The sequence below is a fragment of the Solanum stenotomum genome, chromosome 12 (assembly GCF_019186545.1).
Source record: "Solanum stenotomum isolate F172 chromosome 12, ASM1918654v1, whole genome shotgun sequence".
In the NCBI taxonomy this organism is placed as follows: Eukaryota; Viridiplantae; Streptophyta; class Magnoliopsida; order Solanales; family Solanaceae; genus Solanum; species Solanum stenotomum.
In genome coordinates this window covers 41,208,989-41,347,997 of record NC_064293.1, presented here as the reverse complement: position 1 = coordinate 41,347,997, position 139,009 = coordinate 41,208,989, and the positions used below count along the sequence as shown (strand labels likewise).

The 139,009-nt window shown below is 33.7% G+C and overlaps 17 protein-coding genes, 3 non-coding genes and 2 pseudogenes across 25 annotated transcripts; 10 read left to right on the top strand and 12 right to left on the bottom strand.

Moving 5' to 3' along the window:
- The first annotated feature begins 5,304 nt into the window (after positions 1 to 5,304).
- On the top strand, positions 5,305 to 11,029 carry LOC125846777 (histidine kinase 1). Of its 2 annotated transcripts, none has more exons than XM_049526375.1 (13): positions 5,305 to 5,685; positions 5,879 to 6,121; positions 6,196 to 6,990; positions 7,082 to 7,329; positions 7,705 to 7,864; positions 8,139 to 8,265; positions 8,354 to 8,443; positions 8,563 to 8,745; positions 8,867 to 8,936; positions 9,093 to 9,135; positions 9,372 to 9,512; positions 9,653 to 10,720; positions 10,791 to 11,029. In XM_049526375.1, the coding sequence occupies exons 1-13, from the start codon at positions 5,419 to 5,421 to the stop codon at positions 11,004 to 11,006; spliced, it is 3,651 nt and encodes a 1,216-aa protein (XP_049382332.1). In that variant the 5' UTR covers positions 5,305 to 5,418; the 3' UTR covers positions 11,007 to 11,029. The 2 variants fall into 2 exon arrangements, with proteins under 2 accessions (XP_049382332.1, XP_049382333.1); XM_049526376.1 differs by having other exon boundaries at positions 5,306 to 5,685; positions 6,199 to 6,990.
- A 125-nt stretch (positions 11,030 to 11,154) lies between these two features.
- On the bottom strand, positions 11,155 to 11,864 carry LOC125846778 (E3 ubiquitin-protein ligase RHA2A-like). The gene has a single exon (XM_049526377.1). It carries the CDS (start codon positions 11,797 to 11,799, stop codon positions 11,287 to 11,289), a length of 513 nt encoding a protein of 170 aa, XP_049382334.1. The 5' UTR covers positions 11,800 to 11,864; the 3' UTR covers positions 11,155 to 11,286.
- A 1,323-nt stretch (positions 11,865 to 13,187) lies between these two features.
- Positions 13,188 to 13,261, bottom strand: TRNAI-AAU (transfer RNA isoleucine (anticodon AAU)). Its single transcript has one exon. It is a non-coding gene; the product is annotated as a tRNA-Ile (tRNA).
- Positions 13,262 to 13,308: 47 nt separating this feature from the next.
- LOC125847980 (uncharacterized) lies at positions 13,309 to 16,877 on the top strand. Its single transcript, XM_049527750.1, has 3 exons — positions 13,309 to 13,421; positions 15,410 to 15,523; positions 16,497 to 16,877. Exons 1-3 carry the CDS (start codon positions 13,404 to 13,406, stop codon positions 16,623 to 16,625), a joined length of 261 nt encoding a protein of 86 aa, XP_049383707.1. The 5' UTR covers positions 13,309 to 13,403; the 3' UTR covers positions 16,626 to 16,877.
- A 1,836-nt stretch (positions 16,878 to 18,713) lies between these two features.
- On the top strand, positions 18,714 to 21,058 carry LOC125849000 (protein POLLENLESS 3-LIKE 2). Its single transcript, XM_049528974.1, has 4 exons — positions 18,714 to 19,002; positions 19,345 to 19,557; positions 19,681 to 19,836; positions 19,932 to 21,058. Exons 1-4 carry the CDS (start codon positions 18,835 to 18,837, stop codon positions 20,820 to 20,822), a joined length of 1,428 nt encoding a protein of 475 aa, XP_049384931.1. The 5' UTR covers positions 18,714 to 18,834; the 3' UTR covers positions 20,823 to 21,058.
- A 105-nt stretch (positions 21,059 to 21,163) lies between these two features.
- LOC125849001 (L-ascorbate peroxidase 3-like) lies at positions 21,164 to 23,235 on the bottom strand. The gene is made up of 8 exons (XM_049528976.1): positions 22,936 to 23,235; positions 22,757 to 22,806; positions 22,583 to 22,648; positions 22,259 to 22,307; positions 22,074 to 22,159; positions 21,921 to 21,973; positions 21,736 to 21,829; positions 21,164 to 21,580 (listed from the first exon to the last, which is right to left on the bottom strand). Exons 1-8 carry the CDS (start codon positions 23,171 to 23,173, stop codon positions 21,338 to 21,340), a joined length of 879 nt encoding a protein of 292 aa, XP_049384933.1. The 5' UTR covers positions 23,174 to 23,235; the 3' UTR covers positions 21,164 to 21,337.
- Positions 23,236 to 26,962: 3,727 nt separating this feature from the next.
- LOC125849502 (L-ascorbate peroxidase 3-like) lies at positions 26,963 to 30,803 on the bottom strand. Its single transcript, XM_049529591.1, has 9 exons — positions 30,542 to 30,803; positions 30,340 to 30,464; positions 29,576 to 29,625; positions 29,358 to 29,423; positions 29,211 to 29,259; positions 28,337 to 28,419; positions 28,158 to 28,237; positions 27,959 to 28,061; positions 26,963 to 27,416 (listed from the first exon to the last, which is right to left on the bottom strand). The coding sequence occupies exons 1-9, from the start codon at positions 30,652 to 30,654 to the stop codon at positions 27,216 to 27,218; spliced, it is 870 nt and encodes a 289-aa protein (XP_049385548.1). The 5' UTR covers positions 30,655 to 30,803; the 3' UTR covers positions 26,963 to 27,215.
- Positions 30,804 to 38,629: 7,826 nt separating this feature from the next.
- On the top strand, positions 38,630 to 42,044 carry LOC125849498 (protein ALTERED PHOSPHATE STARVATION RESPONSE 1). The gene is made up of 4 exons (XM_049529587.1): positions 38,630 to 39,724; positions 39,804 to 39,988; positions 40,072 to 40,295; positions 40,934 to 42,044. The coding sequence occupies exons 1-4, from the start codon at positions 39,010 to 39,012 to the stop codon at positions 41,718 to 41,720; spliced, it is 1,911 nt and encodes a 636-aa protein (XP_049385544.1). The 5' UTR covers positions 38,630 to 39,009; the 3' UTR covers positions 41,721 to 42,044.
- A 1,451-nt stretch (positions 42,045 to 43,495) lies between these two features.
- Positions 43,496 to 50,532, bottom strand: LOC125849500 (cell cycle checkpoint protein RAD17). 2 transcript variants are annotated; one of them, XM_049529588.1, is made up of 12 exons: positions 50,068 to 50,532; positions 49,167 to 49,224; positions 48,324 to 48,403; positions 48,196 to 48,243; positions 47,399 to 47,452; positions 47,133 to 47,235; positions 46,714 to 47,021; positions 46,026 to 46,356; positions 45,278 to 45,403; positions 44,547 to 44,745; positions 44,401 to 44,461; positions 43,496 to 43,883 (listed from the first exon to the last, which is right to left on the bottom strand). In XM_049529588.1, exons 1-12 carry the CDS (start codon positions 50,275 to 50,277, stop codon positions 43,668 to 43,670), a joined length of 1,794 nt encoding a protein of 597 aa, XP_049385545.1. In that variant the 5' UTR covers positions 50,278 to 50,532; the 3' UTR covers positions 43,496 to 43,667. The 2 variants fall into 2 exon arrangements, with proteins under 2 accessions (XP_049385545.1, XP_049385546.1); XM_049529589.1 differs by lacking the exon at positions 50,068 to 50,532 and having other exon boundaries at positions 49,177 to 49,224.
- A 2,597-nt stretch (positions 50,533 to 53,129) lies between these two features.
- LOC125849501 (3-dehydroquinate synthase, chloroplastic) lies at positions 53,130 to 58,840 on the top strand. Its single transcript, XM_049529590.1, has 8 exons — positions 53,130 to 53,639; positions 56,126 to 56,276; positions 56,366 to 56,533; positions 56,674 to 56,900; positions 57,374 to 57,497; positions 57,916 to 57,978; positions 58,140 to 58,283; positions 58,364 to 58,840. Exons 1-8 carry the CDS (start codon positions 53,248 to 53,250, stop codon positions 58,493 to 58,495), a joined length of 1,401 nt encoding a protein of 466 aa, XP_049385547.1. The 5' UTR covers positions 53,130 to 53,247; the 3' UTR covers positions 58,496 to 58,840.
- Positions 58,841 to 60,575: 1,735 nt separating this feature from the next.
- LOC125849503 (rac-like GTP-binding protein RHO1) lies at positions 60,576 to 63,989 on the top strand. Its single transcript, XM_049529592.1, has 7 exons — positions 60,576 to 61,173; positions 61,936 to 62,023; positions 62,144 to 62,253; positions 62,335 to 62,398; positions 63,184 to 63,248; positions 63,353 to 63,418; positions 63,511 to 63,989. The coding sequence occupies exons 1-7, from the start codon at positions 61,075 to 61,077 to the stop codon at positions 63,610 to 63,612; spliced, it is 594 nt and encodes a 197-aa protein (XP_049385549.1). The 5' UTR covers positions 60,576 to 61,074; the 3' UTR covers positions 63,613 to 63,989.
- Positions 63,990 to 65,426: 1,437 nt separating this feature from the next.
- Positions 65,427 to 67,193, top strand: LOC125846661 (ubiquitin-conjugating enzyme E2 10-like). Its single transcript, XM_049526223.1, has 4 exons — positions 65,427 to 65,749; positions 66,037 to 66,164; positions 66,265 to 66,369; positions 66,739 to 67,193. Exons 1-4 carry the CDS (start codon positions 65,680 to 65,682, stop codon positions 66,880 to 66,882), a joined length of 447 nt encoding a protein of 148 aa, XP_049382180.1. The 5' UTR covers positions 65,427 to 65,679; the 3' UTR covers positions 66,883 to 67,193.
- A 261-nt stretch (positions 67,194 to 67,454) lies between these two features.
- Positions 67,455 to 76,365, bottom strand: LOC125846660 (vacuolar protein sorting-associated protein 35A). The gene is made up of 22 exons (XM_049526222.1): positions 76,112 to 76,365; positions 75,932 to 76,028; positions 75,709 to 75,832; positions 73,810 to 73,995; positions 73,575 to 73,662; positions 73,319 to 73,375; positions 73,131 to 73,220; positions 72,905 to 73,027; positions 72,369 to 72,443; positions 72,235 to 72,294; positions 71,464 to 71,580; positions 70,957 to 71,196; positions 70,806 to 70,871; positions 70,596 to 70,685; positions 69,668 to 69,757; positions 69,307 to 69,396; positions 68,966 to 69,034; positions 68,806 to 68,886; positions 68,586 to 68,693; positions 68,408 to 68,511; positions 68,167 to 68,280; positions 67,455 to 68,074 (listed from the first exon to the last, which is right to left on the bottom strand). The coding sequence occupies exons 1-22, from the start codon at positions 76,202 to 76,204 to the stop codon at positions 67,864 to 67,866; spliced, it is 2,373 nt and encodes a 790-aa protein (XP_049382179.1). The 5' UTR covers positions 76,205 to 76,365; the 3' UTR covers positions 67,455 to 67,863.
- A 6,133-nt stretch (positions 76,366 to 82,498) lies between these two features.
- LOC125848224 (heavy metal-associated isoprenylated plant protein 26) lies at positions 82,499 to 83,807 on the bottom strand. Of its 2 annotated transcripts, none has more exons than XM_049528052.1 (2): positions 83,592 to 83,807; positions 82,499 to 83,210 (listed from the first exon to the last, which is right to left on the bottom strand). In XM_049528052.1, the coding sequence occupies exons 1-2, from the start codon at positions 83,682 to 83,684 to the stop codon at positions 82,824 to 82,826; spliced, it is 480 nt and encodes a 159-aa protein (XP_049384009.1). In that variant the 5' UTR covers positions 83,685 to 83,807; the 3' UTR covers positions 82,499 to 82,823. The 2 variants fall into 2 exon arrangements, with proteins under 2 accessions (XP_049384009.1, XP_049384010.1); XM_049528053.1 differs by having other exon boundaries at positions 82,499 to 83,206; positions 83,592 to 83,736.
- Positions 83,808 to 89,551: 5,744 nt separating this feature from the next.
- Positions 89,552 to 97,556, top strand: LOC125849259 (protein FREE1-like; annotated as a pseudogene).
- A 463-nt stretch (positions 97,557 to 98,019) lies between these two features.
- Positions 98,020 to 102,356, bottom strand: LOC125848242 (F-box protein At4g35930-like). 3 transcript variants are annotated; one of them, XM_049528074.1, is made up of 6 exons: positions 102,082 to 102,356; positions 101,922 to 101,967; positions 100,587 to 101,106; positions 98,865 to 98,939; positions 98,667 to 98,776; positions 98,020 to 98,583 (listed from the first exon to the last, which is right to left on the bottom strand). In XM_049528074.1, exons 3-6 carry the CDS (start codon positions 100,971 to 100,973, stop codon positions 98,322 to 98,324), a joined length of 834 nt encoding a protein of 277 aa, XP_049384031.1. In that variant the 5' UTR covers positions 100,974 to 101,106; positions 101,922 to 101,967; positions 102,082 to 102,356; the 3' UTR covers positions 98,020 to 98,321. The 3 variants fall into 3 exon arrangements, with proteins under 3 accessions (XP_049384031.1, XP_049384030.1, XP_049384029.1); XM_049528073.1 differs by lacking the exon at positions 101,922 to 101,967 and having other exon boundaries at positions 102,078 to 102,356; XM_049528072.1 differs by lacking the exon at positions 101,922 to 101,967.
- A 6,624-nt stretch (positions 102,357 to 108,980) lies between these two features.
- Positions 108,981 to 115,062, top strand: LOC125846672 (protein MID1-COMPLEMENTING ACTIVITY 1-like). The gene is made up of 10 exons (XM_049526236.1): positions 108,981 to 109,021; positions 109,398 to 109,478; positions 109,647 to 110,438; positions 112,642 to 113,054; positions 113,188 to 113,297; positions 113,494 to 113,565; positions 114,289 to 114,395; positions 114,491 to 114,584; positions 114,736 to 114,841; positions 114,930 to 115,062. The coding sequence occupies exons 3-9, from the start codon at positions 110,031 to 110,033 to the stop codon at positions 114,786 to 114,788; spliced, it is 1,257 nt and encodes a 418-aa protein (XP_049382193.1). The 5' UTR covers positions 108,981 to 109,021; positions 109,398 to 109,478; positions 109,647 to 110,030; the 3' UTR covers positions 114,789 to 114,841; positions 114,930 to 115,062.
- A 2,323-nt stretch (positions 115,063 to 117,385) lies between these two features.
- On the bottom strand, positions 117,386 to 117,457 carry TRNAE-UUC (transfer RNA glutamic acid (anticodon UUC)). Its single transcript has one exon. It is a non-coding gene; the product is annotated as a tRNA-Glu (tRNA).
- Positions 117,458 to 121,136: 3,679 nt separating this feature from the next.
- Positions 121,137 to 122,347, bottom strand: LOC125846686 (protein FD-like). The gene is made up of 3 exons (XM_049526250.1): positions 121,869 to 122,347; positions 121,610 to 121,691; positions 121,137 to 121,490 (listed from the first exon to the last, which is right to left on the bottom strand). The coding sequence occupies exons 1-3, from the start codon at positions 122,330 to 122,332 to the stop codon at positions 121,419 to 121,421; spliced, it is 618 nt and encodes a 205-aa protein (XP_049382207.1). The 5' UTR covers positions 122,333 to 122,347; the 3' UTR covers positions 121,137 to 121,418.
- Positions 122,348 to 128,707: 6,360 nt separating this feature from the next.
- Positions 128,708 to 128,859, bottom strand: LOC125849593 (U4 spliceosomal RNA). Its single transcript, XR_007444671.1, has one exon. It is a non-coding gene; the product is annotated as a U4 spliceosomal RNA (small nuclear RNA).
- A 3,635-nt stretch (positions 128,860 to 132,494) lies between these two features.
- Positions 132,495 to 134,285, top strand: LOC125846678 (aquaporin PIP2-7-like; annotated as a pseudogene).
- A 43-nt stretch (positions 134,286 to 134,328) lies between these two features.
- On the bottom strand, positions 134,329 to 138,590 carry LOC125846681 (uncharacterized). The gene is made up of 5 exons (XM_049526245.1): positions 138,211 to 138,590; positions 137,232 to 137,350; positions 136,023 to 136,080; positions 135,823 to 135,900; positions 134,329 to 134,857 (listed from the first exon to the last, which is right to left on the bottom strand). The coding sequence occupies exons 1-5, from the start codon at positions 138,383 to 138,385 to the stop codon at positions 134,664 to 134,666; spliced, it is 624 nt and encodes a 207-aa protein (XP_049382202.1). The 5' UTR covers positions 138,386 to 138,590; the 3' UTR covers positions 134,329 to 134,663.
- Positions 138,591 to 139,009: the final 419 nt, after the last annotated feature.

Here is a 139,009-nt window from a genome sequence, read left to right as displayed (position 1 = left end):
TTATTTTGCTAAAGAGTGGAAAATCAAATGAATTAAGACCACAAATCAGACCACTATTAGTGAGTGATTAATTACTGTTCTTGAGGATGAAGCGCACAAAATCAAAGCCAAAATAGAAAAGAAAGAGCTAAAAGAGTATTTTATTAATTTTAACCACCTCTAGCAATTATATTTGATGAACTTTGTTTCCATTCTTATCAGTTAACCACCCACTAATCGGACCACTATGTTAAGAAAAAATCTTTAAATTAATTTGGACTATTTTCATGCGACCTTTTGACATTTCATGGACGCTAAAGAGAGTACTACCCTAGTATAGATGTCAACTTCTATAATAAGTTGTAAATAACGTATCCTTCGACGGTTTTATGTTACTTGACTCCTATATAAAAAATTAGTGTTTTATTTTATTTATTATTTTAGCAAAACAAGAGAATTTCATTACTTTTTTTTTCTATACTACTAACTACATATATAAATTAGACTTAGTAATAGTCAAATTTAGAGTTTTAAAACATCATTAATAAGATTACTTCAATAAAACACAGTTTCTTAAATGGTATATCAGGTCAACAAGGGTCAAGTAATATGAAACAAATGGAATAATAGTAAGGCTTGTTAGTTGGTTTAGAGGCTAACATAGGTCTGGGTGTATATATATGTTAACGTGTTGTGTGTTTGTTTTTAGACTTTAACTAATCACTTAATCATGATTAGTTAAATTTGTTGATTGATGTAATTAATACTTAATACAAATAAGTATTTACTATCTCCAAACATATTTGAGATACGTGTCGAACCAAATGATACTCCTGCCTTTACGTATCCAGGCATCATATCATACTTATGCTCTGTGAGCTTTACCTTTTTTATTCAATTACTTATCTTTTGTCCATTTTCTTATATCGGCAAAAGGAGTTGCACCCCAGCGGAAATAGGTCACAGGACAACCTAAAAATAAATAAAAACTTTTGATTCATACACTATGCTTTAAAAAGGTACTATATATTTAGTACTATACCTAACTACTTTTCTTTTTATGTAGTGGAACCTACTATGAAAGCAAAACGATAGCATAAATATTAAATTATATTCTAATGTATAAATATCTCAATTCTTTTTAATGATGAATAAAGCATATAGTGTCAAACTGATTGTTTGGTCACACAGTTGGGATGAATTAGCGTATAGTTTACAATATCTTTGTTCTATAACAGTTAATTCCTTATCTCAATTTATTTGACGTAATTTAATTAAACATGAAATTTACGTAATATAGAAATGCTTTATTAGACCGTCTTTAAAATAAATGAATTTTTAAATAGAAGAATACATTTTTGTTGATTGTTTTGCTAAATAAATAAAACTCAGATAAAAAATATGTGTCACATAAATTGGGACGAGGGAGTAAAGACGCAGCCTCTTTAGCACTGCACTATATATGAGTGTTTTTTTAAATTGAGAGATACCCTTTTTGCCTTTTGCTGGGTGTAATTCCAGAAGAAAATACACGTGTTGTGTCTCCCATATTTTGCAATCTTGCAAATCTATGGCTTGTCTGCTTATTCGAATATTTGGGTTCTTCAAAATTTTGATTTATATAGTGACCTTATGACCTCTCTCTTTCAATTCTCTAATATGGAATCGGCCTTTAAATAATGCAAACTTTAGTATCATCAAAGTACAGTGTCCTTGGCCTTTGGGGGGGAAATAGTGTAAAAGGGTCGTCCTTCTCCTGATTTAGGAAAAATATGGTCTTAAATTGGTGGATGGGTAGGATTGAACACCATTTATTATATCCTAAGACTACTTTAAGAATATTTGTTCCTTTTTGATGTGTCCGGAATCAGAATTTTTGTTAAGAGAGTTCAATATATAAAGAAGCAAATATACGAAGGAGAATGTCAAAGAGATTCAACATTTACTATATATCATCATCATATCATATTATATTATAAGTGGGAAGCCTCCAAATCAAAAGTTGAATTACGAAAATGACCTTGTAATGTCATAATACTGATGTATACGTTAATTATTAGTAAATATTATCATATCTTATTAAACACTATTTTTATATATTTATGGACAAAAATATAAATACATAATAATAATAATATTCTAAAATGGAAAACCCCATAATATTACTTCAAATTTTCGGAAGTTAAAACACAACTTATGACATGAATTAATATAAATACAATGAATATTTGTATTATTAAATGATAGAAGAAAATCAAAAGTTTTGCAATATTTAAAACAATCTCTTGAGATACTCCTACCGCGCAAAACTACAAAAAAAATTCAATGAATTAAATTCATAAATTATCTTAAATGCTAAGTAATAGCTACAATAAACATTGTTGCAAAACTTTTGATTTCCTTCCATCATAATTAGCATAAATTAATGATGAATTTTCTACTTGATAAATTAAATTTATCTTATATAAATGAACATTTAGCATATAACTAATTCTCACTATTTGAATGAAACAATATAATATATCGTAGGTGTAAACTTACAGGTATGTAACAAATATCCAGCCTTTCATGTTTAAATATGAGTCATTTAGTTATTATTTCTAAAAAAAATTATTGTGTTTTTTATGTTGTGCTTCTCACATGAATGAAAGAATAAGATAATTTTGTTTGGAATGCTAAGAATATTGTCGTCATATATAATTTCTCAAGCTTTTGGCATCTCAGTAATACTCAATAGTGTAACAATATTTATTGTCTTCTTATTTAGCCATCTCTGGGAGGTAAGCATAGAAAAGTTGGTTCAGTTAATTTCTTAAATTGTATTTGTGTTATATATAACTTCTCTTGATTTTTTTCTACTAATCGTTACTTTTTAAAGTACATTTGTGTAGGAATCTTGCAGATATCACTATGTACATATTTCAAAATGATTATGAATGTCGAAGCTTTATGACTTTGTTTTCTTTGATAATATCTCTAATCTGTTGATAATGATCATTACTTAGAAATGATCTTGCCTCTATAATTTGCCCTTTGACTTTTCTATGTTGGATACCTTTAAATGAGGGATTAATTCAATAATATTTAGTTTACGATATGCAAATAAGTCATAAAGAAATGAGAAGAATCATCTATTGATTTTGGATCTCTAATACATAATTATAAATCCTATTAGACTAAGAACATTCTGTCTTCACAAATTTTAACTTCGACTTCTATCCAATCCAAGATCAAATGCATGCGACAACTATCGTCTCCTTTATAATTGTTCAATAATTTAGTGATATGACATTATTTTATTTTATTCCAACTACATAATAATCAAGTCTTCACAATTTATGGATAATAATAAGGTTGCAAAAAACCGACTTATAATTTAATTGTTCTTGCGAAGGATTAGTATGGATTACACGTGCAACGCATGTATTCAGAATTAGTATAAATATATAAATGACTTTAATTTCAAATATATACAATATAATTTTTTGCCTAAAGCAATTCGGATGATATATCGAGATATTTTTTTAAAGAGTATAGTGTTTACTTGTATTTATAGTACTAGTATAGCCTAATTTTACTTACGATATTATTGACCCGAGTTATCAAGTTGAGTCTAGCCTAACAAAGCGTTTTTATAGTACAAGTGAGCCCAACAAGCCGAGTCAACTCGTTAGACTTTTCTTCTACCTATATAACTATGGTTCTAGAAAAAAAAAGTAAAATTCATAATAAGTTTTAAATTAGCTATTACTCCCTCCGTCCCAATTTAATAATACACTCGAGCTAACCAAGGTGAGACAAATTTTGACACAACTTAGGGGAAGCATAATCTAACAATTGAGCAATTGTAAATGGGGATGTTGCACAAGTAATGTAACAAAACATAAAAACAAGAAAGAGGGAGTCCAGTTCAACACAGCAAGGCAGTGTAGACCATTTATGGATCCATAAGAAATAATGTATATACATGTCCCCCTTACTTTTGGTAAACGTATGACCTCTAAAATCAATTATTAAGGTCTTATAAGACAACTACAATTTTATATAGCCAATGCCAGGACAAGATTTCGATGGTGACTACTCACTTGTCACTGGTCTCAATCTATCAAATGGTTACTTTTTATATAAAAAAAATGCCCCCAAATAACCAAAGTATATCAATTTTGAGGGATTTGTGTGACATTTCCCTCTCTCTCTCTTTTTTTTTTTTTTTTTTTTTTTTTACAATTACTACAAAACCTTATTTCTTTTCAAGTCACATTTGTACAATTAAATCAGAAGTTACGTATGATAAAAAGTACTACTAACAAAAGAAAAATGGAAAAAAGTTTGAAGTGGTGGGTTCAATGATTAAGGATTTATAGTAAACTTGGAGGTTTATGATATCAAACATATTGATTTAAAAAACATTTGACTTTTTTCATTTCTGAGCCTGTTTTAACTTTATACGAGTCCTTTTTCTTTTTTTGTATTCCTGGGGTAAAAGTTTGACCAGTTACTCTATATACTCTTTCTGCCCTAATGTAGATTGCACTTTATCCATTTGGAATATTTCAAAATATTTGGTAGTATATTGTTGTACTAATAAAGTTATTCTAGACGACTCACATATTATTAAAATAGAAAAAGGGCATTTGACCCTTCTAGTTACAAAGGACTAGTAAATATTCCTCCATTCGAATTCTAAGAATGAAATCGTTAGGGCGAATTTTATTCCCAAAATTGAACTTCTCAAACCGAATTTAAATTACTCAAGCAGCACAACATGAGTAATAAAAAAAGAATAAAATCTTTTATACTAAAGAGTAAAGTCAAACTGATAATTGCATGACACGTACTTTTTAAACGTAATTATCACTTAATCATGATTAAATGATTTGTATTTTCACATAATTTTTAAATTATTATAGTTAAATTATTTAATTAAATGTAAACACTAAGTATGAGCAAGTATTTAGCATAACATGGTGTGGTGGGTGGGTGGGTGGGTGATAAAATAAAAGATGATTGAACAACGTAGCCTATAACTAGTCATGCGATAAGAAAATAGTGATGAGATAAAAATTTTGTATCTTGTTTGGTTGTCATGTTTGGCATACGTTATCTCATTTGTACCGTAGTGATGAAATAAGTTATCGCATATACATGGTAGAGATAAGTTATCTTAGGATAACTTGTTCCCAATCAAACGGTAAGAGGAAAATAAAAAATGTTATGTGGATGAGGAACAAAGTAAATACTTAAATATCACACACAATTCCCACTATTCAGTGTCACACTGACATTAGTCCATTCCACCAGTATTTTTATATAATAACACTGACTAGTCCTTATTTAAGTCTCTGTCATTTACACTACTTGTCTGTCTATCAGCTTCCAAATTCCTCCTCCAACTCTAATGATTTATTCTTTTTCTATACAGTTGAACAGAGAATATTAATGGCACATAATAAAGCAACTTATGGAACTACTACTACTCTGAGCATTGAATCTCCATCACCTCCAATTACACCAAAAGGATCATTGCCTGAAAGAATTCTCAGTAAGATGTTTGGATTTGCTGATTTTTCCAAAAGAAACCAATCTCCATCGCGTAGTGGTAATGGTACCCCAAGAAATTATCAAGTCGATGAAGAACTTCCATTTGATAGTAGTATTTGTCACTCATCGTATCGTGGTGTTTTCGTTGTTCGTCTTGCTATCATGGTAAGCAACAATACACATAATTTTTTGCTGTTTTAGTTTTGCTTTCCAATTTTTGTTGATTTTGAAAATTGAATCTCGATTTGTTCAACTTTGAGACTGTAAAAGTATTGCTGGATGTTATTGTATTAAGTTAAATGATGTGGAGATTGATTCAGATTGTTGATTTGGAATTTTTCTGTATGGTTATATGCAGGTCATGCTAGCTATTTTGATCGGAATGCTAACTTTATTAACATGGCATTTTACTAGAGTTTACACAACAAAATCCCTGAACACACTCGCATTTGGTCTTCGTCATGAGCTTCTGCAGAGACCAATATTAAGGATGTGGAACATTTTGAATTCTACTGTTGAAATAACTACAGCTCAGGTTAAGCTGTCAGAGTATGTAATCAGAAAGTATAGCAAACCTGTTGATCAAGCTCAACAAGTTGAGGTTGTTTCTTTTTTCTCTTGCTCAACTTATTTGGTGCTGTTATCTTTTATTAATTTAAAATGTTTGCCCCTCAGCAGCTGTACGAATCCATGAAGGATGTAACCTGGGCTCTGTTTGCTAGTAGGAAAGCTCTGAATTCGTTAACCATCAACTATAAAAATGGTTTTGTTCAGGCTTTCCATAGAGATCACAGGAGTAACAATACATTCTACATATACTCTGATCTTGCCAATTATTCTATAAGTAATACATATGATGTAAATTTGTTATCGTCTCGTCAAGGATGGAATGACCAAACTATACACAACAACATCTCAGCAATTTGGTACCGAGAACCTTTAGATCCTTCAACTGGAGAAAGGAATGGAAAGAGAAGCATAATTCCACCAGATGAGTTGATCAACATTGCTGGTATATCACAAGTACCAGATGGTGCAGCTTCATGGCATGTGGCTGTGAGCAAGTATACAGATTCACCGTTGCTTTCAGCAGCACTGCCAGTTTGGGATCCATCGAATAAAACCATAGTTGCTGTTGTGGGAGTTACTACAGCACTTTATAGTGTAGGTCAATTGATGAAAGAAATTGTTGAGTTCCATAGTGGTCATATTTATTTAACCTCTCAAGAAGGATGGTTGCTTGCTACTTCCACGAATAGCCCTCTCTTGATGAATACTACAAAAGGACCAAAGCTAATGATGGCTATTGATTCTGAAGACCCTGTTATACGATCTGGGGCTGAGTGCTTACAGAAGGAATATGGAAAGAGGCTTCCCCCAAGTCAAGAAGTGCACATAGAGAATGCTAAACTTGGGAACCAGCTCTATTATATTGACTCATTTTACCTGCAGTTAAAGAGACTTCCAATGGTAAATTGTTAGCTTAGCACACTTCAGTATCATGATTGGATAAGTGCGTTATGCTAATTTGTCGGTGCTTACTGATCTGCAAACTTTTCAGGTAGGAGTTATCATCATTCCAAGGAAATATATAATGGGAAAGGTAGATGAGAGGGCTATCAAGACTCTTGTAATATTGATCTCAGCATCAATATGCATCCTAATCATTGGATGTGTCTGCATCTTCGTACTAACAGATGGAGTGTCAAAGGAAATGAAACTTAGAGCAGAGCTGATAAGCCAGTTAGATGCAAGAAGGAAAGCAGAGGCATCGAGCAATTACAAAAGCCAATTTCTGGCAAACATGAGGTGAATACTCATCAGTCCTTTATTATTAGCTTAATATATTTGTACCTGCATTGGGGGTGTTAGTGCATAAAAAATGAGTTAAATTCCAGCAGTTCTTCAAAAAAATATTCACATTGTTTTATGAAACACACAGCTCATATTAGTAAGTAAAGGCCATTTTCTGAAAATAAATTATCTGAAATAAAGCTATCAGATGTTAATATTTCCTTTCTATTGGACTGTTTTCTACTTTGAACTCTGATATAGACAATAATAAGTAGTTTACTTCCGCTTCTACTCTACATCTTGCCTCATCGAAAGATTCATTCTCAGTTTAAATTTTTAGTTTCTCAAATGTACATTTCTACAGTTACTTCATGCTTTGTTTTTTCACAGTCATGAATTACGAACACCTATGGCTGCAGTTATTGGCTTGCTGGACATTCTTATAAGTGATGGTTTTCTTACAAATGAACAGTATGCAACTATTACTCAAATTCGTAAATGCTCAACTGCCTTGCTTCGGCTTCTAAACAACATTTTGGATCTCAGCAAGGTAAGATGCAAAAGCAAACTAAGGATTGAAAACATTTGTGAACGTTGATATAGTAGAGCACAGTAACAACTCTTTTGATGATACTATTCGAAAGAGTTTACTCTTTGATTGACTAAAGTGACCCTACTGTTCCTCGGAGAAATTATAGCATAGATGAAATGGTAATAGACTATTTAGGGTAATGTTGCAGCTAGCTTAAGCTCATTACTCAAAAGAGTGGTTTTAATTAGACCTGAGAAGAATCATATATTCAATTATGCTACTTTTTTATCAGGTAGAATCTGGAAAACTGGTGTTGGAAGAAACAGAATTTGACTTGGCTCGAGAACTTGAAGGACTTGTTGATATGTTCTCTGTCCAGTGCATTAATCACAATGTTGAGACAGTTCTAGATCTCTCTGGTACATCCATTGTTCTGCTTACGAGTTGATTTTGAGACTCTTCACATTGTTTTCTGAATATATTGTTTTCTCATGTTTCTATCTGCAGATGATATGCCAAAATTAGTTAAAGGAGACTCTGCCAGAGTTGTTCAAATTTTCGCAAATCTAATTAGCAATTCTCTCAAGTTCACAACCTGTAAGTGCAACTTCTTAATAAATACAAAGTCCTTCGAATTTGTCCTCATAATTGGACATTGGTAAATCCCAGAGATCAGGATCATGATTTTGGTGATTTTAATTTGAATTACCTTACAGCGGGCTACATCATTCTTCGCGGATGGTGTGGAAGTGCTCGTGGAGGGAATTTTCCACTTAATCAGAAAGACTCTTGGTCTGCACCTAAAGTGAAGTTGAAGCGACAAGAAAGCCAGGGCAAAAAATTCTCCAAGAAAGATAACAAAATAATCCTGTGGTTTGAAGTTGAGGACTCTGGTTGTGGTAAGATCACAAATCCAAAATAGCCATAAAGTTTACCAGTTAACTTATTTTCCCACTTTCTGCTACTGCATATTAACTCTCTTTCTCTCTATCTCTGGATTTTCCCTTTTTTTTGCTCTAGGAATTGATCCAAGTAAATGGGAATCTGTATTTGAAAGTTTTGAGCAAGCCGATCCTTCGACCACTCGCTTGTAAGAAGTTTTCACTTCATTGTCATCTATGGATAAACTTTTTTAGTTAAACAACAGAATACATGCATGAATGAATGAATTTACTTCCTGCACAACTAAAAAACTAATTAGTATCTGGAAAGAAAAAACTCATCGTTTGATTATGTTCGTACTCAGGCATGGTGGGACTGGCCTTGGACTATGCATTGTACGTACCCTGGTGAGTCGAATTTTTTTTCTTAAAAAAAAATTCAAGCTTTAACTTATGATTTTCTAAGACTTGATGTGGTCCTAAGCCCCTTACAAAGTAAAGGATGGCATGAACAACAACTCTCTAAGCAAAGTTCCACTGTCCATCATTTCTGAAAAATTTCCCCTTGGAATAGGCTTTAAGCATAAAAGTGGAGATATGTTGACTGCTTTGGCAGTTTCTAACGATGATAGGATGATATACAGGTTAACAAAATGGGTGGAGAGATTAAAGTTGTAAAGAAAAATGGACCAGGGACAGTGATGCAACTATGCCTTCAACTAAACTGTCCTGCTGAAGTCGCTGGGCAGCACTGCCAGTTTAGTTTTGAGGAACATAAAATGAGGGTAAGTAAAACTTCATGGGCTAAATGTATTCATTCAACTCACAGATTCACTTGAATGCTAGAGTACTACAGGTGTTATTATCATTCTCTGTGGATTCAGTAGTCTCTAATCTTGTATAATGTGGTATTTACATCCATCAGGTGTTGCTTGCACTCAATGGAAAAATGGGTAGAGTGATAATGTCCCAATGGTTAAAGAGAAATGGGGTGCATACTTGGGGAGCATCTGACTGGAATGAGCTCACTCAAATTCTTCAGGGTATTTCTATATCCAAAGGCTATTTGCAAGACACACCTTGTGAATGCTTAGATCCTGAAGATTTGAGCATTCCAGATCCTAATGCCTCATCACCTTTTGTCATAGTTGTTGACATTGGCATCCTTGACTTGAGCACAAGTATATGGAAGGAGCAGCTAAATTTTCTTGATAAATACCATGGCAGAGCAAAGTTTGCATGGATTCTTTACCATGATACATCGAGTACCATCAAGATGGAACTCCGAAGAAGGAGACACCTACTTATGGTCAATAGACCACTATATAAGGGGAAAATGATTCAGATTTTAGAAGCTATTATAAAAGAAAAAACTCTTGAGCTGCAGTCTTTTGGTAATGCACCAGTTGAAGGAGATTCGCATGAATGCCTTGAAATTGATCCTAACCACTCTGATATCACCTGCTCGGATGATTCTGACAAGTCAGATAATGGAAATGACAAATGTGCAAGTCCATTCCTTTCTGAAAAAAAGAGGGACGAAAATTTTGTCAAAGCCTCTCTTTCACATTATGGGACCTTAAACAACTACTTCATTGACTTCAATAGCGTAGATGTTGAAGAAAATGCTCCTGACAGGACTCATCTGGGACAAACTAGGGATGGAGAACATAATTTAACAAGCACCGCCACCAAAGAGGTCACAAATGCCTGCTCAAATAAGGTAGCAGGGCAGAAATCTCTAGCAGGTTTATGTATACTGCTTGCTGAGGATACCCCAGTTCTGCAAAGAGTCGCTACAATAATGCTGGAAAAATTGGGAGCTAAAGTGGTTGTTGTAGGAGATGGACTACAGGCGGTGGAAGCACTGAAACCCGTGCCTAATTCAGATGAATTTAGAAATGAATCTCTTCAGGAAGATGATAATTCAATTATCTCCCAAGCTGAAGGCTCTTATTCCCTTCCTTATGACTTGATCCTCATGGATTGTCAAGTAAGTAGAGCATGAATTTACGGTTATAAGAAATTGCTGTGTGTTTGCTAATATAATTGCTTCTTAACAGATGCCGAAGATGGATGGTTATGAAGCAACAAAGGCAATTAGAAGATCAGAAATGGGGACAGGTACACACATTCCCATTGTTGCACTGACAGCTCATGCAATGTCATCAGATGAAGCAAAATGCTTACAGGTTGGTATGGATGCTTATTTAACCAAGCCCATAGACAGCAAGTTGATGGTTTCCACCATTCTTTCCTTGACTAAAAGAAAAGACTAACCATCATACCTCTTTATCAAAAAACGGAAGAAAGAAAGAAACAAACAAAATGGAAGAGCTCAGAAAACTCATGAGCTTAAAGCAGAGTTTTAATTAGCAATAGTTTTGCAATCTGTACAGGAAACTAACTTTGTATCTGTTCTACAGCTTATGCAAAAGTTTCAATAAGTTTTGCAGATTTTTTATTAGAATAAGTATGGCAATCTGTACAGGAAATGTCAGTATCACTAATTTTGCATCTGTTATAGTTTATGCAAAAGTTTGTAATAAGCATCGAAAACTAACTAGAACTAGTAATGGATGGATTTAGAGAATTAGATCGGAAAGAGGTCAACTTAGGGGGTAGCAACATAGATCTGCACAAGGGGCAGGTGACGTGTCCATCGTTCACCCAAGTATCAAGGCATCCCCTGTGGAAGACATGGCTGCAGGTGATGAGCTCTCTGACCTCCTCGTCTAGCTCCATGGATTCAAGGCAGATCGAGCATCCCTTCACTGATTGGCCGCATTTCCGGCGGCGGCAGAGGAGGTAATCGCTGTAGAGGAGTATGGGGACTTTGAGCTTGACGGCGGCGGTGGCGACCTCGATTGGAACGGTGACAAGGGAAGGGCAAGTGCCGTCTAATAGAAGGATGTAACTATTGGGGTTGTAGCTTGAATCCGCATCGTCTTCTTCTTCAGGGGGAGGTTTGCAGAGACCCAGCCGAGTAAGGAAAACAATCACCATTAATTTCAGATATCTCCATAAGAATGCCAATTTTGGTAATTCAATCACATGGAATAGGAACCCCATCACTCACAAAAAGAGTAAAGTATTTCTTAGTGGAAAAACACATGTAACATCTCTTTCCTAAATATATATAATGACTAGTACTGGGTTTCTCATATTAATAATTTTTTTTTAAAAAAAATACATATATATATATATTTAATTTTGAAAATAATAATAAAAAAAGTTTGCCACTTCTTAGAATAAAATAATAATATAAGTTTTGAAGAATTAACATAGTAAATAGGTGTTCATTCAATTGATTAAATTAAAAATGGCTGATAAATATATAATATATATGATTAATTAATATATGATCTATGTATATTCACTAGAAAAAGTGAAAAGTAAATTTATTATTGAATTATCCCAATTTTTTAATATAACTAAATATATAATATATATGATTAATTACTATCTATATGAATATCCCAATTTTTTTATATAACTAAAATAATTTTTATTGAATTATTATATCAAAGTAAATGAAAACCTTCTCTTTTATACATGATGGACACTTCAAATTCTTTGTGTAGAATGAATTAATGAATTCAAATATGGAGATCATCTACTCTGACAAAGGAACACCAACTCATGCTTTTAACATTATAGTAGAAGTCATCTGTGAAGAAAATTACAAAGTATAAAAAATGACAAAATAATTTTTAAAATATTGAAAACAAAGTGCCATAAAGACATTATATGTGATATCCAACTATTGTACCAACAATAATAAACAAATTAAAATAAATGTTAGAGATGTAAAGTTGTAAATTCTGTTAGTTTTCATTTTTATAATGGAATATTTTAAAATATCATTTTATACTTCCTCCAAGTACATAAATAGTATTACATCACATCTTTAGCTGTAAATTATATGTTAAATTTTATGTATTGCCTTTTTATCTATAAAAATTATAATCACAATACGTTATAAGAATAAATCAATTAATAAAAATTCATAGCCTTTCAAAATTCTAGAATTAATGAAAATTCTAAATTTTTGGTTACTATTATGGCATATGCAAAAGTTAGCTAATTTCTAAACGTTCTTTAACGCGTAAATTACAAATTCAATCTCATCTTGAACCTTCTAGACAACAGGGGGCGGGTATAGGGGTGGGAAGATGAATGATCCAAATTCCTTTGGCAAAAGAAAATTACTCTATATATAAGTTTTTTTTAATTTTTATGTACATATATAGATTTGAATCTCCTAACGAAATAAGACGTTGACTCAATCATTAAGAAAATTTTAAATTCACCTTAGATTTCAAGTTCAAATTCTAAACACTATATTTTTATTTTTAAAATCCCTAAGGTGTTAAACGGAAAAAATATATATGCACTATGCAGGAAAACAGAGAGTGGATTAATAACATGACAACCCTGCGAAATTATAATTGTAAAAATGGCCCATGCAGGTCTCGAACCTGCGACCTTCGCGTTATTAGCACGACGCTCTAACCAACTGAGCTAATGGGCCTTTGATGACTACAGGCATCTTTTTTCTATGTTCTCCAAAAAGAAAACGAGATGCGTTAATGAGGTAGTATTAATATTGTTTCTGTATCAAAACTGAGGTTATTTGAGGGGAGAAGCAGGAACGGAGAAACCCATTTTCAGCCATGAAGGACGATTACGAGGTATCAAGCTTTCTGCTTTCTTCCATTATCCTGAGTCTGATATCCTTTTGCTTTGTAGTCCTAAGTTTTAATTATTTTTTTTGAGTTTTTAGTTGCGACTTTAGGTCTTTTGCTTTTGATTTTAATAGACTTTCGAAATTGTTTGTGATTTTTTGAAGCTTAATCGGAGCTTCTTATTGGGTTTTTCTTTCAAGTCTTTAGTAAGTAATTTAGTCCTTGTATCGGATGCAGTTGAACAATTGTAACAATTTCTTGTTTTGGTGGAAGAAATGATGACATACAAGATTACGATTAAGTCGGTATCTTTGATCAATTTGAACCAGTATTACCAAACATAAAGTAGTTATAAGAATGGAAGAAAGAATCTTGAACCTTGGATCTTGAAATCCTGTGCCCTTGGTGTTGGTAGTATTTGAGTCTAGAATGAATATCAAAATTGGGTAGAAATCAAATTTATCAAAATTCGATGATCATTCCAAATGCTGAAATTCTGAATATTATTTTGTGATATCTCAATTGGTTTAAGTTTGTAATCAATCAATTCTTTGAGTAATTAAGGAGCTTCTTCTTGCATCTCTCTCTTTTTCTCTTGTTTTTAAGAAAGTAGTGTTATTTTGTCTTTGTTTAATTACGGTGGTGTCACAGCTAGCTTTGGCACACTTATACTATTCCACTGGGTACCCTACTACCTCCTACCAACACAGGTACCGGGTAATTCTGCATATCAAGGCTTAGACGACAATGTGAAGAAATCACCCAGTGTGATTAAGCAAGTAGTGAGTATTGATTTCTAGACTCTAGTTTTGCGTTCTGTGGCAAAAGATCACCTCCTTAAAGGCAATTGCTATCAGTGAAGGTTTAAGAAGTGGCAAATCTACCCTTAATATTTCTTTAAAGCAGGAACAAAAAGAAAAGGACGTTTATTCCTCAGATTGTAACTTTGACTAAGTTTGGTGAACTGCTAGCTAAAGAAACAAAGAAAGGAACCGGATCAAAGTGAAAAATGATAATCAAGAATGAACCTCTTTTTGGCCATGAAATAATTTTGTATAGGAAATTTTGATTGTTAATAATGTTGAAGTGGAAATCCCCACTAAATGAGAGTTTTCTTCATATCTCTGAGGATTGATGGAAGTGTTTGACTGTAAAATATAGAGATATAGGCATATATATTTCTTCTCAGAAATAGTCTCTTATTTTTACTTGGTTTTTGGTGTACCGTGAAGTTCTTACCAGTTCAGAAGATTGTGTGTGATGTTCATAGAGAACCATATTATTGTGTGTTTCTCTATTTTTCTGTATTCAGCTTGTTTACAGGAGTTTTTCACATTAATTAAATTATTTACCTTATAAAAAAAATCTATTTAAGATTGGTTTGATTGTTATCGTTTTTTTAAGCATTTGTTGTCATTTGTCTTTTTATACATGTATTTGGAATGCCACTGGTTTGTAAATCAATGAGTTAACCCATCTAAGATGGAAAATAATATGAGATATTATTGCCGACCTTTTTGAACTGTTAATGTTCTCCTTATTTAGTTGAATATCTATCCATATAATATAGCTTGTTTGGATATGGTTACTAAGTACAGCAAGGATGGGGATTATGTTCATACCTGCTGGTTTTTCTGATGTGTAAAGTTTACTTGGTAAATAAAATTTTAGTTACCAAAAAAAAAAAAAAACTGTTCTCCTTATTTTTGGAGTGACTACAGATTGCTTAAAAGTTAAAAGTTTGATTACCATTTACCATGCAATGTGCAAGACACTTTTGNCCTGCTGATTTTTCTGATGTGTAAAGTTTACTTGGTAAATAAAATTTTAGCTACCCAAAAAAAAAAAAAATTGTTCTCCTTATTTTTGGAGTGACTACAGATTGCTTAAAAGTTAAAAGTTTGATTACCATTTACCATGCAATGTGCAAGACACTTTTGCAGTTTTTATTTCTATATTGTGTTATTAACTTTAACTCTCATGTACAATTCCAGATCGAAGAAAAGAAGCAAGCTGCTGCAGATGTCTTGTTTCAATATTCAAATTTTGTTATGGCCTGTATTGGTAATCAAGTTCGGCCTTGTGACTTGAGACTGCATTTGATGAAGGTAAGATGCATTAATGACTTTTTCTTGCTGTATCAGTGTCACATGGGAACAATCTCATGAGTATAGTTGTGTGATAAGCGCTCAAGTTTGAGGACCCCAGCCATGTTATCTTACTCTTTGCTTTCTTACTTGTATTCTTCTGTAAGTTGCCATCTTTTGCTTAATGTAAACCGTTGCATGAAACCTAACAATGAAAGGACGCTGCATGAAACCCTGTGCTTCAAAACCTTAAAAAAAGAAAGGTAATTGTTCTTTCCAACAAATTTTTCATTTATTATGTGATGACAAATTTGGTAAGAATTTTTATAGGTCCATTAAATGGTGCATCCTAATATGTTCCTTTATCTAGGGTTTGTAGTTCATGATTCATCTTCATCCTCTATGTTGATACTTGATGTCGCAGTAAAATTTTAAACTGTCCTTTCCCAAATATAAAACCGGGGGCTGACTAACTGGAAGCAGGCAAACAGCTTTTGCTACTGAGGCCATCTCCAAGAATGAAGCACTGTATTGTGTCTGTAACGATTGAATTGAAGCATTTACCTTTTTCTTCTTATAACCCTTAAGATGAGATAACTTCAGAGGAAATGATTCTTACAGTTTTATATGCTGTGGTGCTTCACCTGAGCACACATACCTGCATTTAAGATTAAAATAGTGAAGTCACTGCATTATGAAGAGGACATATTACATTCTGCACCTGATATTTCTGTCTGAAGGAGTCATAGCAATAATCTATATCCAAGCCTGTATTTCCAGTGGCGACTGGTTTTGATTTGGCCAGAATTGTTGATTTGCTCAAATTTTGAAACATTAATGGTATAATAATTGCTTGCTATTGAATGTTGAGTGGAATATCAGTCATTTCAATTCTTATTGAGTGCAAACAATTCAACATGACATTCTCTATCCTAATCATGGAAGTGTGTAAATTTAACCTAAAGAACTGTTGATCCTTTTAATTTTCTTTCAGGAAGTTTCAGGATTGCCAACTTCTTTGAAGCGAGAACCCCATCCAACAACTTCTCCTGATGTAATGGGAGAATCCTCAAGCTCAGGTATCTCAAGACTGGACAAAGCAGACAGTTTCCGAGGTCCTTAGATTTGTGAAGTGCATTGTTCTCTATGTTTTCTAGTTCGCTGTCTGGAAAAATATACTATCAATTACTGTACTGTTTGAGGCATGTAGGATCTTGTTCATTTTGTCAGTGTCTTCGGTTATGCCATCTCTGTCGCATTTATGTTTTTTAAGACAAAATTATTTCTTTCATCATATGAGCACACACATTTTAGTTCTTCTTGATCACTATACTCGAACATTCAATTGCAAGTCAGCAGGAACAATATCCTTTCAAACAAAAATGGAGAACTGTCATTGCTTTTTTCCCCTTTGCTCGTTAACCTTATCTGCACAGTTTTCACTTGTCATTGCTGTCAATTGCAGTGAATTACATAATGAAATGGGTCTTGGGCTTTAGCTCTTTTAGATGGGAGCGCACAGTGTTCTAAAAGGAGTAAGCTTAGAGTGGTCTATGGAGTATATCTACAGATAAGGGCAGGGTCAGGATTTGAAGTTGATGAGTTTTGAATTTTAATACTTTTAAATTAATAAATTGTAAATATTTTTAAGATATGTAAAATTTGAACCAAGACTACCAGGTTCAATCGGCATCCACCTTCCGCCCTCGCCTAATAGACGGGAGCATAAACTCCAAGGAACAAGGCGTAAGCCTAAAATATCTTATTTTTTTCGTTTTTCAATTTTAAAAGAAATTAAAATCTTATAAATAGATAGAGATAATATTTATAATGATATTTCAAGTCAACAATTCTTAGTGCCCAATCTAATTTTATTAAGGACATTTTTCTTATCCCTCCGATTTTTTAATATATGTGTGATACAGCTTGTCTCAGTACAAAGTTTAATTAAAAATGATTATTTAAAAAAAAATTATGATCTTAAATATATTATAATATTTGTGCGACCATAAATGGTCTTGCTAAAGATACAATAGAAGGTTTAACATTAATTTATTTCAAATATAAAAATATATCTTTTAAAAAACTAGTGTCATGTAAATTTATGCTAATAGCAGGTGACTATAATTGGCACTAGAGGCCTTCATTTGCCTCGAGCTAATTTCATTACTACATGCCTTAAATATTTTTCTTCAAAAAAAAAAAAAAAACCCTACTAGTATTTTTATTTGAAGTCTATTTTTCTAAAATTTTGAGATAAGAAACTACAAATAATTATTTTATAACTAATTCTGCTAATAATTATTCTTAAGTTAATAATATAGCTAATACATTTCTCTCGAGACATTGTTATTTTTAGGCTAAAAATTACCAATTCTAATATAAGCAATATTTGGAAAAGAATTAACTCTTTTTATTTTAATAGTCTCTTAAGAATTGATTTTTCTTTTTTAGTTTTAAATATATGTCATAATCCATATTTTTTTAATTAACATATTTAAATTCTTGTCGTAAATAATATAAAAGTAATATATACCTACAAAATGAAAAATCAAAAACAAATTTTAGATGGAAAAAAATTACTTTTTACTTATGAATTAATTTTTATATTTTTTTTTAAAAAAAAAACATACAACCTTGTTGGTAAAAAATGAGGCCACCAAAAGTTTAGGGGCCTAAAAGCCCTTTAGTAAAGATTTAGGGGACTAAAACCCTTTATTTTACTAAAATAAAAACCAAATCCAGGGGTAAATTAGAAATATACTGAATTTGGTAAATAAATAATGAGAAAGACAACGGCTAGTAAACGAACGGTAACCTCAACGGTCATAAAATTGAAATTGTTTCCCTAAATTGAANNTACAAAATGAAAAATCAAAAACAAATTTTATATGGAAAAAAATTACTTTTTACTCATGAATTAATTTTTATATTTTTTTTTTAAAAAAAAAAACATACAACCTTGTTGATAAAAAATGAGGCCACCAAAAGTTTAGGGGCTTAAAAGCCCTTTAGTAAAGGTTTAAGGGACTAAAACCCTTTATTTTACTAAAATAAAAACCAAATCCAGGGGTAAATTAGAAATATACTGAATTTGGTAAATAAATAATGAGAAAGACAACGGCTAGTAAACGAACGGTAACCTCAACGGTCATAAAATTGAAATTGTTTCCCTAAATTGAACCCAACTTTGAATCTTTGTCAGTCCGTCTCTCTTCCTTCTTCCCTATTTTTGTTCTATTCTCCTAATCACCTCTCAACTCTCCCTCCCATTACTGTTCAGATTCCACATATTCTTGTCAATTTGCTGTTCACATTTCGCAAATACGAAGATGTTGCAAGATATGTGGAATGCACCCCCAGGTTTCAGACCCACAAAATCGGCTCCATCTTCCCCGGCCAAACCCCTCGGAGTCTCCAGAACTCGTTCCGAATCCTTTCACGTTGCCCACAAAGTCCCCATTGGCGACAGCCCTTATGTTAGAGCCAAAAATGTTCAAGTAAGTTTCTTGCCCTACATAATTTAATTTTAACTTTTCAAAAGTCATTTGGGTGCAAGATAGTGGAAACAATCTCTTTGCCTCTGAATGTAGAGTTACAGTTGTATACGTACACTCTACCCTCTTCAGATACCACTTTGTGGGATTATACTGGGTATGTTGTTGTTGTATTTGGGGATAAGATATGGGTTTATTCGCTTGGAACTCGAGCCCAATTCAAATCCCAGATCCACTTCTGTTCAGATGCATATTTTTATCTTTGAAAGGAAAAGTCCAATCATTTTATTGTTGGTTGGTTTTACTATGAAAATAATGTGATTTATTTTTCATTTATATTTTCAGTTGGTCGAAAAGGATCCGGAAAGGGCAATTCCATTGTTTTGGGCAGCGATTAACGCAGGAGATAGAGTTGATAGTGCTCTCAAAGATATGGCAATTGTAATGAAGCAACAAAATAGGGCTGAAGAAGCCATTGAAGCTGTTAAATCTTTGAGAACTAGGTGTTCAGATCAGGCACAGGAAGCTCTTGACAACATCCTGTTAGACCTATATAAGGTCTGCTACATTTTCAAAAAAAATTATCATCTCTGATATCTGAGAAGCATACTACTGTTCAAATAAATGCAGTTCTTCTTTATCCTTCCTTTTAAATATCTGCTAAATTTGTGATATCTGCAGAGATGCGGAAGATTGGATGACCAAATAGTCCTGTTGAGGCACAAATTGTTTTTGATACAACAAGGTTTGGCCTTCAATGGAAAGCGTACGAAAACTGCAAGATCCCAGGGGAAGAAGTTTCAGGTTTCTGTGGAGCAAGAAGCAACTAGATTACTGGTAAATATACAATTATGAGACTTGTACTTCATAGTTTTCGATCTCGCCAATTAAAATGAATATTGTTTGATAACAATTATTTGTCAATCTTTCAGGGGAATTTAGGGTGGGCGCTGATGCAGCAAAATAACTACATTGAAGCAGAGGATGCTTACCGTAGGGCACTAGTGATTGCACCAGACAACAACAAAATGTGCAATTTGGGTATTTGCTTGATGAAACAAGGGAGAGTTGGTGAGGCAAAAGAGACACTTAGGAGAGTTAAACCAGCGGTGATAGACGGCCCTAGAGGTGTAGATTCCCATCTCAAGGCCTATGAAAGAGCACAGCAGATGCTCCGGGACCTCGAGTCTGAAATGATGAATAAAGGTGGTGATAGAATTGAACAAAGGAAGCTGTTTGATGCCTTCTTGGGCTCTTCCGCTATCTGGCAGCCTCAGCCTTGCAAGGAACATAATACTAGCACTTCGAGTAAACCTACCAAGTCAAGCCAGCCTCAAGATGAATTTGCTAATGAGAACATCAATTCTACTAACATCATCAGAAACCAGACAGCTCCTTCTCTGCAAAAGAGTATGAATCCAAATATTTCATATGGGAACCTACTCAATATCGACGCTCCACCATTTTATTCAACCAAGACTACGAATGAACCCGCAAATGTCCCGATTCCAGAGAGTCTTAAGAGAACAAGATCTGGAAACGCAACTCAACTAATGAGAAAAGAGTCTCTTGGGACAATCACTGAACCAGAAAATAAGATGAGAAAGCAGTCAATTTCACCAGAGAAAACAGAAGACAGATGGGCAGGGTTGCTGCCAGATAGCAAGGATTTTGAAGATGCTATAATTGCAGCCGCTCTGGGATCAAATCAGGAAACATTCAAGCTGGAAGGAAGCAAAGATACTGGAATCCTTCCAAGGAAAGTTGAGAAAAGATTGAGGGTTTTTCAAGACATTACCTTGTCGATGAGTCCACGAGCCTGACTAACTTTATTTATTTATTTTAGCTGTATGATTAGTAGTCTAATTTCATTTTTAAATTACGGTAACATCATTGATTTTTAACTATCATCGGAGATAAACTTGTTCTCCTTTACTCCATACTTCCTCAAGAAGGTTGTTATGTGGTAACACCCTAATGTCTTTTAGGCGGCGTCTAATTATTGATATTGTTGGTGCCTTGGCAATTATTCTTCAATAAAAAGTTATTTCTTCTTCTTTCTCATGTGATGGATTGTAATTTTCACTCTTTCAGTACTAGATTTTATCTTGCACTCTCCAAGAAATGCAAAATGTGATGCAATTTGTGAACAATTCTTGCTCAATAAGAAACAATTGAAACCTTTTAATAGAATGTTGAATGTTTTACATTATAAGTACAACGGAGGTTATTGATAGGAGATGTATTATTGATGAATCATGGTGTCCAACTGTCTGTTCATGCTGATTCAGTTTCCGAATTACTATATTTTTTGTTTCTATTGAGTTCACCACCAATGTTACTGGAACTGATGTGGCGAATGCTTCGCTGTCCTCCTGTTGATTACATAGAAGAAACTCAGTATTACAACAGCGGCTGCAACAGCAACTCCAACTCCAACAGCCTTTTGTGCCCCCAGCACCTTCTTCACTTGTGACGCACTTTTTTCTAATGTTGATTTAATAAATGCTGAATATGGTAAGCCAAGATCAGCGAGCTTCTTGTGTGCCTCTTCGTAGTCCTCAAAGAAATCCTCTTTATGCTGAATATGAAAAACCATTTTGAGTATATTTAGCTAGAAAGTTGAAGATAATGCAGTTGTTTTGGGGCCACAGTAGATATATTCATAATATTAAAGAGTTTTATGATGTGTTGCAGCAATTGAACTTTGAGAATAGACATGAGCTATCATAATACCGTTGCATAACATTGCACACAGTTGTGGAATTCCGGATCATCAAGCAGAGCTTTTTCCGCGGGACTTAAATCCTTCTTCTTGTCGACGAGGTCCCTAAGATATCATTTGGAAAAGTAAACATGACATTTTTTCCTTGTAATGAATGGTGAAATATAGAAGAAGTCTGGGTGTATAGTAATCATACACAAAGTATGAGTTGTCCAATTTCAAATTCGCACCCTGAGCTCCAGCTGTTGCCTACAGCAGCAAACCGAAAAGAGGAACCATAAGACAAAACAGCATTTATAGACATGTGAGAAATATGAGTATATTGATGCAGATCCATATATGCACATACCAGTTTGAGACCTCTATATAATGCTACTATATGCTTGGGATCAGAGATTTCCACTTTTCGGAAGACATCTCTTAGTTCTGCTGGACCTAAAAAACCAGCATCGAAACACAGTAAACAACAAGACGTATGGAGGAATATAGCACTTCAAAATGATATATAGATCAGCTAATTTACATATGACTTACTTTGTTTGACATCAGGAAGGCAGCTTTCATCTGGTGAAATTAATGATTCCTGGTAGAAAGGTAGTAAAACTTAGTGATGGATTTAAAATAAATAAAAGTAGGAGTACAAGTTAGTATTGTCCCAATGTATGTGGCTCAATTTTCATTTTAGTCCGTTCCAAAAACAATGTTATCTTTCTATAATTAGAAATATTAACTTTAAAATTCTCTTCATATCCTTGATTTATAGTCCTAGACCACAAATTTTAAAAGTTTCTTTATTTCTTAAACTATATGACATAAATTGCGACAGGATTATAAATTTTTCATCTTTCCTTTGCGTACCGTTCTACCAGGGACAAACTCGATGTCTAGACCACCAAGTTCTTTAACAGCAATAATCCCAGCAAGCTGCATTACCAAATATTCAATTACTAGATTGCATGCATCTGGTATTAATTAATTAGCAAATTACAAAATGGACAAAAATTATTGATACAACAAGTATATATATCTCACCTGATAGAGGTCAGGATACGTTATTATGGGATGATTGGCCTTGATTTTTGCTGCAATATAAAGGCATTAATTAGAAGGTGCATAGTACTCCCTTTGTTCCAATTTGTTTCTCTTATTTTCTTTTTTAGTCTGTTTCAAAAAGATAATTAACAATCTATTTGTATGAAATATAAACTTACCAATTGTTTTGAGAGAATTATTATTGGGAGATTGAGTTTTCTTTTTTGTGGCATCATCAGTAGAAGTAGTATTTCCTGCATTATCATCATGATGAGAATTGGCAATTGTGAATTGGGATGCGTACGCTAAACGAAGAAAATCAGGAGCACTGAACTCCTTCGATTTTACAAGATTTTCAAGTTCTATTCGTGCTTTGTTTATCTCTTCCCGATATTTCTCATCTACTCGTGGTGCCATCAATAGTACACTGAAACTATATATTATACCAAATGGTGGTTGCCCTTTTGGCTTAAGTTTGATTTGATGAATGAAGATAAGAAACGGGAATTATATATAGAGAGAGCTAGCAATGGGGAGGGGAATTTTATGAGGGTGTTGTAAAGAAGCAATGAATATGGAACAATAAAAGAAACGAATTGGTTATTTTGCTTCCTTCGTATGACAATGATTATGACTCGTGAATAACATGGAGGGGAAAAAGGAAGTAGCCGTAGGTAGGCATTTTATTGGAGCAAAAAGAAAAGAATCATTTGTAATTTTGTAAGACGGAAGAAATAGGCAAATACTCCCTCCCTTCCTTTTTACTTAGTCAAACTTTGATTTTTTACTTGGACAAATCAAGAAAATATAATATTTTTTACCTATTATATCCTTAATTTATTTAGAGAGTTCATATTTTTGAATTTAAAAAAAAAAGATAAAAACTCTTTAATGAGTTAATTGATTTTGGAATTCTATCAATTAATAAGAATAAAATGATAAATTCACTATGTCAAATATTAGTCAAGTAAAAAATGGATAAATAAATAGGGACAATGGAGTAATCCCTAATTACTTTTCGTACCATTAATAGGAAAAACTTCAGAACAAGGCAAACATCCATATATATTCAAGAAAATAGCTATGTTTTATTTTTTTTCATGTTATATGGATTTAATTAGACTATAAATAGAAAAGTGAATTATATACAAATAAAAAAAAATTATATTTTTAATATAATAAATAAATATTAAATAGGAAAGTAATTATTGAATGCCTAATTAATTATGGCAGGCACATTTATGATCTTTTCCCATGTTTACCATCATCAAATTTTTCTCTTTCATCAATATTCATACATCACATATTTTCTGATTTTTCCTCCAAATTCATTCAAATTCAAGATCCTTTACATCACTGCAGGAGCGATTTTTGTGATTTTGTATCCATCAGGTATCTTCTAATTGCATATTTATCTCGTTTTTATGAGCATTATATATCTACACATCTACACTTTCTACTATTTTCATAGGGTTTTCATTCAAGAATTTGTTTATCCATTTCAATGGTTGAAATTGATACTCCGAGGAGGGTTACTAGAGGTATACATTTATTTAACAAATTGTTGGATGAACTACCTGCTTTTGATTTGTGTATTACTCAACAACAAGCCAAAAATTCAGGCTCTATTACTGCAATGGAGAAAGAAAGAAGAACAAAAAAGGTTAATAACCATATACCCTTAAATCTGCTTGAAGAAATCGAGCATGCAAAATTAGTAAAGAGGAAAAAAGGTTCAAAAGTGAAAACTAATCTTGAAAAAAGGAGAAAAGTCAACAGTATTGATTCAAGTGGGTGCTGAAAAAGAGCAGTCGAGCAGGAACAATAGGAAAATGAAATTGAGATTTGTATGCTTTATTTTTTTTAGTTTAATGTCATTTACTTATCTATCTCATCTCAACACATGTATTGTGTGCCATTGTACGCTTGTATTGAAATTGTCAGAAAATTTGATTTCGTATGTATATAGTTGTTAAAAAATGAGTACAAGAAGAACATGAACAAAAAAGAAATTGAGGGTTCTTTGATTGTCAATTTTGTATATAGTATAATACTTATATACATAGACATTTGTATTATTATATAACCACAAGTTGAACTGTTGATCTGTGAATACAATTATATTTGAATACATAAGTACTCTGTCAAATTTAAAGAGTTGATTAAGGAATTCAAGTATAGTTGGATACATCAATACTATATTGTTGGCCTTTTCAAAATTTTATTTACAAGAATACTTATACAGTTTGATACCCACAAATTGTATCTTCTTTGCTCGTTTGTCTAATGTATCCATTCTTATACAGTTTGATACCTACAAATTGTTATCTTTTTTGCTCGTTTGTCTAATGTATCCATATTTTTGCTTAACAACAGTGTTGAAATGTATCCATATTTATATACATAGATACTTCTATTGTGATATAAGCACAAGTTGAAATGTTGATTTGTGAATACAGTTATATCTAGATAGATAAGTACTATATCCAAGATAAAAAAATTGATTAGGGAATACAAGTATAGTTGTATCCGACGTATTCATTTTTGTGTTTAACAACAATGTATTCATTGTATTCTATATTGGTGTATTCATTTTTTGTTTAACAACTGGTGTATCTATTGCCATGTAGTTCACCTATTCAAAATCGAAATACTTAACCTTCATTCACAAATTCAACAATTTGATTACATACAATAACTTGAATTAACAAAAAAAAATTATTAATACCTTTACAACGCCAGAATAAGAAATATGGAGACAACAAGAAAATTGAGTATGATGTATCACAATTTTTGTTAAACTAATAAAGAACATGACCTGATATATCTTTAAATAAGTAATTTTTAGTTATAAAGTTAATTATGGGAAGTTGCTCATTGTAGGACGTAATGTAAGGATAGTGGGTTATATTTAGAGTCAATTCCTTATTTAGTTTGTTGTACTTAAAGATGTATTAATGTATAAATAAAATAAAAAAAAAAAGGATACAAAAATACAGCAAAAAAGTGATATAAATTGTAGTCATTTATTGTAAATAACATACTTATAGCTATTGGTATTCATTAACCCTATAAATATAGTTATTTTTGTAAGTTGCTCTAATTAATATTTAATTATAATTTCAAAATCATTCAACATTTGAGCTCTTTGTAATGCGAAAATAAAATTTGAAGCAAATTATTATCAGGATGCTAAATGGCTAGAAAATTTTGTCAGAATTTGGCCAGAAAATTAAAAAAACTATAATATTTTTTTTATTTTAAAATAAATTGATCTTTTTTCCATTTTTTAGTTAAAAGATATTAAAGTTAAAAGAATAAAAATATTTAAAAAGATAAAATAACATACATAAAATATCATTCTGGCCAAAAAGATTTTTCCATTATTATCTAAGAATTTCAGTACATTATTTGGAACTTTTATGTGTGGAACTCCGTGCCATTATAAACATTGGAGTACCAAAAAAATCCTAAAATTTGAAATGTGCAATGTATGGAATTTGAGTTGTTTCATTATCGAACTTGGGGACAGTTTCATATGTTCCCTGATCCCTTGAATTACACTTTCGCTATGTAACTCAAGAATTTTTTTTATTTGAAGAAATTAAAACTAGAGTTTATAAATGTACCATAAATTGATACTTTAACATTATTGTGAATGTAAAATAAACTGTGAACCCAAATATTGGACTGTTAGTTTGGTGTCAAGTTAGCTAAGAGTCACCAAAATTTGTAACTTTACATTTTAAATTATAGATTCTCCAATAACTTATATAAATATTAGTAATCTATAATTTAATATTACAGGTCGACTGTGCTAGTTTGCATGTAATTTTATAGTCTAGAAAAAAATATTGTAGGAGTATTAATACTCCTACAATGAACAGAGAACTACCAAATGACGAACAAGCAAACGACTAAAATAGTCGATTGCACTGATTGGACTAAAACGACCCCCATTTTGCTATTTCAAAATTGATACAAGCATTTGGATTTAATTAAAGGCTATATATTTACAGATATCTCAATAGAGTTTTGACTTGAGAGTGGAGACTTCTGGCGTGTATGAAGTTAAAATTACAAGGTATCTCTAAGTTCTTTTATGTTCTTTTGCAATAAACTATAACAAGTGACATACAACTAGTAGAAAACAGAGAGAAATAACAAATGTGATGCCAATCCGTGAACAATTCTTTCTCAATCAGTAATATGTTTGAAACATGAGTAGATCTATGATATTTCAAAGCCACCAAAGGCATGTTATTTTACACTTGAGTAGCTACAATCAGCACTCCCAAGATTTATTGATCAAACATAAAGAAATAGTAGCATCATTCTTAGCGGTGCCAATAACAATCGCCAATTTTGATGCCATTGAATTATGGAGCTATTCAGTTTCCAGTTTGCTTCAACTGAGTTCGCCAATGTAATATTGAGCTTTATGGAACTTGTGTGCTTACTAATGCTTGATTCTCCTGTTGACTTCATAAAAGTAACTCAATATTACAACAGCTGCTGCAACAGCAACTCCAACGGCACCTTGTGCCAACACCGTGCTGTTCTTTACTGTTAACTTGAAGCAAGATGAAGGTGGTGTGAATCCAAGCTCTGAAAGCTTCTTGTGTGACTCTGCATAGTCTCTGAAGAAAGCCTCTTCGTCCTGTCACACAAATTAGATATTAGCTATACAGAAAACTTTCTGAGTGAGATCGCCAGAAATTTTGAAGAATAGTGCAACTCATTAGCCAAATAGATATATTTGATAGTGGTTAAGTTGGAAGAAAGATTCTACTAGATAGTTGTGTATTCATTTGTTTACAAATTAAACATATATGGGAGTGAAAGACCTTGGCGCTGGGTGGACTAGTCAAGGATTGTACCATAGGCTTAACTATCAAGTGTCTCGCAGCAAACCAGAACTACTTAAGGTTGCAAAAATTCCAGTACCCCTCACATAGTTCAGTGTTTGTCAAACCATCAATAGGAAATAATAGTCTAGCATGCAAATCCTTAGTAATCATCAATGTATATCGACAGAGTGACAAATGAGTGGAGATAAACTTCCCACAGTTTAGTCAGCCTTGCTGGTTTTCTATGTTATTTTCCTCCATGCATTATGCAATATAGTGTGGTTACAAATGTAAACTATGTGTTGCAACAATTGACCATTAAAACAATGCACGGAAATATGAGCTACAATACCTTTGCATAAAGTTCCACATAAGGGCGGAATTGTGGATCTTCAACCAAAGCTTTATCCGTGGGAAGCTTCAAGAGATCTTCTGAATCCTCCTTGAGGAGCTCCCTAAGAGATCATTGTACCATTTGGGCAAGCAGTCATGAAATCATTCTTTTAACAATGATGAAATATAAAAGAGGTTCCAGCATATACTAATCTTACACAAAGTATGAGTTGTCAAATTTCAAAGGCTCTTTAGTCCAAGGGCCCTCAAAGCCAGATCTCTCTGGATGTGCTCTTCCCTGCAACAGTGAACACAAAAGAGGAACTTTAAGACAAACAACATTATCATTTGAGAGAAATATATAAATATCTAAATGCAGATTCATTAGACAAAATACCAGTGTGTGTCCTCCAGACAATGCCACTATATCTTTGTCAGAGAGTCCCATTCTGTAAAAGACATCCCTCAGGTGTGGTGGACCTAAAAAGGCATTATAACATGGAACAAAGTAAGTGATGAGCAACATGCTGAGAATTATGATTCGAAATCAGAGCACTGAGTTGTAGAACCCTCTCGGACAATTCTTCTAGTTAGTCAAAGGTAGCTGGCAGTTGTTTTAGCAATATTTACAATTTTTGCAATAGGATATCACCAAGTCCAGTTCAATGTTCATAATATTCAAGAGCTCCCACCGATTGGAATATATTTTCCTTCACAAAACTTTCTTTAGAATAATGGGAAGCCCACATAAAACATGTTTAGGAGGCAACCAGTGCAAATTAGCAAAGTGTCATCTCCAAGATTATTGATATCACTTCTACATAGATGCAGAACCAAGTAAAAAAAATTATATTCAACTTGTTCAAAACAAAATGATGCAACAACAATAATCAGGCACAGAATATGGTATAATGAGGACAATTGAAGCAATTAGGATAGGTGAGGCTCCACTTGATTTTATGCACTGAATCAAGTTCAACTCAATTTTCCATTCGCACCTCAGGTGCCAGTAAGGTTAAATCTTAAACAAGCTAGCTATTTTTCATTATTTTTATCTTGTATTCTCATGGATTCCTTCCCTACAAGAGGATGAGGATCCTTATCAGATTCTGATACTGAGTAGAGTAAGTTACCTGTTCAATCAAATGCGAAGAATCCCAGAAGGTAAACTTCACATTTAAATTAGAGAAAAAATTGAGTTTTTTACCTTTTATCTATTACTTTAATTTCAAATAATAGATCAGCTAATCCAACATTTTTAGAAGACTAACCTTGTTTGGCATCAGGAAGGCGCCCCTCTTCTGGTGAGCTTAATGAATCCTGATGTAAAGGTGGAATTTACTAATTAAAGGCAATCCCATCAAATGAATTTGAAGTTCAAAATAGAAAAAGGAGGCATGTCTTCATCTTATCTGTACCTTTCTACCAGGGACAAAATCAATGGTAGGACCTCCAGTTACCTCAACAGCAACAACTCCAGCAAGCTGCAGTCCAGAATAAAAAGGTATTTATGCACAAATCAAATTCGTAAAAACCAGAATATTTTTGTTCCTCTGCATTACTACTACTAATACAACTAATATTAAGGAAAACCTTCCAAAAATGGAAAACAGATCTTCGACACAAGTATTCTCACCTGATAGAGGTCAGCGTATGTAATTTTAGGATGTCTGGCCTTAATTTCTTCTGTACTCCATATAACAGAAAAAGTTTATTAGAAGATAGGATTTAGTATCTTCAAAGTTGATTAAACTAACAAAAGAAACACTTGTTGTAAACAAAATATGGGCATCGGAGGAGGATGTGTGCTCAGCAGACAATGACCAGTCTATCTTAATTTAGAGCAAACTTGGAAATTTTCTGTTTTTCTTGAAAATAGTAAAATTTTATGCTAAACATGGAGGAGATGATAGATACATACAAAGTTTTCATGCCGCTTAAAAACATGTTCTAGTAAAGGAGTTTATGTGGCTATTGTAAAATTAAACAGATTCTAACTTCTCCAAAATGTTTTCAACTGAAAGATGGTATCAGTATGAAGAAAAGTTCACTTCCGATACTAGTAAAGAAAAAAGAGGCATAAGAAACTGTTCAACCTAAAGTAAGACTCCAATTATATGCAGAACAAATTGACAGAATTTCATAAATATGATATGATCAACTTTTCATCTTCCAATGTAAACTCAAAAACAGTATGCAGAGCGATATACTAAATCATAAAGTGATTTGCTCAGTTAACATCCAAAATCAACCAAAAGTTCACGTACTTAAACTAAAATCATTAACCATCGCATAAGCAATCATTATCAATGAACACAAATTCATTTCCAGCAGATTATTCAATAGATCTCTTATATAGGCGAACACAGTTCCAGAAAATCAAAAGGCTAAAAAGCTTACCGCAAAGATCAATTGCGATTTTGAGGCCGCTGTTAGCGCCATGCTTGTACTCGACCTCATTCCTGATTGATCCATCAGGTCCTCCAGTCCTTGTTGTAGCATCATAGGTTCCTGCATCATGCCACCTGCAAATTAAAATATCTTTATCATGTCAGATCAAAATTTTATTTCAACACAAAATTTGATAATTATGCATACATACGCTAAACGAAGCATAATAGGAGCACAGTTTTTGCTGGAGATGAGAGCTCGAAGATCTCTTCGTGCCTTGTCTATTTCCTTCAGATACTCTGCATCTACTATTGGTGCTGCCATTGATAGTATAATTCGATGAAACAGCACACTGATATCTTAAACTTTTAGTAATGAAACTATGAAACTCGAGGATTAGATTATATAGAAGAACAGATGAAGAGGGAATTTTTTATATGAGTGGAAAGATAAACAATGAATAATGGAAGAACACAAGAAACGAATTTACTTCTTCTCTAATATGGAGGGAAAACCCAAAAAAAAATTATCCCATTCGCTTTCAGAAAGCACGTTACGAACACTCGTCATAATTACGAGGATGATTGGCGCGTGTATAAACGTGGGAGTTGAAAAGCGTAGGGTACTGTTGGAGAATGTGTTGATATGCGTGCTATGGCGTGGGCATTTCTTATCTATTGGCTACCCTATGAGCCTCGTGTGCTGGGCTGCTGGCGGATCTAACGAACCTTCATTTTCTTGGCGTCAGCTTATTTTGTTGTTCACTATAGCTAAGGTCGAGGTTCGATTTGGATAGATTATTGATTAAAATCAAAATCAAATTAATTTAGTCAATTTTTAAAATTTTTAAAATCAAACCAAAAAAAATAACCATCGGTTTGGTTATTGACGATTTGGTTCAGTTTTTCTGGTTTTTTCGATTTGAAAATACTAAATTTTTGAGGACATACGTATCTTGATAGAAAAAAAATATCTAGTACATGAACAATCCACAGAAAAGCTATTGTTGATTCAATTAAGCAATACTAGAGTTATCATTACACGAACAAAGTTATTAAATTAAGACAAAGTGTGTGACTATCTTATGAAAGGTATGGTAGGTTTTATGGAGCAAATTACAGAAATCACATACTTTTAAAGCAAAATTACAATTTATCCCTTAAAAGTTTATAATTACAGAAATCCCTCATTTTCGTGCTTCAAATTAGTGTATCAGCGCTTATTATTGTATCTCGCGCATTAGATCAATGTATCAGTGCTTATATTATTGTATCTCGCGCATCAAATTAATGTATCAATGCTTATATTATTGTATCTCCCGCATGTATCAGCACTTATATAGCTCTGATACATTAATCTGATGTGCGAGATACAATAATATAAGCGTTGATACATTAATCTGATGCGCGAGATACAATAATATAAACGCTGATACACTAATCTGATGCGCGAAAATGAGAGATTTTGGAGATTTGTAAACTTATATGGGATAATGGTAATAAGAAAATTAAAATGTGGGATTTCTGTAATTTTTCCAATAAATTTTGATGGAATTGGACTTAGGATTGTAATTGGGCTAAAATTTAAGTGTTAGGCTTGAGAAAATGGTAAAGTTAAAAACTTACGTTACTTAAAATTTAACAAAATATTTATATGTTATTTATAAATAATATATAAATAATTATAAAATTTATATGTCTAATTTATCGGTTTGGTTTGGTTATTTTTGCAATTGTTTTTTAGTAAAACCAAAACCAAACCAAATAGTATCGGTCTTCAAAATTTAAAAACCAAACCTAACAAAATCAAACCAAATATCAATTTTTTTAATCGATTTAATTCAAATTGTGATTCAATTTGATTTTTTAACCATAACCATGAACAGTCCTAACTACAACAGGCTCATCTATGACGATTAATGGTTTATGGGCTTTTAAAATTTGGACTCTACCTGACTAGTAGCGAAAGCCCGTAAGAGTCCATTTCTTTTTCTTTAGCCCACCGTAAGTGTTTTCATAGTAAAAATTTCTCGGGAAGTCTATTTTGATGTCATCAGTTAATTGTTATTCAACTTTTTAAATTTTTGTATGTATATATTTTAAAGATTAAATTTTAGGTTTTGCAAATATAAAAATCATATAAGCGCTCTATAGCTACAGTTTTACTATATGCATCTTATTTGTATAAATCGTAGGCAGGCAGCTTCGTTTGTAGAAAAAACGCAATGATTGTATATGTATATTGATTAGATAATTATATATATGTAACTATTATGTATATGTATCAATGATTGTGTTTGTATATATGCATGAAAATTGAATTTGTATACAATTGAATCGAATTAAAGCATTCGTATATCAAATCTCTCTCTCTCTCTCTCATGCTTTATACAACACAAATTATACATTGTATTTTGTATAATTTGTGTTTGTATAAAGCGAGAAAGAGAGAATGACAATAGAGAACTGGGCAAGGAAATATTTGTATTGTATAATTATAAGTGTATAGGACGAAGATATATGTATTTGTATTTGTATTTGTATATACAGTTTTCCCTCGCTTTATACAAACACAAACACAATTTATACATTTGTTTTTGTATAAAGTGAGAGAGGTGAGGGAGAGTGGCGAGCGGGATCAGGGAGAGTGGGGAGCGGGATTTCTAGGGAGAGACGCGAGTATAGATTAGAATTAAATGAAACTGTGGTTATAACATTTATTTTGAATTAATAGTTTGTTATTTTATACAATTTTTCCTATTTTAAATAGAGTAAATTTTAGGTTTAACAAACATAAAAATCATATTTGTATGTTATATCTATAGTTTGTATAATTGCACTCAATAACAAAGTTTATGTTTGCCATGGAGCATCAAATTTGTATAAATCGCAGGCAGGCATTCATTTGTATAAAATCGCAGCAATTATATATGTATATCGGTTAGATAATTGTATATATGCAACTACTATGTATATGTATCTATGATTGTGTTTGTATATCTGCATAAAATTTGAATTTGTATACAATTGAATTGAAATAAAACATTTGTATATTGAATCTCTCTCGCTTTATACAACACAAATTATACATTGTAATTTGTATAATTTGTGTTTGTATAAAGCGAGGCAAAAGAGAACTGGTTGGGGAAGATCTGTATTTGTATAATTATAAGTGTATAGGATGAAAATATATGTATTTGTATTTGTATATATAGTTTTCTCTCGCATTGTACAAACACAAACACAATTTATACATTTGTGTTTGTATAAAAGTGAGAGAAGCGAGCGAGATCAGGGAGAATGACGAGCGAAATTTCTAGGGAAAGAGGCGAATGGCAAGTTTTTGCTACAGATTAGAATTAAATGAAACTGTGGTTACAACATTTAATTTGTTATTTTATATAATTTTCCCTTTTAAATATGGAGCATTTGAAATTGGGATTGACAAAATTAAACTTTAATCATATAGTGTCCAAAATTACATATGGTTGTATAGGCTATGGCACAATTCTATATAATTCTAACTCGAGTACTTGAAAGTAACACATTCAATTAACCTTCTCTAATATTCTAACTTCGAATTTCTAAATATAAAGTTTTTTAAGTAACGAGGGTAAATACAATCTCAGTAAGAGTGGTATTTTGAATCCATTAAATGTTTTTGACATTATCATCAAACATCAATTGTATATAAAAGAAATTATAGAGCTTTTTACTAATTTTTAATGAATGAAACATCTCAGATATTTCAAATGTTGCAAATATCAAAGTAGAACCTTCTAAAAAAAAAAGTCACAAATCATCCCAAAATCTTAGTTGATCCTTGTCATATGTGGACCATCTTAATTGTATATACCTTGGCAAGAGTTTATTACTATAGAAATTAATTACTCCAATTTAGTATAAATGAATAGATTAATTGGATTACCACTTGCAGCCTGCAGCAGGTCTCCTCACGTGTTACCTCGTCCAGTCCTAGTCATGATTCCCCAAATATATTACTACTACTCCACAACCTAAGCTTAACTAGAGTGGCAAATAATAACAAAGGTTATGGTGGAGTGGTAAACACTCATTCATCTTTAATCAAGAGGTCTCGGGTTCGAGTCATTTTGGGTATGAAGTCGCCTTTGTTAGGAAACGCTTTATCTATGGGACTTTTTAATGCAAATTCGAATCTAATCGGCTTCAATGTGGGAAACCCAAAAAAAAGGAAAGAGTGACCGAACCCTTTAAATAATTGATTGCTTGGACTTAAATGAGCTCGTTCAAAAATTGAACATACATATAAACTTTAATCTTGGGCCAATAATTGTCGATAATTAGTAGGCGATTGGCTTTGTATATCCAAGAGTAACATAGTGGTCTTTTGTATTGCATGTGACGAATTAAGTAAAAGTGGTTAATAATAATATATTTAGTATAATTTTATAGGTAAAGTATGAGGAAAGTAAAATATATATCGATCTTATAAAAATAATAATTAAAGGATCCTCGTTTCAAATACAATAAATTAAAATAAATATGAAAAAGTGAATAATGATACTCTAATTTAATTTAATTGTGCGGTCACCGCACAATTCTCCTATAAGATGAAATGTTGCAATAGTATATTTTCACTTTTTTTGCAGCAATTTTTTATGAGTGAAATTAGTTTAAAGTAGTGGGCATAGAGACAAAATTACCATTATTATAAGGAAGAAAAAAAGGAAAAGTACTTTGCTTTCTCTTGTTTGTCAGAGAATAAAAAATAAATAAAACTAATTAATAAAGATAATGGTAAATCAAAATAAAAACAAAATGAAACAATTTGCTACTTTTCAATTTCGAAAAGGAAACGTTAATCTGGTAAAAATATCGGAAAGGAGAACAAAAATAGGACAAGGATGAAGACAAAAAGAAAAGCAAGTTACGTAGATTCTCTTTTTTTCAAATAACGAAATAAGGGAAAATAAAATAAGTACTATTTTCCTTATTTAAAATTTAAGATTTACCAGAAGATAATTTGTATGACTGAATTGATACGGTAAGTTTTGGGTCAGGGATGTCCATGTGGACTGATTCGACCCAATCTGTTTTGTCCTATTCAATTTAATTGATTAAATAATATATTTAAAAGAATAAAGGAGAACAATTACTCTTTCAACCTCCCCTTAAAAGACTTCTAGTAGGAGTCACATTGGTGAAAACGTGAAAACAAACAAAAACAATAAATAATATCGCTCTTAGATCAAAGACATCCAACAAAAGGATGTTTAGTTTGTGAATCAAACTTTGTTTCCTAGTGATTCAAAGAGAGACTTGAAGTGCAATCCTGTTAAAGTAGCAAAATCAACGACTTCCGCTGCAAGTTACAAGGTACACATCTCGTCGTTCTTTTGTTCAATATCTCGGTATCAGAGTCATCGTTAATTATCTTATAATTCGCTATTTCTATGTACTTTCATACATTATTATTTACAAACAAATAATTAAGTAAACAAATTAAGGGTAAATATGTAATTTTATTATTTTAATTCATGTATAACTAATATCCTCATAACTTATTTCACCTTCTATCCCGCATAAAATTATAGGAGTACATAAATTGCTTCACAAGTTTTGTGAATATTAACTAAGTAGAATTACAAAAATGCAATCAAACACCACATAAAACCAATACATGAATAACTTTTATACAACATTTAGAGACACCAATCAAACATTGTATAAAATTTATACATGAATAATTTTATTTCTATTTACAAGTCAAACATGGTATAAAATTGATACGTGAATAACTAAATTATTCATGTATTAACTTTGCCTTTATCCAGTAACCAAACGGCCCCTAAGTATTTTCATTAAAAAAAAGTTAGAAATGAAATCTTTTGCTAACGCCTTTGCAATTTAGTTTATTACATTAAAATTTGCTTAACACGATTCACATTTCTTATTCAGTTTACAATCGATGGTATAATTGCGAATTCATTCATTCTACACCTGAAAACTAGTGACTACAATTTTTTTGGGATATTAAAAAAAATACTCTTTGTTTATCTTTATTTTCTATTTTGGATTGTCCAGCGATATTTGTTCATTTTATAAAATCAATGAACAATTTAATATTTTGTGTTTATTCTACTCTTGTTACTAAATATTATCTGTCCTACAATAGTTGTCCACTATACTATTTTGGGATGTCCAACAATACTTTTTCACTTCATTAAATCAATGGATAATTTAGCCTTAACTCCTAATTTATCCTTATCATTAATTATAGTCATTTTCCTATTACATTTTTCAAGACATCATATTTGTTATATTCAAAGGTAATATCGTACAATTATCTTTCTATATATAGTTTTTTTAAAAATGTGCATAGTTAATACTTTCTATGTCCCTAATTACTTGTTCACTTTTGAATTGATACACCTATTAAGAAAATAATTATTGACATAGTAAGTTTACCATTTTATCCCTATTAGTTATGAAGTGGATGAATTAAAACTTTAATATTTTCAAAAAGTTATACCTTTTTCAAAGTAATTAATTGAGGGTATAATAGGAATTTTTTTTGTCCTTTTTTAATTTATCAAAATAGATAAATAATTAGGGATAACTATAAAAAAAAAAACAAATGAATAGGGACAAAGAGAATAATATACCAGTATTATTGGATATGAGAGTATCAAAATACCCCTCTCTTTACCATTTCTTAATTTATGTGTGAAAAGGCCAATGATAAATAACTAGAGAGAGGAGCAATTTGTAAATGAAACGTGAGGGCAAAAATGTCAGAAAGTGGACCTGTGCAATTTGTAATTGACCTCTTGTATATTCCACTATCACAGTTCCCTATGAAAAGCAAAACAATTTAAGCAGAATCTTCCGTCTAATTAAATCCTCTCACCGCATTGTCTCATGCAAACCACCTGTTATCCCGCGGAACGGCAAAAGGGAATACTACTAATACAAAACGAAAATGTTTTATTCACAATTCATATTTATATAAATTATATTAATAAAAGTATTAATTTATTTATAATTATTAAGTGAAATTCGAGCAAGAGTCGAATTTTTCGTGAACAGCATATGTGAGTAAGTTATCTCATTTAATTTATTTTGTCCTTTTCTAATTAATTCTTGCGACAATTAAGGTGAAGTATTTTGTTGAGATGTTCAAGAGTTGCATGTTTTCAATAGAAAGAATAAAATGATTAGAAATATAGTACACTGGTATACACTTGAAATATACTTCCTTCCTCCATTGATCACTTTCATTTTGCAGTGTTAATTAAATCAAAAGTAAGAAAATAATTTTTCTAATTCATCTCTTAAAAAAAATTCTTATAAATAAAAATACTTTCAAAAAGAATTAATTACAATAATGATATAAATAAATAATTAATACTTTCTTAATTTAATAAAGTGGATAACTAATATAAAACAGGTGAAGTAATTTTTACAATTGGATATTTCTTATTGTTTTTTTTTTTAACCAATATGATACTGATGGCACTTCAAAATAATGATTTTTTTAAAAAAAATTCTAGTATTATAAGAGGGATAGATGTTACGGGTTCATTTGAATATAGTAATTTTAATTCAAATTTTGTGTATATATCAGAAATCTATTAAAATATGATTAAATAGTATAATTTCTAGTCTCTCTTCTAAGAGGTCATGCTCTTTCGAAAATGTCGAAAACGAGAGAAAAAAATAGTGAAGTAAATGTAAAGAAGAAAAAATGTAGAAAACTGGAAAAAATATTAGTGAGGTAAATCTTAATTATTTTCTTTTCCCGTTTCAGACGAAGGGAATAAATAACTAAATACTTGTCCGCTAATTTAAAAATGGATTTTTATTTATTATTTTAAATAATTATTTTTTTCATATTTTATCCTTAATATTAATTATTATTTTTCAAGACTTAATATTAAACGTTAATTAATAAATATAATAAAATAGTCATATTAATTAAATATTTTTCTTTATTTAATAAATATGTGAAAGTAAAAATAAAGAGAAGGAGACCATAAGAATAATATGGGTAGTTAATCCTTAGCCAGATTGACCTCGTAACCGATGCATTATCATCCCATTCATGAGTCATGACCCAACCCCCCTCGCTCTCTGGAATTTAAACTCAATTTATTACCTTATAAATTGACTCGTGTCCGTTGAAATATTTATATTACCAAACTACCCATCTCTTCCTCAACACAGGTCATGCTTTGCAAGATTTCATGCATTTGGCCACAGAATGTCTTATTTGGTCATTTTGGCTCACCTGTTAGGATTATAAATAAAAATAAATAAATTGGCACTCTGTCCAACACCTATTGCCTCTGTACAATTCCAAATTTATGTTCCTCCCCCCATTCTCTCTCACACATTCCCCATTGAAATGGTGATTTTGTTGGTGTTCTCAAATTGGGGATAGCTGGTGTAAAGATTCAATTTTTGATCTGTCTGAGTAATAAGCAAAAAGAAAAAAGAAGAGTACTTTTTTTTTATTTATTCTTTTTGGTCTGAAATTGGTGTGTCAGTCTTTGGAGTACAACACACATGGAACATGGTTGATAGTTCAAGAAAGGAGAAAAGGTTAAAGTGAGGCTTGGTTTTAGCTAAGCTTTGCTCTTTTTGAGTTGTGTTTTTTTGAAGAAGAAGAGAAGAGAGGAGAAAAATTAGATCAAAAATGGGTTGTTGGTATTCAAGATTAGAGAGAGAAGAATTGGTTTCAAGATGCAAAGCTCGAAAGAGATATATGAAACAGTTAGTAAAATCAAGACAAGCTTTTTCTGCTTCTCATTCTATGTACTTACGTTCATTGAGGAATACTGGTTCTGCTTTGCTTCAGTTTGCTACCGGAGAAACTGATCTCCACCCCCAAAACCACCACCTTCCACCACTTCCACCGTCGCCACCACGGCGACTCACCACCCCTCACCCGCCGCCTCCTCCTCCACCGCCGATGAGTCCCACATCCTGGACAACCTCCACCACTACATCTTCCGCCCTTCCACCACCCCCTCCGCCTCCGCCGCCGCCGCCTCCTCCTCCTCTGGCGACATCAAATTGGGATTTCTGGGACCCATTTGTGCCGCCTCCGTCATCTTCGAGGTCAGTCACGGAGGAAGAATGGGACGAGACAACGATAACATCGGAGGCCGCCATCACCACCACGGTTGGAGCGGCGAGCGTGGCGGCTCCGCCGTCGGCGGTTAGCCAGTTTTCTAAAGAAACCACTTCAACAAGTGAACTTGCGGTGGTGGTCTCTACTAAAAGCAAAGACTTGGTGGAAATCATCAAAGAGCTCGATGAGTACTTTCTTAATGCTGCTGATGCTGGTGGACAACTCTCATTGCTTTTGGAAGTTCCCAATTGTGCTTTTTCCGAACAAAGATCTTCAGGTATGTGCACATATAACTGCACCAGGTACAACATGCTTACCCAAAAAAGTGTAAAAATTGGTTCTTTGGGGTTTTGTAGATAAGTTGATGAGTCCTTTTTCATGGTCATTTGGTGGAAGTTCAAGATGGAATGGAATTGGAAGATTTTGTGATGACCCAATGAACAAATCCATCAATGGGGCAAATGGTGCCAAAGCAGCTTCCCACTGTTCCACTGTGGAGAGATTATATGCTTGGGAGAAAAAACTCTATCTTGAGGTCAAGGTAAAATTAAACTTTTATATATTATGTTGTTGTCCTAACTCAATTATATTTTTTGTTATGAATTATTTGATTATGATTTATAGCATGCTGAGGCATTAAAGTTGGAGCATGAGAAAAGGGGAGGTCATGCAAGAAAACTAGAGATGAAGAGGGCTGATTATGTGAAAACAGAGAAAGCCAAGAAAGAAGTAGAAAAGTTGGAATCACAAATGATGGTTGCTGCACAAGCTATTGAAACTACATCAGCTGAAATCATCAAATTAAGGGAGTCAGAGCTCTATCCACAACTTGTTGATCTGGTCAAAGGGTTTGTTCTATTCACCCTCTTTATGTTTATCTCTTAGTAAAATTAAAAAAAATCAATTTTTACATTGTTTTTGCTGTCCAGAATGTTTACAATTTTTAGGGGTCAAAGTCAGCTATAGCAATATGTACTAAAAAGCAACGAATGGCTCTCCGTACAGAATGGGAAACTTTTGACTCCTTTAACTGATTCGGTTCATGTCCCTTTTTGCTTTGCTACCTAAAAATATACGAAAGCAGCATACAACAGTCTGCTCTTCTGTTAAAAATTGTGAAAAGGCCAACTTCTATTTAAGAGTGAGACTGAAATTATTCAATGTGGTCAATTGTTGACTGAAATTAAGGTTACCCACTTTTCTTTTGGTGGGGTCAAATTGAAGTTAAAGACAGTAGATAGCTAGAAACAAAGGCCCACTATACTCGGTTGCAAAATGAATACTGGCAATTAAGGATGAAATTCAATGTTGCTCCTTTATATCTCATGGGACAATCTTTTAACTTTCACCAGTAATTAATGTACAAACTAGCACCTTGTGAGTAAGGGAAACAATTTTTCGAGTTTCAGCAAAAAGGATAATATTGCAAGAATCATTTGAACTCTTCCTTCTATCTTTTGTCTCCTTATTGTTTTGTGGTTTACAGGTTGATGTACATGTGGAGAAGCATGTATGAGTGCCATCACGTTCAAACGCATATAGTGCAGCAGTTGAAGTATCTCAATACTGTGCCATCAACTTATCCTACCTCTGAGCTTCATCGACAATCAACATTACAACTTGAGCTTGAACTGGAACAATGGCACCTATCTTTTTGCAACCTAGTGAAATCCCACCGGGATTATATTCAGTCTCTAACCGGCTGGCTCCGTCTTAGCCTATTCCAGCTTGGCAACAACCCTGTACATAAGACCAGCCAGGACAATGCAGTTTACTCCCTTTGTGAAGAGTGGCATCTTGCAGTCAACAATGCTCCAGACAAAGTAGCATCGGAAGGAATCAACAGTTTACTAACTGTTATCCATGCCATTGTGGTGCAGCAATCAGAAGAGATCAAGCAAAAGAAGAAATCAGAGATGGCATTTAAAGAGCTTGACAAGAAATCTTCTGAGCTTCGGTCACTAGAGTCCAAGTATGGCCCGTATTCTATACCTGATTCCTCTAGCAGTAGTACAAGGAGCAAGAACCCTGTGACCGAGAAACGAGCTAAGGTGGATGCTATCAGAGCAAAAGCTGAGGACGAGAAGGCCAAGTATGACAAAGCTGTGAGTGTAACAAGGGCAATGACATTGAACAATCTACAGATGGGTTTGCCACATGTTTTTCAGGCTGTGACGGGTTTTGCCAATGTATGGACACATGCATTTGAGTCGGTATATAATCAAGCTAAAAATACTGATCAGGTGCATGAAATGAAGAGGATTTTGCCTTGAGATACAGAGTGTGCGCTTCATTGTGGTCCAGGCAGCCAGCAGGAAAAATGTATATATGTGTTCTTGAATTCCCCCTACTGGTTTCCCAGTATGTGCTATAATTTATTGGGGAACTTAGAAATGCAGATTTTCTTGAAAGTGAGCGAAAGAAATTATCGACAGTGTAAGTATGGCTGGCTGATGGAGGTAGATGATATAGATTGCTAGCTTTTGGCGTTAGATGATGTTAGGATTTTTGAAGTATGCTTTAGCTTTGCTCGGAAACAGTTACTAGTGTTTTCCATTTGTCCTTTTGGATCAAATGCTGGGAAAAAATAGTTTTGCCAAAGTTGCATTTGTATGTTGTTTTCAATCGTGTACTCATTGGTTTCTCTTGTTACTTTCAAGTCCTAAACCAGTGTGAGGCCTGGGATTACTATACGTTAGTGCCGGCAAAATGAACCCATATTTTAATGGGTTGGGTGAGTAATTTTTTACATGGGTAAAATCTGGGTTGATACCCATATTCAACTCATAAAAATATGGATCAGTCAAATGGGTTAAGCTTCTAACTTTTATTCCCTCAAAATTCATGATATCACTAAAAATATTGTAACTTCTCTTCCTTTTTATGTTCTTCTATAGAACTAATTATTTTTCTCTATAATTGAAAAGGTGGAGTCTTTGGCCCACCAAAAATAATATAAATCTACATTTCTTTTGTTAATTATAATTATTATTTTTTATTTGTTTAATTTTATATTGGATAATAAATAGTAGTAATAGTGTAAAATAAGCAAATCATGTATTAAGTATGTTTTAGTCCTAAAATGTAAGTATTGACATTGCTTAAAGTGCATTAAGCATGTTTTAGTCCTAAAGTGTAAATATCATTTACTTTCAAATTAAAAATATTTTTTCCTTGTTATTACATAAATTTATTTTATATTGAAAAGTTATAGGATTTTTTTTTTGACTTTTATGATACAATAAAAAAAAGACTAAAATATTTAACCTCCATGTTGAATTCTTAAGTAGAGTATTATTTACTCATGAAAAGATGAGTAAACTAGTATTTTATCCAACCCATTTGTTACTCAATCCATTTTTACCCATATCAAATATGGGCGGGTTGAATTATTACCCATTTTATGTTGACCCATTTTTAACTCGCCCAAATTTGACCCAATCCGCCCATTTGCCACCACTATTATACGTCATTGTAGGCAGGATGTATGTTGACTTTATCCCTTGTGAGGTGAAGTAGAGAGGTGGTTTGAAGAAGTGATTGGTTTCATTTATTATCAAGTTAAATTTACCTTCTCACAATCAATAATAAATAAATAACTTATATTTGTTTAACTACAAGAAAGTGTGGAGTGAAAGTATTCTGAACTTGTGGCAACTACATAAGTTCACGAAACAAAACAAATTTGTGAGATTCATCATTTTTGCTTGTTTCCCAGTTCGTGAGGTTATTTGAAAATTTACACTGGAGAATGGTTGAAGTACAATATTGATTAAATAACTAGAAGATAAAACTAACAAATATCCTATCGGTGAGATCAACTTTTTTCCATTCATGGAATATGACTTGAGATTTATCAAAACAAATTTCAGATCCAACTTCAATGCCATCTGGAATAGTGACAAAACAGTACTTGTGTCCATATCTCCTCCTATTAAGGTAGTAACATAGTTTTCCAGTTCCTTAGTGGATCATCTTCACTTTATTGAAAAGTCATAGGTTAGTAATCTAGCAACAGTTTGTTGAATACTCCTTAAACTATAAAACAAAGGTCTTTCGTCACAAATTCCTGCACTGATCAAAAAATTACTTCAATTAGTATAAACTAGTTGTATGTTTCCTCTAAAAATTTTACATAATTTCAGCCATGTACATAATTTACAGGTGAAAAAGAACCCGCATGGACCATATATTGATACACATTCATACACTGCTTCAAACTACCAATCTTCTATCTCATCGTCTGACAAATCCAGCTTATCCTCATGCAAATAGGTGCTATCCGAGTCTTCTTCAACCATGTCGTCTGCTTGGAAACTTTCAGACGCTCTGCATCCAAGCCATTTAAGGGAAGGCCTAAACTCGGTTGCCATAACTATCTGACTATATGTGGTTAGGCTATAAGGTAAGTCATCCCTCTGATTAAACATTTGACGCTGCAAGCACATCAACTTAGTTAGGATGTGATCAAAATCCAAAATCAGTGGACAATATGAGGTCGTTTGGTTTAAAGACAAATAATGCAGTTCAGTAATGTAGGGATTATTGTCATGTTGGATGTTTAGTTTGATACAATTACAATGTATTGCTTAAAATACATGTTTACATTTTTAAACAAAAAGAAGAGGCTGTTTTACTATTATGAGGATTAATTTTGTCATTTAATGTTCTTAATCCATGTATTACTCATACCCACATTCTTATTCTACATTATATCCAACATAAAATATTATATAGATTCCCACATGCGTAAGTATGTATTAGTTACAAGGAAAACAAAATAGCAACCAAACATTACAAAAAATAATGTTGTAGTGCACTAGTGCTTCCTAAGCAACTACATTAGTGAGAAACATTATGTTCAGGACTTGATCCAGATAAATCCATGTTATAAGAAGCTATGTGAGCAAGATCAAGAGAAAGGAGCAGAGAACGCGACAGGAAGAATCTTACCTTATTGCGACGTGATGATTGTTCAACCTCCCACAGTTTGGGACGTCGAATAGCATGCCACCTGATTTCTCACGGGAATTTGCAATAAATTATTTTTAGGTACTTTATATAAGCAAAACATAACGAACCACGTAATGTCTTTATACCTGGAAGGCACTGGATGAGCATTCCCAAATAATACTCCTCTAGCAGCAACTGAGGCAGCAGCTGACTGTATGATGTTCTCAGCTCCAAAGTCTCTAGATAGATGTCCACTAAGTGAAGACAGAAGAAAATCCGCATCACTTAAATATGATGCCACAAGCCACGCATCATCTATTGCGTCTTCACTCAAAAAGTCTAAAACTGCAACAAAGTTGAAAATCAGTAGTTGAATTAGACAAACACAAACCACTTATATATTAGACAATAACATACTCTATATATGTTAGATAATAACATACTCTACATTTCTATGTGCAAATATGATGGCCATAAGTCTTAATTACCCCCCATTTCATGCACAATCCATTAGGTAGTAAATGCAAGTTAAACAATAGAAATAGTATTTCTCCTCTAATCTAAGAAACCGGAAAGAAGATAAAAAACACAAGCTCTGTCAACATTTAGTTTGCCGGTGAAATTCACCACTAACGCAGAAGTTCAAGCTATTGGGACTAGTGGTGAATCTAATGTTGTTAGATATAGCCCACAAACAAAGCAGGTCGAATATGATCCAGAAATAGCATTATGTCACAGAATGGCAGATTTTGGTGCTTGAATTAAAAAAAAAAAGTAACCCTGAGTCCAGCATTGCCACCATTGAAATTCATTCCAAAAAAATCAAAGGGCAGACCAGATTATTGGGAAGCCCATTCACCTTAAGGAAAAAAATTACCATTTTCATGCAGAAAATCAGAAAGAGTCGTTGCTTGTCCATGTGCTTGACAAAGAATAACTTCTGGAGCATCCATTTTAAGAGGAAACCTGACAAATTTTTCCTTCAGAAGGAATGCATCTCTATCTACAAAAAAAATGAGTCTGTATCAGAGGCTTTGCCAAAGACAGTTCAGTTCTCTCAATTATTCACTTTCAATTCACATGGCAGAGAACTCTTATATCTTACTCCAAAAGGGCATAAGATAACATGGTCAAAGAAGAGTTGTAGCTTTGTAATAGAAAAAACCTCACATATAACATGTAAGTTCATACCTATGGCAGTAATTTACACAAGGTGAAAACGTTAATCTTCTATTCTTCCAATTACAATCACTTGAGACTACTCATTGGATAATCACCAATGCTCATATCAGTCATTCTTAAACAATGTTTCATTATTACATCTCAGGGAATCTGCTTAACAACTTTATTTGAGCAGTTGTCTACAAGCGCTGAAACCACATTAAGCAATTGAAAAACTCTTCGAAGATACAGTATTGCATATTGTGAATCATAAATAACAAACCAGGATTGCATGATTAGACCACTCAAGCACATGCTAAAATATGCATTCCCCATGAGGAAGCATTACCTGCAAAGATGGAGTAATTTGTTGCTAGAGAAAAGGTGCGGAAGCACACAGTTACTAAGTTCTGTAAGCACTTGCAACTCACTGTATCCTGAGAATGAAGTTTAGTCAGATGTACCTGATGCAATTGTGTGCTCACTTTCTCTTTTGTTGTGTAGAAATTTGCCTAATGCATGGAATAGAGAGAGATTTTCATCTTTTCCAAATGGCAAACAAAACACATCATCCAAACAACTAGCATTATCCAGTCTTTCTTTTGACGATAGAATAGGCCTTCTATGTGGTTTAAGACAGAGATACTGCAGAGAATTAATTGCCTGTCTGATATCACCTCCACTTGCTTTGGCTATTAGGTCAATTGAATCAGCGCCAACTTCACGCTGCTCCTTTCTGCATATAGCTGTAAGTGTTTTTTTGATTGAATTGACAGTGACAGGGTTGAAGTTGACCTGAAAACAATGTACTCAAGTAAAAAAAGTTGGCATACTCTAGTAACTTAGAATCTAATGTTGGATAACTGCCTCCTCCCCAGCCTTTGAAACATGATAAACTTCCCTGGCGTTTTATCATCAAAGACAGGAAAAGATCCTTTAACTCAATTTGCTGATTTCAAAGAGAGAACTATTTTGCCCTTTGGCCTGCAGGCTGTGGGTGGTGTTGGTGTGTTGCAGGTCAAATTGCTTAAAATTAGCCAAGGAAGCTGATTTATCATGCTTTCATACTCATAGGGGATGTTTGACATTTGATTCAAGATAAGCAGATGAAAAAAATTCAAAATCCAAAGTAAGTCTATCAAGGAACGCAACCTTACAAGCACCAGCACTATGAAGAGATAGAAGGAGTTCTTCCCAGCAGCGTGTGCTAAAGTCTGCAGAGTCATCCTTGTCATAGTTGGTGATCACTATGGCTGTTGGAATGCGGACTAATTGCACAAGTAGGGTCAAACACCTTTGAAGCCTTCCATATGCAGCTCTTACATTTACCACAGGCAGATCATCAACTAAGAGTATGACTGAAGCCTGTGATCCCTTCAACGTTGGAGAAGTCAATCCATACTTTCTCACCCTCTCAACAAAAACTTCAAACTCATCTAGTTTTGACATGTATTTTAACCCTAGATCAACATTAAAAAATAAATATGAAATGATAATATGAAGAAACCAATTTTTTGAACAAGCACTTGATAGCTTGGAGCAGCTCCGTTTTCCAACACATGAATATGTACCTGAATTAGAATTATGCAAATGCTCTGGCCAAACTGTTGGAGTAGGTGTGGTCCACTCCCATATTTTGACACCAAGATTCGAAGCAATAGCATGGATAGTTGCCTAGAAGATGACAAGCACCCAATGATCATGCAAGGTTTACAGACCTCAAAGGAGTAAGACAAGTTTCAAACATGGCACCCTGATTCAGAATAGTTAAAAGAACTAAATTGTCCCATATCACTCGTGTTAAATTAAATAAAGAGTAAGGAAATCAGTGACATACAGTTTTTCCAACACCAGAAGGCCCAGCAACAAGAAGAACATTACTAAGACCATCCTGCATCCAGCAGAGGAAAAATCTCAGTTCCGACAATGTAAAATGTGAACATTGCAGAAAAGACTTGTCATGTCAAAAACACTGTAAAAACAAGTGCACCTGAAAAAACCAAACCCTCAAAATTACAGATGCTAAATGTCAGACCAGGAGAAATCACCAATACTACTATCATACAACAATTTCCTGGATCAAACGTTTTTCCTTTTAGCACCATAACTAATTATCGTTTCCACTTACACATCTAAACAATGACCAGGGCAAGCACGAACTTTTTTTGGATCAAGCCGGCGCAAACTATGATACAAAAGTTTATTCCCGATTTGCAAAGAAATAAAGAATGGTAACCAAGACACATTTGACGACCATAAGTTGTTGTAAGATCCCAAGTATATCCCGCACCCCTATGGATCTCCAGGCAACACATTGCAAACAGGGAAACAAGAAAAAGAGACTTTATTCTGAGCATATGTATGCTTAATACTCCACTCAACCTTCATTACAAAATAAGGTTCCCCAGCAAAGTAACAATAAGTAACTATTTCCAGTATCATAAAAACGATTTTAAGATCACTACCAAAGAATAAGAAACAGTGAACTTCTTTAAGATAATAGGGAAAAGGAAAGTAGATATGCAATATTCACTCGGTTGAACCAGGAATTGATGACCATGTGTTGTCAGACTATTAGAAGTCGAAGAAAAGAAAGAAACTAATAAGGCCTTTAAAACACTCTTAATTAAGTACCATTGCAGCTTTTTGTCTTTCTTCAAACCATGTTTTCACTTCTTCAACCTGCAAAATCAAGCACAGGAAACAAACATTAAAACCTTCACATCCGAGAAGATTTAAGAGAAAAACATACACCTCTTTACCTTCTTCTTTTGAACTGCAAGCTCTTCCAGGAAATGAGGCTTATGTTTGTCGATCCACATGTCATTGTTGCTTTGAAGACCTGATTCAGTTTCATACAATTTAGTCTTTTGGCAATGATGACTAACTGAAGATGAAGAGGTTCGGAGGACTGTTAAAACATATACATTGATGGAGAAGACAGGGGCTGGCAATCAAAACAACACAAAATCAGGAGGAGTTGAAGGATAAATCACTGTAAATGCAGGCCAATAAGCATTTGCCAGCTGAATTATCAACATGAAGTCTAAAGACCTTGCATAGTTAGATGATACTTGAGTCATGGTTCGGCTCCAACATTTTAACATGTGAATACCATATCTGACACCCCAAAAGTGAAGTAGAAATAAAACAGAGTAAAAAATATTTCTAAACTGGGCATCTTAGGTAATATTTCCATTCGAGATTTAGTGAGAAATAGCAAGTACCATACTGTTGAGTTGACAGACCATAGCATCATGAGCAAGAGTATAATATCATAACTGAAGCTTGGACTGCATGCAAAACCTAATGAATGCAGTCTGCAAAACAAAATGATAAAACTAGGGCATGCAACTTCAGCAGAACATTTTAATGAGATTAAAAAGTGATAAGATGGATGTATAAGAAAGGTTCAAAAGTTGCTAAATGTTTTGATATGTAAATAAGGGTGTAGCCTATGACAAACTAACATTTATACTGACAAAGATACTGTCACCCACACGGTCATACGCCTTCATAAAACGGAGAGGCAAAACTAAATCCCAGTTCATTATTGACATTAATACAAATAAATACTAAAACCAAATCTTTTGAAACTAGCATACCAGCAGATACCTTGATGCCCGTGAAATCATCATCAAACTCCTCACAAAACCGTTTCATCTGCAATCAGTTAAACCATATGCCATTAATACTCTGAGGTACTCAAAGGCAAAAAGTAACAGTACAGTGAGTATCCCAGAGACAACAGAATATATAGCTAATGAACAACCAACATGATCAGTTTAGTCGAGACATGAGAACTTAATCCATAAAGCAAACATCACCCAAGGTTCCTAAATAAAACTGTTGAATAAATATATTCCGTAAAGCCAAGGAGTTTTTTACTTGATCTTGCATAGGTTCAAGGAATATTTGTAATCTACTCCTATAAGTTCTCTAGGTAACATGCACTCTTTCACTTCTGTGAAACAAGACATTAGGGGGAAAAGTTTGTTCTAAGGTTGTTAAACATAGCAACTGAGTTTATTTATGTTTGTTCCTCTTCATGTGAACTAGGTGTCAAGCCCTTCTTAAGGATCCATAGAATGAGGCTGAAATATATTCTGATAAGTAAGGGGCCATTTGATTGGCTTGATGAGTAAAGATATTACAGCACACAATTTTGCATAAGTAATACAATGTTCGCTTTTGGCCAAATAATTTCCACATAAGAAGAATAATTTCACATAATTAATCTAGTGTTTTATTGGGAGTATTAAACCCAACATAACTTATGAGGGAATCCGTAAGTAATTCTCAACTAATATATGCACAGAGATCAAACCGCAAGCAATGGATGCACCCTCACCAACTGCCACTACTTCACATCTGCTACTGGTATAGACCAAACTAGGTTTCCCGTTTATACTACTAACGTTCACTCAAATGAAAAGCACGGTGAGAATAGTAGCCCTATTTACTAAAACAACACTGTAATTAAATCCAATGAGTCCTATGTTTTACCTCATCAAAAACACTACCCTCTTTAGATGGGCGTGGACATGATGCCGAAAGTATCGCCGTTTTAGCCCTTTTAGGGTTCCTCCTCGGAACTGACGCCGATACCGATTTCGCTTTCGATTTCGTGTGGGTGAAATTCGACTTCACTGAGAAGTCTTCATCGTCATCGGACGACGAAATTACAATGGCCACATTCCTCTTGACTTTCTTCATTACCTCTAGAACGGTTATCAATGTTGTTTTTCAAAATACCAAGAACTTTGAAGAGTTTCAAAATCAGGGAATTTGCACGATTAAGGTGAGGATGAGAAGAGACTGAGATTATTGAACCCTAGACAAAACTAAGCCAAATACATAACTGCAGACAGCAAATGGGCAACTTCTCCAGTGGATATAGTTGTTTTCAAAAGCCAAAAACGGCGGGTGTTTTTCAGAGCAAACCCCGCTAGCGTAAGGGAGAAGCTGATGCCCGCGGTTTTTAGTCTGGCATAGCAAATAGAAATAACTTTTGTATTTAAAGAAAACTAAAGGGCCAATTGGGAGAAAATAACAATGGTCTTTTATGTTTGAGGCTAAGTGCAGATTAGTCCGCTAAATATACTTTTGAGTACATTTTTGGTCCTTTTAAGTTTGTGAAAAACTGAGCATTCTTTTATTTTTGTCAAATATGTAATAAACTATAATGATTATATTTAAGAAATAGTAATACATAAATAGATATTTAAATTTAATCTTACCTAATATATAAACACTTCAAATTTGAATATACACATCTAGACGTGTAGACTTATGGGGTAAAACACTATTTTCTCTGTCCCTGATTACTTGTCTACTTTTGAATTGACACACATATTAAGAAAACAATTAATGACATAGTGAATTTATCATTTTACCCCTATTAATTATGAAGTTGATGAAAAGTTCTACATTTTTCAAAGTAATTAGTCATTTAATTGAGGGTATAATAGGTAAAAAAAATTGTCCTTTCTTGATTTGTCAAAATGGACAAGTAATTAGGGACAACTATAAAAAGAAAAATGGACAAGTAATTAGGGACAGAAGGAGTATCTAATAAAGGTGACTCCGTACCCAAAAAGACTCGAACATGAAACAAAGAAGATAAATAAAGAAACTAAGTAAAATTGTATTTCACTTGCACTAAGAAACTAAGTAAATTTACAATTCTTTCCTTATTTAATTTTTTTTAAGTCAACTTTCAATAAATGATAAATAAACCCATCTTTTATTTTAATTTGTTTGTTGAGATTTCCTTTTCAAAATCAGATCTTATAAAGTAATGCAATGGCGAAACTAGTTAATTAATGTATGAAGTACTTACAATGAACATTAATTACTTATTAATTTTCCTAGTCAATTTTTCAATAAATAATAAATAAATATATCTTTCATTTTAATTTGTTTGTTGAGATTTCTTTTTTAAAATCATATTTTATAGAGTAATGCAATGGATGAGACTAATTAATTAATGTATGAAGTAATTACAATGAACATTAATTACTTACTGATTTTTCTAGGTTGGTCAAATATTTATTTTCAAGACTAATTAACTATAAAGGTATGATAAAAATAATATTGTAATTTATGCATTGATTTTATAAAACGACAAGTACTCCCTCTGTCCTTAATTACTTGTCCACTTTTGAATTGACACACTTATTAAGAAAACAATGATTGACACAACGAATTTACCATTTTACCAATATTAATTATGAAATGGGTGAGTTAAAAACTAAATATTTTTAAGAAGTTCTACATTTTTCAAAGTAATTAATTGAGAGTATAATAAGTAAAAAAAATTATCCTTTCTTAATCTGTTAAAATAGACAAGTAATTAAGGACAATTAAAAAAAAAACAAGTAATTGAGGACAAAAGAAATATTATGAACTATCTGTTTATAATAAGGATTGACAGGTACAAAAAAAGAAGAGGAGTATAAATAAAAATTACACCAACCCCAAAATAGACGAAATAAATGAACACGTTGCAAAACTTTTCAAATGTATCTTCAGTTGACTAGTAATTTGAACCTATCTCTATTCTAAGTGGTCATTTTTGCCATTTTCTCGCTAGTCAAAGAATTGTTTGATTTTTCTAAAACAATAATAATAGAAGTATAGGCTAGTTTTCAATTTAATAAATTGCAAATTATGTGTTTGCAAGGAAATAAAGAAACTATGGTGCAAATTATTAAAGATAATAAAATATGATATAAATTATAAAAAATAATAGAGTATACTGTACATTAGGATACAAAATGCAAAAGACTTAAATTTTCACAGAAAATTAAATACCTTAAACCCTCATATTTTTATCCACGAGAAGTAATAGGTACTCCTTATTGAAAAAAAAAAGGTATCATTTTTAGGAGGAAGAGTTTTAGACTTATTTATTTTTTTGGTAAAGGAGAATACTTTATTATTAGATAATGCAACATTGTATAAAATAATCTTTCTTATTTCAATACAAGTGGTGTCTAATATATATAAACAGTCTTCTTCCTAACCAAACCAATCTAATAGTTGTAGTCAAATTGTGTGCAACTACGCTCATTATAATCAAATAGTGTAAATAAAATTTTATGGCATTAGTTCAATTAAATCAACAATAGCACGTAGTTGTTTTATCTTAAATTACAATATTGAGTTTATTAAACACGAATCTACATGTTAGTATGATGAATCAATTAAATTTAATTGTGCAAAGAAGTTAAACACCAGAAGAATTTATATTAGTCAATACAACATTAGGTAGTTGCTTCTAAATAAACTACTAAATCTTCTTGATTATGATACGAAAAATACGAGAAGGGCTAAATTTTAAATAATTTGTAACCCAATTTGTAACTCTTAACTCAACCTCTAAAGTTAGGATTTGATAGTTTAAAGAGATTTGAAGTTTGTTATGAATCACTTTTATATAATACTAATAAGAGTATATGTAAATTGTTTTTATAATAAAAATTACATAATTTTAAATCACAAAAATGAGGATAAAGGAAGTCATAAAAGGACAATTTGTGCACTTTTGTATTACAGTCAAAATAAAAAAGTAGGGACTCAAAAAAATTGTACCAGGAAAAGCATTTTCCAAATTTCCACCTACCACGCCCTCCATCGCTATGCCCACCTAAACAATCTTTTTTAATCTTATAACACTATGAAATGAAAGTAACCAGCCATCCACAAATCGTCGACGCCACAATTTTTCCCCTTCCCTCCGCCACACCAACTTTCATGGCGTCGTCTTTCTGCCCAAAACAGGCTTTATCTTTCACCAATTCGGCCCACCAACTCCACCAATCCAGAGCAATTCCACGTGACATCCACGTGCGTTTCCCTGCTTCTGTCTCTTCACCTTCTTCCAGGTGTGGGCTGAAGTCGAAAGCCACCACACGATTGAAGGTGTTGGCAACTTCTGCCACGAAGGTGATGGATCAGTCGTCCAGTAAAGCGAGTTCACAGGCTCCTACAGTTGTTGAAGTGGATCTGGGTAATCGGAGCTACCCGATTTATATTGGGGCTGGACTTCTTGATCAACCTGACCTCCTACAAAGGTGACTTACTTGTGCTATCTACTGCTTGAATTTCATCAAATTGCTTAGATTTTATTCATAGGCGTTTGTTTTTAATAATGAAAGGAAAACTTTTGCATTCTTTAGTATTAGTTTGACTGACAGAGAGAATAGAGCTACTATTAATTGAATACTGGATGATGTTAAGTGAAATTAGGAACTTGGAAGTCTTTCCCTGAAAAGCCCGTGCGGGGAAAGAAGAACTCTTAGCATCTGCAGGAACAAAATATATACCCAGCGAACTGGAATAGAGCGCGGGATACAATTAGTTGATTGTTTCTGAAGGCAAAATGAAATGCTTATATAACATTCTCAATTATCATTCTGGTGATATCTTAGGTAGTATGGAGGGTAAAATCATATGTCTGCCTCAATTCCAATGTTCCATAATATGCCCCATGTCTTAGGCTTTTAGGTGTTAGCTCATCATTGCCATTATCTTTCAGTTTTCATAGGCTGTATAGGGGGAAGTTCTCTTTTGGTGGTAGTGGTTGAGTGTGTCAGACTTTCTTTTTTGGATAAGTGAAATATCCTTTCATCAATTGATGTTAAGTGAAATTAGGAACTTGGAAGTCTTTCCCTGAAAAGTCTGTGTGGGGAAAGAAGCACTGTTAACATCTGCAGGGAAAAAATATACCTGGCGAATTGGGATAGAGTGCAGGATATGGATATTTGATTGTTTTTAAAGGCAAAATAACAGGTCTTTTAGACGTTACCAATTATCATTTTCATGACATTGTAGGTGGTATAGAGGGTAGAATCATATGCCTGCCTCAATTCTCATGTCTTATGCTTTTAGTAGTGCCAAAATCTTTTGGTTTTCATGGGCTGTGAAGAGAGAAGTTCTCTTTTGGTGGTAGTGGTTGAGTGTGTAGGACTTTCTTTTTTGATAAGTGAAATATCCTTTCATTAGTTGACCAAGATTACAGAGGAAAAATCAAGTACGAAGTGGAAATGTAGGCTAATCTTGATTTCCTATTAAGCCTATACAACCATCTATACGAAAATTCTTTCTTCACACTAAAGTATAAATTATAGAAACAGTGTTATTTAAGCTTCTCTTGTTGCTTCGAAACATCTTCCCATTCATTTCATTTCATATAAACCAAAATGGCATAGTGGACTAGTGTTCCATTATGCTTTCCCCAAATCCCTAGTCCTTCTACTTGCCATAGCCTCCTGCACTGTCTATGAATAGCCTCCTGCACTGTCTATGAATGCACTTCATTGATGTCGAACAAAGAGAATTACCGCCCAAAACTGTGAGGCCACTTTACAGTGCGACAGTAACTGATCACATTCCTTTTTGTACTTCCTGGCACATACAACAACAGCTTACAAATAAAGCAGGGAGAGGAGGGCCTACTCGTTGGGCAATGAGTTCAGTACCACCTAAAGGTTCTTCATTTTCTGTTCCTATAGTTTGGTTCCAATGGAATTTTAGCTACGTCTTAATAGAGTTATCAAATTAGATGTATTTTCACAGTATACTGGTAGTGTTATCAAACTCATGAATATTTTTCCTGTAAACCTTTCATCACATTGTGCAAGTATGTTACAAAATGTGAGCAGAGATTGGTGAAGTTTACATCGGATGCTAGTTATAAAGGATGGGTTACCTATCAAAAAAGAAGTTATAAATGATGGGTTGGATTGACTTATTAATAGTCTTCTTTGTTTGTAAAAGCGGGTAACAGTGCACTCAAAGAAGTGTTATTTTTATGATGCATATAAAGATTAGTTGGTGAAGGTGCATATAAATGAACATTAACAATTTCTACACAAACCACCTCTATTTGAAACAATGATCTTCATGAAAACATAGTCCATTTCAAGCTGGTTCAGTTTGAAAGTGAGTCAAAATTAGTTAATCTGCCACTTTGCAACATGAGATGTATTCAAATCAACTTAGTGACATCCAAACAGTAAATCCTAGGATGCCTTTACATCAATAGGTTTTGTTTTCTGTAGCAAAAAATGACCCAAGTATAAATGGACACAGAAAACAACAAAATAAAAAGGCAGTTAGGTGAACAAATGTTAGTGTTGCCAGTCATGGTGAGCCCCACTTTGCTATAAAAGAGGGCCAAGCTAGTTTGGAGGACCAAGTAAGTATTGATTGTGCTAGTCCGGGTTGGTCAGCACTGATACAAGGTATTTCTCTCAAGGTTATGGTTTCATTTGGTGATTTATGTGGATATTGAACTATAAGGTTTCAGAAAGAAATTTTAAAATCTCAGAGTCTTGGTTTCATTTGCTTGTTGGTTGGTTGTTTTTACTTGTTCAAAGGAAATTAAGAAACAAATTTGATCTATCATGGATTCATGATAACATATTTGGCCTAACTTGGAGTTGTTTCCAGTTTTATTTTAACTTATTTTATTTTATGCGTTTGTCTGTTTGTCTTTATATTCGTTTGCGACTTCTTGTGAATTTCCATGTTAAATTTCCTGCCATCTTATATGCAGGCATATTCATGGGAAGAGAGTCCTTGTAGTTACTAACACTACAGTTGCCCCTCTATATCTAGATAAAACTATAAGCACTTTGACAGATGGAAACCCTAATGTTACCGTAGAAAGTGTCATTTTGCCAGATGGTGAGCAATTTAAAAACATGGTAAGCAGCTTTGGGTTTTACGAATATGAGTTTCAAGAGAAACATTTCATCTTTAAGGTTTATGTGACATTGTCAATATGCTATTTCAGGAAACTCTTATGAAAGTCTTTGATAAAGCCATTGAATCAAGGCTGGATCGTCGTTGTACATTCGTCGCTCTCGGTGGTGGAGTTATAGGTGACATGTGTGGATATGCCGCCGCTTCCTATCTTCGTGGAGTTAATTTTATTCAGATCCCTACCACTGTTATGGCACAGGTTCTATGAGTTTTTCTCTTTTCTATAATAAATTACATGTGATTTGGAATGTGCACTATCTTATCTAGTTTGATGAGTATAGATTCTTCTATTTAGTGATACTAACTTTTGTATCATGTTCTTTGGCCCACTGTCTTTAGGTAGATTCTTCAGTTGGAGGCAAAACTGGAATAAACCATCCACTTGGTAAAAATATGATTGGAGCATTCTACCAGCCACAATGTGTGCTTATAGACACGGATACCCTGAATACTTTACCAGATAGAGAATTAGCATCTGGCCTCGCAGAGGTGATAAAATATGGACTCATTAGAGATGCTGAGTTTTTCGAGTGGCAAGAACAGAATATGCCATTATTATTAGCAAGGTAAACAATCATAATCATTTGTATGTCATTGAGTAGTTGAATTGCCAACTTTTAGTTTGTCCAGCTTTCATCTCTAGAAAGAGACTTACATAGGCACAAAGTACAACTTTTCTACCATCTTATATGGCCCATTAAGAATGTAAGAACACCTTGATGAGAAATAGGGGAATCCAAGTGGAGGAGTTATGTCTCCTCCCCACCCCCACCCTCACCCCCACCCATTTTTAGGAGTTTGTCAAGTTTTTTGACCTTTATACTGGGCTTCAATTTGAAGTATCATAACCTTTTCTGGATAAGTCGTAACTGTCATTCTAAAGATCAAGCTGGTGTCACAAGTATATACAGCAATGTTTGTATGACTTGAACTGAATCATTCATATCATAACCTGAAGTTTTCATACTTGCTAAGATTAATGTAACCTGGCTAGCTGATGCAATTTCACATGTTACTGAAAATGGTTATCCTTTTCCAGGGACCCCACTGCATTTACCTATGCTATTAAGCGTTCCTGTGAAAACAAAGCAGAGGTTGTTTCTCAAGATGAGAAGGAAAGCGGAGTGAGGGCAACTTTGAACTTGGGTCATACCTTTGGTCATGTAAGCGTTTGACAGTTGTTGTGCATTCCTGTTGCTGATATTTTACATGAGCTCGATGGCCATCTCATGGTGTCTCATCATTTAATAGTTTGTTTGCCTGTGAAGACTGTCATAGTTAAGAAGTTACCAGTTTCAAAAAAAAAAAAAGACTGTCATAGTTAAGGGAAACTAGATAATTTGTCATTACAGCTTTATGTGAAGTTCATAAGTTTCAATTGTTGTTCTATTTCTCTTCATCTTATAATGTTCAAGGGATTTGATGCTTGTTTGGAAGTCTCTACTTCCTTGTCTGAAAAAGAGTGCTTTTGTTGATGGTGTAACAGTCAAGTTGCATCTTAATAAAAATATTGAATGTTACATAGGCTTGTTAAAGTCATTTTCTGAGATAATGTCTCAGTAGAAGAGCTATTATTTGCAGGCAGTTGAGACTGGCGTTGGCTATGGACAGTGGCTTCATGGAGAAGCAGTTGCTGCTGGCACGGTATAGGTTTCATACTTGCATCACCTCCTATCCAAGTGTTCTCTTCCCCCCTACTGGACAGCTCTTCAGAGAAACGTGAAAGGAGAAAACATAAGAAAATAAAGAGGGATAAATTCATATTAGTATACGTGATGCATAAACTTGGTACAATGTTTTTTCAGGTCATGGCTGTTGACATGTCACGTCGGCTTGGTTGGATTGATGACTCACTGGTACAGCGCGTGCAGAAGATCTTAGAACAGGCAAAGCTGCCAACTTCACCTCCAGAAACTATGACTGTGGAGATGTTCAAGTCTATCATGGCTGTAAGAGTCCATAATTTTTTGAGCTCCTAATAACTAGAAGTCATTGCTTCAACCATTGATTCTGTTGTTTTGGATGTCAGGTTGATAAAAAAGTGGCAGATGGCAAGCTAAGACTTATCCTTCTAAATGGTTCACTTGGTAACTGTGTCTTTACCGGTGATTATGACCAGAAGGCCCTCGATGAAACACTACGTGCATTTTCCAAATCTTAATCAACTGTGGTTGTAACATAGAAGTAATTGTTCGACAAAAATACAAGTTCTGAGGATCTGCTAAAACCCTTATCATACTCTGAAAGGGTTGGTCAAGGTTATAGGCAATTCTGTTTCCGCTTGGAGGTATGCTTATGCCTATGCCCTCCATGAAATACAAGATGTCTTTTTGCTAGTTCTTACCCTTTGGTTAGTGTAATATTATCTTGAGCTTTCAAATATTGGTATACATCATTTCTGTGTGTATTTTTCCGCTGTCAAATCTTCTTTATACTTGTAGCCTAAAAGTGGAGACCCATTATCTGCTAATAATATTCGTAATGGATGAGTTGTCTCTTCAACTAATATACTTGCTGATGCATCTTCTTTAACTGTTTATTCCACAAATGTGATAAAACCTCATGTACTTGTATAATTGCTCATACAGCTAACACAGCTACTTATAGAGGAACGGGGTCAGTCAGCTGGACACATGGAAATAAAATTGTTAGTGCAGGAATTTGCTATTTTGGCCACTTCAATTAGACAACTGACTTGACTTCTTTTAAAAAATAAATAAATTGGGAGGGGAAGGGGATATGGAATGGAGATTACAATGGGGGAATCAAACTCTCTCCAGAAAAGTGAAAATTCAGATAGTCAACCAATTGAGCTACTAATATTCATGATAACTAACTTGACTTGAATTTAGTGACTCATTCTTTTCAATTAATAGCTCTATGTTGGGAATTCTTGTGAACCAAGATCCACCTGTCACGTACCCCCACTTTAAACAGCTGGAATTTGGACACTAAATTAAGCAAACAAATCCACGAGAACATGGATGTAGTTGTTGCACCAAATTTTCATTCTAAAAAAGTTTGTACCTAACAAAAAACGATAAAATTAAGGACACCTACTTGTAGTATCAAATTTGTATATTATTGCGGTGGTCACACTCGTATTTAAAGCTGTCATTTTATAGTTAACTTTTAAAATATATAATATTACTTTATTTTCGATTTTCAATGGAAGAATGGCATGTGATGAAAAAAAATATGAAAAAGAAATGGGTAGGTGCACGCACATCTTTCATTGAAATGCTACCCACTAAGCTCCAAATTGTAGCAGTACTATGATTAGGTAGCGCAAATCAATTTCATAATGTTTTAATGATTATTTGGAATTTCAGGTACTTTACTTTCATACAAGGCACTAACTAGTTGGTGGGAATTAATTACAACACTCTCACCATTACTTTTGTTTTTAGAAAAGATATAGTGGGCTTTTGCAATAAAAAGGCGAGAATTACTTTAATTAAATGATGTGATGTAGTGAATGAGGTAAAATATAAAATAATTAAAGGTCTCGGATTTGACTCTTGTGTGAAAAAATCTTTAGTAGAAAATGTTATTCCATTTCTACTTGACTCAAAGTCAAATTAATTAGATTTTAATATGATACATCAGATGATTACTATTTTTTAAAAAAAAGAGGGCCTAGAATTGTATCTCTCTCACAAAAATCAAGATTTTTGTTTAAAGTGAGAGCGAGCCTTAATTTGAAAATTAAAAGAGGCAAAAGTGACATGAACATGGCCTTAGCAAGATTGAAAACAAAGTATTTTGACTATTTTCTTTTATTTACATAAAAAGCTATTGGATTTCTATTACTCCTATGTCCTAAGTATGTCGCTGCAGTTATCCCAATACTTAGCTACATAAAGAATATTTTTAATTGTCTTCATATTAGAATTGAAAATGAGAATTATTGTGTTCATAATTGATAAATATTTTCTCATTTATCATAATGGAGATAAGACAATATATAAATAGATAGAAAAGATTGTCAGTAAACTTATATTTGATTATATATCCAAAATTTGATATTATAGTAATGATATCAAAATTTCACTGGGTATGTTGTTGTTGTTGTTGATATCAAAATTATCTCTACATATAATCAAAAGATGCTAAAATCCACTTTTAATTTGAATATAAAGCTAAGTTTAATGGTCAAGACATTTAAAAAATAATTCAATTTGAATAAGCGAAAATAATAGCCACAAAAAGAAACATAATTGAATGAACACTTCAACGGCATTATTTCCCGGCTAAAACAAAGGGTTACTTATAATACTAACTCCGAAAAAGAAAAAAAAAAACAGAGATGAACACCCATTTATTTTCATCCTTTCTCTCTCTACCTCAAACTTTCTCTTTCTAGATCTGGGATCCCCAAATTTCTACTGATTTTCTCTTTACCATTTCTCCTATTCTCATTTTCATTCACCTTACTCCCTTTCCCCTCTTCTACAATTCTCTCTGAATTTTCCCTTTCGTAGAATTAGGGTTTGGGTTTCACCAAGAGAACAAAGATAACACCATTGGCATGTCTCGGTTTTCTTCTCTGCTGGGTTTTCATGCCATTCTGAAGAAACGACTCTGAAAGTAATTGGAGAGGTTAGAAGAAAAGGAAACAAGAAGCTCCAAGATACCACATTTTAATCATTTTTTTTAAAAAAATTTCTGGGATCAGGTCTTCTCAAGAAGATCTGAAAAGAGGAGGGTTGTTGTTGGTTTTCTGAATAGCCCGGAAAAATGAGTGCTTCAAGGTTTATCAAATGTGTTACCGTCGGCGATGGTGCCGTTGGAAAGACGTGTCTCTTGATTTCTTACACCAGCAATACCTTCCCCACGGTTTGTATTTTTTCTTTCCCCAGTTTCTTCCCTTCTGCATCTTTTTTCGTTAATGTGGTTCTTGATTTAATACTTGATTGATCGAAAACAACATATATATTTTTACGGTGTTCATTGTAAAAGAAATTGGTGCCTCTTGTTTCTTTTTTCAACTATTGAGTAATGGAATTGAAACGAGCCCAAGTGGAGCATTGGGACTTAATTGTTGTTTGTTTATTTGCAAGCTTGTGGGGTTTCGTTCTTTTGTTATTCAAGTTCTTTATGGGGTATAAAGAAGGTATCTTGGAGAAATTTATAGGTTCACAAATTTGTTTGCTTCAGACCACTTTTTAACCTATGCATAATTTATGTCTTATTATAAATTTATTAGGTGATAAAAATTGCATCTGCTTTGTTCTCTTGGAGAAAGTTTCTTAGTTCTCTAAATTTGTTTGCTTTGCGCCACCTATGTAATTATATGCTGAGTTTATTCCATTATTGCAAACTTATTACATGCCCTTTTCAATCTAGCTGTGATAATTAGTGCTAAATGTGAGAAAACCAAGGATTATAATCCTCTCTTACGTTAAATTGATGTGTTTTAGATCATTTAAATTAATTTTTCCTCTTTGCTGCCTTTACATCATTGTGGATTTGGAGAAAGTTGTGGTGTTATCTTTTCGAGGATTTCATATGTTTTGTTTACTGTGAGAAGGTTTTTGGTCATGTTCTTTAAGACTTGACATCAATTGTTTTCCTCTTGTTAATTGAAATGTTTTACAGGATTATGTGCCCACCGTGTTCGACAATTTCAGTGCAAATGTGGTCGTCAATGGGAGTACTGTCAACCTAGGGTTGTGGGATACTGCTGGTAACTATTTCAGACACCATTTTCATTTGCTGCTGAGCTTCTGATTTGATACAATTATCTAATGTTAAAAGTTCTGTGTCCACCTTTTATTTAGCCTGATGAGTTTTATATGGATTGCAGGACAGGAGGATTACAATAGGTTAAGACCTCTGAGTTACCGTGGAGCTGATGTTTTCATTTTGGCATTCTCTCTCATTAGTAAAGCCAGCTATGAAAATGTTGCCAAGAAGGTGAGCTTCTCATTCTGTTTCGATTGCATTGATGAGTTTTCTATTTCCTATATTAAGCTTGTTTTGTTTATATATTTCCAGTGGATTCCTGAATTGAAGCATTATGCCCCCGGTGTTCCAATAGTGCTTGTTGGAACAAAACTTGGTGAGAATTCCGTTAAGTATGATCTGATCTTATTTTGTTTCATATATGTGCATATATATGATGATGATCAAGTTGGTCTCTTCAAGCTTTTCTATTGGTTCTTTCTGAGTGGTAAAAAGAACTAAGTCTGAGGGAAAAGACCATGGAAATATAAGGATGTTTCAGCACATATGACCTAACTTGCTTGGTTAAGTGAACTTTGAAACCTATAGTTCTGAGTGAGCCTAAATTGAGTGGAATAGATCTAAATGGTTCATATAGCCCGATCCCAACAAATTTGGGGATTAAGGTGTAGTTGATTGATTGATCTAAGTGTTCTTAGTAATTGATAGAAAATTTACTTTAACTGTTGAAGAGAAAACAAAGAGAATGGTGGGATTTCTATCTCGTGGTGCTGGTGAATGGTTTGTGTAGATGTGGGTAATCTTGTTGCTTTTGCTCAATGTACTCGTTTATGATTGGGTTGAAAGAATTAACTCTTCCTATAGGTATCAATGCAATGCTTAACTAATATATAAGAATTAATCCCTCTTTTAAAAGATAAAAGTTAAATCAAGGAGGAGCCTGGCAGTTGAATTTGAATCTGAATGCAACCACCACCTTGTGTGGAGTAGTGCAATCTCTGCCCACTATACTGGGCAAGCTTGAACTGGTATGATATGCCTTGTGTTGTGTCTAACCTGTGTTTCAGTTTTTTGTTATTTTGTTTCTCTTTTTTCTGCTGACGATTTTCAAGCATCATCTCAAAGCCTAATTATCCTACTTTCTACCTGTTTTGGATGCAGATCTTCGGGACGATAAGCAATTCTTCATAGACCATCCTGGTGCTGTGCCAATTACCACTGCTCAGGTAAGGATCACCTACTCTTCCTCATTTTGATGCTTTGCTGGATTTTATTATACCTTGCATCTTTTTTTTCTATTATTTTGACTCAGCACTGTTTCAACTTTTAGGGTGAGGAGCTGAGGAAAACAATTGGTGCACCTGCTTACATTGAATGTAGTTCAAAAACACAGCAGGTATGTTTTCTGTGGAGCATCTTGTTTTTTGCACTGAAGTAACTTTTTAGATACATCTTGTTAAGTGTGTGGTTGAAATGTCCTTGCTTCAGAACGTGAAAGCAGTCTTTGATGCCTCTATCAAGGTCGTGCTCCAGCCACCCAAGCAGAAGAAAAAGAAGGGGAAGTCCCAAAAGGCATGTTCTATTTTGTGATCAACAGTAGGTCCAATGTTATTACTGGTCACACTTCTCCTTGTAATCTTTCTCTCGTATTCCTTTGTCATTCGTCTCAGAGGAAGTAGGAGGAGGTCCATGTTGTATGTCTCAGTTAAAATTACTAGTGATCTCTTGAATTGTCAGGTGGCTTGGTTTTCTGTAATGCTGTGATCTCTAATTGTTTAGTCACAGCACCTTGTCGTAGGCCACTGTATTGTGCCCTCCCTGTTCTGATTTTCTTTATGTATTATTGACCTAAAGATCCAGTTAGAAAAAAAAGGAAATTTTCCCGGCAATGTTGACAACATATTTCTCTGAACATATTAAACGTTTCTTTTTAGATATTGCATTCCAATATATTACTACCTTCTTTCTAGTATCATTCTGCTCTTGCTTCTACGTAAATCTTTCAGTTGCTTCCTTGAGTTTTTATCGTAAATGGTACGAGAAAGGGAAAAAAGATCGTTTGAATGTTTATTTTCTTGGCCTGATCATGAAGCTACCCTTCTGCCTTTCATGTGATTTTCTTTTTTTTCTATGTTAGAAGGGAAAAGGAATATAAGTTACTGAAGTTGAAAAAATCTAAAAAGATATGATATGCCAGGATTAATTCGAGGTGATCCACTACTAGGTGTTCTTTCTATAATATGGTCATGGACAACAAATACATTGCATAATACTAGTTGACCATAATCCTATGATATTCTCATTTCATAATATAAATGAAATAGGAATGTTGACTCTACAAACATGGCAACTTGGCCAGATACCAAATTATACAGTATGATTAGATTCTTAGCTGGTGAGTACAATTCTTATTTTAATCGAGAATAAAATGTGTCGATCCTGTGACTGTAATAGTAAATATTTTATAATGGATTACGAGATTCTGCTAATATATGATAAGAGTACAACTTCTCTATGCATTGGCAGCGTAAAAACTGCTATACAAATAAAAAACTCGTAAAGTAATTACAAGTAATTTTCTACGGTAAGCATTAATCTGCTATCACATGTTAAATTGTCTGTATATATAGTGCAAATCATATATCTGGTAACAGCAAATAACAGTGGAATATATGGTGCTGTAATCCTGTAACTTGTAATAGTGCCAAATGATAAAGCTAAAGTTGATTGATTTAGGCACTTGTATGGGTTTTTTTTTTTTTTTTCAAAATTAGGCAAATGGTACAGAAAGGTGGGGAGGAAAGGTGTATATTCACTCAAAAAAAAAAATGGAGTGAAATTCTGTAGCCTCACAATATTTGAATAATGTATACGGTCCATTAAATAAATTTATGCCTCCCCCACCCATTCCCTTTCTAAAAAGAATATCAAATTAAAATCTCTTATCTAGAGTATATTTTATGTAACGATTTTAAGCATCCAACCAACAATAAGCGGACAAATCTTATAAATATATCCATCAATAACTCAGACGGACTCATTCCTGTGTAGTTTGCGGGCTATTACCTAGGGGGAGTTTATCTAGTGCTCACCCGAAGGGCAGAGACTGTTGCAGAGGTTGTAATGACTGTAGGTTATTTGGATTCCAAAAAAAAAAGGACGTACTTAATTAGGTTTGATTTTTTCACTTACAATTTTCTTGATTTGAGAATCATATAAAAGTCTAGGTAAAAACTAGCGCGCCCAGAATATTTCTTTGAGAAATGGATGAATCAAATAGGAATATATATACTAATGATGCTGAATGAGGAAAGTGGAAACTACTAAGGAAAACATTATTCTTTTCAATTTGGAAACCCTAAAAAAGTTATGCTGAAGAATAATATTTTTGTGTTTTTTCACTAGGCTAAAAATCTTCTATCCTTCTTTTTTAAAGTTGTAGAGTACATTGTTTTTTGCTACAGAATCTAATACCACAATGTCAATATGTGTGACCACTTAACAAAGTTCTTTTTCTTCTCTTAGCTTCTTTATATATATCCTTCCATTTCACCACTTATGAGGATATCTACAACTCATAAAACCAACATCTTCATCAAGTTGATCTTTTCTCTCAACTTTTAAAATCTTATCATTATCATTCTTCTTTAACTATTAATGGCATCCAGGAGGATTCTTAAGGAGCTAAAAGACTTGCAAAGAGACCCTCCCACTTCATGCAGTGCAGGTACGCATAATATTACCAGTAGTAATTTTTTTATGATCGACAAAATTCATCTGGAGTTTATCTTTGGGCAAATTCATTAAACTCGGGATGATGAACCTGCCCCTCTACCCTTCTCCACTTATATACAAGACTTAGTTTGCTTAGCATAGGGTTTGAATTTGTGAATTAAAGATGCAAGTCCCTCAACCTTTACCAATTAAGCCAACTAGTAATTTGAAGAATTCTTCCAAATTTAAAGCTAGTTTCAAGTAGAAGATAGTTTGACGATTTGTTATAATATTTTTCAGGTCCAGTAGCTCAGGATATGTTTCATTGGCAAGCAACTATTATTGGTCCAAATGACAGCCCTTATGCTGGTGGTGTTTTCCAAGTCACCATCCATTTTCCTCCTGATTACCCTTTCAAACCTCCAAAGGTATGTTTTCAATTGACCTCCCCAACCCCCCACCCCACCTTTCCTCAAAAAGGGAAAAAACAAAGGACTGATGATATTAAGTTTTCATATATATTGACAGGTGGCTTTCAGGACCAGAGTTTTCCATCCAAATATAAACAATAATGGAAATATTTGTTTGGACATTCTTAAGGATCAATGGAGTCCTGCACTCACCATATCCAAGGTGCTACTGCTTTCTAGCTCTTTCTTTTCCTCAATGATTTACTATTTCATGAATCAAAAGGGTGAAATGTTCACTTTCTTTACAATAAAAAGTTGGAATACACATTAATTAGTTAGTGTTTTTTTAGGCTGACATAAAAATATGATCCAAGTTGCATAAAGGATAACTATAAGTAATTGTTGATAAATAAACGGAACTAGTTACCTGAAAATAAGACAAGTAACTTGCAAAAAACAGGTTAATTAAATTATTTAAACTGTCGGTATATATTAGTTAAATCCACTCCATAACAGTTAGCGACTATAGTACTTGTGAGCATAACATATATAGTATAAACTTCTAAATTTGCTGTTGGTTTTGTGGATGCAGGTTTTGCTGTCCATATGCTCACTGCTAACAGATCCAAATCCAGATGATCCACTGGTTCCAGAAATTGCTCATATGTGCAAGACTGATAAAACCAAGTATGAATCAATGGCTCGTAGTTGGACTCAAAAGTATGCCATGAACTGAGTCTCAAGAATTTGTGACAACCACTGATTTATTGCTCACAAGTCACAAGCAATATATATATAATATGTTCAGGACTGTTGCTCTATGAAAATGAGAATTCAGTGACAGTTGGATGTATTTATATCTCGGGATTTGTTTTAAATAAAAAGGGTGATTTTATTTTTTCTGTTATTCAAATTCAACTAGAGAATTGTACTCAAGTTAATGATGCATGTAATCCTTTCCTTCAAGTCATATGTACATGATTGAGTTTGGAAGTAAGATTCTCTCACAAGAACTCCTTATTAAATTAAAGTTTAAACGTTGTTAAACTACACTCTTTCTTCTTTAAATTATGCCTTCTTGATTACTGAATGATCTTCAGGTCTTACAGAGAGAAATGTGTATTATGCTTTTTTGGACGAACATGTTTATATAGAAAACATGTAAACAAAACTGATTGATTCAAATGAAGACTACCTTATTTCCTTATGATATCATATTTTCCACCAACAGATTGCTCCAATTACCATTAGAGTAATATCTGTTTACAAGTTATTGGTAATCTGCGAAAATGTTTAAGCAAAAGGTCAAATGGGAAAGAGCATGTAATACAAAACTGCAGGACAAAGTATTCCGGTACTCGTCATAATCACATTTTTGAACTATATATTAATGAACTACCTCCCCACTCCTCGTCTCCTCCACCTCAAAAGAAAACCTACCCTCCACCAAAAAAAAAAAAAAGTACCAGTGGCAGTGGCAGGCACTCGAAGTCATAGCTGGAGAGAAAATTGTTACAACAATCACAATCTTTATTAGGATATACCGCGTAGGGGTGGTCAGGATATATGCATCTTTACAGCTGCTTCTGCTAGTCCGTTGTCAAATGCATTTTTCTCTAGAGCAAGTTGAAAAGGAATTAATTTTGTACTTTGTAAGAAAAATGTTCTGCTTCTGTGACACCAAGAACACAATTCCTTTGAGAAATGCTCTATTTGATTATGAGTTGATGGACTCGAATTTCTCCCCAACTGCACCACCTTTATCCTTCTGGAACTGGATGTATCGCAAGGTGCTTGCAAAGAAGGCATCTGCTGCAGGATCTGCTGTTGTATTTTCACTTTGCATTTCAGTTGTGATTAGCTCAATAAGGCTCTGGACAGAGGCAACATTAATCTGTGAGACCCCTTTCTCAAAGAAATATAGATACCTGTTATACAAACGATTCTATTGTGAATGACTTCCAAAAGAACAGTAGTAGTTGAGAAGGTTAAAAGAACAGGAATGAAGAGTTGGCTTTACTTGTTTAGAATTTCTATAAAGAGCAAGACAGATCCACTGCTGCCTCGGGTTGCATTGGACATTTGTTGAGCAGCATTTGCAATTCTTAAGGCCCGCTTTAAGCAAAGCAAAACCCTGGATCAAAAAGTAACACATAAGAAGATGGCTACAGAAAAGTATGAAATCAAAAGGAACTCCAAAGAGCCTTAGCAGATTTGAATGTATATTTTATCCCCTAAATACGCAAGGCACAGCTATGAACCTTTCTCCATCCTTGATACTGTCCTGATCGTCAACCCAGAAAAGATGTGAACAAGCATACACAGCTCTACATTGATCAGGTTTCTTCAAGAGCTTTGCAGAGTACTGGAGGGTAAAAAGGGCAAGAGTGGTTAGAATTAAACTCAGCAAAAGGAAATAGGAGATGCTAAGATAATTACCCCTGTAGCCTTGTGCGTTAACGTGTCCCTGTTCTCAACACCAAAGATGTGCATTCTCTGAAGAGTTCCTATTATCAATTGTATTGCAGTCACCTGTGCTTTGGAGTCCTGCCAAACAATTGAATTAACATTAGAAAAATCAACTAAAGCTTTCAGGCAAACATGTAGCAGGCCAGGAATTCCAGAATATAAAATCGAGACACAATAAAATAAACACTACCGAAATTTCTTCTTCATATAGTATATAAGCTTGAGTGAAAAATTCATAGGCAACAGGCTCTATGTCAGAGTCATTGGCAGCCTGAGCAACAAAGACAACTGCTTGTCAGTAAAAAAAAACACACAAATTATCTTCCACAGTTTGAAGGAAAATCCAGTACCTCAGCACACTCCAGGTACAACTTCAGTGCTAGTTCAGGTACAGGAACAATTGAGAGCGCCTCAATAATCTAAACCAAAGGTAGCTTATAAGTAGCAGAAATACCTCAGAACATTCATGAGTATTGTAGAATTGTACGAATTACTGCAAATGAAGGAAGGGAAGCTAAATAAAGGAAGGAATAGAAGAATAAGAAAAGCTGAAACTTTTTCTCTTCTTCTTCTGCAGATAATAGAGGTGTGTCTTAACAGGTTCAACTGCCATGAGTTACCAGTCTTGACAACACAACTCACATAACAAGATTTACACTGATAGCATAGCATCCTCGTTATGTTAGCATACCTGATTCAGAATCTGAAAGAATTTCTTAGGCATAGCAGATGACTCTTCCTCAGGAACATTTTCATCATGACTATGTAGTCGCCTAACAAACTAGAAACAAAAGAAAATACATCAGCAGTGCAACAAAAGTAGGTCAATTTTATTTGCGAATAAACTCAATCCTCTCTTTCTTCTCTTTAATGGGGACCAACGGGGGATAATATATAATATTTATTGTTCTTAGAGTGAGTAGTTCCATAGGTGAAGGATCATCCCGACATGCTATATATGAACAAGTCTCCTTCATTAGCTTTGCACAAAGAAAAATAAAGGAATTTGAGCACCAGCCTCCTCTTCTAGCCCTTAAGTTGCAGATTCAAACCTTTAGTGAGTTGAAAATAAGGGGAGGGACGGTAAAAGGAAGTCTCTTTGGCCCTCCTGTCAAAATGTGCTTCTTCACAGCACAAATAATCTGCAATTCAATGAAATAGCAAACTATATGAACTTGAAGCAAGAAAACAACACCTTTTTTATACAACTACGAAAACAAACACTGTAGCCACATAGAAGCAAACAATACAACATTATCACCAGATGCATGCTTTGCTTGAGCAAAAACAATCATATAAAAGAAAATGGGGATAACCCCAGAGCCAGGAGGCAGGAGCTGTTCATTTTGGTTACAAGCTCGGTTTGTGATACAAGGCTGAGAAGTTGCAGAGTCCACAAAATATGGACCTTGCATACTATGTCTTGAAGATAGCCCACACACAAAGCACATGTTACAGCAATTGATTCACACTTCTTATATTGTTTTTTTTTTTTTTTTGAAACTGCAATTGTTGTATTCCTCAGCATTAAGGATATGCTGGAGATTGACACTTCTAATATTTTTACCTTCCATTTTAATCAAATGGAAATGCCAATGTTTTCATTTTATTATTTCTTTCTAATTTCTGTAAAATTATCCCCCAATTGAAAAGATAAGACTAGCAAATCATGATCATCTTGAAGTTCTTCTCTAGTGTTGGCAGTGACTTTTCATCATTTTCTTATTTTGTTTTTCCTCCTTCACAATAAAGTGAATACTTAACACTACAGTAGATCATTATACATACATCAAAATCAGGGCATCCAATTCATCACATACAAGTTGCAACTAATGTTAAAACTCAAGAGCTCATTCATATTCATCTCTCTGATAAACTTAGAGGGTAATAGGGAATATTACTGTCTTCTCTTGCAAGAGCTAGTAATTAATCCATAAAAGGAGTATACAAGTAATTCAAAAGAAAGTAAATCATAATTACCTTCAGCATCTCTTCAGGATCGTCATTGTGAAGCATTTGAATAAGCTGCGCAACAGAGTTCTGCTCTTCCTGGAAATCATCTTCATCAAGCTGAAAATTGGAGGATAAAGAATTTAAGGCACAGCACAAACTAATTTTAAATATGTGATGAAAGGAAAATATAAGAAAGAACTAAGGAACTTTTAAGCAAGCACAGAGTTTCCAGTCCACCTCATCATCAACACCCTCATCCAAATCTCGAATCAGTGCTTTCATTAACTCAAAAAGTGCCTCAACCTGACAAGACCAGTAATTCGTAATAACAAATGGGAAATAGTTGTAAGCAATAAATTGAAGTACACAAAATTAAGTAGAATCAAACCTTTTCAGCAGTTGAAATGCAAGTCTTATTTTTCAAAATATTTTGAACTAAAACATTAGCCATCTCTTTACTAGTTGAATCATCAAGATTCTCCATAAGACGAGGATAATTTGACAGCTTTAGCGCAGTATCTATATCCTTATACTTCTCCAGAGGAGCACTTAGTAGGGCCACAATCTGTTTTGTTTCTTTGTTGTCTTTGAGCTTTCCTTTTCCAGAAAGTTTCTGTACACATGCACCCTGCAAGTGAATAAGAGTGTGATCATTACAGGTTCCACATGAACCAGGCAGGCCAGAAAATCGTCTAAATAGACATAGCTTTCAAAGGATGAAAAGTTTCAACATCAACATATCTTGTTTTAGTGTACCGTTTTATAAATTTCACATGTTCATTTTGGATCCAAAAAAAGCATCAGACTAATAAATGTGATACACTTATTTAGAAAACACAAAACGTAAAACCATAGAGCCTATGGCAACTAGTTATTGAGAGAGAGAGAAACCTACCAGAATCTGATCTACATAATCAAGGCGATCAGGGTGGACATGAAGAGAAAATGTCAAAAGGGATGAATACAATGTCACCACTCCGGCAATAGGCATGTCTTCTTGAGCCTCTATCACCTGCACCAACAGAGAGACAGGCATAATGGAGCGCATCATCATAATCAAAGAAATACATAGCTAAAATTCATTACGATCAGGGGAAAAAACCTTGGTGCAAGGACTTCAAAGTCGTGTTGTTCAGTTTGTTTTCTCTTTTAAACAATTCTGTAATTTAATATGATTTTAAGAATCGGTTTACCGTGCACTCGAAACTCCTTTACGTTAAGTTTTTGTTTTATGAGGAGAACCAGATAATTCCTTCAGAAAACAACAGTATTGTTCTTTATTCAAGCAAGATGAAACAATCAAGAATGTCTTGGAACACTTTCTGGTCAAATATCTCAAATGGAGAACAGATCAGAAATCATCTGGTCAGGACAAAAGTACAATCAATCTATACCGTGACAAACAATAATCTTTCTGAATGAAACTTTCTGCTATGAAGCTATGAAAATACTTATTTCATAGATTTATCTGAATCTCCTACAAGGGAGAATGCAATGGTTGCTGGACGGTAAGTATCTCTTATTGAAATTCTAAAACTTCAGCAATATCCACTAATCTCTATAAGGTGGAGGTAGAAAATCCACGATACAAAAAAGGTTTCTTCTCAAAGCATTCCAGAACCCATATAGCAGTTTTAATATATTTAAGAATATTAATCTCAATTACCTTGCCTATGGCACTATTAAGGTTTGCGAAAGCTTCAACCTGGAAGAACTCAGGTAAAACCTGCAGGAAGAAATTATTCAGAAACCAGAAGGCATAAATCTCTTATTCCGGAGAAGTTTGAATTTGTAACTAACTTCTGCACTTAAAGCAGCATAGTTCGAAAGCCTTTCCATCAGACGAGCAAGCACTGTCTTGATATCAACAGATGGCTGAAAACAAAAAGACATAAGTTTTTAATAAAGACATAGGAAATGATCTGATAACACAATTGACATAGCAAATATAAGTTCTGACAATAAAGAACCATTGATTGTCCACTATTTAGAACTGTCACGGATATAGTTTACAAGTAGCAAGAGTTCGCTTTAATATGTGTACATAAGTGATGCAGATCTGGTCTTAGATCTTTTTTTTTAATAGATAACAGAATATCAAACTTTTGCATACCTAATCTCGTAAGTAGACAGCCTATCTTCTAGCATTAGAAACGAAGTGCATTATTTCATGCCTCCGTAACCAATATTTTGGTTTGATAGTATCTTAAACATTCTTGCAGACGGTAAACCATTGTCACACCCCTGGGATCCCACCAGGAATGACATTTTTGCTTCTACTGTTTGATATTGCAGTTGAGGAAAATCCCATTTTATGATTGAACAAGCTGGCATACCTGAAACTGGGGGCAAGCACCAAGTAATGTTTCAAGAGTTTGTAAGTGGTACTCATCAGGGAAGACTTGAATGATGCAATCCATCAAATATCCCTGTGCAATCTCATCTTTACAATTGACAACCTGAAGATAACATGAGGTACACCACAAATTAGAATATCGATTATTTTTTCTTGGCTCAAGTACAATAAACTGAACAGGCCAGTCGGCCACCAGAGGCAAATACCTGCTCTAAAACTCTTGGAAGCACCATATCTTTGTACAAATCAAGGTCAATGCCCTCAATTTGACCTAGAACATGCAGGTTCTTCCCCACCTACCAAATATAAGAGCAAAACGAAATCCTCACATAAGTGCGCACATCCGTTGCTAATTTCAGTTGCTAGTAATCATGCCTAAATAACAGCTCATTACAAGATCACGAAGCTCGCTCCTTTCTTTTTCACGTTTTTCCTTTTCCCGTGCATGTCCCTGCAGACCAGAAAGCCCGATGCAACCCTCAACTCATGATCAGCAAAGAGTATGTATCAATCAGAAGCATTAAAACACCTGCATGACCACAAAGTATCCCCTCATAATTTTCTTTTACCTTCATGACATGCAGGCGTTGTGGCGTTATTCATGTCAAAGTATGAGAGCAATTACAGCATTCACAGACATTTGAACCAACCTGATGTTGCATTCGCACCCAAAGTTTGTTCATTTCTGTGAAATTTTGGAGCACGAATTCTACTGCATCCATGACAGTGTCAGCATCCCTGTGGGCACAGCATGTCAGGAGTATCCAACTAAACATTCATTTTGTGAGTTTTCTTACAGAGCGCCTAATTTTGCAACTTGACCATTGCTAGGTGACCCATCTAATAATTAAAGCTGATGATAAAGCAGCTTGGTGATGCCCTTACCCTTCATACTCAGATCCTATATCAGGCAATTTATCCCTACTGACTTGTGAAAGGTAACTCCTTAGGAAGAGCCCACGTAATGGATGTTGTATGCTACGGCACATTTCCACCAGATCTTTGAGAATATCCTTGGCAGGAGCCTCCTTTGATTTAATATACACTGAACCCACTGTACAAAGGAGATACCTAAGGAAGAAAAAGCAGGTATGAAAACCTGAATATGCAGACATGCAAATGATATAAGAACAGAATTAGCATAAGATTAAAAAAGGCAACCAGTGCCTTGTATACTTTTTTCTTGATAACTGTGGTGTTCGGGCAGCTTGCTCCCATCTTGACTAATTCCATGGGATACTTGCTACCTCCCACCAACGATAGGTACCGGAGTTTGTCCACCGAGGCTAGAAATAAATCACCTAGTGTTTTTGTCTTTGCTGGGATTTGAACCTGAGACCTCATGGTTCTCAATCCAATTCATTGACCACTAGGCCACACCCTTGGGTGCTAGTGACTTGTATACTAGTAACACCAATCTGAGTGCATTTCATTTCTCTTAACTCAAGATCACAGGAATAATGAAATCAAGTGTCCTTATAACAGTATTAGCATTTCGTTTTATTCAAGGTACGTAACCGAAAAGTAAAGGAACAAAGGTATCAAGTGTCCTTATAAGCATTCCACCATTTTGTATCATCATCTTGAATGCAATCAGTCCTATTATACTAGAAATAGGTTCCCTACTTTTTGGTATATTACGTGGAACAAGGTTTCACTCCCCCAGGATATCAACAAAATGTTACTTCATCAAGAAAAGAAAATGTATAATGCAAATTTGGGACAGTATCTCAGCGTCCCTGGACAGGAAACTTGAGGTCTTCAGCTATACTCATGACAACCTCCTGTTCCAGTTGCCATCTACAAGTACTGCAAAGCAAGTATAATACCTACAAATCCCTCCCAGTTTGAAAAGCAATCACCAATTCACAAAAGATTTGCTAAGTTTACTTTGTAAAAAGATGCTGTCCTATTGCTAATTACCATATGGCTTGCTTTCCTAAAAATTCACATATCTATAATGGAAGTTTTCCAGTTAGAAATACTCTAAATGCAATGTCAAGCAGATTCTCAGTTCCCGAACTGCTAGGGCAGTGAAACTTGCAGTCAACTTTAGTGCTAAACAAAACATAGAGACTGATGTCAGTGAACAGTTTAAGAGAAAACAACCAAAAGGTCAAAAGCACTTTAGTGTTACGGGTCAAATGGACCAGAATACAATCATGCGATTGGTAGTACTTGACCAACGTCTCTTGCTTCCCAAGTTGTGGTGAAGTAATTACTCGACCAGGTCCTCCTAATGGTGAACACCTTATGAGGTTTAGTCAAATGCGGTTACTTCTTTGCTTAATGTGGAAGTGTTATTTGTGGACTTTGGTTTTCCAGCTAGTCTAATAATACTCTGAGTTGTAAGGACTGAAACATCCATCTGGTAGCCTCTTCCTTGACCCACGTAGGTTGAAACCCATTTTGGTTCTAAATCTATGGTGTTAGCAGATTAAATATTTATATTAAGACTGCAAGTTTAAGCAAATTATTCTTAGTAAAATAAGATTCCATTGATGACCAAACAGCAGTATGGAATATTTAAAATAGGATTAAAAAGAAAAATTATATGTTTGAATCTGTCCTTGTGAAGACTATATAGTGTCTCACAAAGCTTCAGCCTAATTTGCATACTCCACTTCATACCAATTGGAAAACAAAATTAGACAGTTAGATTTTACATTCCAAACTGGATTAGAACTCCCTACAAAACATCTTGAGTTCCTTCCCTTCCATAATTAAGCTTTCAGAAATAGGAGTAACATAGGAACATACAAGTGAATCGCCATAACAACTTACAATCTGGGCAAAATGTTGCCAGCGTGCTGCACGAGCTCATACAACTCAACAATGGAGCAGCCACGATTTGTCTCCTCCCTGAAGAAGATCTCTAATTTCCTCAATTCATCAAATGCGCGCATATCTAACAAATCAAAGAGCACAATTCCAATACTGCAGTCAAAGGATCTTCGAGTTCCCATGTATACAGTAAGAGCAGATCAGATCAGTGAGAATCACTTACATAGCTCATAGTATTTGTGAGGAGAAAGCTTGGAAGTTCGGAGCTCTGAGAGCATCTGAGCTGAGTATTTCAATGCATCTTTCAGATTGTTCGAGTCCTGAAAACTCAAAATTAGGGGTTTTGAACACCAAAAATATCAATTTAGCATGTAAAATTAAATTAGAGGCTTTGAGGATATACAAGAGCGCGATGCATGTAAAATGCGTTCTGCTGAAGGCCGGCGATCCCAGCGGCAAGCCACTTCTCTTCGTCTTCGACTCCATTAGTTATCATAGTTGGATCGTTCCTGGCAAATTTGGGAGATTTGGAGTTTGGTTTTTGCAGCAACTGCTAGTGAGGGCCCTTCTCTGTATTGGAGTGGTCGTGCAATTCCAAGTTTGATTGTAAACTCTGTTAAACGTTAAGACCGATTTCTAATTTTTCCTTCTTCCGGTCAGGGGTCAAATTTACTTTTCTTTAGCTATACGGGTCTGAAAAATATCTCAATTTTGATCGAATTTACTATTGCGATACTAAACTTTCATAAGGACATATTATCTCCTTAGACTAAACGTTAAGACATATTTAATAGTGTATTTTAAATAGTCTAGGGAGGACTAAACGTTAAGACCTATTTAATAGTGTATTTTAAATAGTCTAGGGAGGTAATAAGTCCTCATGAAAGTTTAGAATCGCAATAGCAATTTCGACCAAAGTTGAAATATTTTTCAGACCCTTATCCCTTTCCTTTATATATATTACTTTCCCTCTCACATTAGATGGTTTTCTATTTTACATGAGGTAATTAAGAAATAATTAATAAATTAATTAATTTTACTATTTTACCTTTTTATCATATAAATTAGTTTCTTGAAAAAGAAACTTTACATCTTCAATTTATTTAAACTTCAAAAAGATCATATTAATTGTAGGGGTATAATAATAAGAAAATTTGTAATATACATTTATAATACACTGCTATAATTTAAAAGAATTACAATTTACAGCTATAGTGAAGATTTTGTAATTATTTTCTCTCTCCTCTCTCCATTCGCATATCTTTGCCTCCTCTCTCTCAAATACAAATACAAAATAATAACAATCAATTATACAAAGGAAAAAATTTCAAAATATCAATATTTTAGTATTTAACAGACCTCTTGTCAACATTTTCAATATTTATTAAAAATATCAATATTTTAATTTGTTATTCTTCTGATCTATGTATTTTTTTTAATTTGTTCGATTTAAAAGAATACAATTATTTAATAACAAAAATGAGAAAATCATGGGAGAAAATATTTTTTAAAAAAGAACATATCACTTAAAAATTCTCATAATTACAATTTCAAAAGTAATTGATTGTATTCATTCCAATATGTATGATATGTGTACTTCTATTCATTATGGTTTTCGTGTTTGGGTTTGTATAATGACATTTGTATTTCTTTATTAATTTTGTATTCATTCCAATAGGTATACCAAATGGATTTGTAATTATTAAAGAAGCATATTTGTATCCAAATGCTTATGTAAAAACTTGTGTTCATTAAAAAAGGATACAAAATTGGTTTGTATATTTTTCAAAAACGTATATTTTTTCTTAAAATTCCAAAAAAAAATTGTATTTCTAGTCATCAAAACGTATAAATTTACAATCAAAATTTGTATTTTTTTAAAAAAAAATTGTATTTCATGACCAAAAATGTAATTTTTTTATCTGTTATGTATTTCAAAAATATATTATATTCAATGTCTAATTTATAGAATATCTACTAAATAGGATTCTAAAATATTTTGTATTCCAAGCATCCAACATACAAAAAAAAATCAAACAATTCAATGCTTTTGAATAATTTATCCAAATATTGACATTTGAAAATGACACTTCTTCACCTGACACTTCTTCCAAATTCAATCCAATACTTTTGAATGATTTATCCAAGTATTGACACTTCAAAAATGACACTTCTTCACCTGGTACTTCTTTCAGATCCAGATCCGATATACAAAACATACAAAATACTTTTGTATCTCAATACTTCGACAAACGTTGAAAGTCTTTTGAATGATTTCTAAAATTTCTTAGTAAAATGGAGGATTTTGATTTTTTTTAAAATAAGGTTTAAGTTACTTGAGGATATAGAATAATGAAAGAAATCTTGAGAGAGGAAAAGAGATAGGATAGAATTTGGGTAAAAAAGTTAGAGAGAGAAAAGTGGGTAATGGGGTCTTTTATTTTTTTCCTTTCATTCGTAAATGAGTCAAAAGTGGACCCAATTTGAGAAATAAAAGGAAGGTAAATGAATTATAATAAGATACATTTATTTGCTAAAATATTGACATTTTGACATTTTTAATAATTATTTTAAAGTGTAGATGTTATTAATAATTAGAGCTGTCAAAAGGGGTTGGCCCGCCCCACCGGGCTCAAGCCTCGCGGGCCAAGGGATTTGAAGGGATAGGGCGGGCCGGCCCTTCATTTGGAAGGGCCTGAAAATGCTCAACCCAACCCAACCCTAGAAGGGCCGAGGGTTGGCTAGGGCTAGCCCTTCTTTTTTTATTTTTTCATTTTTTTTGTTTTCAAAATTAATTATAATTTTATAACCTCAAGAAAATGAGAAGATTTTCAAATCAAATATGACAAACAATGGTGTTATTTCAATAACACTAACGAAAAATCTAGTATAATTAGCATGTATCTCGCATACCAGAAACGCGAGCAAGATAAGAGAGTGATAAGCAAGATGGGAGGGAAGCGAGGGCGCGAGATTTGTCTATGTATCCAAGATACATGCGAATCTACTTGGATAGAGTGTATCTAGAACAAATTAACCTAATTTTAAATTCATATATTCTGAGATACATGTATCTAGATGTACCAAAATCTGGTAAGATTCATAATATTAAAACATAGTGTGTATTTAAGTAATTAGATTATATACTAGTGAGATTATTGTAAGTTACCCTTAAATAAAAAGTTTTGGCCTATGAATCGATCCCGGGCCGGGATTATAAGCCATAGTTTTAAACGGGCTTGAAAAATTCTATCCCAACCCCATCCCAATAACGGATTTGGTCAGGCTGCCCCATGGTCTAAGCCCGTTTTGACTTCTATATTAATAATTATGTTAGAAATTTTTACTAGTTATGATAAGTGTCAATTTATAGATCCTTTTCAGTGATACAAAATACAAATGCACATGTATTCATTGATACATCATTAATACAAATCAAGTATATATTTACAAATGTTAAACTTGATATGATTGTATTCGTTGATACTACTATTTATTCTTTATATAAATTGTATTCTGTTAATGCATATAGATACTAATTACATGTATATAATTATTCATTAGATATACAAATGCAATCATTGATACATATACATACTAGTTATGTATATATAATTATCTAACATTTAGCTACAATTCGTAATTAACCAAACTATAACTATTTTGCCTGATTATATTTCTAGTCTTAGCTATTTTTGAAATTTCCTCCTTATTTCATTGGAGTAGTTATTAATTTTTACTTTTTTTTTCTTAAATATGGAGAAGGGTCAATACAGTTCAGAAATAAAAGAAGATCGAAATACAAACTACTTGAAACAATTTTTTTTATCATTGCAAATAAGTGAACTTATATTTTAAAACATAATTTTTTCATTTATTTTTCATTGAACGAGTTCAGTTAAAAAATATAGGGTGGATATAGATTCTTAATGAAAATAGTAGGAATTTTTCTAATTTTTCCATATAAAAATATGAGTGTTATTTTTTTTTTATCAATTCAATCAAAATATATACTTGTCATTTTAAAATATAATTTTTTCATTTATTTTTCATCGAATGAGTTCACTTGAAAAAAGTGGATATAGATTCTTAATGAAAATAGTCGGAAATTTCCAATTTTTTCATATAAAAATATTAGTGTTATTTTTTTTTTCATTAATTCAATCAAAATATATACATACTTGAAATAAATATTTTTATCATTGCAAATAAATGAAAAAATTATATTTTAAAATAATTTTTCTCATTTATTTTTTATCGAACGAGTTCACTTGAAAAATACATGGTGAATATAGATTCTTAATGAAAATAGAAGGAAATTTCCAAAATTTTCCATATAAAAATATTAGTGTTATTTTTTTCTTTTTTTCTTTTTTTATCAATTCAATCAAAATATATATGTAGGAGTAGCTACTGGACATTTTTCAGTGAGGAATTCCTTTATTTTAATGCTATAGTATTTTTTAAGAAATAACCTTAACATCAAAGTAGGATAAACTATTACAACTACTTCCTAAAATAAAAATTATTAAAATTTGCAAAACAGAAAATATTATATTAGATTGTCCTAGAAGTGTTTCCTCCGTAACATTTGTATGTTCGATTGAATGTGATTATTTAGAAATTAAAGAAACTTTGACATATAAGTCAACTATATTGAAACTACGAAAATGAGTGACTGGCGAAATTGTCAAACGTCTTCTCATTTTTTGAAGGGTAAAAGGACGGATTTACCCCCGAACTTTAATAAATGGTACGTCTATGCCCTCCGTTATACTTTCCGTCCATATAAGCCTCTGCCGTCCAATTATAGGTACACACATACCCCTCTCACTAACGACCCCCTCATTTTTTACACGTGTCTTAAATCTAATCAACTACCCGTTTGACCTTTCTTTTTAACCCATAAACCAACTACCCGCCCCATAAACCCAATACCCACCCAATTTCCTCTAAGATATATCCTATTATTTAGTTTCCTTTTTCAATTTTCCCCTAAACTTCAAACTTTAAAAAATTCCCTAAATTCTCGTTCTAGGAGAAAAAAAATTCTCTTTGGGTCTGAATCTTCTCTCTTCCAGTAACTTTATTGCACTTTGCTCTCTCGATTTCTCCACATTTTTGGTTGATTGAATTCTGTGTGCATGCAAAGTTTTGGTCTTTGTGTGGTGGAGTATTTTCAACATCGTGATCGGTGGAGGGGTGGTACAGAGCTCTATGAATTTGGAAGGATTAGGGTTTGGATGTGATCTGTTGTTGTTTATGGGTTTGTGTAAATGCTCGTGGGAGGGGATCTAGGGTTTCTCTCGAGCTTGGTGGTGGCCGCGTTCATGGCAGTTTTTGGACCGGTGTCAGGTTTTATGGTTAGACGGAAATGGAGGTGTTCGGTGGCGAGGAGGGATGAGATCAAGAGGTTGTTAGTTTTGGCTTCGGAGGAGGCAGCCAGGGTTGAGCTACAAGCCGCTGAGGAATATGGGTATGATTATGGGTATAGGTGTGAGTCGCTGAAGGAGAAGGATGAGGTGTTTGTTGAAACATCGGCATCATCAGCACCACCACCAACAATTTCAACATCATATTCTGGGTCTTTTAATTACGATTCCTTTTAGAGGAAATTGGGTTCCTGTTTTTCCAAATTGAGTTGTTGAGATGACTGGATTGAAATTTTGTTTGATATAATATGTTAAACATATTGCATGATCATCAATTCCAACCTTATAAATTTTGCCTAATTCTACTGTTTCGTATGTAGAGGGAGGAGTGTTAATAAGAGGCTTACTGGTGCAAGTTTTGTTGTGTCGAAGATGGGTGGAATAGAAGGTACAACTGCAATGTCAGATGCGAGAATGAGGAACATGATTTTCGAATCTATTTTGGAGGAAGGAGTCTTTCGTTTTGATTGCTCTGCAGATGATAGAAATGCAGCATTTCCGAGTATTTCCTTTGTTGATCCAAAAGTTAGGGAGACACCGTTAATGTCTATACATAAAGGTATTGGGTTATGGGGCGGATAGTTGGTTTATGGGTAAAAAAAAGGGTCAAACGGGTAGTTTAATAGGGTTAAGACACGTGTAAGAAATTAGGGGTCCGTTAGTGAGAGGGGTATATGTGTACCTATAATTGGACGGCAGGGGCTTATGTGGACGGAAAGTATAACGGAGGGCATAGACGTACCATTTATTAAAGTTCGGGGGTAAATCCGTCCCTTCTCCCTTTTTTGAATGACGATGGTCAGGACTCAGAGATGCAAACAAAATACGTCTTCTCATAAGGTATATGCCATTGGATATAATTAATACGTAAAGATTATAATGTCCAATAAGATAGAATAGAAAAATAAGTTGTAACTTCATCACTTTTAATTTGCACATGTTGAATGTATTTTCTTCCCTTGGTCTTATGAAATTTTAAAGACTAAAAAATATGTACACTCCTAATCTATGCAACAACCCCAATCCCTCTAGTTATAATCTTTTGTTCTATAAATGTTTTTCTTCAGTATTGTGAATTAATAAAGCATAATACCACTTACTTCCTCATTTTTATTCATACATCATTAAGAAAGCTATGTTTTAGGTCTCATTTCGTAATTAAATTCCAAATAGATAATGAAACTAGAATGAAGTTCTTTTCCGCTATATACTTAAATAAAATGAAAAAATATTTAAATCCAATTTAGTTATTTGCATGAAAAAGGAAATCAAATATATAAATTAGATCACATGATAGATTTGATAATTAATTAATAATTTGCACTACTTATATACATGTCCTTTCAAGCCGTTCAACATTAATGAAGACTGATCAAGTCCTATTATGTAAGAATAATATTCGTTAAATGTGTACACATAATTTGAGTAAAAAAAAAAACAGTGAAATTAATATCAATACGCATGAAATCAGACTGACATATACAACTGGCATAATATTTAACACACTACAAAATAAGTAGACCTTAATTAACAACAAAACAAGTTGCATCGACTAGTTTATTTATTGCACGCATCACTTGCAGCTGCGGGGCTTAAAATCCATAAAGTCCCTACTCTACAGACTACAGTAAGAAAGTATATAATCACTAGTTTTTTTACCTCCTTTTGCTCAATTGATCTCTTTCACATAATCATGCACGCTTGAGGATTTTCATCACTAAAGGCAGTAATATAGTTGACTTCAGTAGAACTCGCCCTCGCCAGGTTCGAAGCCTGCGGGTTATCATAGACGTTGCGGACGTATCCTGCCGGAGCCTTCTTATCATACACGCCCCGCACGTAAGGATGATCCACCAGATCGTAAGGAACGTATGGCCAAAATTCAGCCTTCTTTCCCGTACGATGTCTTACTCGTCGCAATACTTTATCTGGATCAACATAACCAATAACTGTCAGCTTGTGCTTCTTTGGCTCCACTTCTACTTTCGTCACCCCTCGCATCCCTTCTACCGACTTCCTCACCCTCCTTTCGCACCCTTCGCAGTCCATTTTCACTCTTATTTCAACTGTCTACACATTTAATATCAGAAAGAAGCAAGACATATACAACATGTTTGGCTTAGCTATTCTGTCGGAAGACAAAAACAACAATTGTGTTCGATTAATCAATTTTAAAAATATATTGAATTTGTCAATATTAAAAAACAACAATTTATGCTTGGACAAATTGTCAAAAGTACGTACGAAGAAAAGTTGTGCAAACTTTTGGAATAAAAAAGAGTACATAACTATATTAGAGAAGAAATTATACAACTTTGTTAATTATCATCTAAAAGCACTAATTATTTTAAAAAAAAATTGAAGCTCGACCAAATAGATTACTGTTAATTAGTACTATTAGTAATACTAGTATAGGATTTAAGCATGCATGTAATTAGGGAGCATATATACCTCAAGTTGATTTCTCCTAAGTTTGCTGAGCTTCCTTCTGCTAGTGCCTCGATGGAATTCACAGAGCTCAGAAAGATGATCTAGAAAACCCATTTCCCTAGCACAAATCAGCAAGTACTGACTACGTACTCTTTTATTAGTTTTGGCAACGTAACAAATCCCTACTAGTTAATTAGTTAGGCCTTAGTATATAGACAGTAACCAAGACGGTGTAAGAGAATATATATATAAGTAGGGGCAGCAGCTTATCAATAGTTGTTTTGTACGTGCAGCTTGTACAAATAAGCCACGGGTGGTGCCGTGAAGGCGGAACCATATGTGGCAATTATGGGGTCCCTACATCCATCACTTTACTTCATCTAGTGGGAATCTTAGCCTTATCCTCTTATTGCAAGTTTGCAATGGCCCCCCACCATAAAAAAGGTTTATGTGTCATTTACACGGTTAATGATGAAAATCAAATGTCATCGCAGTCTTAATAATCTCTGACTCCGTCCACTCCAATCGTTTTTGACTTAAAATCACGTAATTTTGGATTTTTGTCTAGACCATATAAATTAAATGGATGTTGCAAGGCTTCTTAGATCTCCTCGTCTAGCAAAATCGTACTATATGAACCAATAATTTTAGTGTAGTTAGAAAAAAACAAATGAAGAGAATGAGTTCAGCTAGTATGACATTTGCATCTGGTCAAGTAGACTTGGATCATAGTATAATTTTAGCCAAATGTCATATAGTGGCCGTTCCAGAGATGATTAATGGGGTGTCGTGTTATCACTTGATTACTATTCTAAAAGATCATTACTATGTCACATCAAACAATCTTGGCAAATTGAAGGGATTTACTTGATTTATTTTTTCCCCTTCTATATCAAAACCATAATTTACTTGAACACGCATATTATATGAAATCTAATCTATTCAAACAGTAGGATTTACATTTAATTTATCATGTACGTACTAAGCACTCCTCTCATTTTTACTGTATCCTACAAACCGTTTCTAGCATGCATACCACTTCTAAAGCCAAGAATCTTTATCTAGGTCCTTAAAGTTGAATCTACTTTAGTTTTTATTCCTGGTCCCCTTGATAGAAAAAAAAAACTAGATACAGATGGACCAGCCAAAAAAAAAGATGACGGATCAAAGTAAGTGATATATATCAATATTTATCATACTATCACGATCCAATTCATCGAGTCGTGCGGGCAGCTACGTACTATCACCTAAGTAGGAGAATCCTCATATCTCAATAATTAAAACATGCGGAAAATTAACGAAAAACGGAGATAAATGAAATCATAGAGTTTTTATAAATGAAAACTTTCTTGAACAAATTCGGGTTAAGACTTGTAAAGTAATTAACACCCCCCAAGGATATAGTCTAAACAGGTACAAGATCTACTAAGAGTACAAACGGGAGATAATAAATAAAAGACACAGCTCCCACCATGCGGAAGAAAAAGTAGAAGCTGCTGGAGAATTCTTCATCTTCATCTAAGGAAACATCACCAACCTACATCCAGACTATGTCAAATTAAAGAGACATAGCAAGAGTTGTATCAGTACAAACCATACATACTAGTAGGCATCATCGGTCAACCCGACGCCCACCACATAACATAAGAAATCAACTAGCAAGATCATGCAATAAAACCCCTCGCTTCTCCACCTTTACCCTCTCTCGAAATACCTCTGAATCACACTAGTACTCTAACTACTAACCACCTTTTCGGTCAACCTACTTTCTAGGTTCTTGATCATAGCCTAACCATTCTAACACATAGAAAAGCCCTCAAATACGACTACAAGCATTCCAACTAACCGTTCACGTCATACTTTTACTTCCTTTTCATATTACCCAGTCTTCGTCACGTGGTACATTATATCAAACTTGCTAACTATTAATCATGAGCCCCCTTTTTCATCTTTAGAATTAATCTATGTGGACAAGTCAAACCATCACTTACTCTCGTTACCCCCAAACACATATTACAGGGAAATACACGAATTTCGTACACTACCTCCACTTTTTGCCCTCACAATATAAGTAAGTCATCATAATCACTTATAAACAAGGTAGAACAATCATCAATATCACGCACGAACACGCGCATCATTACAAGATGCATAAGTATGTCAAGTCATTGGTCCTCTCAAGGGACCCAAACCCAAACTGTTAGCATACCGGAACGTGGTACCCGATCCAATGTTTATGTCGGAAAGTGACAATCGATCACATAATTATGTCGAAATGTGGTAACCGATACAAGTTAGTGTGTCAGAACGCAACACCCGATCCATTCAACAAGCCACAATCACAATCACAAGGTACATTCTCCTAATCATACAATCAAGTTATGATTCACGGCATTCATCATTCATATATCCTCATTTACAATTAATGTGATAAATAATGCAATATTCACATACATACATGTATCATAATGAAGCAAGAACAAATATACATCACACAATCATAGAATCACAACCATCCCAATGAACTATTCATCGACGCATATCATGTAAACATTAATTCGACCATACTTAGCCCTAGTTCATTATCTAAGGCTTCTTCCTAGGATTTAATCATATTTTGTTCGGTGCACGAATGCCTACACATAATTCCTACCATTGATTATCATTATACTACGTAGATTTATAGCTACTCAATTAATAAACCTAGCATACCTGGGTTCCAAGAAGCTACACAAAATTTTAGGCTTCGAATTTTATTTTTGGACTTCGTGACGGTGATCTTGATCGAAAATTCGTCATCCATTGACCTCCTTACACTAGAATTCTCCTTCTCCTTCCTTCCCAAGCTTAGAGCAGCTTTCTGAGGATTTCTAGGGTGTTTTACAACTAATTTAGGTATTTTAGGTTAGGAGAAAATAGGATTTCATGTTATTTACATTATGTCTCGTCTATTCCGCTCTGGCACCAACTTATCCCGCCTTGGCGCCGCCGCTCTAGCGACATCTGGCCCGCTGATGCTTATCGTGACCAACGACACTAACCTACAATACGAGTGTTTACGATCGTTGATAATATATTAACCCAACCAAGGGTTGGGGTCGTGTCCTAAGGGAGTGGTTTTGAGAATTAGTAGAAAAATAAAATTAAGTTCAAGCTAGTCGTAGCTAAAGGCATTAACGATTAAAAATATTGTAAATTAAAAGGGGTGACACAAAGGTGTCAAATATCAAATAAGGGTTTTGTCACAAATAGCAAAAAAATAACAAAAATAACAAGAAAATCAAGTATAAAGACAAGTTCTTGGGGTGTGGCCGCAATACGAGTTGAGATAAATCGTTGGGTATATGCTTTCGATGGGAAATTTGCAAGATAATAGTGTTTAGGCTAAGCTTTAGATGGAAATAAGTTCTCTCTCGGGCAACTTACCCCATTTCAAATACGTTCCTCTCGGGCACCCATTTGCCGCATGAAGGCCAACCTACGCCTTACCCCACTCACTCTCTCGAGATGAGTGTTAGGATATGGGACTAGGGCTCACCATCTCGGGTTGAACCTCATGTCGACCCACTCTTTAGGTCAGCAGTCTAGCGATCATGGTTTCGCGACCTCCCTCTCGGGCAAGTCGAAAACACATAGGTGGTTTTGTATTTGCAACTACAAACCCATTAGATTAAACCACAACCACTAGGTGAAATCACTATTAAAATACATCTAACTTATCAGCAAGCAAGACTCAACAATAATATCAACACATATTTGATAAATCACACCCCAAGAATGGGGGTTTTTAGCCACACATCAAGAAACAACAAAATACACCTAAAATGATACTAAAATCAAATGGGTACAAGGAATTAAATCTTGATTTAAGCAAAGAAAGAAGAATGGAGAAGACCCACTTCCAACTTGGGGAAGAGGAAATCCTTCTTTCTTCAAGTCTCCCAAAAAACCCTCTCCAAACTTGAGAAAAAATATCTCAAAAAGTACTATTCTATTATGAAAATTATAATAAATGTTCGACTCCTCAAAATTAATAACAAGTTTAGTATTTATAGATTTCAGAAAATAGTGTTGGCGGATCTTTCGGCGAGGTTAGTCGGAATCGCCGATTAACTTGGCGATTCGCCCTTTGGTGAAGTTCGTCGCCGTCTTGCACTAGCCTTCAGCATGGTCATGCTTTATGTCATTATGTGAGATAGTACTGCTTCACATAATTATTCCGCGAAACGCCAACTGCTCCTTTCATCGCCTTTTTTATCCTGCTCCTTCAGGGCTTTGCGTACTGGAACAAAGGGCGGAGTGCGTCCCTTCGGCGAATCGCCATGTGTGATTGGCGATGCTTAGGCTTCAGCTTCTTCATTCTTTTCAGCCTTTTTGTTCTTTTTTGCGCCTAAGTGTCCATGCTTCCTCTAAAACTTCAAATACCTGAAACTTAAGAGTTTTCATCAAATATTGAGATAAAATAAACATTTGAGGACACTATTTCTATCAAAACAAAGCCCTGAATGAGTCTAATTTGTGGACACATCACCCACCTTGGCGGGACAGTGGCCAGTATTTCTCGAAGTTTCGCTTTTCCTCACAAACGACGGTTCGGATCGTTACTCATACCCATCGTCTATGATACTTGGACTACATATAAGAAAAAATAATTGGGAACAAAAGCTACCAAACAAAATTTACAAGAAATTCCAACTAATTGTGATAAAACTCGAGCAAATTATGAGAATAACAAAGAGTAATTCTACACGTCCTTTTTTATTTGATTCGTCGCTCTACTTTAACTTCGCTACTAAGAAATGTAAGAAAAGATCACTTACTGTGAGACATGTTAACAAGGCGACAAAATAAGAGGAAGAAGAAGAAAAGTGAAGTCAGGAAGCATAAAGGAAACAATATATATTCACTTTATTAAAGTTTTGGTTAAATATTAAATAATTTAATAAAGTATTATTGGTTAAATAGATAGAGGGGATGAAATTGAGGCTCGCATTTGATTTTTTTTTAATGAAATTGTTTCACCAAGATTCAAAGGTAAGCTTTAACTAAATATTTATTGTATGAGGTAGAGTTTTGACATGGACGTACGCAGTACATGATCATCAGGTTCACGTGAATTCATGTTTTTCTTCTGAAATTATATATAGTTGTGTTATATTTTTTATTTTATTTTTAAAAATATAGATGTGTGAATCCATACTCGAAGTGATGATCGGGGGCACCTCTCAAAGTAAGGTTTGAAATCTAAATTTTATATCTATCTTGTTTTATTTTTCTTTCTAAAATTGGGTAATTAACACCCCTCTAAGTGGTTAGTAGTAGCATTTTAGCGTTTTAAATTTTGGACCTATTATTATAAAATTTTAACTCTTTTTTATGATAAGAATCTAAATGTCAAACCAATCAAAAAAAATTGTATCTTAGATCATCTTTTCATAATAGTGTACCAATCATAACGAAATCCTAAATACGCCTTTGTGTTGATTCACACGTCCAGAAGATGTAAATTGGGGAGATAAGTATGTCATGATGGATGTGTGATCATATATTATCAGATATGTGTTAATCTTTCTTGAGCTAAGACTCTTCTAGAAATAATTTTTCTCTCTCACAAGATATAAATAAAGTTTATGTACACTTTATTTTTTTTTATTTTTTAGTATTTAATTCATAAAATTACATTGAATATGTTATTATGGTTGGAAAGTATGATAAAATTTAAAGTAAACAACAAATAAAAGTGGTTACGTGATACATTTCCCCGGATTTATGTGGAATAGTTGGCACCCAACGCGGCAATGGGCAATAGGTCCATCTTAGCCTATTATATAAATGGGCCTGCACCTTCTCTTTTTCTGTACCCGGTCCAACTTGTATCCATTTCCGAAGATATCCATATTCCATTGACGAGTACGGATCGTCCATCAACGCCTTTTGTGGATTCCTCTCTCCCCGACTGTTAACGAAACTTTCCTTCCCTTTTCTCGTACAATCTTCATACCCAAATCCTTCAGAGTATCACAACTCCATAATTGCAATAATCGACATTCTCAAATACCTATCTTCTTCTCAAAACCAATTCAATCGATCACCTAATCGCCGGCCGTTCAAATCTTTCTCTTCTCTGATCAATTATAAATATTCCGATATGCAACACGGTGACCCTAGCTCTACCTATTACCAACATTACTAGCCTCACTTTCAAAACCCTAACCCTAGATCTACTCCTGCCGATCAACCTTACAATCCAACTCCCCTCCCTAGCCAATACGCCTCTGCCCCGCTGGTTGCTTCCGGCGATTACTCCAATTACGCATCCACTTATCCGCCTTATTCTCATCCCTCTGTTGATCATGCCCATAATCCACCTGCACCGTTCCCTTCAAACCCCAGCTCTCAATCGTCCTACGGTTTCCCCCACCTTGAGGCTCCGCAACCCAACTATTACCCTTATGATCAAAACCAAGCACATGTAAGTTATGATTATGCTGCCCCTGGCACTAATTACCACACACCAAATCCACCTAATTATAATTCAGTGAATTCATCTGCTCCTTATTCATCAACGCCATTTGGTGCTCCGCAGGGACTAATTATGGTAATTCGTTTGAGAATAACTCAAATTATGGTTCATATGGAGACCAAGGGCTGTATGAGAGTGGTGTTTACAAGTATAATGGAAAAAAAAAGTCATATAGTGGAAATCAATCACAATCAAGTGCGGGTTTGATGTTTGATGATTTTGGAAGACCTATCAATGTTCATAGTGGGAGTGGGAGAGAGCAACAGCGACCTGTGCATACTCCTAAAGTTGTGAAAGCAGCACCTAAGGTTGAGGACCAACAAGATGCCACAGGTGGTGTTCTGAAGTTTCGGGTCCAGCTTTTATCAGAAGGCATTGGTCAGAGTGACATGGATGTGCTCTGTCAGGTTAGAGTATAGCATTGTTAATGTCTTTGAATCTTGAATCAGGCATAAAGGCCTAACTTAGCGCTTTGTAGTTTTCAGTTTGCCTGCTTATTGATGTTTATTTAGTATACCATTTGGCAATTACTCCTACTTGTTGTTTATGAGTTTTGATTGAGAATTTTTTTGTTGTTTCAGATTGGTCTAGATGGGATTCGCATACTTGAACCTGCGACTAGCAGAACCCTGAGGATATATTCACTCGAGAACGTGACAAAACTGGAGGTAAGTTTGTTGTGTTAAGCTTATTAATTCTGATAGTCATCTATATTTGTGAATTAAATTAATTTCTTATTATTATTTTTGTCAGGTGTTGGATTCATATATATTTGTATTTTGGGCTAAAACTTCTTTCGACAATGAAGCTAAACGTATCAGGCTGAAATCAAATAGCTATACCACAAATAATATTCTTGATGCAGTGACAGCAGCAAGTATTCAGGTTAAGCAATCAATATTTGAAATTTTGTTTGCATCTCTGTGTATGCCTTTTTTAATTCATTTATTTCCAGAGACCAATGACTTATCAAAAGCAACTAATATGACCAATCCAGCATCTAGGATACAATATGCTGACACTGATTTAACTCCTCAAAGTTGGGATTCAAAGAACTGACCACTTCTTTCTGGGATCACTTTATGCATCATTATTTGAAGCACTCACTTCCTGTGACTTACTAGGGATAGAAGTGTTTGATGTGGATGGAAATGTTAGCCAACTTAGCTAATAACTAATGCCTGCCTCTTGTCAGACCAGTAGGTGGTAGACGGGGCATATTCCTTGAAATGCGTGATTTTTTGGATTTTTTTGAATTACACATATGTTGTTAAATTAGGTCTTAAGACCTAACTCACACCCCAAAAGCTAGCTCAAAGTTCTGGCATATCTTCCTTGAAATGTGTGATTTTTTGGATTTTTGAATTACACATATGTTGTTAAATTAAGTTTTAGGCCTAACTCACACCCCAAAAGTTAGCTCAAAGGGAGGAGGATTGTCAAAGTCTTATAAGGAGTCCCCCATCTCATTAACCACAAATGTGGGACTTTTGTTATTCTTTAACACCCCACATCGCGCCCAGTGCTTAGCATCTGGTGCGTGGACAATTTTGATTTTGGGGGTCCCAATATTGGGTAAGATGGGCCTTGCTCTAATACTATGTGAGAAGACGAAAGTTTGAGAGAGAACTCCGCTTGATTATTCCCACAAGCTATTGGGATTTAAATAGCTAAGTATACATGTCCTAAAAGGGGAAGGAAATCAATACCTAATCAATACAAATCAATATTAAATCAAGCTAAAGTAAATCTAGGAGGAAATCAAGCTACCTACTATATTTACATATGCTACAGAATATTCATAGGATTTTAACATATCATAGCATCAAGTTTTATACTAGTTTATTGAATGTACACCCCATCCCTATCTCATTGGTATCCTATCCCCCCCCCCCCCCCCCCCCCCCCCCNGCCCCCATTTTGGGTATGCTTTGACTATCTCATATGATGAATTAGATGAACTATGAAGGTGTTTACTCTGTACAGAAATCTAATGTTTCTCCGCCAAGGTTTTATTTAGAAGAATTTAGTTATTTTTTAATTCTTTTGATGACTGCGTTGTTCTGGCCAGGTTTTGCACACTTTGATTAATTCCACGGAATACTTGCCACCTTCCACTAGCAACAAGTACCATGTAACTCTGTTCACAAAGGCTTAGGACGTATGAGAAGAATCACCTAGTGGTTTTTTGTCGTTCTCAACCACTTCATTGACCACTAGGCCACACCCGTAGGTGCACAAAAGAAATTCAGTTATAACTAAATATATATATAGCTAGTAGCGGCCACTTTTTCTGCTAAAGGTAACAGTTATATTGTTGGTAGCCACTTGCCCACCTTACTGATATTTTATAAGCTTCATGGTTGATTCTTAATCTTCTATCAAGCAACCACTATATACAATCATTAAGCTTAAATAGTTTAACTATTTGTGTTAGTTTTAGGTTGTTTTCTTATCTTGTTGGCTTAGCATTTAAATACAATCATTATTTTGGAACCTTGATATTGGTCTTTTCTGATCTTTTTCTTGCTATCAATCGTATATTGGGTACATATCTTCATTATTTTACTAATATTTCTTCTCAAACTAGGAATAATCATGTACTCAGGCTGGTATGATTGTGTTTAGGTCAAAGAGATGGGCGAGAGTAATATGCCTTCAGATGCAATTAAGGGATCTGAGTCAGCTGCTGAGAAGAAGAAAGGTTTTGATTGGATGAAGTTGATGAGGCCACTAAATGAAGAGAAAGATCACTGGGTTAGATTATAATCTAACGACTATCTATTTCCTTACTTATTGCAGCATTTTCTTTTATTTCTTCTGAATGAAACTTGTGCAAAGATATAAGTTTGGCAACTCATCTATTTTTTACTATCCTCGTTTTTTCTCATACAGGTTCCCGATGAAGCAATTCGAAAGTGCACTGCTTGTGGGACGAATTTTAGTGCTTTTGTACGAATGGTAAGCATTTATTCTAACTGTTTTATGTGGTTTAAATGTCTCATTTGTATCTTATATTGCATGTTTGTATAAATTTGTTACAGCACCACTGCAGAAATTGTGGGGATATTTTCTGTGACAAATGTACTCAAGGTAGAACTGCTTTGACTGCAGATGAAGATGCCCAACCAGTTCGAGTTTGTGACTGATGCATGGTATGCCTGCATCAAAATATCTCTACCTATGACTTTTTCTAAGTGTCTTTGTTATTTTCATCTTAGCACTCTTTTCTAGCACATAGGATTGAGTCTTGCTTTTTTCCCAATAGCACTCTTTATTTCCTCGCAATTTTGGTGGAATGAGCTCTCAATTGACTAATCAAGATCAAGTATTTTGGTTCTGTTTGTGGGGAGCCTGAATAGGAGCTTTAATATTATTGTCCATTGCCATTGAAGAATTCCTCTTTTGTAGAAAAAACTCGGCCTCCTACTAATCAAGTTTGCTTATTGAACTTTTGCCATATTATTCCCAAAGTGATTATATTCATTCAAGCTCATTCTTCATCCTTAGCCTTAATATGGCTAGTGAGCAAGTCACTAAGGCCTCACACTCTGGACTGAGTTGGTCCAGATCTGAAGTGACTCAAATATGATGTCTAGTGTCGGGTGTTACATGTCTATTCTTCATAAAAATTGGCTGTTAACTGATTTGAAAGTTTAATAGGAAGACAAAATGGAAAGAGTAGAATGTCAAACATGTTGAGGTGTAGAAAGTGTTATTGAAGATTCATTGTAGACTTCTTTAACCACTGAAGCTAGGTGCAAAACAAACTTAGCGCTTCGCCCGTGAGCACCAATTCATGCGGCAAGGTGCTAAAGAGTGTGTCTCATCCAAATGATAGTTGCAATACAGTTCTAATTTTTTCAATTCCTTTTGTCTATATAATCATCGTTGTGCTATAGTTCTAATTTTTTTCCTTCTTGATTTTCTCCTTTTTCCGGCTAAGACCTGGGCCTTATCTGTGCTTTGGGCTTAAAGCCCAACAAATCTCAGTACCTCTTTTTCTTTTGGCTTGCTGAAAGTTTTTTTTTGGGGGGGAGGGGGGGTGAGAGCAAGGGGATATTATTGGGATGGAATTTAGAAAGGCGTGAACTACTTTTATGTTACAAGTCATTAAAGAAACTTTCTACAACTGAGTTATAACAGGTCATAATTTATGTGCGTAAGATTTTATCGAAAAGAACCCTTTGGTTAATCATTGAGAAATTGGAACTTGTCAAAAATATTCATTGAGATTAGAGATGTGATGCTCAACTACATTGTTAAGCTCATTTAGGATGTAAATGCATGTGTTTCTATCTATCTAAACATGTCAGAATATAGTGGTGGTTGCTCGTTGACGATTTTTTCATACAGTAAATATCATATCATTAATTATGGAAATCTCTTGTATACCAGAAAGTTAAGGTAGAGAAATACAAGGATCTTCCCCATATGTACAATATTGTTCTTTTGCACTATCAAATGCTTTTTTATTCCTCTCTTTGCAAGAAGACCCACATAAGAAGTAGTGGGGAACAATTATATGCTCCTGGTTACTTGATCAAAAATATAAATGAATAATGTTTTTGGTCTTCTCTTCCTCCTTCCACAGGCCCAACTGTGTAGTTCTTCCCTTCACTATACCTGACAATCTGACATTATCTCTTCCCTAAGACCTGACAATCTGAAATCATCCACTATACATCAAACTAACTAATTATCATCTACCAAAACCATGTTATCACCTTGCGATGTAATAGAAAGTGGTCCTTGAGTTTGCTTGAGCATTTGCACATAATATACTAAGGCCAAATCCATCGATGGCCACCTAAAGTTGGCACCAATTTTTATTTAGATGCTTTAACTAGACTTTGTTCATTTTAGACACCTCATGTCATGTCCTATTGTGTCATTTTGATACTTTTTGCTGAGTTGGCATATTGCGTGAGACATTTTTGAGCGCGTGAAAAGTTTAAATATTGTACATTTTTACTTTTTTTTTTTTGTTTCTTCTTCCTTCTCTCTCCTTCCAACACCTCCTCCATCATCCACCACCGTATCCAACCTTCTCCCCCTAATTTTCTCACCATTCGATTGTCATAAACCTTGCTGAAATTATTCAAAAACTTTGTCGAAGAAGAAAAAGACTGGATTAGGCCATGAATCTGGAGGTTTTGATGGTGGTGCATATCTTTTTATTTCTCACATCTAGCCATAATAATCTTCTAAGATCCCTTTCCTTTTCTATCCTTCAATATGCAAAAAATCCTCTGTACAATTTTACCTCTAGGAAAGCAAAAAATATGTGGTCAAACTCAAAGCTTGATAATTTTGACTATTTCGTCAAAAAGAAAAAGATGAAATCTCGTTGAAAGTAATTACTCAATGGAGAACAATTACAATAATCAATTAGGGGAGTATTTAGGTCAAAAAGGTCACTTCTTTTATGGAGGAAGTTAAGTTCTTGGTGCATCCCCAAATTCATTTATTTATGAAAGAGATAGAAGCGGAGGCGGAGATTGTTATGACCTGATGATAGTGAAAATAGATGGAGGAAGTACTTTTCATTCCGTTAATCCTCCATAATTTTATCAAATTTGAAAAGGATGTTCATGGTGGTCAGAGGAGGAGAGATGGAGATGGTGAGAAAGAAAGTGGGCACTGCAAGTTTTTTTGATTTTTTTTTAAAAAAAATGTAACTTATTTTTTAAGTAAATAACTAATTAGTTTTAAAAATATGTTTTTATTTGTAGTACATTTATTGTTAATTATTTTTGGTATATATGCCATATCTCTTCGGTTAATTCGTTGCTTTGACACATCATCGGCGAGTGTGTTACACTCTCATTTTGCAGGCTGAGGTAACTCAAAGGCTCAGCAATGCTAAAGCAGCAGTCAGAGTTGCTGCAATGCCGAGTCATGTGGACCTTGCAAAAAAACTCCAGGTAGATATCACTTCGATGTTTCCATCATTATTTGCTTTTGTTGAGCGATTTGTTCTTTTGTGATAGGTTATCAAAACAATAGTTTGACGACTCATAGTAGTACTATTGCATCAACAGTTTCCGAGGTTTTTGAGGGATAGCTATTTTTGGACAACATAATTGTAAAAATAGGATATACGATATGAGCAACAGAATCATGAGTTTGTGTGTTTACATAGCATCTTAGAGTTGCATCTTTGGCTGATGGTCCTTTTAAAGTTATCTTTTGTGGTTGCATCTTAAGCATTTGGTGTGAATATCTCTGATTTGTATTTCATCAACAGGAGGAGATGGACAAAAAGCGGAAGACATCAACAGGTATTAGCCATTGCCAAGATAATTCTTGTTCAATTCAAATAACATAGTTTTGCAATGGATTGCTGTCTGGAACTGGCGTGCAAAGTTCTATCATCTATGGCGGCTGCAATTTGGTGATTTTTCTTTTCCTGAACTGAAAATATCTATTTTTCTCAGGTCATACATCCCAAGGATCCAGGAGGATGAGAGAGGTTGCATGCCCAACTTGCACAGCCCATTTGCAGGTTTAGAACCCTTTTTCCCTATTTGTTTTATGGTTGAAACTAGCAGATTGATTTTCGCACTACATAGTAGCTCTATTCCATTGAATGAAATTGCCTATTTTCCCTTTCAAACATTCTTTGATCTGCTATAATTGAAGGTGGGGGCTCATGTTGTCCTGTTGTGTCTAGGTCCCTAAGAAAGTAATTCATATTTTCAAACTTGTAAAATTTACTAGTTTCAACAGTTGGCCAAAAGGAGGGGAAAGGGAAAAAGAAAGAGGAGTGCCACCTAGATTAGCAGATTTTATGCCGTTGAAATGATTGGACAAGTTTTTGAGATCTAATGTATAGAGTAAAACGTGATGCCAAACCTTTTAGAACTTTTTACTAAATGAAAACAAATTAAGAGAATGGTGAAATATGCATTTTGATAGTACTTGTTCGTGGAAAATATGAAATGCAAACAGCGTTTGCTTTCTACTTATTGCTGAGACTTCTTGTAGTGTTAACCCAGCAACTTTCGCTTGGGAAGTATCTAATGCAGTTACGTTTGTAGGTTGAAGTCCCAGCTTCTGGATCAGAAACGATTGAGTGCAGTGTCTGCCAGCACCCATTCCTTGTTAGTGCTCATTGACAGGCAGGGTCGGTGTGGTTTGCTTTGCAATCATCCTATATGCAGGGATGGATTTGAAGCCGCCACAATGGTCCTTCCAACTTTATATGATTGTTTTTAAGGCGTATCAAGTTGTGTCTTCATTGGTGTTTTGTTAGCTCTCTCTTTCAATATTGTAAATTTATTAACAGTAGTCAGTTCTATGAGCTTTTTCTCGGTTGTGTGCATGTATAGTACACGTGCTACATGTCGTGAAGCACTTGCAAAAGTGATTCACACATAATATGATGCGAGGTGCATGAAACTAACTTGTTCAGTTCATTGTGCAAATCAATCAATTTTCAGTATTTTGAATCCTTTACACATATTATTTTCATTTCATATCATTGTGAAACCACAGAACTCATATATTGATGAGCAAATAGGAACTAAATATAAAGCAGAATGGTTATTTGTTGATACGTGTGATAGATCCTCTACAGGAGAACTACGTTTATTTTCACTGGAGTTTCCCACTGTTCCAGCACAGTTTTATTTGTTCTCTTATCCATTTCTTCGTAGTTTGCCTCTTAAAAAATGATTTTTTTTTCTGATTACATAAAGAAATTAATATAATATTTATAGGTTGAAAGATACAATAGGTGTAGGAAGTGCAAAAAGCTTAAATTAATTTGTGTTCCCTCTTCAACGCCCCAAATGGAATGCAAATATCATTGCATAGTATACATGCCAACTCTCCTTGTTGGATATTAAAGATTGTGTTATAAGGTATTTCTAGAGCAACTATGAAGATCTTGATATTAAAGTTTTGTAAAAAGTATCAGCTTCATTCTCACAATCAACTGCACTAAAACATTGCATATATTCTTTTCATTTAACTGCTACAGATAAAAGCAACAATCACTGCCACTCCAAAACCCAATACAAGGAAACTATATAGGACTATACACGACCAATATCAATGTATTATTCGCATCACAATCCTCAAACCTGTATAACCTACTGCAATCTTCAAACACCACAACTTCCACGAATGCCTTGATAATGTTACAGAACTCCATCATGGCTGTAGTAGTACTACCAAGATTCCTACTATACACATTAGGAGATGAGAAACTAAAACAGAAGCTAACGAAGTTTATTCTGAGAAACAGCCTGGCATAATTCATCCTCGTAAAATAGGACTCTATTAGAACCCAAGGGCTTACAAAGGGGTTTTGGTATAACAGATGGCACCAAATGCCGTGAAGGAAATGCAGTTTCCTGGAAAAGAACAGCTGCAATTTGCTCCATCTCTATAAACTTGAGGCGAGATGGGGGCTTGGGACCATGCTTAGGAGCCTGAGGAGTAACAGGGCTGTGAACCCATGCACCTTTCCCATCCCCTTTCCTGCAAAGTGACAGCTATATTTAAATTTAACGCATATAAATCAGTTAGCCAGCTAAAGGATGGTTGGAAGATCATAGTATTACCTTGCAAAAGGACAGTGATCAGTGGGGAGAGGAGTCATGGTTCCTAACATATCTTGTCGCCTTCTATCTGGAGTCGTATAATTGAAATGGAATTGTCTTGCCAAAGTTACCTGTCCCGTTTGCACCAGCAATTAGACATCACATCTTCTTATTTGGCTAAAAGGACAAAAATGGAGAGAGAGAGAGAGAATGACTCACTGCCTTCCTGGTCTTCTGAGAGACATGGAAAACTGCTTTAAGTTGGTCATGTTGCAGGTGGCAAAGTATGTTAACCTTAAGTAGAATATATAAAAAACTATTAGCTAATCAGCTCAGACAATAAACTGCAGGAATTGGATTCTGTCCTCAGTAACATAAGGGTTAGTTTAATTATTCTTCTCAAATGTCAAATATCATACTATCTCCATTTCAGAAAACACAAACGAACAATAAGTAACACACCTACTGTCATATTACACAATACTCATTTGCCAAACCGCTATTTCAGCTTATCTGCTCATCCTTTCAGCCTACTTTTCTTATAATTTTTTGCTTTCATTTTTTCAAGAATTCAAGTTCTCTACAACATTAATATTTGATTAAGTAGCCAGTTACCTGGTAATGCTGATGAGGAAGCTAGGTGGAGAGAGTGAGGAAAAGAAACCAAAAGATCTACATGGAGAGGCAGTAGCACACAAATAGCTTCAAACTGTGAAGAACTGATGAATTAAGCATGCTAATAGAGGAATTCAAAACAGATACGTAACTGATATGTTGTAATGGAATGAGACAGCTAGGAGCTTCCATTCATGCAGATGTTTAGATCAAATGAATCAGATCAGAATAGAACCATCTTCAGTTTACTAATGTCAACAAGCAACTGAAAAGTTGACAAAAGTACTGAGATTTAATGTGAAAAACGACATATTTATTTGAACTAAGGATTATATAATTGACAAGAATTTCCTTGCACTAATGAAGTAATTTCTTGATTAGCATGAAACAAAAGATTATGGAAGGTTGAGAAAATCAGTAGGGAAGGAAAAGATATGCTGGAGAAAGCATACAAATTAGGACACAATCAGTGGGTCAGAATCTATGCATGCAAGGGGAAGAGATCACTTTAAAGATTTGCAATCAAGGAGATTTCTTAGGACTAATGTCTCATTTCTCAGAATTGAGGTTTCTGCAAAAGGGCAAGGAAACGTCTGAAATATAGCTCTAATCCCAGAAACATGTGTTCCTTGAATCACACTCTATAAATAATTGCAGATGAACAGTCACTGAGATTCAAAGTTCAAGAAAAAAAAGACAGGTTCCTAAAGAACATACAAAAAAAAGGAAAATCATTCTCTGTACAAGAAAAGAGACAGTGACCTCCTTTCATTGTAGATCGTGAGTTGAAAAAAATGAGTTATGTGGGATCTCATTGTTGGTGTGAAAACCAACATGCAATTTTGTTGTTGATACTTGATCAACAAGTGCAACCTCCAAAAGTCGGTGGTGGGTGTTTGAAAATCACTAGAAATTGTACGAAACTCATGAGCAAAGGAACTCAAGTATAACTCCCTTGTATCTCAACTCTCAAGAACTGGATAATGGCTTGTTGAACCACTATAAAATATCACATGTCAATTTTACTTTTTGCATTTTGTAGCTTACTGTTAAACATGTTCAACCCCATATACACTAATGTTCAAATTGATTCAACGTTAACACTTCAAATTGGTAAATAATTTTAGAAGTAGCACATTCAACCTCCTATTGCGTTTCCAAAGATTGCCAACAGTTTTTCTTATTCTCTACCTATAGTGAAAGAAGACTTATTAACATCTACATTTAGAGAATGCAAGCCAAGTAAATTGATGTACACAAGGATATAATGAACAAAGTTTGAACTAGATGATTAGGTTGGAGAAAAAGGAAGAGCACATTCAATACCAATAAATCCAATGGTAGTGACTCAAGCCTTGACTCCAACATGCCTTCTACAGCTCCGGGTGTCTTTGGAGTCATTAGCAAATAATTCTGCTTGGCTAAATCCATGTGTGAAGCCACTTCCCCCAAATGAGATCTCACGGGAGATAGAAATATGGGATTCTCATCATTAACATCATTTAGAAACAGAACTTCCTTATTAGCATCATCTGTATCCGTTACGACCACTCTTCTCTTCCAAAGATCAGCACAACATTTAGCAGCAGAAACCTTGGTATTCCGAAGTTGTGCAAGAGCACCTGGTCTCAGATACTTGCTCTTTGTACTCTTCGACCGCCTTTTCTGTTTCAGACTGTTGGATTGCCCATCTTTAGGAGATACTTTCCCCATAATACTATTTCTGTTTTCTCACTTGGCAGGAAATTAGGTTTATGGATCACCTTTACCCTCAAGGTTCACTAACTCCCAAACTAATGTATCCAATTTAAGATTAAATTTGACCCAGATTTCATTCCATGTTAACCTGAAAAAGTGAAAAGGATAAAAGGAAATAACTTTTCAAAACAGGAAAACATTCCAACTTCCAGAGCAATTTGGCATACAAAAATATAGCCACAAGAAATAATTTTACAATGCTTCACTATCCTTGAAATTTGAATAGTTTAAAATGTTTTCTACAAGGAAAATACAGTCCATTATTAATAAAAGGGTAAACTGACTTCAATTATATATTGTAAGAAGTCATTTCTCTTTAAAAATACCTCAAACTATCCATATTAGGAGTGCATTGTCTTGTTGTCCGTCCATACTAGTAGTTGTAGTATTACACGTGTAGTTTCTTGTACTTCGAATTTTTGTTACAATCTGATTTTTCTTGTACTTCAACTATAGTATCATTTTATCATAGTATTGTACTGCTACTATCTGTTGTTCATATTACTATTGGTTATTTCTTATACTTTCATTACTTCTTTTTCTGGACTGCTTTGGACTGTTTTTTCCTTAAGCTGAGGGTCTATCGGAAACAACCTAACTAACTCTGAGGTATGGTAAGGTATGCGTACACTCTATCCTTCCCATACCCACTTTATAGGACTACCCCGGGTATGTTGTTGTATTCAGACATTAAGAGTATCACCAAGAGCTATTTTTATACCATATCACACGCCTTGTACAACTACCATATGTTGCCTTTTTTTCATAACAAGCCATACATGAAACTGATAGAGAAAATGATTTCACAAAGTACCAAATGCAACCTAAATTCACATGAAGCCACAAATTATGAAACTACAAGAAATTTGATGCTTTTCAAATAACTCGCTGATGAATTCTTACAAAGGCAAGGCACGAATTCCTCAATAATTAACTTGATACGACTTAACTACATATAAACAATCAAAATTAACAGCTAAACCCCAAAATTCAAGTACAATAAATTCAGAAACACATACACAAAACCAAACAAAACAACAAGGAAGAGTAAGAAATTACAAACCTGAAAAGAGAGAAGCATAAACCCTAGCAGATGGAGAAGGAACCACTGATGGATTGGAGGGAAAGATTTTTTGGGCGGGGGTGACCTAGGGATTGGCTAAAAGACTGCTTATTTGAATTTGTTTGTTGAGAATGACCCGCCAAAAGCTTTTGTGGGTGGGATCCACTTGGGCCGCGTATTTCGTCAGTTACTCCACGTGTTGTCTTGCTATTGGAAGTGTTTTCTGGGCTCAATTTAGAATCCTATGTTGGGGCTTCTCCGCTTATGGCGGAGTTTAGTTGTACTTCTTAAGAGTTTGTGTACTTTTCATATATGTCTGAAAGAAACTACTAATATTTTTTAAAAAATTAACTATAGAAAAAGAAAAAAAATATAAAATTATAAACAAGTTTGTAAAGGGCTATGATTATAATCTCAGAATAAAATGTATGTTTATTATAGTTTGCATTGGTTAGTGATAATTTTCCCTAGTAGTTAACCCTAAAATTATTTATCCACCATTTATATTACAATTGTAGAAACTTTCACATATAGCAAATATAAAAATCATATTTGTATATTATAGTTATAATTTGCATAATTGCGCTCCATAGCAAATTTATTGAATTCGCTAGATACATCCAATTTTGTACAAATTGTTCAGTTTTGTATAAATTCATTTATACATTGTAATTTGCATAATAAGATTTGTATTTGTATAATTATAAGTGTATAAGATGAAAATATATGTATTTGTATTTATATATACACTTTTTTCTCACTTTATACAAACACAAACGTATTTTATACATTTTATACCGAACTGTATAAAATGACTAATTGTATACCAAGAATGACTAATTATATTCCGAATCAGATGGCAAAAAAAGGGGATGTTTTGCTGCGAATTACAATTAAATAAACAATGACTATAGAATTTAATTTGAATTAATAGTTTGTTATTTCATACAATTTTATTATAATGGGATAACTAATCTTGTGAAATATTTAAATTCGTGAGATAATTTTGTGTATCTCATCCTCCATACCAAACGATCCCTAGAGGAAGCTGACCAACTCCATCTGGAAAAAAGCCAAATTTTGCTCTATAGGCCCAATAGAGACCCATAAACATTCGAAGATCCAGAAATAAAGAGTCCAATTCTTCCTAGTATTTGTTTAAGTCGGTATAACTAAATGGGCTCAAAATCCGTTATTAGAGCTTTGTGGTTTCTCTCGAGGGAGAAGGGACAAAACGTTAAGACTGTCCTTACAATATCCATTTTAAGTTGAACAACTTTCACATATAGCAAATATAAAAATCATATTTATATGTTATAGCTATAGTTTGCATAATTGCGTTTCATAGCAAATTTTATGTTTGCTATGAAGCTTTTGATTTGTATAATTAGCTACAAACATCCAATTTTATACAAATTGTTCGGTTTGTATAAATTCATTTATGCATTGTAATTTGTATAATAAGATCTGTATTTGTATAATTATAAGTGTATAGGATGAAAATATATGTATTTATATTTGTATATACACTTTTCTCTCGCTTTATATAAATACAAACTTTGTGATTTTAATCCTCTTAGACCAACTTCTTTACCATATATTATCTTGTTCAATTATTTTATAAAAAGTATGTAGGCTCAGTATAAATTATCGTGGATACTACTTCAAAAAGTTGTTAACTACCCCAATTAAAAAGGTTGTGTTAAATAAGGCAATAAGTGACAATTGGAGCACTAAGGGTCCATTTGTGTACCATGTTTGATATGATTTGTTCTAGCACAATCACACCAAAAGAAAGTGAATTATTTATTTTACCAAACAAAGCCAACATTCATTGCTTCATACTTGATGGAATCAGTGCCAAAATTAGCGGAATGATATATAGCCTTTTAGAAAGAGCATCTTTCTAAGCTATTTTTTGAGTTAGGTTAAACTCAAAATCTATTTTCTTTATCGAAAGTCAAATTTAATCTAATTCATTGTTTACCTATTACATTCATGTCTTAGATTGTACACATTGTTGATGTCTACGATTCAAATGAAAATCTATAGGCGTGTGGAGGGAGTATTGAATCTCACACCAGTGTGACATAGATTAATTTCTTGATCTTTTTACCAGTTGATAAAATTTATTACAAAACGAAACCGAATTTGAACTACGTCTTCACAATTCTTATGTGAATTGGAAACTTATAATGAAAAGATACAATTTGGAATCATTTTTTTATGAACATATACATCGAATTAATCTTCTTTGATTTTTTTAAAAAAATCGATAAATCACAAGACACAAATAAGTATAGGCGGCTGAATATTTTTATTTAATACTATGGTGGAAGTTAGAGTAAGACAATGATTGTTGAGCTGCAAACAGAATATATATATATATAAAGGCGTGCAACTTTGGTTACGTTAATTCCACCATATATATGAGTTATGACATTTGTGGAATCGCACCCGTGATACTCCACTACCAAAAAAGTTCCCTTTCTTAAGTCTTTTAAAATTAGAGAAAAAGTTTAAAAGTACTTGGAGTATAAAACTGCCTGCACAAAAAGCCATCCTTTCGTAGGTTTAAAATTTTAAACATATATGGGCACTATGATATAACTTTTCAGACTGTATTCCCAATATAAAAGTTTAAAAAACATAAAATAATTAGGCTAATCAATCCTTGTGTTTTGTGGTTCATTTTGTTTGCTTGCTCGAGAATATATAGAACAATGGGCTGTATGTCTGAGAATTTTCCTTTTTTGTGTATTTCATTTATTATTCCTTAACACATAAAATAAATAAATAAGTAAAGTTATATATTGAAATATATATCATATAGTGCTTTAGCAATTGTTGACAAAGACTATCTTACTGAATTGCTGAATTGTCGCACGATAGATTTGCAGATAAGCTACCTAACTTTGGTTACAAGTCCCATGTAAAGCATCCAGAAGAAAATGATTGATTGTTGAGCGAAGGGATCATTTGGTTGGGAACAAGTTATTTCAGGATTAATTATCCTGAGAATAGTTATTCTGGTATAACTTATCTCATATTTAACTTATTTCATCACTATGATATAAATTGTGGGATAAGTTATCTCAAACATGTCAACCAAACAAGACACTAAAATTTAATTCAAGGACTAATTTTTTTATCCCAGGACTATTTATTCCCATCCTTCACACCAAGCGAGTTGGATTGACCTTTTGCTTTTGTATTTAAAATTAAAGTTAGGATATCTAGCTTATGTGTTGATTTATATTTATTATTTTGACTTAAAAACAAGTATTTCAATTTTTTTTTTTTAATTTTATCACAACACTATAAGAATACTTAAAAAGTTATTAAGCTAAAAAATACTTAAAATAAGTCAATTAAAACGGACTCTAAGGATGGTGCCCGCTAATAATGATACTTATTCACATGATATAAAACCTATTAAAGAGGGAAGGGATTTCTATTGATTTTTTTTTTTATCATTACGAATGTTTACATCCGAAATGTTTAGTGAAATATATTTCATCTATTTCTTCATTTCCACTCTACCTAAAGCAAGGAATCATGTTGCATCCGTCGAAGCGTCAATTACCTCTAGCGTTGGGAAATGACATATATTCCTCAAACACCTAACAATTAACATTCTGCAACGGTAAACAATCATCATTTATTAATTAGTAACTAAGTTGTACAAGTATTCAATTAGCTAATGACAAATTTTTATTTTAAAGTAATTCCTTAATTTCCCATAAAATCATGTAGAATGAGTTTATCGTAAATTTTAATATGGTGGTAGGATACTAGGATTCCAAATTAAATAACATGATCAAAGTCTAGAATACTTAAAAATTAATGCTAAGTTCTTAACATTTGTGGCATTGGACAAACTGGACCACCTATATACTTCACTTACTTCACATTATACACTGGATTACAATATTTTAGGCACTATATACAAGTCTACAATAATATTATAGACTTATCTATCATGGATTAATCAATTCCTTCTCAAAATGTATAACTTCCGTCGACAGTGCTATTCCCCTTAGTAATTACTATAAATCTTCAAAACTCTCAATACCTACGTACATCGAAGCTAATTACTATCTACCAACAAATGGTGGAGTGGTAACTGGGTGGTCTCGATTTCGAATTTCTCGGAGTAATAAATCATTTTTGTTAAGGAGTGTTTTACTTTTACCTCAACGTGGGACTTCGGGCAATATTACTAATAATCTAAATATCGAATCTCTCGACATGATGCATGGCTTGAGTCTTCCATGATTATGTCGGGTATCCTCTCACGTCTTTTTAACTAAGGAGTAATTTATTTATTTTTTTACCGAACACGTTCTTCAATAATTATGCCGGATATCCGAATTATTAGTTTTTTTTATATATACATAGATTGATAATAATGAGAATGTTCTCATTATTAAGAATTAATGTAGTGAATGATGAGATCTAATAACAAGTAATCGATAGAAAGTATATAGTATATATTAAGTAAATAGCTTACAATAATTTTTCCAAATAATATAGTTCTATAACTCTGGAGTATAATGTAATGACAGAGTGAATATCTTCACGAGATTCTTATGTTAGTTTTTCTATATTTAACTAAAATTGTATGCATATTGGAAAAAAGATTATTTACTGCATCGGACTGAGACTATTTGTCTTATATGAGTAGTTTCTTTTTTTGTCATTCAAATAAGATAGGAAGAACAAAAAATGAATAATTAAGGAGCGAGAATGATGGGCACATAGAATTGATGAAAACAACCAACCGCTAAAGTAAAGGGGACGTGTCCTTGGGACGCATGTGCCCCTTGTTCCAAAGGATATCCGTTGGTCCCATTTTGACAATTGTAATTTGTAATTTACACATATTAACGAAAAAGTGTCGGAATCAGAATTTTAAAAAAATTTAAAGTATAAGCATGTAAATATGTGATGTAGTCAAGCAAGTTCAATATTATCTACTATATAAACATAAATAAATTGACTTTAACCTTATAAAAACGATGTAATTTTCTGTCTTATAATTGGATGTTCCTAACTGGAACAGTTTCCTTACTGTTTTTAGTTGCTTGTCCAAATGACACAAATGCCCTTTTCATTGCCAACCATCTCTCCGTGTATGCTTTCTGATCAACCTTGTATAAAACAAAATTAATCTTAGCTAAGATGAAAGAGTTCAACACTTGTAAAATCTAAATGACTTATGAAGGCACATTTTGAGTCCAAAATTTTCTATTTGAAGCAAATGCGGGAAGATTTAGAAGGCTAAAGGTGAAGGGAAAGGAAGCTGAACTTCTAATCTTTTTGAACGCATAAATAATTTTTGGTGTTCAACGAAATTTGAGGTTTGGAGTGTGCGTATGCTTTGGTAAATATTAAAACAGAAATATTTAATGAACATTTGATCGTGAAGTTGTGCTTGGTTATAGAGTAAGTATTCTTTTCCTTTATTTTTTTTGTCCACTATATTCATGCATTTTAATTTTACTTTTCATTTTATAACATCTTAAGAGAAAATATTTTTTATTCTTCATGTTTTACTCTCATAATAAATTGCTTAATTCTCAAATTTTTTCGCAAAATTTAAAATTATATATCAATTAATAAAAAATTGTGATAAAACACTCATATTAGTTTTTATTTTTTAAAAAACATAAAAAGTCCAAAATGAACCAACGGAGTAATATTTGATGGAATATTCTTTTCCATAAAAAATTGAAACATGATTTAAATATACTCGTTTTGGGCAGTGCAGACGGCAGAGAGGTAGTTTGGTGAGACACCGCTTAACTAAAAGCAAACTGAAAATGGTTGGGGCGACTATCCAAACATTTACTACCAGAGCACCTGTTAGTCCTCTTTACCAACGTGGAATCAATAAATAAATATACTTTATTCCGTATTTAGGTTAGTACTCCTTCGATCCCATATTAAATAGAATATCTTATTAAAATTAATTTTTTATATTATTTAATTATTTATTAATTAAATTAAAATAAAATAAAATTAATTAATTAATTTTTTATTATTACTTCTATAATTAATAATGTGGCCTTCTAAATATGAATAATTTCTAATAATAAAATTAATATATTAATAATTTCTTAATTATCATATAAAATAGAAATTGCCCAGTAGTTATATACTCTAGTACCTAAATCATAGTATTAACAAAATCATATTACAACCGGCATAAATACTTGTTGTTTCGTTGTAAAAATTCTTAGAATTTAGTCCTACACAAATCCCTAAACGAAATTCAAGTTTATATCTAACTTTTACAAAAAAAAATAATTAGAGAAATAAAGAACAGTATGAGCATATCATGTGAGTTTCACCGTTTGTGTCTGAAAAAGAAAAAAAAATTAAGTCAAAAGATGAACTGTGACAAAAAAGTACTCCCTCCGTCCCTATTTAGTTGTCCACTTTAGAAATGACACACATATTAAGGCAACAATGATTAGCATAGTGAAATTACAATTTTGCCCTTATTAATTATGATTCCAAAATAAATTTATTCAAAATAACTAATCAATGTTGGGGGAAGTTTAAATGAGGGTATAATAGGAAATTTTTTTTTGTCCTTTCTTGATTTGTCAAAATGGACAAGTAAATAGGGACATCTAAAAGAGGAAATATGGACAAGTAAATAGGAACGGAGGGAGTAGTAATGTATTCTTTCAGTAAAGAAAAATTGCGAAACCGGTTTGACAAAAAAGGAAATAAAATTGCAAAACCCGTGAAGGGTAATGGCACATACGAAAAACTAAAAAATATTGAGGGTGTTTCAGTCAATTAAAGGCAACAACACAGTGAATGTATGCACTCTCGGTCAAATAAAAGTCCCACAAGTATCCATTTTCCCACTCTGTAAAACAGTGCAGATAACGGAGCTCCCAGACAACAGACACCGACGAGAAACGTGAGTCGTCTTTATCTCTCTCTCTTCTCTGGTTCACGGAGAAACAGTTTTTGGGAACTAACAAATGTTCCAAAACTGAAGCTTCTTCTCGCAAACTTATGACTGTAAATCACAGAAAACCATGCCCATTTCTTCTCAATTTTCAACGTTTTTTTTTTCCAGTTCATAGGAAATTGCATTAACAATTTTATTAGTACTAGTCTGCGTCGTTACCGAAATAACTGGACTTTTTTGTGATTTCAGTTTGAAAAACTTGTACATTTGCATAAATCGAGTGTAGTGTTAGTGTGAATATATGCATGGAGATATGTGCAGTGTTTTTTCTTCAATTTTTTTTATTGTTGTTGTGTGAATGGTGAATTGAATTCTGTTATAGGTTTAGCTTGGAAGGAATGCTGAAAGGACTACGGGATTGCGGTGGAGTACAGTGAGGTTAACGGCGTCACCGTTAATTCAGGTAATGTTTGTTGCAATTTTGATGGAGTTCTATTGAAAATGTATCAATTCCTTTCCATTTTGTTAGTAATTTTTTTTTTTTGGTGAAGAAAAAGTGAATAGGTAAATAGAATTATTATAGGCTATTTTTTATATGTCGTTGACTCATTCTTTTGAGATTCCTCCGCAGCTGAAATTCTGATAGCTGCACTTCTATTACAACGGGATCTGTTGGAAGCAATCCTTTTGGGTGCATTCTGATTACATATGATGCTTTTGTGTGTATTTTGATGGTACTGCATGTCTGCGACATTGACTGGAACTTGAATCTGATGAACTATGCATAACGGATGTTTTATAGAAGTCTATATTAAGTCGGCAATGTTGTTCTCCCCGAGTTTTACTTAATGAATTCAACCTGCTTGATTAAAAGAGCTGGTGGAGACAGCTTGATTTTTTGTTAAAGTTTTGAGCGAGTTGCTGTTGTTATAGTGGTCATCCTGCTGATCTGGAGATGTGCTTCTTATTGAATTGAAATTTAGAGAGAGTTGAGGGAATAATCTAGGATTTACATATGGCTTCATTGGACCATTTTGGGGATGTTGCAAATATCGCACAGCTTACTGGAATAGATGCGGTGAGGCTAATTGGGATGATTGTGAAAGCTGCTGCCACAGCCCGGATGCACAAGAAGAATTGCAGGCAGTTTGCACAGCATCTCAAGCTAATTGGAAATTTATTGGAGCAGCTCAAGATTACTGAACTTAAGAGGTATCCGGAAACCCGAGAGCCATTGGAACATCTTGAAGATGCATTGAGGAGGTCTTATTTATTGGTCAACAGCTGTCAGGACAGGAGCTACCTTTATCTGTTGGCTATGGGGTGGAACATTGTATACCAGTTTCGCAGGGCTCAGAATGAGATTGACCAATACTTGAAGATTATTCCTCTTATCACTCTGGTGGATAATGCTCGAGTCAGGGTATGGAGACTTTGCTCTTTTTGTCCATAGTGTTTTCCCTTCAGCTTTATATGCGTTCATTATCTGTTTGTTTCATTGCTCTTCCATCTTAATATCTATCTTTGTTCTTTCTCATTTTTGCTAATGACATGGTAAGGACCTAAGGATATATTCCGAGTTTGGTATCTGCAAATCTTGGTTAGGTAGCCTTTCTGGATGTCTGTTTGATACCCATGTTATGAACTATGATATGAGATTTCTTTATCCTGCAAATCTTTCACCCATTTTATATCATCAGAGATTACTTGATTGGTTAATTGCTATTCAACATTTCTTTTATGGTATTGAGGAAAAATAAGACAGATTTGGCATTTGATCCCCGTTTCTTTGCTTTGCCAAAGCCATCAAAACATGAATATGTTTGTATCAGGGAACAAGTAACAATAAACCAACAATAGTGGCACAAAATCCCATAGTTTATTCTTTATAGCTTTCCAGGGGAAACCACAAAGTGGGATCAACTAATGTACAATAGCTTCTAATACAAATATTTGGTTCTAGCAAATTAGAGCTCTATATATGATAAATAGTCCATTTTTACTAAGTTTATCAGGTATGTCATGTGTTTGAGATTTTAGGATGGTGTAAAAACAATTGAGGTAACAAATATGAGACAACTATATTCAGTACAACTTTCTTATGGAAAGCATAAACTGCATCAACTATCACACATTTTACTGTACAATAGCTTCTAATACATTTTGTTTCCTGCAAAATAGAGCTATTTGATGAGTAGTTCCTTTTCCACAAGATTATAAGGTGGGTCATGTTAAAGAATGACAAAAGTCCCACATTGGTGGTTAATGAGATGGGTGGACTCCTTATTAGACTTGAGTTAGGCCAAAGGCCGAATTTCACATGGTATTTGAGCAAGGCTCATCACACCCAATGTTGGGGCCCCCAAAAATAAAAAATTGCCCACCCACCTTCGCATCTGGGCATGAGGTGGGGTGTTAAAGCATGACAAAAGTCTCACATTGGTCGTTAATGAGATGGGTGGACTCCTTATAAGGCTTGGGCAATCCTCCTCTCTTAGAGCTAGCTTTTGGGTGTGAGTTAGGCCCAAAATCTAATTTCACAGGTCATGTGTTGGAGATTTGGGATGATTTACAATCAATGAGATGATTGAGGGAAAGAAAAGCATGAGACAGCAGAGTCAAACTGCAGCGCCTCAGAATTACGTGAGTGGTCGAGCAGATGGTCTGTAGAAAATATGGAAATGGGATTAATTTAGTCAAATAAAGAGCTTGACAACATTTTTTGTTCCATGTGTGTATGTGTGGGATTATTGCCTCAAAAACTGATTTGTCTCCAATACTTGGTTGGATTTTAACTAATCATCCATCAAAGGTTCGAAGACATTTATGTTTCTCTCTCCCTGCACTACAACTTTGATTCTCTTATCTCCACCTTCTCAAATGCACAACAGATGATGAGTATAGTTGAAGGCTAGGGTGTACAGAATTCTTTTAACAGCCATTAGCTCTTTTCATTACTATGGAAACCATAAACTGTTTGGTAATTCTCTATATGGACAAGTCATCTTTTCTCAGAATATAAATGAGAGCAGGCCCATGCACTTTTGGAAAGTGAAGCTACTATGAGTCTATCTTACTTTATTTTTTGGATAATGGTGGTGTCTGGACTAGCTTGAATTAGGTACCTGCTACCTCCCACCAGCGCGCACGTCTATCTGGTAACTCTTCTCACCTAGGATTAGGCTGATGGGAAGCAATCACCTAGAGTTTTTTTGTTTTCGCCAGGATCTGAACCCTGGTATCCAAGGTTTTACACTAACTTCATTGATAACTTGGCAACATTCTAAACCCTTGTCTATTTTGAGTCTATTACAATGAAGAAGGGGGCAGCTGTGTTGTTTAACTATTTCAACCATCTAGGTAGAATCTCTTAAAGTGAGAGCTTCTTATCATGTTTAAGTTGGAGAAAATTGCACTGGTAATAAGACAGTCCATCTGATACAATAAGAGTAACCTGTTACTTTACCTAATATTCTTGTTCTTCAAATATCAACTCAAGCATGTTTAAGCTTTATTTGACTGCAATCACTCACAATTGGAAAGAGTTTTTACATACATATGTTCACAATAACCTATATCTAGTTTATCTTCCAAGTTGATAGATCTTGCTTTCCATATGTTGACAGGAAAGGTTGGAATATATTGAAATGGACCAGCGTGAATACACACTGGAGGTTGAAGACATGAAGGTGCAAGAAGTGATTATGAAACCAGAGCCTTCTAAAGATGATACAATAATATTAACCAAGAACCTTTCCTGTTCTTACCCAAGAGTGCCTATCAATGAGGCAATTCAAAAAGAAAATGAAAAACTCCAACTAGAACTACAGCGCTCACAAGCTAATTTAGATGTAGGCCAGTGTGAATTCATTCAGCATCTTCTGGATGTCACAGAAGTAGTTGCCACTAACTCTCTATCATTGAAGAGTTCACCTGCCAAACCTCTCAAAAAGTTGGATCTGAGTTACTCAAATGTTGATAATGAGAAGGTATATTATGACGATTATGCTAAAAGTGATGAGAAACAGTCAACTTCAAGGTAAGTTGCTTAAGTATAGTAGCTTAACTGTAATTTTCTGTTGGAAGCTGTAGTATCTCTTAACTCAAGTGTGAGGCTAGGGTCCATAGCCTGCTTTCAACAAATTCTTTTAAATGCTTAAAAATATTTACAGAAACACTTCATCAGTTACGTCAAGACATGACCTGCTTTCCTCAAAGGGTTCACATCGATATGAAGAGTGGCATTCAGATCTGCTGGGCTGCTGTTCAGAACCTCTCTTATGTATGCTCCAGAATAATGTTCTATATTCTCCATTCCATTTATCTTGTGATGTTTAATTCCCATTATGCTAAGAAAGAAAGCACAATGTTTTGATGCTTGAAAGCGCTTGATAACAAACATCATCATTTTGGGACGATATCATTATATTAGGTGCAATATCAAGATAATCCTAGTTAATACCGGATTTACTATGCAGGTATTAAAACCCTTTTCTTTCCTTGTGGTACATTTTCTAGAGTTGCCAGTGTTGCTGCGGACAGGCATATATGTAAGTGGCTTTATATTCCATTTAAAACTTTTTTGTCTATTATTGCTCTAGTTGAGAGTAATTTGGGGTGAAAACTGAACCATCCTTTTTGTAATTATTAATCTTCTTTCTCTTTGTTAATAAATGATGGAACTGGTTCAATTAGTAACTCGTCATTTTTTCTTTGTCTAGAAGTTTGTGGTTAAATCTTAGCATTACACCCTACTGTACAGTCAGATATTGTCAAACTTTTGTTTCCTTGGTTGATTTTCTGATCTTTGGTAATCTAACAGAGCTTATGTATTAGCAGCCTTGTCAACTATTTCAACTTTAGGAACTAGATGAACTGGTTCATTGAAGTTCAATTTAAAAAGTCACTGGACCCATCAAAAGTTGGTCAATAGCTCTTTCTCAACTAGCATTACATTGATTATGCAAGAATAAGAACTACAAGGCCATCATTATGTCTTTTAAGTTGAATCACCATAAAATGTTGAACTTTAAATTGAAGCGTTATAGTTCAAATTCTGTGGAAGTTACCCATTTCAAAAAAATAAAAAAATAAATTCAAATTCTGTGGGCATAATCAGATATATTATAGAATCTTCTCTAATTGAAAATTCAAGAACTATTTCCTTGCCTTTTGTATCAACTGCTGTAGTTCTGCTTGTTTTTTTTACGGTTTATTCCTTTTGATACGTTGAAGCTAACTAAAGAAAATCCTTTTGAATGTGTGAGATGCAGCTTCAGCGGATGCTTGTAATGAATTAATGGCTTATTCCTTGATACTGTCCTGCTGTTGTTACACATGTTGCATCAGAAAGAAGCTTCGGAAAAAGCTAAACATCAGGGTAAAGAGAAAGAGTTATTTAAAAAATAAGTACCTGATCATACATGCTGTGTCAACTCATGTGCACTGGTGATTTTCTTTTTCTTTTCTTTTCAGGGAGGTTGTGTTGATGATTTTCTTTCTCATTTAATGTGCTGTTGCTGTGCTCTTGTCCAAGAATTGCGCGAAGTCAAGATACGTGGGACACATGGTATGCTTCGCAGGAAAATTCCACTCCCTATTTCATATGTTTAGGATACTTTTTTTTGTTTTAACAAGATTTGGCTGGGAATTGCATAGTAATTTCTTAACTTGGCTTTAAGTTCATTTTTAATAAAGTGATTCACCGATTAATGATGCAGGTATAGAGAAGACGAAAATAAGCCCTCCAACCACTCAATTCATGGAATCCTAAGAAGCTAAACCTGGCTTTTTAGCACTAAAAATATCAGAAAGCACTATACGGAGGTATGGTTCGTTTCTATTGTTACTTGATACGTGAGTTTCTTTGTGTGTTTAAATCTTCTATGCAATAATGTTATTCTTTGATGCGCAGGTTCAGTGTGTATAAATGACCCAGAGTTGTTCATTCGTTTACATGGTTACTGGTGACTATACATGTATGTGATGTAAGAATCTGTTTTATGTGGTGTACATACAGGATTATTATGGTGTAACTATGGATGAATTTTTTGTGAAAATAAAAGATAACAACTATTAGGCTGTTGCAGTTCCAATCTTTGTTAATGTGAAGATTTTATCACACCCCTACCCCACGCCCCCAATATAAGAAGAAAAAACACCCCCTTTTTCTGTTGTTGAGTGAACCCAAGCCATGTAGCATAAAGCCATAAATCAAGGAATAAAATTCGAATTGTAATACAAATGCATGTCTGATAAAGGCCTAGCCAGCTACTATGGTACATCAAAGGACGAAGCTTATGGTCAATAGGTGGGAATAATGGGATGAAAATCATAGGAGATCATGGTTAAACTTTCACCAAGACAAAAAGATTAGCAAGTCCAGTATGGCTGATAATCTAAGGGTGGCAAAATCAGTTCAAATAATCATGACCTGCCAAACCCGTTTATGTTTCGGCATGTTAATAACCCGTTTGATTTAATAACTGGACTCATTTTGGCCTTCTCATTTCAGTCCATTGTAAAATTTGATAACCCGTTTGATTTAATAACTGGATTCATTTTGACCTGCTCATTTCAGTTCATTGTAAAATTTGATAACCCGTTTGATTTAATAACTGGACTCATTTTGACCTGCAATTAGGCCGATATGCAATTCAAATTGATCTATAAGAAGTTGCGAAACTATGTAGTTTTTAAAGAAATATTTTTTTATTTGATATGTTTTCTGGTAAAAAGTTTTATTAGGTACTCAAATCTTAGTAACAATTGAATGGATTGACTTATAATCCACTTTTAAGCTCATTAACATGAAACAATTTGCTAAAGATAAATATATGAAAAGAAGTATAGAACAAAAGTTTAGCGTAATGCAAATTGAGCAATTTCAAATACTATAGTACAGGAGCAAAAATTGATCGTCCCCTTTGTACAAAATCATATTGTCAAAGAGACAAATATGAAACAATTTGCTTACGACAAATGTCCTTGTTCTAAAATGTGAAACAGTAGTCACCAAAGTTACAATACAATTGTAACTATTTTTTCATCCTTAACTAGAAATTACGGATTCAAGTCTTGAAAATGAAGTCGTCTTAACAAAGAGCGTCATGTATGTATCAAAGTGGAACTGAATTTAGATTAGTCGGATCCCAAAACGGGATGGGAAGAAGAGAAAGGATGAAACAGTGAAGATGTCGTTTTCAAGCAGCAGCAAAATTTTAATGCTTCTAATTAACTGCTACTAAGGTTTGGTGAGAAATATGTATAAAAGACTTCTAACGAAAAAAATAATCCATATAGTCCAGAAAGACTTTTCGCATGTCTAAAAATATGAATACAAGTGTGACAGTTCAAGCAACATTATCAATTCATAAAAAACTCCAAGTAACATAGACAATTTTAGGAACTCAAAAAATACATTTATGTGATACACATGACTTAAATAAATAAGTTTAAAAAGTTAGAACTCAACAGTTGCATGTCATAAAATAATGGTTAGAAGTTGCACTCTTTGTTGGTGCTACTCCTTTGTTGAAAACAAAAAATAAAAATCTAACCACCCTTCCAACCCACGCAAATTAACATAACAACCACTATTTCCTTGACCTTTCTCCTATAATAAAATCAAATCCCACATTAAAATGTTTCATCACTCTTCTTCTAAACCCAAAATGGCTTTCAAGAAATTGCTTATCTCAATTTGTACTTTCAAGGATGTGTTGATGTTAAAGGTGATTCAAGCCAGTAATAATAATCAGAATAAATCAAGAGTTCATCATGAAGTGGCTGGTGAAAAGTGTTGTGTGTGCTTATCAAGATTGAAGGATGGAGAAGATAGTAGAGTGTTGCCTTGTTTACATGAATTTCATCGCGAATGTGTCGATAGGTGGTTAAATGGTGCAGGGAGAACGTGTCCTGTTTGTAGGTTTTCGATGGAAGATGGAAAGAAGTTGTGTTTAATAAAAGAGGATTTAACAGAGGAGATGGTTATATGGTTTTCGTCTTTTCATGTTGCTGGCTTTTGATCAACTGTAAAATATAGTAATAACATGTTGATAATGTAGCAGTGCGAAGCATTGCCTAGTCACTATATTTGGTCACGAAACATTGGAATCATAAAAGAGAAGGTCACAAATGCTTTCGCTAGTTCTTCATATGAATCATCTCAGTTCCTCAACAGACCTAGTCCCTAAATCCCTAAATTAAATAGGACACTTATAATCTCGATCAAGCTGTATCAGCTCTTGTTTGGGGTGCATTGATTTCTAGTTTTCGTTGTACACCTTTTGATACTTTAAATTGTCAATGGTATTGTGAAAACAACATTTTAATTAATTTTTCCATATAAACAGCGAAAACAAAAAAAAGTTCCGTTACCGGGAATCGAACCCGGGTCTCCTGGGTGAAAGCCAGATATCCTAACCGCTGGACGATAACGGAATTTGATGGTATGTATGTTTAGAATATGTTACTTAAGCAAATAGTGTCTTTTTTTTGTTACACACTAGATTCTTGGTAACCAATTAACACACAGAATAACATCAGTTAAAACTTATTTACAAAGTATTGAAGATAAGAGTTGCAACTGAACCATACACCAATCGTTTTGATTTGTACGTCAACATAATTGAATTCAAACCTATATATGAAGTTCCTTACGAGTTCACATGAATTTAAAATCTACTAAATTCTCTTGAATCAAACAAAACACACACTTTTGTAAAGGAATACTCTGCCTAGTTTATATATAGTTTATTAATTGAAATATATTGAATTGGAGTAGTAATAATTTCCCTATAGACACTTTTCAACTTTTTTTTTGTCACTTTACTTTCCACTATAATGCAATATTGATCTCCAACTTAAACATGGTACAGTCGATTGACTTGACTGGACCTAGAGCCGTCAAAATGGGCTTAGCCCATGGGACCGGCCCAACCCTACCCGTTATTGGGGTAGGGTTGGGATATGATTTTTCAAGCCTATTTAAAACTAGGGCTTATAATCCCGGTCTATATAAGCCCTTGGCCCTTGAGGCTTGATCGGGGCTGGGCCGGGATCAGCCCATGGACTAAAACTTTTTATTCAACAATAATTCACAATAATCTCACTAGTATAAAATCTAATAATTTGAATACACGCTATGTTGTAATATTATGAATCTTCGTACCCAGATACATGTATCTCGGAATATATGGACTTAAAATTAGGTTAATTCGTTCTAGATACACTCTATCAAAGTAGATTCGCATGTATCTAGGATACATATACAAATCTCGCACCCTCGCCTCCCTCCCATCTTGCTTGTCACTCTCTTATCTCACTCGCATATCTGGTATGCGAGATACATGATAATTGCACTAAATTTTTACTAGTGTTATTGAAACAACACCACTATTTGTCATATTTGATTTGAAAATCTTCTCATTTTCTTGATGTTATAGAATTAGAAGTTTGAAAAAAAAAGGGCTTAGCCCGCCCCAGCCCTCGGCCCTTCTAGGGTTGGGTTGGGCATTTTCAGGCCCTACCAAATAAAGGGCCAGCCCACCTTAGCCTTTAAATTCCTTGTCCCGCGAGACTTGGGCCGGATGGGGCTGGGACGACCCTTTTTAACAGCTCTAACTGGACCCATACATTTTAACTTTAATTGTTCCAAACAAAACTTATGTTGTAGTATATAATTGATGCAACAAAAGAGAAAAAGAAAGAGCAGATTCACATTCAATTATATAGTGAGAAAAAGACAATTTGCCCACATTAACATATGTTGACCACAATTGGCTAAGGTTCCAATAGACATGGATGAGGATGAGGATGACTCTATGGCCCTTGAAAATGACTCCACTCTTTCTGTGTTTTCTCTTACGTCGATGTATCCTTTACTTCGAAGTAAGGTTATTTCTAAGATTACAGTCACTCTGTCCCAATTTACGTAATATATATAGTTGAAAATTTAAAATTCGAACTTCTAAATATTGATAGTGAATTTCAACACGAATGCTTTAAGTTTGTGTAAACAAATTGAATCTCAAATTTCATATTGGAATTACTACACAGTAAAGACTGGTAAAAATCTAAATCATTGTTTCTTCATGATGCACTTGAGCCGAGTTTTTCGAAAAGACTCTCTCTAGCTACTTTTTCGAGATAGTGATAACGTCTGCATATACTTTAATTTACTCTCTCCAAAGTCTACATAGTAAATTTTACTGAATATATTATTATGGTAAGGATTGTGAATAAATGTCCAATTTCACGTATACAGCAAGACCATCATTCTATGTTTAAAATAATACGTCAAAATGCAACAAAAAGAGCATCAAGCATCACCATCAAGTAACATAAGTACTAATAATATGGAGGAAGAAAGAAATAAATATTCCTACCAAAACATTGGGCTAAATTAGTGACAGTGATGGCACAACAGAAAAAAAATAAATATATGAAAGTGATAGGCAACAAGAGAAGCAATTTCTACCCCAAATAACATATGATTCCAAACTTTGGACTGTATGATGCGCTACTACACATACTCCTTATTCCAGCCCAACATATTAACAAATTGCAATAAAAGACAGTACCACGTTACACGAGGCCTCACCTTCTCCCAACCACTCACTTTACTTTTTTCTCATTCATTTAATATTCAAAATTCACTTGTCCAAATTATTCTTATTTCCCATAATGTAGGGTTTACTTATTAGGGAAAAATATCATTCATCTTGACCAAAACCTTTTTTACCTTGAAATTTTCTATTCAACGAAATCACATTTTGGAGGTAGCCACCATTATTACTACAAGAAATAAAGGTTTTTCCATCATGAATTAATAAAAAATTTATGTTATTAAATTTGATTCTCTTTCACTTCATTACCATCAGACTAGTTTGTTAAAAAAATGTATAGTAGTAAACAAATTTTCATTAAAATACAGAAAAGTGTCATTAATATTTTTTCTTTTCTACTATTTCAATAATCTGAAATAGTCACTAAACATTTATCAATGAGGGTTTCATAGCAATAGTGATTTTTTTTAATAGTGTGTTAGCGAAGGGATGAGAAGGGTTCAATTAAAACTTCTTTGCTAGAAAATTGTATTTTGCGAAAGGGTTGAAAATGTGAAATCATATTATCTATGTACCATTTATAACAAATCATTTGATTATTGATTAGAGTTATAGATAGGGGTGTGCACTATTCGGATTAAATCAAATAACCAAATCAAATCAAATCGAATTTTTATTTGGATTGGTTTTTTGGTTTTTCGAATTAATAAATTACTTTGTTTGGTTTTTTGGTTTGGTTTCGAATTTTAAAAAATAAAAACCGAAAAAAATTGAATTTTATATATATATATATATATATATATATATAATGTTTAGGTTTAGAATTAAGTTACAGCTAACCACTTTTGGTCCTTTTTGGTTATTGTCTTTCATGATGATTACGTTTATATTTTATGTTTGAATTACATCTATAATAGGTATACTTATAAGTATTATGTTTTAAGTTTTACTTATGATTTATATTAGAAAGAATATTTAAGGGATTAAATATTATTACTTTGGCTATATATGTTATTAATTATTGACATAACTGAATAACCAAATCGAAAAAAGTTGAACCGAATAGAGGAAAACCAAACCAAACCAAATTTATTTTGGATCAGATTGGGTTACACTTTTACAAAACTAAAAATCAAAAATCCAAACCGAATAGTGTAAAACCAAATCGAAAAACCGAATGCACACCCCTAGTTATAGAGATTTTAATAATATAAGAACTAATTACTCAAAATTTTTGTTATTTTCTTTGTATATCCCTACATAAATTAATTTATAATTTAAATATATTTTATTTAAACTTGTGAGATTATAAAATGATGACCAATTACTCAAATTAATTTCCTTTAAAAGAAAGAAAAAGAATACCTGTTTGGATTGATTTAGGGCTTTTGATTACTTTTTTTTTTTTTATTTCAACTTCTAAACAAGTGCTTACCCAAACAAAAACAAACACTATAAAACTGCTTAAAAATGATTTTAGCTTAAAATTATTTAAAATAAGTCTATTCAAATGACAAGTCACAAATAACATGCCAGCCAAATTTAGATAGAAAGGGATGGATGGAACAAATGAATAGATACAGAAATACGAATTCCAGCTTGTTTGCTGGTGATTGTTTTCATTGCCATAAAAGACTAAACCGTCTTTCTATTTTTCCCTTCTTATTTTGAAGGGAGGCTACCTTGCTAGTCATACTAATATTCATCGGCTCACAAGGCCACCATCAAAACAACAGTCAATTCATATTACAAACAAAAAAACCGCAAAATGGGAATTGTCGTTCTTAATACTCTAATGGTAGAACGACAAATTATAATAAGAGGCCTTTCTTTTCTCAAAATGGAGCGGATGACGTCCGATGAGGAGAGTTCTTTTTTGGAACTTGAATAGCTGCAGCTAAGAGTAACTGTCCAAATTAAGAAAAACACCAATCAATTCTGAGTCATTTATTTGTTTGTTCTAATTAAAGAAAGTCATTAGTTATAAACAGAATTTAAAACATGGTGTAATAAAAGATAAAAGGACCTGTTGCTGCTGCTTCTTGAGCCTTGCATTTTCTTCAACTAAATGTGCCACTTCCGTCTCCAACTCATTCAAATAGGCCTGCAAAAATCATCAATGGCCAAAAAAGAAAACAGAGAAAATCAGCATATTGAAGAAACATAGTTTATCTGTTGTGTTTTTATAAAGTAACATAATTTATTGCTAAAAATCGACAGGACAACAGAAAAGATTTTTACTAGAACAAATGATGATTAAGATAAAGAGAGTGTCACTTTCCTGCTTTCTAGCTCTTGATCTAGAAGCAGACTCTCTGTTCTTGATCATCCTCTGATTTCTTCTGTCCCCTGTAGAATTGTCCTCTGTTTCAGGGACAACCCTTTTTCTTCTACTAACATTTGGTTGGTGCAAGATTGAGTTTTGCCTTAAAGGGTTATCAAAGAAATGACGCTCTGAAACAGAGTTCAAATTCAGCATAGCTGTAGCTGAAACAGGGGAGGCTGCTGGTGAAGATTCATCAGCAAAAGGCCTAGCCAAAAAATCTTGTAAAATCATTCCACCAAAATTAGCACCTTGATGATTATGATCATGAAGATGATGTTGATGATCTTTAGAGTAATTAGTAGTGTGATCTTGAAGTGAAGAAAGATTAATATCTTTCCACACTTCTTCCATTGTTTTGAGTCTTGGAGAAAATGGGGAATGAGATGAAGATGAAGATGAAGAAGACCTGCTTGATGACCACATAATTGGATTCTTGAAAAAAAAAAATACTTTATAGAGAACAAAGAGAGGAGAATGTACTCTTTTTATGTTGAACTATTACTATTTCTTTCTAGTAGTAGTAGTACCATTAACTAGGGAGCAATCTTGATAAGAGAAAATTGTTGGTGTTGTCATGTCGGAGCGGTAAGTACAATAATCTACTTGACACTTAGGCGGTGAGTTTGTACTATTTCTTCATAAAGTCGCCTTAAAAAGGACCAACTTGGGTTAACAAGACATATGAACTGAGTTTTTGTTTCAAGAGTGAACTTGTTTATCAACCAATTTCATTTCAACTGGTAAACTGTTGGTCAAATATTAAAACAACTTACATTAATAAACAATGTAGTAAACTTTATATCCTTTTATGAAGTACAACTACCTAGTCCTAGTCTCCTAGACCCCCCCCCCCCCACAACACACACACACAAATAAAAATACCTACTTTCAGCATATCCTGTTTGTATATTATCAAGTAAATATCTCAAAAGATCATTCAATTTTGAGGAGTTTTCTTGTAAAGTCATTCAATTTTATTTTATATCAAAAAAATCAGTCAACTTTGAGTTTTGCTTTTATAAAATCACTCAATCAAATTTATCATTAAAAAAATAATCTGGCATGATAAAATAAATTAATTGTTTTCCTCAAATCTCAATCTTTTATATGTTTTTCTTCTTTTCTTTTACTATTTTTTGTGCAATAATTACAAAAAAAAATACTCCCTTTTCAAAAAAAGGAAATAACCGTAATTAACAATAAACGTCTTCATGAAGAATCCTCCAACAAGGTTTCTCTCAAGTCTACTAGCAGGCAGCAGCTAAAGAAGGAAATTATAGTCTAAACATAATCTCCTCTTTGATTTGTAATAATCCAATTAAGTTCGAAATCATTAATATTATGCAAGTGAATATAGTAACTGTTTAGTATATATAAAATCTCTCTCTGTTTACCAAAAATAAAAAAGAAAGATATTTGAGTAAAGTTTTTATTTATGGATGAGAGAAAAGAGAAAAACTCAAACTCAAGCAAAAAAGTTTTATCATGTTAAGTAATTTTCTTATAATAAATTTGATTGAGTGATTTTATAAAAAGAAAACTCAAAGTTGAGTGATTTTATAAAAAGAAAACTCACAAGTTGAGTGATTTTATTGATACAAAACTAAATTTAATGACTTTATAAGATGAATCTTCAAAGTTGGATGACCTTTTGAGATATTTACTTTATATTATCATAGAAGATTTAATGTTGTAGCTCATAGTTAATTTTTTAATTTCTTTGTTGTCTGGTTTTTTTTTTTTTGGGAAAGACTATTTCCAAGTTGGATGGTAAATGATGTTGAACGATCCTTTGGATATATTATGTCTATAATGGATTTAATATATGACAATTTTAGGCGAAAAAAATATCATTGGAAAAACATGTGTAGGCATTTTGACAACATGTAAAAAGGGCCAAAATGGGCTCTTGCTCAATTGGTTTTTGATATAAAAATATAGGTCAAACACATATGCAACCCTTAAATTTGTCTCTAAATTTCATTTTGACACTCCAATTTAACTTTGTTCCATTTTAACCCTTCAACTCTAATTTTTATGTTCATTTTGACACTTCTTTCCAAAGAATCAACAAAGTGAAATGTGTGTACTTTACATGTCATGACATGACACAAAAACCAATTTAAAACGGCTTAAGTCATCTGTATTCATCTAAAGTTATCAGTATATTAGACTTGTTCCAATTGAACACTTATATTAGTAAAAAAAATACCTATTTGAACATTTTTTACAATCAACCAAAAATATAAATTGTATGTAATACACTCGTGATGACGTGGCATAATAACTAATCAGAAAAAGACATGTGGCATTGAATCCATAAAACAATTAAAAAATAAAATAAAATAAAAATTATATTATCAACCAAAAAAAAAAAGAAAGACCTTTCTCTCCTTTTCTTCTTCGCCAAAACACCAGGCACCGACCCAGCCCCAAAGTCCATTCTTCCTCATTTTCTGTTTTGCCGGAACACGCACAGCCACTTTCGGCTAAAATCGTACACTCCGATAACCGTACACCTACCTCATCTTCTTTATTCTGATTCAATATTGTTGTTATTTTTCCCAATTTCATTCTCTTTTTCGAACAACAATCAAGATTTGTTGATATTTCTTCTTCTTCATGTTGTGTGTTCTTCAGAATTTGAATTCTTTAACGATTTCAAAGAAAAAAAAATTAAATTTGTATTAGTCTTGTCGGAATAATGGAGTTTTGCAGGAATTATTTTTTACTCAGTTTGATTTTTATTTCGTTAATTGATACTTTTCCGATGAAGAAACAACGACGATATTGATAATGACAGAATGATGCTAGAAAGAAAGAAATAATGCAAGAATAGATGGAAAAGGGGGTGTGTCGAGGGATGGTGGCAAAGGAAGTTGTCTAATGAGAATATTAGATTGAGAAGTCCATTGGGGAAGATGACTACCAGGGATTTTTTTTAAAACATTTTTTTATAGGTTCAAATTATGATGTTTCTAATGGTGACATGTCCAATTTTGATTCGTCCGCAAAAAAGAAAATTGGCTTCACTCGCTTTATTGGATGTGTGTTATACTCATGAAGCCATGTGGAGTGAACAAACTTTAAATAACCAGTAACTGGGAGTTTTGATTGCAAATAAGAAGCCAAGAAATTACAAACAAGAGACTACTGCAAAAATTATAAGAAGGGAGATGAGGACAGGGATACAGAGAGATAATGGAGAGGAGAGAGAGTGCTACAACATATCAATTCTGATACCCGTACTCCGCCTAGGCCTGTCTATTATAATAATACTATTCCTCTAAGAACCTATCAACTATTGACACTTGTGTTTCCTCCAGGTTGCCAAACATATTCTTCAAAAAGCTTATTGGGCTGTCTCACCCTTTTGCTTCTGCGTAGCTGACTTTCGAGCCCAAAATCTTCAACGAGATCACTTGGCCCAACTATTTCACTGTCCAGTATTGGGTTCACAACACCATGTCACCAAAAAGTATTCAATAGGTACATGTTTTGAACCGTAAAAGTGTTCAATAGGTACAATTCCTAGTTAAGGTGTCTAAGTGAATTATGATGACAACTTTAAGGGACCGCACATGATTTAAGTCATTCAAAACACATACACAACTCCTTTAACTTGGAGTAATTTTCCTAGATAGTCACCATGTTTGGAAAAATTACCTAGTAATATCACTTATGTTTGTTTTAGGATTACAATGTCATCCAACTTTACATATTTTCCTCAAAATATACTTGACACAAAAAAAACATCATCTCTCCTAATGGGATGCCTTGAGGTGTTTCACTCTTTAAAAGAAAAAGATTAAGACATAAATAAAGAATAACTTTCCATTTTTACTCTTATTAATTATTACTCCCTCTATTCCATATTAAGTTAATTTTTGAGGCATTTTTTATTTTTCAAATAAACTTAATTGTTCAGTTTTTAAGAGTACTTTTAGAGTGTTCCAATTTTACCCTTCATTAGTTAGTATTGGAATTAGTGATTAATTAATATTTAGTTATTTAGAATCATAAATTTGACAATAATTAATAAGGGTAAAAATAGAAAACTAGATTTAATTTATGTCTTAATCTACTTTTCTTATGGGTGTGAAACACCTCAAAAATTAACTTAATATGAAATAGAGGGAGTATCAAATTTATGATTAAAATAACTTAACATTAATTAAAAACTAATTTCAATACTAACTAATGAAGGGTAAAATTGAAAAAAATTCTAAAAGTAATCTTGAAAATTTAACAATTAAGTTAAGTAATTTGAAAAATGAAAAATGAAAAATATCTCAACAATTCAATTAATTTGAAATGGAGAAAGTACAACACAATATTATAAGTGTTAGTTGAGACTGTTCCTTCCTTAATCAAAGGTCTCAATTTGAGCCCTAGATATGAAAAATCCTTAGTGGGAGCACTTCTTCTGAATGGTGTCCTACACAACACAAATTCAAATATAATCAAACTTTAATACAAATATTAGAGATTTTTTTTTAAAAAAAAGTGTTGGTTAAGAGAAGGAAACTAGTGGAGAAAGAAAGAAAGATTAGAATCCATTTTTGAGAGTGGACAGCCAAATGGAGTAATAATAACCCTGGAGAATGCAGAGCACCTGTCAACTCTTATTAATGTAGCCTTTTTGTCACTATTCATGACCCCCACCTGTTATTTTTGTCAAGTAGAGAATCTGATGGGAGTTTTCCTATCTATCTACTTTCCTTCTTGGGTTGCAAATTTAGTCAGCTACAGATCCTAATTGTCACCCCAACAAGACTAACATAGTGCAAAAAATAAATGTGTCATCTCAGTTTCATTATAAAGTCCAATAGTGTCACTATATACTAATAATGTTCATTGTGAATTGAATACTCTATAACACATTGTTATAGGGAGATTAATCAAGTGCCTGACAAACTAGCTTTTTTTTAGTTGCAACTACAACATACCAACATTTTATACTCCAATAATGGTGAACTCTCCTCCCGAATCAAAGTGCTTAGGAAAACAGATCGATAGTGAGAAGTCTAAAACTATTGAAAGTTGATAGAGTTTTAGAGACTGATAGTGAAAAGTCTAGAACTATTAAAAGATGATGGGCTTAGTCTTTTTAGCTGATAGTGCTTTGGGGCTTCTAGTACCAATATGAGTAGCGCACATGTCTAAATATATTTTTGCAGGGCCGGAAGGCAATTGATCATTGGAATCTTCCGATTATGAGAGTCTCCAATAGAAGAAAGAGAGACTTTACTTTTGATCCTCTGTGACAAATACATGGATCCTCCCATATTTGTGTATTAATCATATTGGATAACTTATCTTAGGCATTTACCTTTTCATCTCAACTTAGGTAGATCATCCCATCTTCCACATGTAGGGAAGATTTGGGTTGTGTGTCTGCCTCAAATCAAACCGTAATTGTGTGTTTTTGGAAGATGATTAAAAGTCTTTTTGTAAAAAGAAAAAAAATTAAAAAATTATGCTATTTCGACATTAGAAAATAGGCAAGTAAACTTAAAGTATCATATGACAGTAAAACATCGAATATGTATCAGATATGGTCTTCATTTTTTGTAATATTTTAAAGGATTCCTTATTGAAAATAAATAACATAGATACAAATTTGGTTTGAATATTTGATGTACGAATATATTTAGTTGTGGTACCATCAAAAGATGTGGTATCATGGATAAGACTTCATCTGTCTTTAATCGGATATCTCAGATAAATACTTAGTGGTGGTGGTGTATGTCAGATATCAGTGTTAATTCCATTGGGTATTAAACATGTTCTGGACTTCTTGTGACTCATTGGATTGTGGCACAATGATATATTTCGGGTTCTAATGGGACAAAACTTAATTTATAGTTGATAAATTATTATTTAAAAATAAAATTATAGGATCTAGAGTATTGAATTATTCATTGGATCAACGTTAATTAATATATGGAAAAAACAGAAGCAAAAGAGAATTGAGTATATATCAATGGTTCAGTGATACACTTTTTTATTAGTTTGTCCCAAAATTATGCTTCACACTTTATTTATTTGACATATTTAATAATACTATCATATTTTGTCCCAAAAATAATCCTTCACACTTCATTTATTTGACACATTTAATAATACTATCAACATTTTAGTCATTTGAAATAGGGTTGTTCAAAATCGATAATTCAAACCGAAAAAAAGTTATTGATTTATCAGTAATGGGTTATTGGTTTAGCATTCAAATAACAATTTTGATTTTTTTTGTTATCGAATTATCGGTTCTTAACGGTTTGAAGTTTTTCTTAATGGATTAACCGAAAACCCGATAGTAAATTAAATAATTATATTTATACCATTTTGTATATAAAGTCTTTGACTTAGAGTTTAGTTTCCTACTTTTATTTCTGGCTATCTCAAAATCTTGGTTATTCTACAATGTAAAAGTGTTTATTTTTAGCAAAGATGTAACTAGTGAACTCATGTTATATGATTCATTCAATTTGTCACTTTGTTTCTAAGTGATTTTTATTAATTTACTTTTGTGTTAGATCTTAACGGTTAAACCAATAATCGAACCGTTAACGATCAATAACCAATAAATCAATATCTTAATGGTTCTATAACAACTTTGCATCTCTACTAACCGATACACAATGAACTCCACTTATTCGACAAAAAGTAAAGTACCAAAAAGTGGCTTAAATCTTATTGTGAGCTAACCATTTACCCTTCTTCAACTATCAAAAAGTGTTTAGAGTTCATCTCAAATGCTTTATAAGAAGGAAAATATTTAGACTAGAATTGGAGGGCTTAACCCAGAAGGGAAGCCCTTTCAAAAATTCTCAAAGGCCAAGGCAGAACCCAGGCCAAAGAGGGGGTTTGGAAATAGTTTTCAACCAGCAATAGACGCGCCTCGGTTAGAACCTCACTAGCTGCGTCATTGCCCCAAGCGCAAAGATAACTTTCCCTGGTTTCTGCTATCTCTTATTATATGCCTCGTTTCTGGAACGTTGTCTTGATGTGTCCGATGTGGGAGATAATTCGTGGTTACCATAAGCCATATAGCTAAACCAAAGCTACAATAGAAAAGGTTAGTACATGGAAAACACAAACTAAAACGTTGTAAATGTAAGGATTCGTATTAGGGACGCCGTTCGTTTAAAGTGAAATGAAAGCCAACAACTTGCTTACTTGCCTTTTGTAAATCGGATAATGCACATAAATGTCAATTAAGACTAAGTTAAAAGACACACCTATATATTATCTCAATATTTAATGACACTATCAATATCTTTACTTATGTTATGTTCTATTTATTTAGTAAAAAATTAAATTACATCATATAAATTGACACGAAAGAAATAGTTCAAATTACTTAACTTCATGTACCTTGATTTGAACTAGCAAAAGGTGGCCCAATTTGTTTGGGATTTTGGGTGGACTCACAAAATTGGTCCAACATTGAGGTGGGCAGGTGGCCCTTTGTTCGAAGAAAGTTTGCAAATTTTGGACAGAAATTTTTAAAATATATTTATTTTGTTGACATGAACAGCAAAGTTTACATGTCTCTGTCTATTCGATTTGGTTTCTATTTAAGTGTGGATTTAGCCGTATGTTATAGATTCATCTTAATTCAATAATTTTGACTCGATAAATCAAATGAACTTTGATGAAAAATTGAATAATTGATTTGCCTTTAATTTGATTTTTTATATAATTTTTTGGAAAGGAAAAAGAAAACTGATTCAGAAACAAAAAGATATTGGTAAATAGTTGCTACCTTTTTTCAAAGCAACAATCGAAAGGTTTGTATTACTTTGTTTGTATGAGAATTGAGAACCTACCTTCTGTAATTTGCACTCTCTTTTTCTTTTCCGAATTGAGATTATATTATATTTAAGCAGCAATTTTAATTTTGTGAAAAAGGCATTTTCTTCTAGATTTTGCTGTCTACTCATATTAAATTCCTCATTCAATTGTTACAAGTTTCGAGGCCAATTAAATTAAAACAGGTAGTCACACAATTAAGTTAATTTTATTTGTCCATCCTCACACGTAGGTAGCTAATTATGCTGGATATATAAGGGATGCCAGCTTGAAAGCCATTTAATTTGGTAACCAAAATAGAATAATCTTGGAGTTGAGGAAAAGAATGATCAGTGGGTCCCCAAACATTATTTTCAATGGAGTACTTGTATTTGTTTTTTGTAAAGAGTATACTCGTTTAGACATGTAGTAGCACTCATATGGAAAAAAAGAAGAAGGTAAATTTGTGTGTGACATACATAATTCGTTCAACCATCTGTAAGGGTCGTTTGGTTTGACTACAAGTTATACTGGGATTAGTTATGCTCAGATAAGTTATATTGAAATAGATTATACTAGGACTAGTTATGCGGATTAATTTTTGTTGCTTGTTTGGTTTGTCAAATTCAAACTTATATTCATTGCATAATTTTTAAGAATAAATTGTTTGTTTACAAAAATACCTTTCACCTTATTTAATTTTTTTGTTTTTTACATTTTCTTTGCAAGTTTTAGTTATTCATTCTTAGTTCTTAAAAATAAAAACTTTCATCTTATTTAGCTTAAATATTTTTGGGTGTGCATTTCCATGATTGTGCCGTGTGTTTTTAAAATTAAAAATTTCATCTTATTTAACTTAAAAATAAAACTTTCATCTTGTTTAGCTTAAAAATATTTTCCATCTTATTTAGCTTTAAAATAAAACTTTCATCTTATTTAGTTTAAAAATAAAACATTCATCTTATTTAGCTTAAAAATAAAACTTCCATTTTAAGTTTATTAAAAGTAAAAGAAATTTTATTATTAAAGTTATCTACATTTTAATTAATATATAAAATATAATTTTTAAGTGAGTAATAAACTATTTAATTAAAAATGTGTAATTTAGTAGTGGAGTGAACATTTTGAGAGAAATCAAAATATAAATAAACATAAGAGTTAGACAAATAAATTCAACTTATATTATATTCATAAATAAAAATTGTATTTATATAATGTAATTTTTAATAGAAAAATGTATTATCATAAGAACAACAAATAATTAAGGTTGTGAATGTTATTAAAAATTATGTTAATATACATGAATGTAAAGTGGTGTATAAAAGTGGGGTTTAAGGAGAATATTTTTGTTATTTTACCTACCTAATCTTAGGACAAGTTATCCTGAGATTATTATCCCACCTCCAAGGAGGGATAACTTATCCTAGGACTAATTGTTAATCCTGAGGTAAGTTATCCCACCTTTAGCAACCAAACAACAGGTTAAAGACCACTTAAAAATTATCTCTGGATTAAATCTTTTTGTCCATCATACCAAACGACCCCTAATAGATTTATATAGTAGTACTAGGTACAATAAGGTAATGTGAGAGACGGTCACTACCGTTATGTGACGTTCTAGATGCATCGATCGATATATACATGAAATAGTAATTAATGAATGTCCCGTCTAAATTCACAAAGAATGAAGCCGTTTTACTGACCTAAAGTGAATGTATAACGTAACAAAAAAACAGCGCATTATGGAAAAAAAATGTATATATACATCTCTAATTCTAATATATCTTTAATAGAGACATTATTATTATTTTTACTAAAGGACATAGACATATCAAGTGTACTTATTATGAATTACAAAGTTTGGGAACCTCGTGAAAACTAAAGAAAAAGCCAACAACAACAACAAAAATCTAGGTTGTAACTACTAAAATGTCAAAAAATTATATACATTATTTAAGAAATATATACAATACATTTTTTTTTAGATTATCGATCGTGTGTCCTAATCTCCTAGCTAAGTGATACATATTAGCTATTACCTATATATGGCAGTTTGAAAACTTTATTTTCTAGCGTAGTGATTAAAATAGAATAATCTTGGAGTTGAGGAAAAGAATCGGTGGATCCGTAACATCTTTTTCAATGAGTAAGTAACGATTTTACTTTGAAATAACTTTGGAGGGGAGGGGTGTACTCATATTTTTAGAGTAAATTTTTAAAGAAATTTTAGCAGTCACATGGAAAAGAAAGACAAACATGCCATATACAGAGAATTGGTTGATCAACAAGCTCAAATATTAAAATAGATTTATAAAGTACTTGGATATGTAGAATGAGGTTAATGCGAGAGACAATTACTATGATTATTTTAATTAAATGCATCGATCAATTTATAAATGTGCAATTATATATAATGATTGAATATTTAAGTAATAATAAGTTACATATCTAATCAGGCACATCTCCGACCCCCCATCCGTTTCCCTCGCTCCTAACATATAGGAATTGGTACCGTATTATTATTCATCTGTATTGTTTTGGTAACGAATTAACGTCAGACTGGAACTTTGGAGGTTACGTAAATGGCCACTTTTGGCATAGTGTCCAAATATGGATGCATGTGTTGTTGTTGCATCAATTTACTCACACCTTTTAACTTGTAAGTGGTAAGTTGTAACCAGTACACAACCTCTCTTTATATTCACTGCTACATTTGCTATAGTTTATAAATACCCAACGTAGCATCCTTCTCCTTCACCTTGCAGAAGCGATAATTGATTAGTAACTAAGAAGATATGGTGAAAGACTACGTGGATCCACCTTCAGCTCCGCTGTTTGATATAGCGGAGCTGAACAACTGGTCTTTTTACAGAGCATTGATTGCTGAATTTGTTGCGACGCTTCTTTTCCTCTATGTTAGCGTGGCTACTGTTATTGGCCACAAGAAGCAAGTTGGTCCCTGCGACGGCGTTGGACTTGTTGGTATTGCATGGGCTTTTGGTGGCATGATTTTTGTTCTTGTCTATTCCACTGCTGGGATTTCTGGTACGTACGTAGTACTACTCATTTTGTTCTTTAATTTTCTCTCCATTCTATTCACGACTAATTACGGAGTCAGGATTTGAACTTTAAACACTTTATATAAACAACGATTTTTTTAAATCTTTATGAATGAAATGTATGTGGTATAGGTGGGCATATAAACCCAGCAGTGACGTTTGGGTTATTACTAGCAAGGAAGGTGTCATTACTAAGAGCGGTGGCGTATATGGTGGCGCAATGCTTAGGAGCCATTTGCGGCGTTGGTTTAGTGAAAGGTGTGATGAAGGATGACTATAACACGCATGGTGGGGGTGCTAACACCGTCGCAGTTGGCTACTCAACGGGCGCAGCATTAGGTGCTGAGGTTATTGGCACTTTCCTACTCTTGTATACCGTATTCTCTGCCACCGACGCCAAAAGAAAAGCACGTGATTCCCACGTTCCTGTAAGTCTCATCCATAACTATACATGCACAAACTCTCATCATATCACACGCTTTCTTTTTACTTCTTTTCCAAAAATAAAGCATACACTACTCAATTTGGAAACATATATACACACTTCCCTCTAACATAAATGTTACGAGTTTCAAACGCGTATAAACTAATTTACATGTCATTCAAATTATTTCACTTTACCAAGGACGAAGAGTTACCATAGTTAATTAAATTATATACATTGATTTTGTAAAATATCAAGTGTGCGCAAATTCTAGAGAACAAGGCTTAAATCCTAGCAGAAACAAAATAAATAAGTGTTGAAGGGTAGAGTTACCTAATAACGGTATGATGGAAGGCACCAAACGCATAAATTGATCTGAATAGCACGATATAAAACTGACATATTTACGCATATCAGCCCTACAATATACATAATTGTTGAAAACTCTGGATGTTACACTAACAAGACATAATTGAAAAAAAAGGAAGAGAGTGTTAAGAGATTGATATGGATCGGGAAACTTATGAAGTTGCAGTAAAAAGAAAAAAATGTTCACGTTTGTGCACCCACAGGTACTAGCACCATTGCCAATTGGATTCTCGGTGTTTATGGTGCACTTGGCCACCATTCCCATCACTGGCACTGGCATCAATCCCGCTAGGAGTTTCGGAGCTGCTGTCATTTACAACGATACCACAGCTTGGAATGACCATGTAAGTACGATAACTACATCAAGCTGCCTATAGCTAGCTAGTCTTTTAAAGCTAATCAATCTCATATATACAATTCCTAATCTGTTTTGCGTATAGTGGATCTTCTGGGTTGGACCCTTTCTGGGAGCATTGGCTGCTGTTATCTATCACCAGCAAATTCTGCGAGGTCACGTTGCCAAAGCATTTTAACTCCTTCTACAGCAATCCCAGTAACTGAACCACTCTCATTACTAATTACTAATAAGAATGCTATCTACTCAGCATAATGGTAGCACTAAAGTAGTAGTCTTGCTGGGCCTTCAATTCCTTTTGTTTTCACTTTATGTGGCATGTAAAATATCCAGCACAGTTGGGATTTATCAATGTCTTTACATTATTCTTCATTTCTAATTCTTAGCGACTCGGTTGATTAAATATGAGTCATACGACAAGTATTAAGAAATAAGTCAAGATACAAATTCAAAGATAACATCAGTCGGTAATTCAGTATAAAGGCAACAAATCTATTCTACTTTCAAGATGAACAAGTGTTTTATACTTCAAGAGTATACAACATTCATATCTCTCCACAAGATTAAGATGCAATGAACCAGCTTGTTTGTTCCTTTCTATTACCACTAACCTCAAATGTAAAACTTGTGTTCATGGTCAATGAAGTAGAGAACAGTATCAAATGGTTGGACACCTGATTGATGAAGATAGTAATAAACTTCAAGTGAGGTAATGCTAATATCCACTTGCTTTTCAGATACATTTCTTCTTCATAGGGGCAACAGCAATACAGGGCAAGGGATGAACTCAGCGAGAAGGTTTGCATCTACATGCTTGGAATGGATAGCTTCCATGCTCATAACTACCATATCCAAGTTCATATCATCAGCAATTTCACCAATAATGGCTGTTGGCTTGCTTCCTTCACCTAGCCGCTCTAACAGCTTGAATTCTTGATATCCACCTGTACAAAGGTTTGCATATTCCAATCAGCAAACATACCAAACACATATAAAGTAAGAGTGAGGAACGAGTTCACAGTAGTTAGTATTATGAGAAGTAGGCCAAAGCATATACAACACACAAGCAAACAGAACATGTTTCAACTTTCCTATCTCCATGTACCAGGATGTTGTGCTGCATGATCAAATAACTGCAGACTCACATCACAAAAACTCCACAGCAGAAAAACGAGATAACCATGTTATAATAAGATTGAAGAATCTGTCTCATAATGCAAGCCAAATACTGAAAGTTCCCCAAAATTACTCTGTGCTACAGGCTTGCATGCAAAAAGCCAGTTGTTTTGCAAGTCTAGTGCACCCTTTCACAGAGGCGTATCTAGGATTTCGGAAGGACGGGTGCACTATTACAAAAAGATGCATCTAAGACATAAATTTGATCGGTTTGACCTTTACGTTCTTAACACTAAACCTTTAAATTTTAAAAATTATAGATCCAACATATATAATACTACTAGTTTTATACACATTTGATTTAATTATATAGATATTTTACCGTGCTAATTCTTTTTAGGAATTTCAAATGTTACACACTTGAAAAATTTGAAAGATTAAAGCAAGAAACAAAAGAAAAATTGATTGAAATGCCAAAAGTGTTACCGGTAACCACTTGGAGGGGTGTTACTAACAAAAACAAGATAGATATAAGATTTTATGCTTAGAGAGGGGCACCTAATCATGGTCATATTATTATATGCTACTTTTAACGTGGGTTCACACCTCTATATTTAAATATTTTTAAAAATATATAACACTATTATATATAATCTAGAGAGGGGAGCATGGGTTCACGTGAACCCACGGAACACCCGCTAGATACGCCTCTGCCCTTTCAGGTTGCACTTTTAAATCACAATACAACAACTGGTTCATGCTTTTTAAATACAGGGAAAAAAAGTAAATACACCTTCAGATAAATGCCATCGGATGCTTGCTAGTTGAGTCTCATGCTCTGGGTATGCTTCTTTCTCCTTCTCATCAATAACTGCAAAGACCAGAAAGACCTAGATTCCTTGAAATCTACCACTAAAAGTTTCTGTATGAAGAAAGTCAACTCTGTAGTTTAGCTTTTGAAAGAACCAATAGCACACAACGTTGGTGACATACCAACAACAGTTATATCAGCTCCATACTTCTTTGCCATAGCAGCGGCAGTTGCTGCAGCCTGATAATGTACCAAGAATAAGTTACTTTTATAAGGTTTATAGAAAGTACATGCCACTTAGAAATCAACTAAGCTAGGTGAATTGCGTAGGTATGGCTATTTTTTGTTCGAATTCTACACCGTGGAAGCGCTGCTGGATGCTTCTGATCAATAGAACACGAAGAAGAGGAAATCCAATTATGTATGATGAGCATAAGTCTGAGTCACTAAAAATTTATGATGAGCACTTTTAGAGACACTAAAAAGATTATGATGAAAAAATGTTCAAATAAGGAAAGAGGGAGAAAGACAACAAAAAAATATAATGCAGTTTGACAAAAGGTATTGAGACAGTCTGCTTAATTTGTTCCACGATTAGCCTATACATGTCTTTTCTCAGAAACACAGTATTGAGGAACAAAAGGGACCAGCATTTTATTGAAACCTTTACAATTTACACCTATTTAGATTTGGTGGTTATACCATGCAAATAGTTCAAACTGCTGAATTGGTAGTTCTCTCCATATAAGAATGACAATGGAGGCAGTGGGTTTGCCACTGGGATCCGTCACAGTATAACGCCACCAGCACGCCCCATTTCATTTTTTTCTGCACTTGCAACCCACTACACCTTGCTCTACAGCTTTCTGCACCGTTATGTTAATATGCCTTCTAAGTTTCTAACATTATTTTTTTGTCAATAGCTTTTCCCCCTGTCTGCTTAACCCACCATGGCCACTATAAAGTTTCAAAAGAACTGTAAATTTCCCCCCTCCCCTGCTGCTTTCCCACCAAGAGTCACGCGAACCTCCACCTCTAAAGTCCCCCCCCTCTCCCCACCAATAGTCATCCAGAGGTGAGATATAATTCTGTCTTTGGCTACAGATAATATGAGCAATCAAAACCTGTCACATAAATGCTACGGTAAATGAAGTTCACCAAATAAAAGAATTATAGAGGATCTCACCATCTTCCATCAAAGATGCCATACTATCTACTTCAAATAGGACACTGGGAAAATGAAATTAATCATTTTTTTTAAAAAAAATATGCACACTGAGAGGCTTAAATAGTTGGAAATCCATAATTCCCATAGAATTAAGTTAAAGGAGGCAAGGGTTGATTTGTTTAAGCACCAATACTAAGAAGGAAAATGTAGAAAAGAAGTAGACCTGTCTTGAACCCTCAGAGAGATAAGGATTCCGGTCTGTAATTGGTAACAGTACATGCTTGAAGTTGGTGAAAGCATCTGCGGCTGCGCTGGCTTCAGATGCTTGAGCCTTAACAGATGCTGGAGAAATTAGCAATAATAAGTTCCCAAGGTCCAATTTTTGAAAGACAGAGAAAATGCTTCCAGAGTGGTATGATTGGATTAGTGACTCTTTCATAATCCTCAAAAAAAGTAGACATCAAGTAACAACTAACTACTGAAGATTAATCTTGTTCTCTATATAGCCAATTTGTTCAATCAAACAGATAGGACACATTCTCTCCCAAGAAATTCTATAAAGCAACAGAAAATCTTTACAAAACTAAAAGTTCCATATATCTCTATAGCTTACACTTTTTTTAAAAAGTCCAGTGGTTCATCGGATAGTATAAAACCATTATTTTTGTTTTGGTTAGGGGGTCCGAGGAGTTGGGACAATACATTGTTTAAACTAGAAAAGCAGATAACTGATCAAAAGAGCTGTGGGGAATCCATGGGGGGAAATGGGAATCCTAGTAACTGAGTTAGTTGGCTACCTCAACTTTCACCTCGTTGGCGAGGGTACAGTTTCCCACCTTGTAATCCCCTTCCCATTTCCCCAACCCCCATTTTTTCTCAAAAAAAAAAAACTGTATATAAGAGACCATTTATACCTAACGGCCTAGAAAATTATAGTAGGATGGTGAACTTTACACTGACGTTAACTGGTTATAGCATATACGCACAATGAAGTTGGGTAAAGGAAACACTTGCTCTTTAACAGGGAATTGCAAGATTTTCAAATCAACAACCACCAGATTTCAATTCTTTCAACTCAATAACTAACCATCACTAAATTGAATTAGTAAACGTTATGTACGAAAAACTTTAGGGAAAAAAACAAATTAGCAATCTACTGAAATACCCAATTTATTCAGTCATAGAGACAAAAAAGGGATTACCTTTGTGTCGGATTCTCAAATTCTTGGGGAAATTAGAGAGCCTGCAAGTGTTGAGGTTTGAGGAAGCAAAAGAAGAACTCACCGAAGATGAAAAGGGTCGGGTAAGAATGGAAGTAGCGGTGTGGAAGTTTGAAGTATCAGCCGGGACGGTAAGAAAGCAGTGAGCAAATGCCATGGATGATTAAGATTTCTGGGTATTCGACAAGATTTTATGAAAGTGGCTTCCAGAATATACAGGATGATAAGGACTGTATATGATGATTTCGAGTCGAGCCCTATTGCAAAATTTATTGGGAAAATAGTTTTCAAAACAAAATTCTAGATAACAAAAGTTTACAAATAGATGCCATTTTAGGATTTTGTAATATTTCTCTAAATTATTTTATCTAAAGGAGTCTCTTCTTTCAGTTTTCTACTTTTCTTGGTACTACATCAGTTTCATTTTACTTTGTTTCATATAAGAAAAAATTATTTTAGAATTTTTTAAAAAAAATAAGAATGATTACCATTTTCAATCAATTTTTAGTATTAAATAATTATATAAAATAATAATAATAATTAAATTTGAAATTCTAAAATATCATTAATAGATTAGTTTAGTAAAATATTTTAATTATAATCTTTTAAGATATGCCGGATCAATAGTATAGTGCAAAGTAATATAATTGCAATTTTAGGAGCTATTTTTTAGTTATTGATCAAATATCAGTCACTCGTTAATTTGGGAAATTGACATATATGGACTTGTGGAGTGTTCGATATTCATTGAATTTCTCTTTACATAAAAATATTACTCCTT

Excerpts from the sequence above, each read along its gene's own strand:
- LOC125846777 (XM_049526375.1), top strand. The coding sequence starts at position 5,419 with ATGGCACATAATAAAGCAACTTATGGAACTACTACTACTCTGAGCATT. Across the intron at positions 6,122-6,195 it reads ATCAAGCTCAACAAGTTGAG|CAGCTGTACGAATCCATGAA; the intron begins GTTGTTTCTTTT and ends TTTGCCCCTCAG. Across the intron at positions 9,136-9,371 it reads TATGCATTGTACGTACCCTG|GTTAACAAAATGGGTGGAGA; the intron begins GTGAGTCGAATT and ends GATGATATACAG.
- LOC125846778 (XM_049526377.1), bottom strand. The coding sequence starts at position 11,799 with ATGGGGTTCCTATTCCATGTGATTGAATTACCAAAATTGGCATTCTTA.
- LOC125847980 (XM_049527750.1), top strand. Across the intron at positions 15,524-16,496 it reads TGAGACTGCATTTGATGAAG|GAAGTTTCAGGATTGCCAAC; the intron begins GTAAGATGCATT and ends ATTTTCTTTCAG.
- LOC125849000 (XM_049528974.1), top strand. The coding sequence starts at position 18,835 with ATGTTGCAAGATATGTGGAATGCACCCCCAGGTTTCAGACCCACAAAA. Across the intron at positions 19,003-19,344 it reads TTAGAGCCAAAAATGTTCAA|TTGGTCGAAAAGGATCCGGA; the intron begins GTAAGTTTCTTG and ends TTATATTTTCAG. Across the intron at positions 19,837-19,931 it reads AAGAAGCAACTAGATTACTG|GGGAATTTAGGGTGGGCGCT; the intron begins GTAAATATACAA and ends TCAATCTTTCAG.
- LOC125849001 (XM_049528976.1), bottom strand. The coding sequence starts at position 23,173 with ATGGCACCACGAGTAGATGAGAAATATCGGGAAGAGATAAACAAAGCA. Across the intron at positions 22,649-22,756 it reads CGTATCCTGACCTCTATCAG|CTTGCTGGGATTATTGCTGT; the intron begins GTGAGATATATA and ends TTGGTAATGCAG. Across the intron at positions 21,830-21,920 it reads TTGGACAACTCATACTTTGT|GGACCTCGTCGACAAGAAGA; the intron begins GTATGATTACTA and ends ATGATATCTTAG.
- LOC125849502 (XM_049529591.1), bottom strand. The coding sequence starts at position 30,654 with ATGGCAGCACCAATAGTAGATGCAGAGTATCTGAAGGAAATAGACAAG. Across the intron at positions 29,424-29,575 it reads CATACGCTGACCTCTATCAG|CTTGCTGGAGTTGTTGCTGT; the intron begins GTGAGAATACTT and ends TCTGGACTGCAG. Across the intron at positions 28,420-29,210 it reads CCTTCCTGATGCCAAACAAG|GTCCACCACACCTGAGGGAT; the intron begins GTTAGTCTTCTA and ends ATGCCTTTTTAG.
- LOC125849498 (XM_049529587.1), top strand. The coding sequence starts at position 39,010 with ATGGGTTGTTGGTATTCAAGATTAGAGAGAGAAGAATTGGTTTCAAGA. Across the intron at positions 39,725-39,803 it reads TTCCGAACAAAGATCTTCAG|ATAAGTTGATGAGTCCTTTT; the intron begins GTATGTGCACAT and ends GGGGTTTTGTAG. Across the intron at positions 40,296-40,933 it reads CTTGTTGATCTGGTCAAAGG|GTTGATGTACATGTGGAGAA; the intron begins GTTTGTTCTATT and ends TGTGGTTTACAG.
- LOC125849500 (XM_049529588.1), bottom strand. The coding sequence starts at position 50,277 with ATGAAGAAAGTCAAGAGGAATGTGGCCATTGTAATTTCGTCGTCCGAT. Across the intron at positions 45,404-46,025 it reads TGAGCACACAATTGCATCAG|ATAGAGATGCATTCCTTCTG; the intron begins GTACATCTGACT and ends TTTTTTTTGTAG. Across the intron at positions 43,884-44,400 it reads AATCATCACGTCGCAATAAG|CGTCAAATGTTTAATCAGAG; the intron begins GTAAGATTCTTC and ends ATGTGCTTGCAG.
- LOC125849501 (XM_049529590.1), top strand. The coding sequence starts at position 53,248 with ATGAAAGTAACCAGCCATCCACAAATCGTCGACGCCACAATTTTTCCC. Across the intron at positions 53,640-56,125 it reads CAACCTGACCTCCTACAAAG|GCATATTCATGGGAAGAGAG; the intron begins GTGACTTACTTG and ends TCTTATATGCAG. Across the intron at positions 56,277-56,365 it reads GTGAGCAATTTAAAAACATG|GAAACTCTTATGAAAGTCTT; the intron begins GTAAGCAGCTTT and ends ATGCTATTTCAG.
- LOC125849503 (XM_049529592.1), top strand. The coding sequence starts at position 61,075 with ATGAGTGCTTCAAGGTTTATCAAATGTGTTACCGTCGGCGATGGTGCC. Across the intron at positions 62,254-62,334 it reads ATGAAAATGTTGCCAAGAAG|TGGATTCCTGAATTGAAGCA; the intron begins GTGAGCTTCTCA and ends ATATATTTCCAG. Across the intron at positions 63,249-63,352 it reads TGCCAATTACCACTGCTCAG|GGTGAGGAGCTGAGGAAAAC; the intron begins GTAAGGATCACC and ends TTCAACTTTTAG.
- LOC125846661 (XM_049526223.1), top strand. The coding sequence starts at position 65,680 with ATGGCATCCAGGAGGATTCTTAAGGAGCTAAAAGACTTGCAAAGAGAC. Across the intron at positions 65,750-66,036 it reads TCCCACTTCATGCAGTGCAG|GTCCAGTAGCTCAGGATATG; the intron begins GTACGCATAATA and ends AATATTTTTCAG. Across the intron at positions 66,370-66,738 it reads CTGCACTCACCATATCCAAG|GTTTTGCTGTCCATATGCTC; the intron begins GTGCTACTGCTT and ends TTGTGGATGCAG.
- LOC125846660 (XM_049526222.1), bottom strand. The coding sequence starts at position 76,204 with ATGATAACTAATGGAGTCGAAGACGAAGAGAAGTGGCTTGCCGCTGGG. Across the intron at positions 70,686-70,805 it reads ATGAGGGTGTTGATGATGAG|CTTGATGAAGATGATTTCCA; the intron begins GTGGACTGGAAA and ends TCCAATTTTCAG. Across the intron at positions 68,694-68,805 it reads TATATGAAGAAGAAATTTCG|GACTCCAAAGCACAGGTGAC; the intron begins GTAGTGTTTATT and ends ATTGTTTGGCAG.
- LOC125848224 (XM_049528052.1), bottom strand. The coding sequence starts at position 83,684 with ATGGGTTTTCTAGATCATCTTTCTGAGCTCTGTGAATTCCATCGAGGC. Across the intron at positions 83,211-83,591 it reads TTAGGAGAAATCAACTTGAG|ACAGTTGAAATAAGAGTGAA; the intron begins GTATATATGCTC and ends TTAAATGTGTAG.
- LOC125848242 (XM_049528073.1), bottom strand. The coding sequence starts at position 100,973 with ATGGGGAAAGTATCTCCTAAAGATGGGCAATCCAACAGTCTGAAACAG. Across the intron at positions 98,940-100,586 it reads CACTACCATTGGATTTATTG|GTTAACATACTTTGCCACCT; the intron begins GTATTGAATGTG and ends ATTCTACTTAAG. Across the intron at positions 98,777-98,864 it reads CTCAGAAGACCAGGAAGGCA|GTAACTTTGGCAAGACAATT; the intron begins GTGAGTCATTCT and ends CAAACGGGACAG.
- LOC125846672 (XM_049526236.1), top strand. The coding sequence starts at position 110,031 with ATGGCTTCATTGGACCATTTTGGGGATGTTGCAAATATCGCACAGCTT. Across the intron at positions 113,566-114,288 it reads TGCTGCGGACAGGCATATAT|CTTCAGCGGATGCTTGTAAT; the intron begins GTAAGTGGCTTT and ends TGTGAGATGCAG. Across the intron at positions 114,585-114,735 it reads CAAGATACGTGGGACACATG|GTATAGAGAAGACGAAAATA; the intron begins GTATGCTTCGCA and ends TTAATGATGCAG.
- LOC125846686 (XM_049526250.1), bottom strand. The coding sequence starts at position 122,332 with ATGTGGTCATCAAGCAGGTCTTCTTCATCTTCATCTTCATCTCATTCC. Across the intron at positions 121,692-121,868 it reads TCTAGATCAAGAGCTAGAAA|GCAGGCCTATTTGAATGAGT; the intron begins GCAGGAAAGTGA and ends TTGATGATTTTT. Across the intron at positions 121,491-121,609 it reads TCAAGAAGCAGCAGCAACAG|TTACTCTTAGCTGCAGCTAT; the intron begins GTCCTTTTATCT and ends TAATTTGGACAG.
- LOC125846681 (XM_049526245.1), bottom strand. The coding sequence starts at position 138,385 with ATGGCATTTGCTCACTGCTTTCTTACCGTCCCGGCTGATACTTCAAAC. Across the intron at positions 137,351-138,210 it reads TTTGAGAATCCGACACAAAG|CATCTGTTAAGGCTCAAGCA; the intron begins GTAATCCCTTTT and ends TAATTTCTCCAG. Across the intron at positions 136,081-137,231 it reads TCTCTGAGGGTTCAAGACAG|GCTGCAGCAACTGCCGCTGC; the intron begins GTCTACTTCTTT and ends GTACATTATCAG.